This window comes from Mustela nigripes, chromosome 2, assembly GCF_022355385.1.
Source record: "Mustela nigripes isolate SB6536 chromosome 2, MUSNIG.SB6536, whole genome shotgun sequence".
Taxonomy (NCBI): domain Eukaryota; kingdom Metazoa; phylum Chordata; class Mammalia; order Carnivora; family Mustelidae; genus Mustela; species Mustela nigripes.
Genome location: NC_081558.1, coordinates 61,663,156 through 61,793,146, shown reverse-complemented (window position 1 = coordinate 61,793,146; position 129,991 = coordinate 61,663,156). Strand labels below are relative to the sequence as shown.

The window sequence follows — 129,991 nt, the reverse complement described above, 5'->3', positions numbered from 1 at the left end:
AGCAGAATCTCTTCCAGTCCCATCCATGTTGCTACAAAAGTTGGGTATTCATCCTTTCTGATGGAGGCATAATACTCCATAGTGTATATGGACCATATCTTCCTTATCCATTCATCTGTTGAAGGGCATCTTGGTTCTTTCCACAGTTTGGCGACCGTGGCCATTACTGCTATAAACATTGGGGTACAGATGACCCTTCTTTTCACTAAATATGTATCTTTGGGGTAAATACCCTTTGAATGGAGCATTTAGTCCATTTCCATTCAGAGTAATTATTGAAAGATATGAACTTAGTGCCACTGTATTACTGTCAAGTCACTGTTTCTGCACATCCTCTCTGTTCCTTTCTGATCTTTGTTATTTTTGGGCTCCCTCTCTGTTTAAAACATCCCCTTTAATATCTCTTTCAGGATTTGTTCACAAATTCCTTTAGTTTCTTTTGTCCTGGAAACTCTTTATCTCTTCTTCTATCCTGAATTACAGCCTAGCTGGATAAAGTATTCTTGGCTGAATATTTTTCCCATTTAGCATACTGAACATATCACGCCAGTCTTTTCTGGCCTGTCAGGTCTTTGTGGATAGGTCTGCTCCCAAACTTATGTTTCTACCCTTGTAGGTTAAGGACTTCTTGTCCTGAGCTGCTTTTGGTATTTTCTCTTTATCTCTGAAATTGCAAGCTTCACTATTACATGTTGAGGTTTTGACCTATTTTTATTGATTTTGAGGGGGTTTTCTGTGTCACCTGGACTGAATGCCCGTTTTCTCCACCAGATTAGGGAAGTTCTTGTCTATAATTTGTTCAAATAAACCTTATGGTTCCCCCCTCTTCATCTCCTGGGACCTCTATTAGCCAGATACTATTTTGCTTTATGGAGTCACTAATTTCTTAAAGTCTCCCTTAGTGATCCAGTAGTTGTTTTCTTCCACTGCTCATTATGTCCAAAAAAGAACAAAGAGAGAGAGAGAAAAAAAAAAAAAACCACCAATGCAACAACAGGGAAAAAACAAACAAACTAGAAGAAAAGAAAAACAAAACAAAATAAGAAAAAAATCAAACCAGAAACAAAACAGAACAAAACAAAATACTAGATCTTGGGTGTATTTTGGTATGCTTGTTAAAAGAAATGATCCCAAAATAAGAATGAAAGAAACATACACACACACACACACAGATACACACACACACACACAAAAGTAAAAAAAAAAAAAATACAATGAACAGAAACCAAAAAGAAAAAAATATAATGTATATATAAAAATAGTAGGTATTATAGAGGGCACGGATTGCATGGAGCACTGGGTGTGGTGAAAAATAATGATACTGTTATGCTGAAAATAAATAAACGAAAAAAATTAAAAAAGAATTGAAAAAATAAGAAAATAAGTTGAAATAAGCCTGAAAGGCCAATGAATAACTTAAAAACCTGCAAATGTTATATACTGTTTTCCCTAAGAGCTGAGGTTTCACAGTTCTCTATGTTTGGTAAACTTGGTGCTAGCAGGTTGTTCCTGCTGGTTTGTTGGGGGAGGGGCCTGTTGCACTGATTGTCAATTGGTAGAGTTGGGCCTCCTTTGCCAAGAGACCAGGCTCCAGAGGCTCCAGATTGCACTATGTGGCACTGTTTGCTCCCTGAAGACTTTGGACACTGATATGGGGGATGAGGAGTCAATCACTTTTGACCAGTTTCCCAACAGACTGGGTGTTCACCCAGCCCATGATAGAACATTTTTATCTCAGGCACGTGACTGAATTTCACATTGCTAAACTTACAGACTCCTATAGCTCAGACCCACAGTGTTCCTCTCAGAGGAGGGAATGATGTCTCCCTGTGCTTCTTCCTTTTTCTGGACTCCTGATGGGAGAGTGGTCACAGCTTATGGAAACACCAAGCAGAAAGCCGATGCCTAGACTTGCTATTTTCAGCTAGCTTCCCCACTTTGATGCTTGGGAGCTCTATCTCACTCAGGCACCCCTTTTCTACTTGTGACTTCAGGGACCCTGAGACTGCTCTGTGCCACATGGGATTCCACCCTGCTTTACCACCTGAGTACCATTAAGCCAGGAATGTCCCCCACTGTAGCACACTTCTAAAAGTTCCAATTTTGTGATCTGTTGATTCTAATATTTTGCGGTAGCCTTCTTAAGCTGTATCTCTCCCTGCTGCCATATCCTCCAGTTTATCACCCCGATTCAAGTCTCCGCACCTCCTACCTTCCAAAAAGTGGTTTATTTTCTATTTGTAGAATTGCAGCATTTCTTTTCACAGATCTTTGATTGATTTTGCAGGTGTTCAGAATGATTTAATAATGATCTAGCTGAATTTCATGGATTGGAGGAACTTAGGGTCCTCTAATCCTTTGCCATCTTAACTTCTCCCCTCCTGGATGTTTTGAAAGTAAAGTTGGCATGATTTGCTCATCTATTATTCAAATAGTCTTCAATTGAAGCTGGATGCAATAATTGGACAAAATTTTGGACTGCCTTTCTTTGGGAAGAGGGGGAGTGTATTTGTATGTAGGATAGTTACATTATGTTAGGAAGGTGTTTCGATATTACATGTCTGGAAAAAAGTGATATTGGGTGACTCATGTGTGGACAGAGTGGATGGTTTTTGTTTTAGCCTGTTCATCATCCTTTCTCTCTTCTTATGACCACAGAACTTTTCTATTTGGAAACCGATCCCAGCTCAGCTTGTGGCTTTCAGGGTGAACATATGATCTAGGAATAGTCAATGAGTTGCCTGTCTGGATATGGCATTTGCTTAAGGAAAGGGGTATGATAAGATCTGGGCCAGGGACATGCTTCCCTGGGAATTTTGCTAGAATTATTGGGAAAGAGTAATTTCCCCTCTTAGATCACAGATGTAATCTGTGACTTGCAGAATAATCTTTTGCCACTACATGGAGAGAGCCTGCTTGAGAATGGAGCTAATATAGAAGAAAGCAGAACCCGGAAGGAGAGACATAATATCCTGATGCATCATTTGAGCTCCTAGATCCAGGTAGGCCTGGATCCAACTGTATCTCTTGCCTTCCTGTTAAATGGATGAAGATATTCTTTTTCTTTTCCCCATAAACTAATTTGGGTTGGATTTCTATCACTTGCAACCAGGGCTAATAATATTCCATCAGTATGCACAGGTAAAACAAAGTACTTCTGTACTGTCTGGTGAATAGCTGATGCCTTGGGTGCTCCCTACCTTTTCCCCAGCTTTCCTGGCCTTCTTTTGGGACCTCCCTCTAAACTTCTTCTAGATGCAACAACTGAAGGGTTAGTACCTGGCACAATAGCGGGGAGAGGGAGGGCCGAGTTGCTGCCAGAAGCCTGCTTTAGCAATATGGTCAGTCCTGATTGGTGCCCTATGCCAGGCAGGTTGTTAAGTATTTTAATATCACCCATGATACTGTAAAAAGAATTTATAGAGGTACAAAATTTTGTTCTCATTATGATCATATCACTCCTCCCTTTCCTGCTGTGATTGGTTCACAATAGTTCAGTTACATTTGCTCAAACTCTTCATCCACTCACACATTTCCTTCATCTTTTGCGTTTGGTATTCCTTTTCTCTAAAATTTCCTTTTTTATTACTCATTATAGGCAGTCCTCAAAGACATTGCATGTTTGGTTCCAGACCATCACAATGAAGTGAATATAGTAATAAAGTGAGTAAAATTAATTTTTTGGTTTCCCAATGCATATAAACCTTATGTTTACACTATATTATAGTCTAGTAAGTGTGCAATGGGATTATGTCTAAAAAAGTACATATTTGGGCACCTGGGTGGCTCAGTGGGTTAAAGCCTCTGCCTTCGACTCAGGTCATGATCTCGGGGTCCTGGGATGGAGTCCCGCATCGGGCTCTCTGCTCAGCAGGGAGCCTTCTTCCTCCTCTCTCTCTCTGCCTGCCTCTCTGCCTACTTGTGATCTGTGTGTCAAATAAATAAATAAATAAATATTTTTAAAAGTACATATTTTAATTAAAAATACTTTACTGCTAAAAAATGCTAACCGTCATTCCAGCTTCCAGTGAGGCATCTTTTTGTTGATGGAGGGCCTTGCCTCAATGTTGATGGCCACTGACTGATCAGGGTAGTGGTTACCAAAGGCTGTGGTGACTGTGATAATTTCTTAAAATAAAACAACAATGAAGTTTGCTGCATTGATTGACTTCCTTTCATGAATGGTTTCTCTGTAGTATGAAATACTGTTTGATAGCATATTATCCACAGTGGAACTTCTTTCAAAATGGGATCAGTGTTTTCAAACTTTGCTGCTGCTTTATCAACTAAATAAATATAATATTCGATATCCTTTGTTGTCATTTCATAAATCTTCACAGCATCTTCACCAGAAGTATATTCCATCTTTATTTTAAAATATTTATTTATTTATTTTAAAGAGAGAGAGAGAGTGCAAATGGGAGAGTGGGGAACCTTGACTCCCCAGTGAGTGTAGGGCCTGATGCTGGGCTTGATCACACAACCCATGAGATCATGACCTAAGCCAAAATCACAAGTCAGATGCTTAACTGACTGAGACACCCAGGTGCCCCATTTTTTTTTTTTTAAGATTCATTTACTTATTTGAGAGAGAGAGAGTGAGAGAGAGAAAGAGAGACAGAGTTGTAGGAGTATATTTCATCTTAGGAAACCACTTTCTTTGCTCATCCATAAGAAACATCTCTTCATCCATTCCAGTTTTACCATGAGATTGCAGCAATTCAATTTCACCTTCAGGCTCCACTTCTAATTCCAGTTCTCTTGTTATTTTGACCACATCTGCAAGTACAACCTCCACTGAAGCCTTGAGCCCCTCAGTCATCCATAAGGAATCAGCTTCTTAAATTCCTGTTAATATTGGTGTTTTGATCTCCTCTTGTGAATCACAAATACTCTTTTTTTTTAAAAAAGATTTTATTTATTTATTTGACAGAGAGAAATCACAAGTAGATGGAGAGGCAGGCAGAGAGAGAGAGAGAGAGAGAGAGGGAATCAGGCTCCCTACTGAGCAGAGAGCCCGATGCGGGACTCGATCCCAGGACCCTGAGATTATGACCTGAGCGGAAGGCAGCGGCTTAACCCTCTGAGCTACCCAGGCACCCTGAATCACAAATACTCTTAATGGCATCTAAAATAGGTGAATCCTTTCCAGAGGGTTTTCAATTTACTTTGCCCACATCCACCATGGGAATCACTATCTATGGCAGCTATAATCTTATGAAATGTATTTCTTAAATAATAAGATTTGAAAGTCAAAATTACTCCTTGATCCATGAGCTGCAGAATGGATGTCGTATTAGACATGAAGACAACATTAATCTCATTGTCCATCTCCACCAGAGCTTTTGGGTAACCAAGTGTATTGTCAGTGAGCAGTAATATTTTAAAAAGACAGTTTTAAGTAGGTCTCAGCAGTAGCTCTCAATACTGGACTTAAGATATTCAGTAAACTGTGTTGTAAAAACATGTGCTCTCACTCAAGCTTGTTGTTCCATTTATAGCACATAGGCAGAGTAGATTGAGCTTTATTCTTAAGGGCCCTGGCATTTTTGGATTGGTATATGAGTATTGGCTTCAACTTAAAATCACTGGCTGCATCAGCTCTAAAGAGAGTCACCCTGTCCTTTGAAGTCAGGCACTGACTTCTCTCTCACCTTGGAAGTCCCAGTGGCATCTTCTTCCTTAGAAGGCTGTTTCCTCTACATAGAAAATCTGTCGTTTAGTGTAGCCACCTTCATTAATGATCTTAACCAGATCCTTAGGAGAACTTGCTTTATCTTCTACACCAGCAGAAGCTGCTTCACCTTGCACTTTGATGTTATGCAGATGGCTTCTTTCCTTAAATCTCACAAATCAACCTTTGCTAGCTTCAACTGCTCTTTTGCGGTTTCCTTACCCCCTCAGACTTCACAGTGGGTATTATAGAGGGCACAGATTGCATGGAGCACTGGGTGTGGTGAAAAAATAATGAGTACTGTTTTTCTGAAAATAAATAAATTAATTTATTTAAAAAAAAAATAAAGAGAGTTAGGGCCTTGCTCTGGATGAGGCTTTGGCTTGATAGAATGTTGTGGCTGGTTTGATCTTCTGTCCAGACTCCTAAAACTTTCTCCATATCAGCAATAAGGATATTTTGCTCTCTTATCATTCCTGTGTTTACTGACATAGCACTTTTAATACCCTTCAAGAACTTTTCCTTTGCTGTCACACTTGGCTGAAAGATCGGTGCAAGAGGCCTAGCCCATCTTGGTTTTCAACATGCCTTCCTCACTAAGCTTAATAATCTTTAGCTTTTGACTCAAAGTGAGAGATGTGTGACTCTCTGTCCTTTTCATTTGAACATTCAGAGGCCACTAAGCATTATTAATTGGCTTAATTTCAATATTGTTGTTTCAGGGAATAAGGAGGCCTGAGGAGTGGGAGAGAGGTGCGGGAAATGGCCAGTTGGTGGAGCAGGCAGAACACACACAACATTAATTAGTTAAGTTTGTCATCTTATATGGGCACAGTTTGTGGCACCTTGAAACAATTACAATAGTAGCATTGATGATCCTTGATGACAGACCATTATAACAAATATAATAACAATGAGAAAGTTTAAAATGTGAGAATTACCACAATGTGACCCTGAGACATGAAGTGAGCAAATGCTATTGGGGAAATGGCGCCAATAGACTTGCTGGATATAGGGTTGTCAAAGAATTTCAACTTGTTAAAAAACGGTATTTGTGAAGTGCAATAAAGTGACACACAACAAACATGGCATGCCTCTATTGAACTCCTACTCCTCCTTTTATAATTCAGCTCAGATAATCCAAGTCCAAGATAGAAACACCATAATTCAGAGTAGCAGATAGTAACTACTTCTGTGAGAGGGAGGGGAATCTAAGCTAAATCATTACTTTTTAAATTGCAATATATACACACAGAAAAGTACATTAGACATGTATGTTTATCTTCACATTTAGTTATAAATGCAACACTCATTAAGAGAACCACCTGTGTGGTGAATTAGAATGTTGCCAAAAACCCAGTCACAAATGCCTCTTTCCCCCTGGTGGGAATCTCTACCCTAATTTTTATGTGGTAATCTGTTTTTTATGTCATTCCTAAACAATATATTTCTTTTGCCTGTTTTTGAATCTCTTTTAATCACATAATATATGTAGTTTTACACCTGGCTTCTTTCACTCAATATTGTGCTTCTAAGATTCATCTGTAGCTATCTCTTAACCATTTTCATTACTGCATAAAATTACATTTGTGAAAACATACAACATATTGACTTATTCTATTGCTGGTGAACATGAGGTTCTGTCTAATTTGTGTCCATTATGAACAATGTTGATAAGAGGTTTTCTTGTACATGTCTCCTAGAGTGTGTGTGCATAGATTTCTCTAGGTTTCCACTTAGAGTGGAAAACCTGAGTCATAGGTATAATGTATCTTTAAGTCTTCTAGTAAAGTGTTTCTCAGGATAATTGTGACAATTTAATTACTTTCCAGTGGTGTAGTTCTTGTTGCTCAACATCTTTGTCAACAGTTGTTATTTGTTAGACTCCAAAAGCTTTGCAGATCTGATAGATGTGTAGTGGTATTTCACTATGGTATTCATTTGAATTTCTCTGATTACTAATTAAGTTGTGTACCTTCACATTTCTTGGTTATTCAGGTTTCTTTTTTTGTGAAGAAACCATTTTGCCATTTTTTTTTTGCCATTTTTCTACTGTGTTGTGTATTGATTCATAGAAATCCTTTGAATATTACACTTTGACTGGGTCTAAATATTTTAAATATTTTTTTCCACTGTAAAGTTTACTTTTTCACCTTTTAACAATCTATTTTAATAAACTTTTTAATGATCTATTTTAATGAACCGATGTTCTAAATTTTAATGTGTTTAAATTTATCAGTCTTTTCCTTATTCTATGTCATGTAGATTTTTCCTGTATTGTCTTTTAAAAGCTTTATAGATTTGCCTTTCACATTTACGTACACTTGAATTTGATTTTTCAAGTACAGTTTTTAGTAGGGATCCAATTTTGTTTTATTTTTTGTGAAAACACTATTGTCCTATTACCATTTGTAGGAAGGTCATCTTTTCCTCGCTGCTATGTTATGCCATCTTTGTCATATACTAAGTGTCCATATATGTTTGGTCTGTTTCCTTTTGTTATTGATTCTCAGCTAAATCAGATTATGGTCAGAAAACACACCATATCATTTTAATTTCCTGAAAACTTTAAAAATCTTATTCTATGTCTAGTTATAATGACTATATTTTAAAATTATCCCTAAGAACTTGAAAAAAACCCATGTATTTTGCAGCTACATGTTTAATATTTACATGGTATATCTTTTCCCCTTTTTTTACCTTTTTGATAATCTTAGGTTGTAGTGGTGTCTTTCTATAAACATTATTTATTAGAATTTAAAAATTCTGTCTTACAATCATTGCTGATTTTTTGAAGCACATAGTCCATTTATATTTAATACAATTCTTTATATATTTGTGTTCAAATATATTACATTTCTTTGTCTTTTGAACTCATTCCTCTTGCTCTTTATTTCTCTTTTATCTTCTTTATTATCTTACTTTTTTTTTTAAAGGTTTTTTAAATTTATTTGACAGAGAGAGAGATCACAAGTAGGCAGAGAGTCAAGCAGAGCTAGAAGGGGAAGCAGGCTCCCTGCTGAGTAGAAAGCCCAATGTGGGGCTCGATCCCAGGACACTGAGATCATGACCTGAGCCGAAGGCAGCGGCTTAATCCACTGAGCCACCCAGGCGCCCCATTATCTTACTTTTTTGATTGTCTAATTATTTATTCATATATTTCCCCCATCCTATTTTGGAATATACTCTGTTTCTGTTCTGCTTGTGGCAATCCTAGTAATTAATTCATGAATTCTTAACTTATCAAAGTCTAATAATAATGCAAACTTTTATTTTCCTTTTGAATAAAAGTAAGGCTTTAGAGCCCTTACTCAATTCACATCTTCCCAACTTACATATTATTTTAGTCTAGTATTTATCTATCATTTTCATTGTTTTCAATTGGAGGGGTGTTTCAAAAAACTTAGCTTGTAACTGCTGGAAATCTTGGGATTAAAAAAAATTTTTTAAAATTAATCTCAGCCTATGTTCAGCTCCAGGCTGAGGATGTGTCTTACTAATTTTTGCATCCCCAGTGCTTAAGGAAGTGGCCTCTTTTAAGGCAAATGCTCTAGCAGAGTGATTTCTGCCAACATCTTCCCATATGTGTTGGCTGAATGTTCCTGAATGCTCTTGGCCATCTATATCTGCGTGTTACACAGTTTAGTGGATTAAAAAGTCAGGGTAGAAATGTCTGTTCATGTCCTCTGCCCATTTCTTGATTGGATTATTTGTTCTTTGGGTGTTGAGTTTGCTAAGTTCTTTATAGATTCTGGACACTAGTCCTTTATCTGATATGTCGTTTGCAAATATCTTCTCCCATTCTGTCAGTTGTCTTTTGATTTTGTTAACTGTTTCCTTTGCTGTGCAAAAGCTTTTGATCTTGATGAAATCCCAATAGTTCATTTTTTCCTTTGCTTCCCTTGCCTTTGGCGTTGTTCCTAGGAAGATGTTGCTGCAACTGAGGTCGAAGAGGTTGCTGCCTGTGTTCTCCTCAAGGATTTTGATGGATTCCTTTCTCACATTGAGGTCCTTCATCCATTTTGAGTCTATTTTTGTGTGTGGTGTAAGGAAATGGTCCAATATGGCCAACAGACACATGAAAAAGTGCTCCATATCACTCGGCATCAGGGAAATACAAATCAAAACCACAATGAGATATCACCTCACACCAGTCAGAATGGCTAAAATCAACAAGTCAGGAAATGACAGATGCTGGCGAGGATGCGGAGAAAGGGGAACCCTCCTACACTGTTGGTGGGAATGCAAGCTGGTGCAGCCATTCTGGAAAACAGCATGGAGGTTCCTCAAAATGTTGAAAATAGAACTGCCTTATGACCCAGCAATTGCACTATTGGGTATTTACCCTAAAGATACAAATGTAGTGATCCAAAGGGGCACGTGCACCCGAATGTTTATAGCAGCAGTGTCCACAATAGCCAAACTATGGAAAGAACCTAGATGTCCATCAACAGATGAACAGATCAAGAAGATGTGGAATACTATGCAGCCAATGGAATACTATGCAGCCATCAAAAGAAATGAAATCTTGCCATTTGCGACAACATGGATGGAACTAGAGTGTATCATGCTTAGCGAAATAAGTCAAGCAGAGAAAGACAACTATCATATGATGTCCCTGATATGAGGAAGTGGTGTTGCAACATGGGGGCTTAAGTGGGTAGGAGAAGAATAAATGAAACAAGATGGGATTGGGAGGGAGACAAACCATAAGTGACTCTTAATCTCACAAAACAAACTGAGGGTTGCTGGGGGGAGGGGGTTTGGGAGAAGGGGATGGGATTATGGACATTGTGGGGGGTATGTGCTTTGGTGAGTGCTGTGAAGTGTGTAAACCTGGTGATTCACAGACCTGTACCCCTGGGGATAAAAATATATGTTTATAAAAAATAAAAAATTAAAAAAAAAAGTCAGGGTAGAGGTGTCTGGGTGGCTCAGTCAGTTAAGTGTCTGCCTTCTGCTCAGGTCATGATCTCAAGGTCCTGGGATTGAGCACTGAGGGAGCCTGTTCCTCCCTCTGCCTGCCACTCTCCCTGCTTATGTTCTCTCTTTTGCTTTCTGTCAAATAAATAAATAAAATCTTTTTTTCTTTTTTTTTTTTTAAGTCAAGGTAGTGTTTATGGTGGAGACATTTTAAGGATCCTGCAGGTTCCGGATATTTATACAGTCAACACCACTGTTCTGTCTCTTGTTTCCTTTCAGCACTTAGGTACACTCACATAATCTGGATCAGAGAGATTCCAGTGCCATCTCCTATGGGTGATGCTGAGGAGCTAGCTCTGACTCTCCATCTGCCCTGGATCTCTGAGATTTGCTCCTATCTTGTAATTGGACCACCAGGTGAACTTTGAAACTAGATCTCATGAAATTTTCGAAGGCTAAGCCTGAATTTGCACCGAATAAATTTCTGAAAACTGTGCAATGCACTCTGTATATATTGTATCACTTTTCCAGTAGTTCCCATCATAATTTGGAATATGTGTCTGAATGGCATTAAATGTGGGGTGTGTTCGTTTGCTAGGGCTCCTGTAAAAAAGTACTACAAAGTAGGTAGCTTTATATAACTGGAGTGTGTTCTATCTCAGTTCTGGAGGCCAGAGTCTGAAATCAAGATATTGATAGGGCTGTGCTGTCTCTGAAGGTTCCTGAGAAGAATCCTTCCTTGCCCTTTTCTAGTTTTGGTACGTGCCAGCAATACTTTGCATTCCTTGGCTTGCAACCACATCACTCCAATTTCTGCCTCTGTCTTCACAAAGTTGCCTTCTCACTCTGTGTGTGTGTTTTCACATGGCATTCTTCTCCATGTGTGTTTATGTCCAAGTTTCCCTCCTGTTTTAAAGACATTCATCATTGGATTAGGGCCCACTTAAATCCAGTATGACTGTGTTATAATTTGATTCATCTGCACTCTATTTCCAAATAAGACCACACTTGCAGGTACCATGAGTTAGAACGTCAACATATCTTTTCTTTGGCAGAAGGAGTGTGTGTGCACAGTTCAACTTACAGCCTGGGGCAAAAAATGTATCAAGAATATCTTCAAGAATAATATAATCTACTTAATAGAACTAGTCTGATGATTTGGTACATTTAATTCTTCCACATTACATAAAAATAAGCCAGTCTCCAAGCTCTCTGTCTATCCAGCTGTCTTAGATGGCATTTTCATTTACTGCATGGGATTTAGATGTTGAAGAAATGGCACAGTCAATATCTGTTCTCCCTTGTTCGGTGGAACCAGTGAGGAAGAGCCATTTTGTTGAACTCATCCTTAAGATACAAACCGTACATCTGGAGAACATCTGATTTGTACAAAGACAACCCAGCCCTCAGATATTCCATCATAGCCTTACTAACGTACATCTGTGGGTACTGACCAACCCCACAAACATCTTGACAGCCTCCTCAGCCTCTGAGGGGCTAACAGTGACAGAGAAAGGAAATCAAGATTTCAGAAAATCTGTACCAATAAGGCATGTATGGTGGACTAGTATCTAGGCTTTGTAATTATATAAATGGGAGCTTTTATGAAGTGACCAAATGTCAGTCAAATTGACCTGATCCTTGTCATTGTGGCAGGAAATGTCCCAAAGGCTAATGCAAGATCATGGCTGTCATTATGATCCTTTATATCCTATGTTGTCACAAAACTCCTTGCTCTCCTTCATCTTAAGACCCACCACATTCTTTGGCCTGAATATTATTTCCTGACAACAAATTCTCCACCTGCTGCATAAATCCAAGTAATCATATGGGGGCTTAGTTTCCATTATCTCTTGTGCTTAGAGCATGCTTGTCATATAATAGGTACTTAATAACATTTGTAGGATATATTTAAGAAAATAGTGACCATACTTTTTGTCTTTCAGACCATCTTTTTCAAAATGTCCCTTTTCTTTTGATTATACTAATTATGGAATCGTGGCCAAAGGGGAATGTGAAAACCTTCCTTATTAAGGTCTGACTATGAGGTGTGAAACAGGTTCTGGAATGTATCCAAAGCTACCACTTTAGCTACACAAAAGAAAAGTCTGGCCATTATAACTTCAGGAGAGAGTGGTTTCCTTATTTAAATTGGTGCAAAGCACCACTGAGTTTTACAAAAAGAAATGCAAGGGCCATAGAGAATGTCCACTTTGTCTCCCACCTCCCACCACTTTTACAAGTGTGGAAACAGGTTCAGAGGGGAAAGAATGTGGTGCAGGTAGCATGCTGTTGGTGGAATACTTAGGATTAGAACAAACTTTCAGGACAGTGCTCCCTCCTGCTCCACCCAGATTCAAGCTCAAACTGCAAAAGAATAATAGGAACACTGAAAATGAAGAAGTGATTTATGACACATGTCAGTATTACATTAGATTTAAAAATGGTGCTTTAAGATGTAACATTGGTCTTGATATACTTTTAAAAATATTAATTTTAATGGATATCTCAAAGGCCTTTCATGACATAGACCACAGGTATTTCCTTGGGCAGGAGCAATTGTCTGGCAGCTGTCAACATGCAGTCATGCAAAATTCTAAATAACATTGTCATTCTCAGTGTGGTGTTTCACAGAGGAATAAACTGGACCTTCAGTAACATCCTTGCCATATATCTTTGGTAGTTCTGGTCCTGAGAAGTTTATCACATTAAATGTAAGCTCTGGGCACAATTAAAGTAAAAGGACCAGGGACATTTTCTGGAAAGTAAGAGAATGCATCATCTGATATTGAAATTCAAAAGGATTGTCACAGTGGAGATGTTCTTGGCTTCTGACCCTGTTGGTTTTGAGGGCTTCTTCAAAGGTGGGCACCAAATGCATTCTCTGCCCAGTTCTGACACTGTGACTGGTGGCATGCATTGGTGAGGTGGTAACTGAGTGCCACCTTTAGTGGGAAAGAGTTATCACAGAGCAGAAGGTCACACCAGAACTGGTTAAGTCCATGCCATAGTGTCCTCACTAGGGCCCAGGGGCAGTTACTTTTTTACTGGTAGCTTCCTCTTCATTCTGCATTGAGCTAGATGTGCTCATGTTGACTCGATCACTAAGGCCTCTAGTGACACTATCATAGGATGGTGGGAAAGATGTGGTAGATGCAGTTTCAGATTTGTCTGGGAGTGTGCAATTTTCATTTGCCATGAATGCAACAAAGGCTTCATCTGGGGGAGACATAGCCTCTTCCTCAGCCCTTGGCACATCTCGGGGGTTGGAGATTGTCATGGAGCGGTGTAACACATAGCTCCGATAGGCCTTTTGAATGACAGTAGCTGAAATGTCTTCCTGCTTCCATCGGAGGGTAGTTGCTATTGGTTCATAGGATGTTTTTGAAACATTAGTTGCCATAAACTTCTCTTCAATATTTGCCTTCAGAGAATCCAACTCCCCAGATTCTCCCAGAACATTCTTAGTGAAAGCAAAAAGAATGTCCAAACAGTGAATCTTATCTCCAGGGACCAAGGGTAGGTCCATCTGGATTAATATATTCTGATTGGGTTTTGGAATTCGCAGGGGGCCTGAAAGGGTGTCTGCAAAGTCTGAGAGGGCAGAAAAGGTAATAAATTGAGTGGCCTCTGGGTCGAACTTCTCCCAGGTCTCATAGAACATGTCAAAGTCATCCTCACTCAAAGGTTCACTGCTTTCCTGCGTGGCCACATTGAAGTTCTCCAGAATCACTGCAATGTACATGTTGACCACAATGAGGAAGGAAACGATGATGTATGTGGTAAAGAAGAGGATGCCCACGGCGGGGTTCCCACAGTTGCCCCGGGAACCATTGCTGTTGGGCAGATTGGGGTCACAGTAAGGGGGTCCTGTGTTGAGGATAGGACTGAGGAGGCCATCCCAGCCAGCTGATGTTGTGATTTGGAAGAGGCACAGCATGCTGTTGGCGAAGGTCTGGAAGTTGAACATGTCATCGATGCCAGCCTCCCAACTTACATGGGGGAAGCTGGCCATGCCAAAAATGGAGTAGATGAACATGACGAGGAAGAGCAGCAGCCCTATGTTAAAGAGGGCAGGCAGGGACATCATAAGGGCAAAGAGCAGTGTGCGGATTCCCTTAGCTGCTCGTATCAGCCTGAGGATGCGACCAATTCGGGCCAAGCGGATGACTCGGAAGAGTGTTGGGGAGAAGTAATTTTCAAGTGACGTAAGAATTGCAGAAAATACCAGGCCTTTAGAAGAGAGGGAAATGATCTAATTAGTACTTGCAAGCTTGAGCCCTGACAAAGCTGGCTGCAATCATACTCTCCAATCTCTGCTCTGTATGGATCCCCATGTGAGCATCTGTATTCAAGGACTCTGGGCCTTCTGAGTCTTGCATGGTGGCTGGCATAAAGTGGGGGCTCCGTATATGCTCATTGCATAAGTTTTTTCTCTCTCAAATAGGTCTCGTGCTTCCCACCATGTTCTTATGTTTCTTTCCCTCCACCCAGAATGTTTTCTTCTCAGTCTATGGTCAAAGCCCTGCCTTCTGCAGCCTAGTTTAATTGGAAGTGACTACACCATATTTTGCATGTACACAGCCCTTGTCTGCTTCTGTCTATGACACAGGCTCTACTCTTGCCTGAGAATTCAGCCTTGAGACATGACTTTTCCTCCACCTTTTCCTGGTCCTGTGCTCTGCAAAGGCCAGGATCCCCTGTGATTCATCTCCTCATCTCCTACTGTGAAGATTGACTCAGTTCCTGGCACATGGTCCTGGGAATAATTGTACAGAGCTTGGTGTTAATTATAAGGGGGTCTGAAGAGTCGGGCAACTTGCTGACAGCGAAAGTAGACTGGCTTTGAATGGCCAGCTGTCTGCATAATGGCTTTTATTTGTTTCTTTCATCTCCAGCTGTGTTTGAACTCTATGTTAGGGCCTGGAGATGGGCTTGTTTAGGGTCAGTTATGGTCCTCCCAATCCCCAACTATGAACAAAGTTGGAAAGATGAAGAATGTATATGTCTCTCTATATGATATTAACTTGAAGATTTGTTAAGCTTGATCTTGGGGCTGTGGATCCCTATAAGGACCATGAAAGATTAGGTGAAGTTAGGTCAAACAGGATTCAAAACCTCTCAAGACAAATGGTGAGGAGCGTGGTGGCAAACTCTCTCTCCTTGCCAGAGTTCCCTTGACCCTCTTCCCCTACTTGCCTTTCATCATATGAATATGGATGGTCATAGTATTGTGTTGGAAAGAGGAAGGAAATGGGAAGAGATTTCGGGAGTAATTATAATATTGTATTATTAAAAACTTTATGAAAGCCCCTCTCTTAAAGCAAATTTAATTAGGATGTATATGTCTATATAATCTACTAAGATTCTGCCAGCCAATAAGTCTACATAATACCTCAAGGGAGTATGAGTCTTTATACTTGTAATAAATTGTTACTCAGTACATGTCTTGCTAGTGGGAAGGGAGAAAGGGAGAGAGGGAGGGCAGAAGGATTAAGAGGTGGGTTCTTTCGCTTGTTTTCCAGCAGTCTCTATGACTGATTTCTAACCAGTGGATTGTGTTGCTGTGTAGGTCATTGGAACTGGTAGTTACAGTGTCGCCATCATAGAATGGAGTACTCTGAGTGTTGATATGGCAGTCACATAAGCAGGCTCTTTTCTCTATTATAAAGTCAAAATGATCTTTAGAGTTTCTCAGTTTGGAAAGCAAACACACAAAACAAACCTCCCACAAAAAACAGCAGCAACAGGAAAACAAAACAAAACAGAAAACAAAAATAAACATAAACTTCCCAAACGAACAGTCCAAGGCTGTATTTCAGCAGCGGGGTGGAGAGATTAAGTTCTGCCAAGTTGTATTTAGATGCTATTAGCTCTTGATGGTAAATCAATGGAAAATTAAATCTACAGCAATGTTTTGACATGAAAATTAAGCAGGTCATGATATAATAGGTCAGGATATATTTATAATGCCAAGTAAATCCGGTGCACTGGGATTTGGCCTTTGTAGGGCCAGACTGTGCCTAAACTACAAGAGGGCTAAGGACATTCTTTTGGTTGTTGGTAGAAGGCAGCTAACTCATTAGAAGAACATTAGCTAGGTCTAAATTCAGCTCTATCCTTTACAAACTATATGACCTTACCCAATTTTATTAATCTGTAAGGCTCAATTTTAAAATGTATAAAATGAGGATAATGACATTCCTTCAGAGAGCTGTTGTGAAGATCCAAGGAACCCGGTCTAGACCTCAGAAGTCAGCAAACTCTCAGTTGTGGTGGCTCCTTTCCCTGCTTTAACATCTGACTTTATGAGTTTTCTCTGAACACCCATTGGCCCCCACAATACCGGGTCTATTCAACACCCAGACTAGGCTCTAAGAGCACTGATCTCTTGGCATTGATTCTTTGACTTGTCAAAGATTCTTTGACTCACATTCCCTAAGTAGATAGTTATATAAAGATTTAATTGCAGATTCTTGACTTAAGAATCTCCTTTGAATAGTTTTGGTTGAATACTCTTTGAATACTCTTAGTTTTTACTCACTCTTCTGGCAACCACCTTCTTTTCCAGAAAGCATTTAATGACTCACCTCAAATCATACCACCCATTCTCCTCTTTGAAGACCATCAAGATAAGGCCCACTGGAAATTCCATCATATATCATCTGGAGGAGTGATTGTCCCTATCAGCCCCAAAGTTCAGGCAATGGGGTATGCACACAGTGGGTGTCTAAAAACACTTTGTGATAGCATGGAGAAGGCCAATGGAAACTCTCCCTTTCACAGAGAGGATAGGGACATTTTAAATCTGCTGCTCTTGGAAAGCAGCAAATACTGGGCTCCTCTAACATATAATGTATATTGAAAAAGTTTGTTGGTTATCCTCTTGGTTTTGAAAAAAACAAAAAACAAAAAAAAAACCAAAACAGCCCAAACAACTCAAGCAGAGTTTGGGTTTCCCCACCACCTGTAAGCCCACTTACTTCCAATGGAGAGGACCACGACAATGAAGTCAAACACATTCCAGCCATTGGTGAAGTAGTAATGCCGCAAGGCAAACATCTTCATGACACATTCGCCCGTGAAGACAGCCACAAAGAACTGATTGATTTTGTTAAGGATTTTTGTCTTTTCTTCACTCTGCTCATCAGTCTCCACCATCATGGTGATCATGTTGAGGCAGATGAGGACCATGATGACAATGTCGAAAGCTTGTCTGGTCACAATGTCAAAGACAAAGCCCTGGTACTTGTTCTGGGAAAACAAGAGATGGTCCATCAGTGCCTTTCTGGCCAATATACAAGGGGCATCTGGAGAGGCTGCATTCTCCATAGAAGGCTTTCTGAAACCTGTCTCTTACCTTCTTCACACCACATCCAAACAGAAGCCAAGTCCTGTCCTTACACCTTCCAAAATCTTATTCTTAGTTGATTCTACTTCAACTCTTCAAGTCAAGTCCTCATTGCCTTTCCCATCCCCTTGAAGTCACCAGGCAATTTTCCTCATTGGTGGACCATTTGCAAGCTCTTCCCATTCCATCACTTGGCTATCTAAATTCCAATAGTCTTGAGTATCTATTTTTCTTAAGCCCCACTCCTTCCAGGGAGATCTCCCTAATTTCCTAATCACATCGCACTACATTGCCCATTTCCTCTCTCCCACAGCCTTTGGTCAGACTTGAGTTCTAGCATTTCGTGTGTGTTTCTTTTCTTCTCTACTAGAGAGTGGGCTCTTTGAAGATGGGACCATGTATTATTTAACATTCAGTTCCCATAGTTTCTACATAGCACAAGTTCAAGAACTGCAAACCCAGTGGCTGCTCATTCTCCCCTACCCTACGTATTCTAGGGCAGGAGGGTAGGCCTGGAGTCCTTCTTGTTTCCCACTATAACTTTCAGACCTTTGCTCCTCCTGCATCTTGCAAAACCCTTCCTCCTTTGAAGCTTGTGTCATCTAGGTAGTTTACCTTCACCTCTTCTTCATTGCTGCCACTTACCAACCTCCTGATCCTCTGGCTTCATTACTAAGGAATGAGGCTTTTAGCCAGACTTGCCCACTATTGGTTACTTACTCTTGGTTCCTTAGGTAAATCTCTAATGACCTAGCTCTTCCTAGTTTAAAGAAAAAAACTTCCTGAACCTTACATCTCCCTCCAGCTACCACCCTACTTCTCCCCCCCACTTTCACAGCTGAATTCTTGAAGGCATTTTCTGTAATCACTGTTCCCACTCATTTCTCAATTCACTCCCCACATGGCTTTTGTCCACATTCTGTTACTGAGATGGTTCTCATTAAGATCACCAATGACCTCCAGAATTTAAGTACAAGGACACCTGTTTGGCATTGCTTGCCACACCTGCCACCCTGAAACTCTCCTTTCTTAGTCTTCAACATGCCTTACTTCCTTGGTTCTTTTCTTGTCTTTCTTTTTCTTTTTTTAATTAATTTATTTTCAGAAAAATAGTATTCATTATTTTTTCACCACACCCAGTGCTCCATGCAATCCGTGCCCTCTATAATATCCACCACCTGGTACCCTAGCCTTCCCCCCCCCGCCACTTCAAACCCCCCAGATTGTTTTTCAGAGTCCATAGTCTCTCATGATTCACCTCCCCTTCCAATTTACCCCGACTCCCTTCTCCTCTCTAACACCCCTTGTCCTCCATGATATTTGTTATGCTCCACAAATAAGTGAAACCATATGATAATTGACTCTCTCTGCTTGGCTTATTTCACTCAGCAGAATCTCTTCCAGTCCTGTCCATGTTGCTACAAAAGTTGGGTATTCATCCTTTCTGATGGAGGCATAATACTCCATAGTGTATATGGACCACATCTTCCTTATCCATTCGTCTGTCGAAGGGCATCTTGGTTCTTTCCACAGTTTGGTGACCGTGGCCATTGCTGCTATAAACATTGGGGTACAGATGGCCCTTCTTTTCACTAGATATGTATCTTTGGGGTAAATACCTAGGAGTGCAATTGCAGGGTCATAGGGAAGTTCTATTTTTAATTTCTTGAGGAATCTCCACACTGTTCTCCAAAGTGGCTGCACCAACTTGCATTCCCACCAATAGTGTAAGAGGGTTCCCCTTTCTCCACATCCTCTCCAACACATGTTGTTTCCTGTTTTGTTAATTTTGGCCATTCTAACTGGTGTAAGGTGATATCTCAATGTGGTTTTAATTTGAATCTCCCTGAGGGCTAGTGATGAACATTTTTTCATGTGTCTACTAGCCATTTGTATGTCTTGATTGGAGAAGTGTCTGTTCTTGTCTTTCTATCTATTCTTTTTTGAGTCTTCTTCATGCAACCCTTAGATGTTGGAGCACCTCAAGGCTCAGTCCTAGGCACCCTTTGCTCTTCACTCCATTCTTTCTCTCTTAGGAATCTCTCCAACCTGTGAATTGGTATCTGTGTGATTTTTGCTAATTTTATTTCTATGTCACAGGACTATAGTCTCTGAGGGAAGGAATTTTTTATGTGTTACTCACTGCTCTTTCCTCAGTGTCTGCAGAGTACCTGGCATGCAATGGATGTTCAATAAATAGATGAATGAATGGATGACAGAATGGATAGCTCTGAATTACCCACACCTCATATAAAATTAGAAGATCACTCTATTGTATACAACAGGCACTTACTGAATGTATACTATGTGCTGGCCTCTGTATGAGTGGAGGCAGAGAGGACCCTGTTATGTGTCTCATCAGAGAGCTCATAGGAGCTGCAAAGCAGACATGGGAAGAAGGGCTGAGACAGAGAATGGGTCTCACTTTATTTTTCCTGGTGAGGAGAGGTTGTTACACTGTGGAGTTAGAGCAAAGAATCAGACACAGGTAGGCCTGGATCTGGGGATAGCTGATGTCCCATGTATTTTCCAGAGTAGGAAGGGGATTGAAGAGCTCCTAATAACTTCAATTTCATCACTGAAAATGGTGAAAAAATAAAGCCCTTTCATGACCACACAACATCTAATTAAACAGAACAGGTGACAACATTACTAAGTTGTGGGCATCCTGAGTATTTGGATGCTGGGGAATGGAGCAGCTTGCTGGCTGCTCTTGGCTTAACCTGTGAGCAGGGTTCACTCCTTTGCAACTCTCAGTGCTCTCAGAGATGTTGAAGTGGGTGACTGATGATGTGAGCCTATTATTTTCCTATATAGTGAAGTACGTGAAACCTGCTTTTAGTAATTTCTATAGCAAGGAATGTTATAGAATAAAACTTCCCAGTTTTGTGGAAGCTGTAGCCTTTGCTATGGATGAAGCATACAATTTAGAACTTGAGCTTTGCCAGTGGTGAGGTGGAGTGAGTATGTGTATGTGTATCCCAAGTTGGCCCTGCTATGAAATGGCACCTATGCTCCTGTGGGGCAGAACTCTTGTGTCAGTGCTCTGTTTATCTGACCAGCTCAACCTATTGGGGCCGCTAAGGGAAGAAGGTGAGTATTCCAGTGCCAATAATCTAGTGAAAAGAGAGCTGGATCTGGGAGGGTGAACCTTAGATAGGAGTGGGAATTTCTCTTTTTGCTGGTGTTTCTTTCTTGGCTCTGGACTTTGAGGAAGGCAGATGATCAGGCTTATCTGACAGGGTGGTGGGTGACAAGATGTGGCCTGCCATATGGCTGCTCTCCAGGAGCAAGGATGGGACGAGACTTGTGGACCCTGGAGAGCAGCCATATGCAGTTGCTGCTTGGGCCCCTGATCTGCTAGTTTTTTCTTTGGGACCCATAAGACTTTAAAGCCTTGTTTAAATGTTCCAGCCTTGTCTTGGCTATGATAGGGGAACAAAGGGAAAAAAGTGTTGGCTATGCTTGGAACAGAGTGTTAAGGAGAGAGCCACGTTCTTCCACTAAAGCTAGGGCAGTACTGATAGTTAATTAATAATATACCCCCTTCCCATCCAAAGGGATGATGACTCTCAGAAACACAGTTAGGTTGTGAGGTCTCACTTCCCTTATCCGTGTGGTGGGCCTGTCTCACTGTCAACCTTGGAGGGTCTTGGTAATGGTTTGATTAGGAGAAATGGTGACTGTCATGATTTTGCCAAGGGATGTCCATAGCACAGACTCCTTAGTGTCTGGTTCAAGTGTAGATTCAGCATTAGTCCAGCCACCAGTGAAGGCCAGCAGGGACTCATCTGCTTGTTTCTCTGTAAGTCGCAGGATTTTTCTTTCCTGAATTGATGCTGATTGGCTGGGCTCAGCCACTTACCTACATCTTTTCATTCTGAGCCTGTTCCTGCTCATTGGACTGGATGACTGAGGGGTACTTCCTGAGACTTAAGGCTCACTGAACCTCAGTTATCTTGATTTGATAGGGATTTGGAAGGAAACCTCTGCCCCTACAGAGGTCTGAACATCCTATCACCCTTCATTATAACACTTCTTATCGGAACCGAGCATACCAATACATTTATGACCACTGTTTCCAAGTAAAGTATATCCAAAGGTCATAGAATTTTTCCCCCCCTGCGAATGTTTTCAAGACTATGTGCTCATGAAGTTTTTAGCAATTTATATAAATCCCATACCTTGACTTAGAAATCTTAAAGCCTTGGCCAACAGAATATGTCTCCTTAATTCTAGAAAAAGGTCCTCTCCTTTGTTGTAGGTCTTTAGGCTTTGCCCTGGTAGTGGTGGTTGGAGGGGGTGCCAATGGCATAGTGTCCTAGACACAGCTGTAGTTCTCTTCACAGATACTGCATCTTATCCACAGAAAGGTTATGTAAGTGAACAAGATGTCAATTCCATTCTGATGGCTCAGAAACTCTTGGAAGAGGTTACTGTACATTTCCTACATAATAATACTCCCACTGACAAACCTGTTCATCCACTCTCAGCAGAGGCTAACTAGAGGTTTGACATTTTCCATCTTCTAGTGGAGGACTGAGAGGAACTTAAGTGATAATATGTATGGTTTGGGTGTTGTGTTTCATGGGGTAATGGAGGGCATGTCTCTTAAGGTTTTTGTGAATAAAGAAATCAAAGTGGAGTATAGCTCTAAGTTTTGGTCAATCTTTAAACACAAGGATGGGATAATTTTTGACTCCTATTGACCATGACCATGACCATGACTGGGGCAAGGATTCTACGGGCTTGGGTTTTGGCCATTTCCTATCTATGTACTGTAGGCATGGGGTGGGATGTAGGATGAGGCTGGAGATTCATTGCCACCTAGATCCTGAAGCATAACCACAAAACCGCTTCATCTCAGGACTCTTACCATCTTTAGTATCATTTAGCCTAACCTGCTCCCAATCTTGTGAGTGAACCCTAAACTGGTTGGGGAACTCAGTACTTCCTTAAATAGATATATTTGGAGTACCTATGGAGATATACTCTCTCCAGAAGACCAGAGTTTTTTCTTTAATGCTTCTAATTCCTTGGGCCAGGGAACTCTCATTACATCATCCCCAAATTCAACCCAGTTTTCCCCGTTCACAGAGAGCACTGGCCAACCCCTACCCACCCACCATAGGCATAAGCTATTGGTTGGACTTCCAGACACATTCTGCTCCGGGGCTCACCAGGGGCCGTGGGATGGGCTTCTGGGGCTTCTTGGAGCCTAGCTTCTTCATGGCATTGTAGTACTTCTTTTGTTCCTCTGTCATGAAGATGTCCTGGCCCCCTAAGTACAGGAGAGGATAACAAACACCACTGTTATTAAAGTTACAGGAACTCCCAGGGCTACCAAAATCAGAGTATGCTGGAAAAGAACAACATCTCCACATTCTTCCTTCTCTGCAGAAAGACAATGTCAAGGCCCGAATCAAGCAGTGACCTGCCTAGGTGCCACAATCGGTGACAGAGTGGGTGGGACAGAGCCCCAGCTCTGTCTCCCTGCCTGAGTCTCTGGAACAAAACCTGTTTGTTTCTCTTCCATAAGAACCCAGAGGGGATGCTTGAAAAGAGGGTGGGAAGAATCTGGAGGCAGAACCTAAGGAGAAAGTAAATATTGTTTAAATCTGAGCCTTGCATCCAGCCTGACCATTTTAGTCAAATCCACTGGGCTTCTGGAATCTTAGTTCCTGCCTAGGACAGGATATTCTCTCAGGGCCTTCTGCAGCAAAGACCTTGAGATCCGGCCCCTTAACCCCTTCCTGGAGAGGAGGAGCTAAGGACAGTTACTGCCTTATCCAAGGGTCCTTGGAGAACTCTTTATTGGTTCTCTTGAGTCCCACCATTTGCATTGACTTCTGCTTTACAGTGTCAAAATTTTCACCATCAAAAATGCCTTCCTCCCTTAGTTTTGGGTTTTCTTTGAGGACCCTCTAGAACCCCTTCATTCAATACCTCAAATTCCTGGCCTAATTTGAATTCTTCCCATTTCCATACCATGTTTATGTAAAGTAGTTAACTGCAAATGCTTGGGAAATGGTTTGAGATCTCTGGGATTTGAGAGGAGATTTTAGAAAATCTATGGATACAGAGAGCCTTCAGGGAGAGACCTCTCAGTGGGGCAGGGGCAGAGGATTGGGAACACTGGGTGGAGCACTGAAAATTCTGGGCAAGGAGTCAGCATATATAGCCCCAACCCCCAAATTCATCACTGGTTTATCTCATTCTGTTACCTAACATGACCCTGTCAAGGTCTCACTTAGTTTCCTCACCTATAAAATGGAGAATGGGTTGTTTGAGTGGTCTCAAAGCCCTCAAGGGTGTGGATGACATTGATCAGCACTTCATAGCTGTCTTGCTGAGCCCCTCTGGGGTGGAGAAGGGCTGCCCACTTCTTATGCCCAGAACTCTGGCAAGGACTTCCTATAGGTGGGAAGCCTATGCCATTAGTCTTTTATTCTAAAATATAATATAGTACAGTAGCTCCGTCCTAAACTAGGTACTTTTTTTTTTTTTTTTGAGATTTGATTTATTTATCTGAGAGAGAGAGAGAGAAAACAAGCGAGCAAGAAAGGATGGGGGGGGAGGGGCAGAGGGAGAAGGAGAAGACTCTCCACTGAGTGGGGAGCCCAAAACAGTGGCCTGATCCCAGGACCTTAGGATCATGACCTGAGAAGAAAAGCAGACACTTAACCTACCTTCTTGTACAGGCTTTTACTTTAACCTCACCAGAATCTTATGAGCAGGTATTATTAACTCCACTGAATAGACAAGAAAGCTGAGGCTCAGAGAGTTTTCAGTAATTGCTAGGATCAGCCATCTAGCGAGTGGTTGAACTGGGAATGCAAGCCCAGGTTTGTATGATGCCAAAACTAATCCTGGGCTCTTGGTGCTATACTATGTGACTTATCCATAGGACCCTGTTTTTTCCTCTTGATCTCAGCTTACTTTAGTCTAAAGTGGTGCTTTATTTACCTCAAGGGAATGGAAGGTGTTAAATGAAAGGGTAAATAGAGGGTAACAAGAAAGCATCTTACACTTTTAATGCCCTAACATTTTAATGTAAGTATGAGCGGTTATTTGAGATTCAGTTCCTATTCATCAGAGTCAGCATCCATGGAGGCAAGGGTCTTCCTCCCCATCCCAGGGAGGATTGGGATTCTGCCAACACTGGATCTCTGGCCCTTGTGGAGGCCTCCTGACTTAGTGCTTCTGGGGGTCAGAGCTCCAGACAGAGGCAACAAGTTTTGGAGCCCTTTCTTTTACCCTTTGATGTTTCCCAAGGGTTACCTGGGGCACACTCAGCATACCTGGTTCCAACTGGGAAGAGCCGGGCACTCTGGGAAAGAGGAAGGGGACCCAGACAGAAGTGGGGATGTTGTTGACACAGAGAAATGCAGCTCTTCCAGCAGCAACCCCAGGACACCAGGCAGGGGTGAGTGCTACAATCAGGGTGCAAAGGTGGATGTTGGTATAAAAGGCCCAAACTGGGCTTCTGGTCAGACATGAAGGCTAGGGAGTGTTGGCTTTAGTCATGAAGTCAGGTGACAGGGAGGGAAGGATTCATGGAAACACCCGAGCCCCACTTATCTTTTTTTTCTGTTGATTGAAGTTGTCAATTATGACCCCAACAAACAGATTGAGTGTGAAGAAGCCACCAAAAATGATGAAGATGACGAAGTACAAGTACATGTACACATTGTCCTCCCACTTAGGCTGCAAGTTCACCTGTGAATAGACAAGGGGAGGCATGGGGAGCAGGTGGGTATGTTTGTGTTCATCCCTGAGACAAGGACCTGGGTATAGGTGGGTGGTTTATTTGAGAGTCAGGAAGCAGGACTGAGGGATGGGGAGGGTAAATAGGAGATAAACCAAATGAAGTGTTGTTAAGCAGGCCATCACAGGGGGGCAACTGGTACTCTATCCTGTTGGGGTTCTCCAGTGAACTGCACAGAATGAACCTCAGAATTGTACCTCTAAGGGTCTGGGAAGCTGGAGCATTTATCTGCAGATTCCCCAAACTTATCTGTGAAGGTTGCCCCTGTGGACATTCAATCCTTTACCCTTGGGGGAGGGACTCTGAGGCATTGAAGAAAGTCAAGTCTTCGAGAATCAGAATCAGGGCATCAGCTCTGCCCCAGCAGCAAAGTGTCTTTCCTCAGCAGCACCCATCTCCTCCCCCTGATGCCATGACAATATCCTTGTTGTGGCCAGCACCCCACTCCTGCCTCTGCCCAGGGAGTGCTCTCACACACAGGCCTGGAGAGGTTATCTGATATTTTCCTCAGTGGTAAGCAGGAGAACTTGAAAAGCCTAGGGTAAGGGAACAGGTGAGGTTGGCTTAAACATTCAAGAGAGGGCCAGCTGGACACTGCTCCAGGGAAGGATAAGGCCAGGCTATTGGGGGACTGCCGTTTTTGGTACCAAAGCCACCTTCATTCCATTTCAAACAGACTGATGTGAGTAGGATGGACCAAAGGGAAGGCAGTAGGCATGGCAGGCTGAGACTCACATCTCGGGCATCAACAGCTGCATACATGATGTCCATCCAGCCTTTAAAGGTTGCCTGGAAACAAGGAGCAGAGGCCACTCAGTGTCTGACCATAGTCTATGCTGAACTTTGTTTTGATTCACTTATTTGTCTGTTTTTCTCATAGAGCACGGGCCCCCTGGAGGCAATTCTCTATATCTGCTGGGGCTAAGCACAGCACCTGGCCCACCACAGCCATTCAGGGATTATTTGTTGAACCAATGCATGAACAAACAATGGGATGTAGGAAGGCGTGGGTAACTGCATGACAAGTGTATAAGCAATTGCATCAAAAACTGATGGATGAAGGCAAGGTATGAATGAATGAATGGCAGTGTGGATGTTTTTGCCTGTCATCGCCACCAACACTTTCTATCACTATAACAGACCTGGAATACAATTTATTACTGTCTAGGAGAGGATCTTCAGTAGAAGACTGAACAGGTGGCTATATCATGTCTATTTTGTACAAAGAGTAAATTCTCAGTTATCACCTGATACAGATGCATTGCAGGCTCATCCCTTTATTCTAGGCTGCCAGCCCACACTTGTCTAATTGCACCACTGTGACATCACTTTCATGGGTAAGGCCCTGCAGCCTCATGCTCGTCTGTAGGAATGGGTAGTGACTTCAGCTCACACTGATTTCTACCTCTTGCAAAGTCTCTACATGGCAACTTCTGGAAGACCCCAGACCCTCCACATTATAAAATAGTCAAAGGAAGAGACATGGTTGATCTCAGAACTTACCACCTGCAGAAGTGCTAGGTAACCCATCGCAACATTATCAAAGTTGACTTTCACATTGACCCAGAAGAAGCTGCCAGTGTGGTTCTGATCTTTGCAGTCAGATATGTTATTCACAATAGACAAAGGCACAAGAGAAAGGTGTTCATTGGTTTTGTTGATGCACCGCCCAAACTTCCCCGCAAAGAAGTTCACACCCATGATGCTGAAGATGAGCCAGAAGATGAGGCAGACGAGGAGAACATTCATGATGGATGGGATGGCACCCACCAGGGCATCTACCACCACCTGGGGGGAAACGCAAAAGGATTTGGAACCCTTCTTGCTGAATCCTACTTCTGTCTACACTCACTCTGCTTCATGAACCAGTGGTCTTTGCAAGCAGTACGGGAAGTGGGTTAATTAGAGCCATAATTCAGACTCAGAAGACTGAGAGGTACTGGGTAGCTGAAGATGGGTTTAGATCTTCTCCCTAAATGTTCTGGGCAGGTTTTAGGTCTTTCCCCAGGATTGAGGAGATGGATGAACTTACATGCTCTTTTAGGGGTGTGAGTGGGTGTATTGTGCTTGTACATACAGACCAAGGTGTGCCTTGGCCAAGAATCAGTGAAAATCAAAATCCATATTCACAAACATGCTTATTTGTAAAGCAGCAACCTAGAAATAAAATAAAACAAATTTCAAACTATTTCAATCATAAGTTTCTAGTGTTTGTGAAGGTACAAGTGAATTTTTATAGTCCACTTTTGTTTTTGAAGATACGATGTCTTCTTTGAGTCAATGGGGGAAGAAAACAAAACCTTACTTTCAGTACCTGGAGCCTTTTATAATTAGGAGGAAGGGGAGGGGGACAAAATAGCAATCCCTTGTCCCCCCAGTAATTCAAAGGCCTGGCTTGTGAGCATTCCATTGTGAGGAAGACAGTGAGGACACAGTGGGGGTGACAGTGATGGGCAAGGAAAAGTTTGGATGAAAGGGAAGAATCCATAGGAACCCATGACTACATTGTGTTGGGGAGGATGCATTCCAGTGGATGACAGCCATGGTGCTGAGCTGATGGTGCCACCACATTCAAATGGAGTGTCAGAGGAAAGATTCATTTGTCTTGGAAAAATGAATCATTTGGGGTGTTCTGGAGATCTTGGCAAAAAGGACATTAGGCAGGTTAGGGAGATCGAGGTAAGAGATGTTAAAGCACACTTCACTATAAGCAGGAAAGTGTGAGTCTGAGTGCTGATAGACATGATCTTTGAGTTGAGACGGGGGGAGTGTTCACAAAGAGACACGAAGGAAAACCAGAGTGTTAGGGTATGGCAGTGCTACCAAAATCCCAGTGGGAAACGAGTACCAAGAGCCCACCTGTTGGGGTAGGCCTAGAGCTCAGGTTCAGGGGCATGTGGGGCATGGGAAGCAGGGAAGGGGTACCAAATGCTGCGGACCAGAGCAGTCTGGAGATAGGTCTTACCCGCATGCCTTCGAATCGAGACAAAGCCCGCAGGGGCCTCAGGGCACGGAGGGTCCGAAGGGCTTTGATGGATGCCACGTCAGAATACTGCAGGATTTTTGCTATAAGGCTTGTCAGGGAGATCTGAAGGCAGGCAGAGAGCAAAAGCATTACTCTAGGTTCCAGAGGTCCTGGTAGAAGGAGACAGGAAATCCCTCCCAAACCACACTCTATCCAAGCCATCATCCTGGCTCCCATCTTATTTTGAACTCCAGTGGAAGTTCTAGGGACAGTTCCATTTCTTTCCCTTATTAAAGATTTCATTCATTACTTCTTGAACCTCTGGGAAAGAAAACCTCGGTCCTCCACAGCACCACGCTGTGTTGTGTGGGTGGTCAAGCTCCCAGTGTATTATATCAACCTTCTTTTTCCCCTCCAGAGGCACCAGCCAGACTTCAAAAGCATTGAAACTCTGACTTTCAGAGACTTGGAGAGATGATTTCCTTTGTGGAGGTGGTGCTGAAAGTCTATTTTGAAGAATGCAAAGTGAGTCTCAACTGTATTTGCCAAGAAAAGTAGATGGCAAAGAGTCCTGGTCTCTTTCCCTTCTCAACCCCTGATTTTATTTATTTATTTATTTATTTATTTATTTATTTATTTGGCTTTGGGTCAGTGCTTTGCTAGTCCAGGTCACATTTTCGCCCTGTATAAAATGAAGGAGTCAAAGTTAGAGTGAGTGGCATGGATCTATGAAATCCAGCTTTGACAGGTGGCTGAGATACAAAGACTAGGTTGTATGATTCCCTGTTGGGGTTTTTGTTTTGTTTTTTTAAGTGTTGGACCGAGGGACATAAATCAACATGGACAAATGACCACACCTTCCAGGAGCTTTGAAGGTCCCAGCGTGGTACCATATGCATAGGCTTCAGCTTGCTGGATACTGTAACCCAATTCTGGAAGACCCCAACTGCACCATGACTGGTGGGCTAAATTCAGGCTTAGCTTCTCCTGGCAGCTAGGTCGGGAGATACAACAGACCTTCAGGAAGGAAGGGGTCTCCATTTGGTTGCTAGAGCCTCAAACAATGCCTATTCTCTAAATGCTTATTCCATTGGGACAAAGACAGGGAATGGAAAAAATACCTTTTCTTCATCCATGCAGGGCTCCAGACACCAGCATGTGGCACCCAGCTGTCTGGCTGACAGAGGGAGGGGAGGTTTGAAGCCAGTTTTATGCTGGACCCTATTCAGTCTTTTGCTCAGCCTCCTGGGAAGGCTGCCTCATGTGTAAAATCTATAGCTGGAGGAATCAGGGTCTGGGGTCAAAGCCCTCCACCAAGCCCAGCTCCACTCCCACTGCTCAGGCTGTTAGCCCCCCAACTGGTCTCTAGTATTGCATCCATTCTCCACTGCAAATTTGATTACAATCATGTGTGTCTCTACTCCCAGAATTCATTGGTGTTTTATCATCCTCAGGTTAAGTCCTAGATTTTTTAGCCTGTATTATTTAGCTGCATACTACTTTTTCAGTCGTATTTCACTCATATATTCTACCTAAGTAAAATTGTTCCCTAAATTTATCTGTGTTTGTACTTTTGCTCAGGGTCAACTTCTAAATAAAATTGCCCCCCCATCCCGCAGTCCTCTTTGCATTTCAATGCTCCTGCTCATTTTAAACCCCACATTTAATGTCAGTTCCTATACGAAGCCTTCCCAACTACCCCACCCCCACAGGCTCTTGTCTCTGTGTCCCTAAGACAATAATTATTTCCAGCAGTGCTCACCACATACCACCCTTATAATAGGTTTATTTTTCTCTGTGTGTCTTATCTGCTGAAAGATTACCGCACAAACTCTTAGAGATAGGGGGTTTTTACTTCTTGGTTTCTGCTCATCCCACAGCACTGCATAAGACAATCCTATGTTCAGTAGTCAAAAATAAACATTTGATAAATTGAAGAAAGTATAGAGGCATGTTGGAATGGATGAAAAGAAGAAGAGAAAGAAGGAAGATGGATGGAAGAGTGTTTGGATAGAATAATGGATAGGACAGGCAGTTGAGAGGAAGGATGAAAGAAAGAAGGACAAAATATGGAAGTATAGCACACTGGATGGATGGAATGGATGAAAGGGAGTAGAACGGATGGCTGAGCGAAATGCCTGATGGATGAATGGAAAGAGATTTAGATAGAATAAATGAATAGGAGAGATTAGAGAATGGATGGAAGGTTGATTGGTTGAGAAGTGAAAGGAAAATGGATGAATGGGTAAATGGGTGGAAAGAAGGAAGGATGGGGGCATCTGGGTGGCTCAGTCAGTTACGGGTCTGCTTTTAGTACAGGTTATCCTGGGGTCCTAGGCTTGAGCCCCACATTGGGCTCCATGCTCAGCAGGGAGTCTGCTCCTCCCTCTCCCTCTGTCCTTCCCCCTTTTGTGCATGGGCTCTCTCTTATAAATAAATAAATAAATAAATAAATAAAATCTTTTTAAAAAATTTTTTTATTTTTTATAAACATTATTTTTATCCCCAGGGGTACAGGTCTGTGAATCACCAGGTTTACACACTTCACAGCACTCACCAAAGCACATACCCTCCCCAATGTCCATAATCCCACCCCCTTCTCCCCATAAATAAAATCTTTTTAAAAAGAAGGAAGGATAAGTAGATGGTTAAAGGAAACATGGGAAGATGGAAGAATGAATGGCTAGGATGATGCTTGTATTAAAGATGCATGAATGAATGAGTAAAAGGTTAGATGATCAAATAGTCAGAGAGATGAACCAAAAGATAGAAAGACAGAAGGATTAATAACCAGTTGATAGATAGATGAAAGGAAGGTTAGGATGAATGGATAAGTGGAAGAGAAGAGAGAAAGAAGAATGAGAATGGATGGAAGGAAGGAGAGGACTGACAGGATAAATGGAAGAAGTAATGATGAATGGATGTTTAGAAGAGAAAAAGGAAGGGTGAACGGCTGGGTAGATGGAAGGAGGGATATGTGGACGGAAGGATGGATGATCAGAAGGAAGAATTAGGAGGAGGATGGATGGAATGAGAGGGTGAGCATTGAAGGTGATCAGGACTTAAATGAGTGAGACGTATGTAGGTAAGAGTGACTATGCCCCTAACAGAGGTGTGAAGCCAGAAGAAAACACTCCTTCATTTGTGCATAATTATTTTATATGCACAAAGTTATCACCTGTGACTCAGATTTCAGGCCTCCCAGCTAATCCCTGCGGTACAGTGTCCTGATGCTGCCAGCGTCTTGGTATCAGGCAAGAAGAGAACTGAGTACACAGACCTGCTGTGGGGGACCTGCCAGCATAGGAGGCTGGACAGAATGTTCTGTACTGGACCCCATCCAGCTTCAGGAGGCGAGCACTGAATACAGACACATTTCCTGACACCTCTGATGTGCAGCCCTTGGTCCTGGTGGCTGCTGGAGTGTGGGAGGCAGAGACAAACACAGCATGAGCCTCCCCCTGTCTGTGGGGACCCTCAGCTGCACCACAGTGAGCAAATAACTCAGGCAGCCATCCTGCAAAGCCTAGAGGGCAAAGACCTGGACAGAGATAGAGGATCTTTGTGGGTAGGATGAGAGAGAGCGACCACTCCTGGCTTTTGGGGGCAAGGAAGGCTCTTAGGAGATTTCACTGAGAAAGGTCTCCTCACAGAAGTGAGGAATCCCAGGTCTAGCATGTGGGAGGCACTTGGTCAATCCCCTTGTGCAGTTGTAAGTGGCCCCAGGTTAATGTGAATTTGAACACATGTGCTTCAACTCAGCATCTCTCCAAAGGACCCTCTGTCCCTTTTAGTGCCACTGGGGAGAAGCTGGTGGGGCAAGCTCGGTGATTCTCCATCTGGCTGCACACATATTGGACGATGCCTAGGAGCTCCTATAAGATGTTGATGCCTGAGCTTCACCTAGGACTGAAGAGATCTGAATCTCTGGGAGTAGCAGTACTGGTTTACTGTACTTTTAAGAGTTCCCAGATGATTCCAAAGTATAGCCAGGGCTGAGGACCACTTAAGCAGAAGATGGGAAGAATCTCTGGGTGATGCAGTCATTGGCTCCCATTTGCCCAGAAGCCCTGTCAAGGGATGCAAGGTCCTAAGACCCTTGAATTCCTCCAGTGTCATCTTGCTTTGGATGACAAATACGAAGGGCAGTCAGTGGTCTTGTGGGTGGAGGCCTAGGAACTGAGGACTTGACTGAGCATCACCACCGTGCCAGAGTTGTGCACTGTCTGATCTTACCATTCCCCAGTGTGCAAGCTATTCTCAGAGGCCTTGCTAAGAGCTCAAGACTATGGAGTGGCCCATGAGGTGAGGCCATCACTTTCTTGGTGCTAGCAACAGCTATCCCTCAGAGGTGAGGATCCCAAGCTCCATGTGTGCCCATGAGCCACTCACATTCACGATGAGAAAGTCCAGCCAGCACCAGGCATTGGTGAAGTAATTTTTGAAGCCATAGGCCACCCACTTGAGCAGCATCTCGAATACAAAGATAAATGTAAACACCCTGTCAGTATATTCCAGCAAGACCTTCACGGTGGGCTTCTGGTCAAGGTGATAGTCTTCAAAGGCCTGGAGGGAAGAAAGGGAGCAGAATGGTAGGCTGCCTGGACCCACAGCACTAGCGTCCAGTGATAAGGAAGGACCCCACCAACCCTGTCCTCAGCCCCTGGGAGGCTGAACCAGTTTGCCTGTATCATTTTGTTTTTCTGCTTAGGGTACATGTGTGTGGGGTAGGGTTCCGAGGGCCAGTGGAAGAGGCACTGTGTGATACAAACCAGGACCCCCTGGAGCCAATGAGGACTGCAGCCTGGCTTACTCTTTGCAGGGGAGCTGAAAGCAAAGGAGAAAAGAAACCTTCTCAAATTGGGGCTTGGAAGTGAACCAAAGGGATCCTAACAGCAACTTGGTTTAAAAATAAAAGCATCAAAGGATGTTCACAGGCAGCTCACAAAAATGAAAGTAAGAATTGTCCATGAACCTCTGAAAAAGAATGTTCTAGCTCACTGGTAATTAAGGAAATTCAAATGGAAAGAAGATGTCATTTTTCTCTTAAGAGATTGGTGGAGAGAGAAAAGAATGAGGGTAAGGCCAGGGTTGCTATGGCCCTGGGGACGTCCCTCCTCTCCTGCCTAACTGGGAGCTGCAAACCAGCTCAGTCTTCTGGGAGACCAATCTGGCATGAGGGCTCAAAGGTTTCGGGAGCCCAGCAATTCTGCCTTCATGGATTTAGCCTAAGGACACTCGATGTTCTTGGTGCCCCACCCAGACGCCCGTGGAGGGTCCAGGGCAGTCGTCCCCCAGCAGTTGTGAGGTTGGCTGCTAACGGCTGGTGGATGCCCCCTTTTCCTAAGGACCTCCCTGGGCTGAGGCAAACTGCTTCCTCCTGCAGAAATGCCTGGGAGGCCAAATGCCTGGTCTGGGGGCAGCCACAGCCAGTGACTACCCCCTTTGCTTCAAGGTGGCACAGCTCTGTGACAACTTTTTTGCTTCATAGCTCCCGTGGGATCAAGCTGAGGTGGACTGTGTGGGAGCCCTGTCTTCTACCTCCTCCCTTGGTCCTGCCTCCCTCACAGGCTTCCCCTCAGAACACACCCTCCCTAACCTGCTTGCCCAGAAATCCTTGCTGCAGATTCTGCTTCTAACTGGACCCAAGACCGGAAAGAAGCCAATGTCCTCAAAGGAGTCGACATAGGCTATTCGGTGCTTTTTAGAAGTAAACAGCGGGATTATTTACATAAATGGTGGTGCATTCCTGTAATGGAAAGCAGTGCAGCCACTAAGTCAGATAGTAGGAGTATATTTACTGTGAGAATTTACTGAGAAATTACAGATTGCATAAATGTGGTTTCAGCTTTGTAATATTTATGTATTATATGCATGAGAGAGATGGGAAGGAAGTATACCAAAATGTTTTCAAAGTGAGATTCTCTTTGAGTGATAGGAAAATGGGTGATATTTTTTCTTTGCATCTTCCCATGATTTCCAAGGTTTTTTTTTTTTTTTTTTTTTTGCACTTTACTTTGTCAGATGAAAACTCCCGTTATTTATATATTTATTTATTTATTTAAGTACTCAAAGTAAAAGCATAAGGAAGACTAAATTTGGTGCCAGCCTGTTCAGTCCCTTGGGGAAGGAGATGGGGAGGTGAGGGCCCAGCAGCTGGTGCAGGATCTGTACTCCCTGCTGGGAGGGAAGGGAGCAGCTGGGGTGAGTGGAGTAGGGGAACAGAAAGAAAGGAAGGAGCAGGGGAGCATGGAGAAGAGAAATGAGGAGAGGAGGCCCATGGGGAAAGACAGGAGTGGAGGAGGTAATGAGGAAAGCACCTTGTCAACAGCAAATGTGACTATTGTCCTCGTCAAGGAGGACAGGAAAGAGGGGAGGGTGGGGAGAAATCACCCAGCCCCCTCTTGCCCAGCTATGTGGCCGGTGTACCAGAGCTGTACAGAGCCAGCTGGGGCCATGGACAGTCACCACCCTGTGCCCAGCAGTGGACCCTTTCAGATGTTGCCACACCCTCCCCTTCTCCCATGCCAGAGCAGCCTTTGTTCCAGAGACTCTCTTCGCCCTTCAGTCCCTTGGGGAATGGTGTAGTGCCATTGCCGACCTGCCCACCCCCTACCCCAGATCGTGTCTTCTCACCTGCCTTTGCTCCTCCCCGAGGCTGAACCAGTACACAGAGTGGCTTTGGCACCCTTCCTGGGATATCTGGTGTTTAAGTAGGTGCCCAGATATCCAATAGATTGTTTTTAGGGAGTAAATGACACAGGAAGAACAAACCAAGTGAAGACACTTGGAGCCATGAGTCAGGAGAGCGGGCTTCTCGTCCTCCTTTAACTAATTAGCTGGGACCCCAGGCAGGCCCCTTCATGTCTTTGGGCTGTGCCTTCCTCAACCGTAAGAGGCAGACACCTGAGGATGGCGAGTTCCCTCCTGCGTCTACAGCTATTTTGGTCCACTGGGAAGATGAGTTGAGACTGTGCAGGGAACAATCAGAGCCTCCTTCCTTGTCCTCCTTGGCCATTCAGCAAGGGGCTAAGGAAGTGGCTCCTGAGTCAGTATCTCTATGCCTGTAAGGCATAGAGTTATTTAAAGTGTGTTATTTAAAGTGTGGTCTTTGGCCCACGGCCTCAGCATCCCCTGGAGCTTGTTGGAAATGCCAATTCTCAGGCCCCACCCAGCTCTGATTCAGAATCTGCCTTTTAGCAAGCTCCCCCAGGTAATTACATTATGAGAAGTGTGGATATAATGATGTACTGTGAGCCTAGAATAAATAATAGTATTTGCAAGTGGCTTGATAAGACAGGAGGATGGCAATCTTTGCACTGGGCCTTTGGAGAAGGCCGGTGTTTGGTAGGCCAAGGGGGTGGAAAGCCAGGGCTTTGGGATCAGATGGGGGTAGAGGTAGGTTTTGCTACTGACAAGCTGGGTAAACATGAACAAATGCCTCAGGCCCTTTGAGTTTCCATTTCCTCATCTATAAAGTGGATGCATGCCCTCACTGCTTGAAATACTTGCAGCCAGGCTTCGCAGGCCAGGACACATGGACCACAAGCATCTACCCTCCCCTGCGCCTAAAGGGAGCCCGTGTGCTGGGCTGCAGCTTCTTCTGCCATTGATTGGGGACTTTCAGGCTAGGAATCAGGGGGAGCTGCCTGCTTCAGCTCCAGGCACTTGGGATTGTGGGAGACCTGATCTGGAGAGCTTTGGGGCAGGGACCCCGCCTCCCCTTACCAGAGACCCACTGCTGAGCAGGATCATGAAGATGATGAAGCTCTCAAACCAGCTGTGCTCCACGATGCGGTAGCAGGCCTTGCGCACCTGCCAGCCCATGGCCCACGGAAACTTGCTTGTGTCCACTTTACAGCAGGGACAGTGGCGAAGGCAGCCTGTGGGGAGAGGTAACTGATGGAGAGGGATTTCCCCTGGGGAGAAAGGAACATTTTTGGTCTGGCCATGCTAGGAAAGCACTCTGCTGGGAAACCCACTTGCCACCCTGTAGGAAAGGAATTCTCCGGAATATGAGAGAAGCTGTACCCCTCTCAGGTAGCCTCTCAATCCTGCCCTTTGGGTGTTCCTCCCTACCACTGGTGTCACCCACACTCAAGTCCTCCCCAATTATCAACCTTCTTGGAGAAGATATGTGTGACCCCTGTCCTATGCCCACCCATTTCTGGAAGCCTGACAAGTCATGGGGCCTGGGTCTGGTACTGTCTGAGGGGCTATGCCCTGAGCCCTTGCTCACCTGAGAGGCCACCACATGGTCAATATGGGGCCTGGGTCCAGCCCAGCGCAGGGCTGTGTGGAACTGGAAACTCAAGGAAGTGTTGTTGCTTTTTAGTTTACAGATTTTTTTGTATTATTGAAGCCACAATGACTTTCATAGTGTGAACTATATGTCTACCCCCTTATTGCCAGCATATCTAGTGAGAAAACAATGTGCTTCTCTATTCTAGACATGGAGGGAAACAAAGAGTAAGATGTGTTTTATACCTTTAGGACAAGATGTGGTGCGTTCAGAGTGCTATGGTCGTGGACATTTGTTCTGCCTTTCAGAGCTACACCGAAGACTGAGGGACATATACATGGCCTGACCCTCCTCTGGTCCTTTATATCCCCAAACAAGAGTATTTACCCTTTTCCTGTTCAACCTCAAGAGGCCTGGTTTATTACTCTGAGGTGTTTTTGAGGGTGAGGAGGAAGGCCTGTGCTGAGGTGGCTGGGTCTGACGTGGGCCCACTAGGCTGCTGTGACCGTGGTGCTTGTGTCAGATGCCGGCCCCCGACCCTGACTGGGGGAGGAGGCAGCAAGCAGTCCTGTGTGTCTGTCTTCCATGGACCCCAGGCCATGGCCCCGGACACACAGGTACCCAGATGAGAGCTTGTTGAATGTGATTCTGGCCCAAATGAATGTCAGCACAGGAGTCCTGTGGCCAACGCTTTACCTTCTGTGAAGCAGTCATCTGGCTCCTCAAGGTCGTCTGCCAGCTCAGGGATCTTCCTCAGGATCTCTTCAGGATCCAGGCAGTCCACCGTGCTGCCTTCTGAGGAGCTTGTGTCGTCCTCTCCCTGCAGGGCAGAAGCCCAGGGCAGCAAACTCAGCTCTCTGAGGGCCCCAGTGAGTCTACACATGGTTACTGCAGGTCTGCCCAGCCAAGGGCTCCGAGAGGCAGGGAGAGCCCCTTGGGGCTGGACCCACAGCAACCATCTTTGTGTGTTTGGGGCCTCGCCAGCTGAGGCCCAGAACAGTGATGCTCTCTACGGAGCCCCAGAGGTTTAGCTGTGCGAGGCTTTAAACCTCCAGGCCCCTGATGGAGTGCTGGCGAGAGCCCGAGACACCGTAATTACACCCATAAAGACTCGTGGCATTCACTGGGCTTGAATATTTAATCAGGGAGCAATGCTGTAGGGGCCCTGCTGCCCTCCTGGCAGCTCCAGCCCTATAATGTCTCCAGATGAATTCAATTAGGAGTTGAAGCTGCTCTCATATTAGTAAACCTGATAGCTTGGCTAATGGACCCAAATGGTGGGGTGGGTCCCCATCTGTCACTGTCAGGCCCTTCTCTGCCTGGCCGGGGTCATGGACAGAAAAAACCAAACCAAACCAAACCAAACCAAACCAAACCAAACCAAACCAAAACCGATACCCAGCAGCCGTGTGCTGAAAACACTGAGTAGAGATGACTAGCCAGGGAAATCCTGAGAATGTTCTGAAGGAAACAATGATGTCCACATGTAGAAGGTGGCAACCTCACCCGGCAGGAACCAAGTGGCTTCTGTTCCGCCCTGGTCCCCCAGCCCCAGCTCAACCCACCTTCTCCTCTCACCCTGCTGTGGTCATCCCTGCCCAGGGGCACACAGCCAGTGGCTGACATTCCTCAGACTGAAGGGCACGATAACTTTGGGCACAAATGATGTCTTCCTTATCTTTGCCCAGCCCGGTGCCTGTCACGGCGTCAGCTCTCAGAGGCTAGGTGTCAAGTTAAATTCCTGAATTTAATGCCGCGGTACGAACGACACTAAACCTTTCTAGATGCCTCTTCCCTGTAGCTTATTTTCATCAAAGATTTGTAATGAAACCACCAAGTTTCCTTTTACCTCTTATATGACATTCCCAAACCCCAATTTTGCTTCCTGCTCAGGCTGCGTAAGGCTGTCAGTACACTACTCACTACGGACAGCCTCTGCAGAGCACCAGAATGTTTTTGGCTGGAAAAAATGATGTGGACAAAAGAGATTGGGGGTGGGGGGAGTCACAGGGAAGACTTCCTCACCCACAAGTGACTCTGACTTTCATCTGCTGTCTCAGAAAGACACTTTCTCTGTGCATTGTCTTTTGTTCCCTTTTCTCTTGGCTGTCATTTTCTGGGCACTTATTCCATCTCAGGCAGGAACTAAACACTTGACAAGCAGCATCTCATTTAAGCTTCAAAAGAATCCTCTCAGGTAGGCATTACCATTCCGTTTCAGAGAGGAAGACAAGAAGACTCAGAGAGGTTGAAGATCTCATCCTCATCACTGCCTACCTCCTAACTGTGGAATCCCCCTTCCTTCCACTGAAATCATGACGACCAGCCTGGAGGTGAGGACAGACCTTAATAATTCTCACGCTGAGACGTGAGGCTATGTGCTGACTGTAGTCTGAAACACCACTTCCCCAGCAGCCCCATCCTCTGGCCCCTACCATCCCACCGGTCAGTATCTGGTGGGCTGTTCAACCTCCCAGAAGTTCACATACCTACCTCTGCAGGGACCTGGGCAGCAGCCTCATCTTTCCACTTCTCACCCGCGTGGGAAGCCAGGTCCTCAGAGGACATTCCAGAGCCTGGGCTCCTGGGTGCCATGTGACCCTCGCATCTCCCGACTTGCTGCAACTGCTCCTGCTAGTGAGAGAGGGTCCCATGTGGGCACCTGTGCCCACCCTCAGCTGATTGCTTCTCAGTTTGAAGAGATCTCTCCCTCATAGTCTGCCAGAGATAAGAACCTAATCTCTGCAGCAAAAATACTGGCATTCATACACACGCTTGTGTGAAGTCAGCCTGGAGTCTCTATAACTCTATAACAAGAGTCTTTTTAACTCTTGGCTCCATTACTTCCAAGCCATGTATCAACCTGATCTCCATTTCTCCCACCTGCAAAATTGAGAAGGCAAGATCTACTTTATTCAGTGATTTTGCTGACTAAATCCGTGAATGCTTGGAAAACACTTGGCATGAAGCGTTTGGCTCAATAGATGTTAACCACGACCATTACTACTTGTCCAGAAGTCAGAGAGATAGAGACCTTGGCCATCTGAAGTCCCCCACAGACCCTAAAGTATCTGAAAATGCCTTTGAGTGGAGACAGTCATCATGAAGTTCATGTCGTTTATTCCGGGGATGGTGATGCCCTGCCCTCGGCTGTCACCCACACAAAGGCATGTAAAATATGGCAGCTGATAATAGCAGCTGCTGGAACACAAGAGAAGTGACAGCTGCAGGGGAGGAAGGCTGTGGTAGAGCTACAGACTCAAAGCACAGCTGTCTGAGGCCACTTAGTGGCCTGGACAGCCGCCCTGCCTGCCTCTAGACCCCACAGGACCCCTGCCTTCCATACCGTGCCAAAGTCACTGAGAAGAGGTCAGTGAGAGTTGATACAGCAGCTTAAGGTAGTAGGGAACTGTGCAAAGTATTTAAAATTATATATATTGCCAAAAGGCTTAAATGTGCTTTGAATTCTTTGGGGCCCTAAAGAACAAGTGTCATTTCCCTGTGACATCCTTTGTCTGGAAAATCTGGATAAATGAGTCCCATGATGATCAGGACTCCCTATCTGATGAAGATCAGATGAATCTCAGTCTTGGATAACATTTGTTCTTTGGGGAGTCTTGTTAGTTCTTAGAGGAGTCTCATTAGCATCTTAGGCACAGAGCCTGAGTTGGGCAAAGTAAGAGGGACAGTTGCGCAAAAGACAATCCCAAGAACCTCAAAGTGGTCTGAGACTAAGGTCCTGCCCCTGTTTTCACTTGCCTGGGGGATTCTGACCCTTTTTTCCAGGCTCTGCTCAAAGGCCACCTCCTTCAGAAACTTGGCATGGTATTTGCTTCCTGACATTGGGTGCCCATAGACTTGATTTGCCTGGGGCTCATCAAGTCTGTACCAGTCTGGATGTTGGGCAACCTCCTTATTCAAATTTTCCTTCTGCCCCTGTCACTCCGGCCTTCAGGCTGTCCCGTGGGAGGACTCTCACCTGCCCTTGAGGGATCACTTCCTGCTGGGAGCTCCGAGCATCCTCCTCACCATCCTCCTCCAGGTCATCAAGGTCAGATTCTCCTTCGGCAATGGGCACAGAGACCCATATGTTAGGGTTGGTGATGAAGTCGTTGTAGTCGTCTTTGGGGCCTCTGGACACTGGAAGCCCTCTGGGGCTCCCCACAGCTGCATCAGCAGCAATGTGGTTCTCAGCTTTGGAGCTGGAGAGTGGGAGTTTCACCACCAGCTGGGGCTCTGTCTTGGGCCAGGGCAGCAGGCAGGGCCTGGTGCAGAAGCTGCAGATGGCCTTCTTGGTACGATGGCCAAATGCCTGGATCCGTGCCAGGGCAACCTGTAGGTTGTTCACCTCCCCATCTTCATCTGGAGCTGCAAGGTTGTCAGCACTGAAGGAGTTCAGCAGCAGGGCGATGAACAGGTTGAGTACCTGGAGAGTAGGAGTGCAAGCAATGATGGCTTGACAAACAAGCTGAGTTCCTCCATAGTCTGCCAGGTTGGCAACCAGCCAGAGGGCAAGACAGCCACACCTGGGCCTCTCTCTGCCTACCCAACGTGCTTTCCTTCTGGGGGGGATGGACAGTTTGAGAGCCACTGAAGGGAGTCCTGGGGATGTCCCAAGCAAACTGCCTCATGTGGACAAGGCTTGGAAACACATTGTCTGCCATAGAGAAGGATCAGCCCTGCTGACCCAAGGGACATTCAGGCATAGCAGAAAGGAACACGTACAGGTCTACCCTGGGACTGCTGTCATCTGCCAAAGCCCTGGGTTCTTTTCTTTGCCTTGGGGTCCTGGGTAATCTCCTTGCTGTTTCTAACTTCATGTTCTTCTCCAATGAGCAGAGAGTGGGGACTCCCATCCTACTGGAATGGTCGTGAAGAGGAAACTACTTGAGAGCTCTAAGAGTGCTCAGAAAGAGAAAATTCCTGCCTGAGGGTTAGGGGCCCCTGTAGCTCTGCAGGCATGCTGAGCTCAGCCTGGAAGAAAGGATCTTCAGCCAACCCCCTAACTTGGGAATTGTGGGGGAAGGCATCTTTGGCTCCAGGCCCCAGGTGGGAAAGACTGAAAAGTTTGGGTTTGTTGTTTCATCTCTTCTGGTTTAGCTTTCTTGTGTCTGTAAGACTCTCATAGAAAAGAATCCAAATTGGTTGACTTTCAGGGCAGTAAGAAAGCGGCTTCTGAGGGTCCACATGTCCCCCTACAACAGCCAGCACTGGTACAGCAAGGGTGCCCAGAACCGCAGTGGGTGGAGATAAGCTGAGGTCATGGAGCCAACTAGGATAAAGAAGGGGGGGGGTAATGCGGGCAATTGGCAGAAAGGTCTTCAGTGAGGTGCTCTCAAATGTGGGAGTGGATTTTGTTATTGACATTATGGCATTGCTTGTTGTCCATGACCCAGCTTCTCCCTTTCACCTTGTCTCATCGTGCCCGCCCTCCTGCTCATAGCTAGGATCAGTGTAGCTCAGAGAAATCAGTCAGCTCTCATGGCCCTAAAGAAAAATATCTCCTGAGATCCACTAGAGTGGGGAAGGAAATTTTTCTTCAACAAACAGCTAACAATTACTGAGTTCTTGTTGTGGCCTAGACAGTGCATTAGGCAATTTGCATATGTCATCTCCTGTAATTTAATTCCCTGGGTAAGCCTATGAATAAGCACTATCTTCTTGATTTGAAGAAGATTAAAGCTTGAGGAGATTGTCTCTTGTGCTGGGTCATCCGGCTTTACTAGTCATAGAGCTGGGATTCTAAACAGGTCTTTCCATCCTTCTCCGATGTGCTCATGCCAGTAAGTCAGGTTACCTTCCTATGGACAGTTCTTAGAACATGCCCCACATGACTTTGCAAAGTTTGAAGACTTACAGTCAGGGAGGTATGATGGGGGCATAAAAATGTGCAACTTCAAAGCTTTTTAGGACAACCCAGAAGTCTTCTCCATTGTCCCCAAGACAGTGCCCCCAGGGAGGCTCAGCACTTACCACCAGGTTCCCCAGCACCATCACTGTCAAGAAAAGGATGAGGCATATGGATTTCTGGCCAACTTCCATGCAGGCCCACATGTTCTCGATCCACTCTCCACACAGGATCCGGAAGACGATGAGGAAGGAGTGGAAGAAGTCATACATGTGCCAGCGTGGCCATTCTTCATTGGGCGCGGAGATATTATGCCGATTGTCACGGTAATTATCCCCGAGTAGCTGCTTGCCAACCAAAGCGAAGACAAAGACAATGATGGCCAGGATGATGGTGAGATTCCCCAGTGCCCCCACCGAGTTCCCGATGATCTTGATGAGCGTATTTAAGGTTGGCCAGGACTTGGCCAGCTTGAAGACCCGTAGCTGCAGGGAAACAGAGACTGTCAGGTCCTGGCTACTGTTCTCATCCCTTTTACTCAAGCTTTGACCTGAAACCAAAGGTCAGGAAAAAGTACAAGGCAGCTCATTTTATTAAGATGGGGATGCTCCCAGGAAGCTGCTTTTAGAGACCTTTCTTTCTGTCATCAGTTACTTAAAAATATGACCAGCCTTCCATGGGTCCTTATGTATCAACATGCTTCAGCAACTGTGGAAGTTAGGAGTTTTATACTGAGGCGATGGTCTTACCATAGATATTCTATTCTGTAGCCACAGGCTTCCTGAATGTTGACCTATTCTATGTGGCATGATGGAGCTCACAAATAAGTGAGAATGACCCACTTTCAACCTGATGTAAGCTTAGCCTTTTGCAGGGAGGTCAGGACCCACTGTATTTAAGAAGTACTGGTGAATCATATCTTAGGGCAGTTCTCATCTTGGGGCCATGGACAGCATCTGCTACCACCACCAGCTCTGAAATGGCAAGTATATGATTTCATGGACCCAGCATTTGCATGTTTGTTTGTTTCACGTTGTTGAATGCTAGCCATGCAGGTGCATGGTGCTGTGTGAACTTGTGGGGTATACAGAGAGAGGTATATGGGCTCTTGCCCTCATGGAACTAGTGGTTTAGTTATGAAAAATAGGCAAAGACCCAAAAAGATTTCATTGTAAACCTGAACATGCTAAGTCCCACAAGGGAGCATAAACACTATGCATATAGATGTGTAGACTTTTAAAAAAATTTGTGTGTTTCTTTAATTTGTTAGAAAGAAATATCTGGGTTCTACTGTCATGGGTATTTATGGAGCACCTAGTAAAAATCGGACTCTGGCGTAGGGGTTAAGATGCAATGCCAATCAGAACAGTGCAACAATAACTTCAGCAGCCACACAACAGTAAGGCCCAAGGGAAGTTTAATCCTCTTATGCAGGAAGTTCCATTCCTATGGGGGAGGGGCGTGCAATGGCCTATGTTCACTTTAGACCCAACCTGAAAGTTATGCTCCTTGTACTGGAAGCAGAGCCTAAAACAACAGTTTTGTAGACTAAACACAGAGGCAGCATATAAGCTCAAACAAACACTGAGCACTGGAAACTAGATGGAGCTGTTTTGTGGAGGGTATTGGGAGAATGCCAAGTTTCCTTAGCAACATCATTGCCGCAGATTTCTACTCTCACAGTAAACTCTGGACAAGTGCAAAGGCAGAGACTGGAGTAGGGCCCTTGCGGGGCACGACTGGAGACAGTGAGGGACACACGGGCATGCTCACTGGCCATAAGCTAAGGACCAGACATGACTCTTGCCTTAATCTAATCCAAGTTTCCACTGGTTCCTTAGTTAGTTGGGGTGGGGGTAGGGAGTTTAGAAATTAATATTAGAATCCTGTTAGGTAGGAATTTGTAGTCCATAATTAACCTTTTGTTAAACTGCAAGCAAATCATGTGTAATTGTCATTAGGGGGCATGAATCGAGTGGTCCTCTATGAGTTCTTTTATTGTCTTTATGGAAGGCAAGAGAACAAGAGCCCTTTACTTGCTGTTCTAGAGATATCTGAGCTTGGGGGCCCTAGTGTTAGCTATCAGTCAACACACATTTACAGAGTGCCTGCTGTAGAGCCCCTGAATGAGCTGGCTGGCTCTTGCTGGTGTCTAGAGTGAGGGGTCCAGGAAAGCAGCCCCACATGTGTCCACGATTCCAGAGAATCTCACCTCTACCTCCATGCAAATGCTTTCTCTGCACTTTGCCCAGCTTAGCGATACATCAAAAATAATTTTTTTTTTTTTTAAAGACTTTCTTTATTTGGGAGAGAAGAAGAAGCAGACTCCCTGCTGAGCAGGAACCCTGAGGCAGAGCTCCATCCCAGGACCCTGGGATCATGGCCTGAGTTGAAGCCAGACAATTAACTGAGCCACTCACGTGTCCCTCAAAAAGAATTTCTTTATAATATCACATAAGATTTATAAATTGTTGCTTTTAAATGCTGCTGAATATTGCTTTACATTTAATTAACCATTTCTCTAGTTAATCTCATAATATAAAAACATCTATTTAGAGGGGAAAAGACTAGAAGGAAATATACCAAGTTGATAACATAGGCATATTTGTATGGAAATATATCCAAATATCTTGGATGTTAGAGTTAAATTTTTCTCTATATTTTCAATTTACTTTATTTAGGATGCTTTACTTTTAGAATAGAGTGAAAAATAAGTCTAAAGGTAAGTCTGTCCTCTACCGGGGAGGTCACCACTTGATGATGAAGTGGACCTTATGACAAATATCAATAGACAAGGTAATATGGTAGACTACACTGGATTTCCCTTGGGTTTTCCTTTCCATCAAAAAGTTCTTTCGTATGCTGGATAGGGATGCCTGGGTGGCTCAGTCAATTGTTAAGTGTCTACTTTTGGTTTGGGTGATGATTCCAAGGTCCTGGGATGGAGTCCTGCATCAGGCTTCCTGCTCAGCAGGGAGTCTGCTTCTCTCTTTCTTTTTGCCCCTCCCCCTCTGTTCCTGCTCTATCTCTGGTTCTCTCTCTCAAATAAATAAATAAAATCTTTAAAAATGCTGGATAATAAAATCTAAAGTGTGTTGATGGTCTATCAGTAATGTAAGTAAATTCTTTAGCCAAAAATTAAATAAATATGGGAATTCAGATGTAGAAACAGATTGTTGAAGTTAGCTTTTTCTCTAAAGACATTTGCAAAACCGAGTGAATCTAGCATAGGTTTTAATGGTCTAATGAAGCATGGGGAGCAGGAAACTTATCTCTGTCTACCATAGAAGGTCTAACAGGAATTTCTTCCCCCTTTTAAGACTAGATCCCAAAGAGCTCTAACTTCCATGTAAAGACAAACCAGAAATAAACCCAGGGGAATGCCAGTAAAATTAAATGTCTAGTCCAGGTAGAAAGTGGGAAACTGACACTGAGAATTTAGATCCCCAATGTGGTGCTCACACAGGATTTTGGCTAAAATTCACACTACTAAGTTGTTTCAACCTGAGAATTTAATTTAGAGAAAAACTACAAAGTGCCTTGCAGAAGTGAATGCAAATACTTTCTGAAGAAACCAGTCTGCATCCCAGGTCTCAAAGCACCTCCATCCAAAAGTGTCAAAGAGTTGCAGTAAAACAAACAAATACATAATAATGAGGCATCATGAGGGAGAGAGATCCAGGATGTGTATGTGGAAACTGCCACTCAATTTCCTTAAGTAATAGAATTATTAGCCAGAGACAACAGTATAAGAAGATATAATATGTTTAAAGAAATAAACCACAAACTGGAAGATATGGTAATAGAACAAAACATTATAAATAATAAGTCTTGAAAAATAACCACATGGAACTTCCAGAAATGAAAAATATAACACAACATTTAAAAACTCTAGGAGGATGGGCACCTGGTGGTTCAGTGGGATAAGTGTCTGCCTTCAGCTCAGGTCATGATCCCAGGGTCCTGGGCTCGAGTCCCACTTTGGGCTCTCTGCTCAGCGGAGAGCCTGCTTCTCACTGTCTCTCTCTCTGTCTGCCTCTCTGCCTACTTGTGATCTCTCTCTGTCAAATAAATAAAAATCTTAAAAAAATCTATGGAGGAGTTTCACATAAGATAGATACAGTTTAGAAAAGAATTAATGAATTGCAGATATACAGAAGAAATTATCTAGAAGGTAGCCAGAAAGACATAGATGGAAAATTTCAAAAAGCCATAAAAACACAGGGAATAGAGTGGGAGAGTTTAATACATCTAATAAAAGTCCAAGAGAAGAAAAAGAGTGGTGTGGAGGCTAGATTTGCCCACATATTGTCTTGGAACTTTCTGGAACTGAAGAAAAGCACAAACCTGTAGATTCAAGAAATCAAAGAATCTTAAGCATTATAAATGAAAAAATAAATAAATGCATAGCTAAACACATACTAATGACATTACAGAGCAGCAAAGACAAAGTGAAGTATCCAGAGAGAAAGGAACAACAGTTAAAATCCAAAGCTTACTACTCATCACTGAGGAACTACTCACACTATGGAATAAATAAATCTTCGATGAACTGAAAAAAAGTAACTATTAATTATCAACTTTCTTTACATTCATTAAAAATTGTGCTTAAAGACACAGGTAAACTGAAGGGCCATCTGTATCCCAATGTTTATAGCAGCAATGGCCATGGTCTCCAAACTATGGAAAGAACCAAGATGCCCTTCAACGGACGAATGGATAAGGAAGATGTGGTCCATATACACTATGGAGTATTATGCCTCCATCAGAAAGGATGAATACCCAACTTTTGTAGCAACATGGACGGGACTGGAAAAGATTCTGCTGAGTGAAATAAGTCAAGCAGAGAGAGTCAATTATCATATGGTTTCACTTATTTGTGGAGCATAACAAATAGCATGGAGGACATGGGGAGTTAGAGAGGAGAAGGGAGTTGGGGTAAATTGGAAGGGGAGGTGAATCATGAGAGACTATGGACTCTGAAAAACAATCTGAAGGGTTTGAAGTGGCGGGGGTGTGGGAAGTTGGGGTACCAGGTGGTGGGTATTATAGAGGGCACGGATTGCATGGAGCACTGGGTGTGGTGAAAAAATAATCAATACTGTTTTCTGAAAATAAATAAATTGAAAAAATTTAAAAAAATGAGTAAGTTGGGAATTATTTATGATTGATTGAATCATATAGCTTGTTAAAAACAAGATAAAATTAAAATGCTTAGCACAGTAGTAAGTCGGGAAGGGGTATATGGAGTGAAAGTGGTCTTGGAAAATAGAGGTTTTAGCTAACTTTTGACTTTAATTAAATAATTCCTAAGGTAACCCCTCAAGAAATACATACAGAGAGGTTCGCAAACTAATAAAGGAGGAAAATGGAACAGGAAAAATTAAACAGTCCAAAATAAATCAAAAATTGAGGAAGAGAGGGGGTACCTGGGTGACTCAGTGGGTTAAATGTCTGCCTTTGGTTCATTTCATGATTCTGTGCTCCTGGGACCAAGCCCAGCAGGGAGCCTGCTTCTCCCCATCTTTCTGTTCCCCCTCCCCCACGGCTCATGTGCTCTCTCTCAAATAAATAAATAAAATCTTAAAGAAAGAATTGAGGAAGACAGGGAACAAAAATACTAGGACAGATGAAGCAAACAGAAAACCCAAAATATGATAAGCACAAATCCAAACATATCAGTATGCATGATAAAGTAAGTGAGCTAAATGTTTTGGTTAAAAGACAAAGATTGGATTGTCAGAGGTAAATAAGAATCCAAAATCTGACTGTATTCTATTTATGAGACTCATATTAAAACCCTAAAGGTATACAAAAGTCATAGAAAAAAGGATGGGTAAAGATACATCATGCAAATTCTATATCAAAGGAAAACAGAGTCTTTTAATTTTAATATGAGGCAGATGAGGTTTTTTTTTTTTTTTTAGGCAAAAAACATTTTTTAGGAAGAAAGAAGGTTAATTCTTACTGATAAAAGTTTCACTTTACAGGGAAGATATAACAACTTAAAATATGTATGCATTTAATAACCCAGCTTCAAGATAGAACCATAAGGAGAAACAGACCATGCCATAATCATAGTGGGAGATATTTTTATACACTACCATCTCAGTAATTGCTAGAACAGGCAGACAAAAATAAGCAAGGATGTAGAATATTTGGACTGCACAATGAACTTTCTCTACCTGATGGATATATGCAGAGTATTGTACCCTACAACCGCAGAAGACACCTTTTCAAGTGAATAAGGAACATTTTCAACATGCTGGGCCAAAAGAAAATTACAATAAATTTCAAAGCATTGAGCAAGCTGTGTATGTTCTCTTAAGTGTAATACAATTGAGCTAAAATTTGATGGCATGAAGATAACTAGAAATTAAGAACTATGCTTCTTATTAACCTTTGAGTCAAAGAAGAAATCAAATTTGAAATTAGAAAATATTTAAAACCAAATAATAAGGAAAATTCTACATATTAAAGCAGTTCTTGAAGGAAATGAAGTCTTCATTGAATATATTGGAAAGGAAAATAGGTTGAAAATTCCATCTTAAGAAGTTAGAAAAGTGTAAAACATGTAGGACGGAGGATGTAATTAAGATAAGATGCAGGATTACTTGAAATAGAAAACATCAATGAAGGAGAAGAGACCAATGAGCTAAAAGTTGGTTCTTTGAAAAGACTAATTAAATTGAGGACCTTTGGCAAGGCTAATATAGTAACAGATGAGAGAAAGCACAAATCACCACTTTTAAGGAAAGAAAAAGGTAACATAAGTGCAGGTGATATAGACCCTTAAAATATAATGGCATAGCACACACGACTTTATGCCAAAAAATTTGAAAATTTAGATAAGGGAAATTTTTAGAAAACTATAACTTACCAAAACCAATTTGAGAAACAGAAAACCTGAGTAGTCGCACAGCCAGTAAAAAAATTAAGTCAGTCATGAAAAATTTTGACCTCAAATGGCCTCATTGGTAAATTCTACCAACCCTATCAGGAGTAAGTAACTTCAATCTTATCCAAAGACTGGGTATAGAGGAAGAGGACTTTTTCTCACCTCTTTTTATGGAAATTAGTGCAACCTTGATAGCTAGTTGCTAACACCTGGCAAGTGCAATGTAGGAAGGAAAATTATAGACCAAATATTACTCATCAATAAGGATGCAAAAATTTTAAGCAAATTATAAGAAAACTGAAACTTCCATTGTATAGAAAAATGTATCATAATCAAGTTACGTTCATCCAAGGAAAACAATGTTAATTTTACAGCAGAAAATCAATTAATATAATGCACCACTTCAATGCATTAAAGGACAAAAATCATTTGATTATCTTAATACATGGAGGACAGTTGTCTGATAAAATTAAATATCCATTCCTGATAAATATACTTAAAAGAGAACTTCCTAAACCCATAAAAGTTTTGTTCTTTATCTTTAAAAAAAAATAAACATTATACTTGGTGAAATATTGAAAGCAATCTCTTTGAGATCAGGAAAACAGCAAGGATGTCTGCTATTAACACTTTCTTTCAACAGTATACGGGTCATCTTAATCATCACAATAGTGTAGTTAAAAGAACCAAATGGAGAGGATGTGGAGAAAGGGAACCCTCTTACATTGTTGGTGGGAATGCAAGTTGGTGCAGCCACTTTGGAGAACAGTGTGGAGATTCCTCAAGAAATTAAAAATAGAGCTTCCCTATGACCCTGCAATTGCACTACTGGGTATTTACCCCAAAGATACAGATGTAGTGAAAAGAAGGGCCATCTGTACCCAATGTTTATAGCAGCAATGGCCACGGTCGCCAAACTGTGGAAAGAACCAAGATGCCCTTCGACAGACGAATGGATAAGGAAGATGTGGTCCATATACACTATGGAGTATTATGCCTCCATCAGAAAGGATGAATACCCAACTTTTGTAGCAACATGGACAGGACTGGAAGAGATTCTGCTGAGTGAAATAAGTCAAGCAGAGAGAGTCAATTATCATATGGTTTCACTTATTTGTGGAGCATAACAAATAGCATGGAGGACAAGGGGAGATGGAGAGGAGAAGGGAGTTGAGGGAAATTGGAAGGGGAGGAGAACCATGAGAGACTATGGACTCTGAAAAACAATCTGAGAGTTTTGAAGGGGCGGGGAGTGGGAGGTTGGGGGAACCAGGTGGCGGGTATTAGGGAGGGCACAAATTGCATGGAACACTGGGTGTGGTGCAAAAACAATGAATACTGTTATGCTGAAAAGAAATAAAAAATTAAAAGAAAAAAAAGAAAAAAAAAAGAACCAAATGGTATAAGCACTAGAAAAAAAGAAACAAAACTCATTATTTGCATATGATATGATTGTGTTAAAAAATTTGAAAGACTGTATAGATAAATCGGAATTAATGAGAAATTTCTGGATACAAAAGTACTATGTAGCAAAATGTTAATAAAAAACACTCAGAAAAAGACATTTAAAAAGAGATTTCATTTATAATAGCATAATGAACTAGAGAATATCTAGGAATAAATCTAACAAAAGATGGAGAAAATTCCTAATGGAAAAAAATTATAAAACTCTAGGGAGAGATTATACAACTATTGAAAGGTTGAAAAAAATGGAAAGTGTGCTGTTTTCATAGGTCTGAAGACTACATAATGTAAAGGTTGCATTTCTTCCTAAATTGATGTATAAATTATTACAGTCCCAATAGAAAGGAACAACAGTTTTGTGTGTATGTGGGGATGTAATTTGGCAAGTTGATTCTAAAATGAATACAGAGGTGCAGGGGCTAAGATATTCTTGAAGAAATAAGACGGGGTGGGTGACTTGCCTTATAGACACAGACATGCTCAAGGCAACTGCAGGACTTAAGACATGTGGTATTGCTAAAAGGATAGACCAGTGGATGCATGGAGCCAGGATATCAGTGATGGGAAGGGAGGCAATGCTACTTTGAAGGGAGCAAAAAGCAAAAAGGAAGACACAGCATTTTCATTTCTTCCTTCTGTCCTTATTTTCCTCCTTTCTTTCAATCAACAAGTGTTTACTGAGTTCCTACTATGTGATGGACATTGTGATAGAATAGTAGACAAGGAAACCCTGGTTTTTGTCTCACAGATGATTGCAAACTGTGTAAAACAGATTAATTTGCTGGGAGAATCCAACCTAAAATAATGTGGTCAGGAAGAACCTCTCTGAGGATGTGATGTGTGGGTTGAGCCAGGAGAAATGAGAATGAATGATCTAAGTAAAGACAGGGGAAATCATCCTGGGCTGAGGGAGTGAATGTGCAAAGGACCGGAGGCAGGAATAGTTCTGTTAAGTGTGAGGAGAGGGAGAGGAAGTCTCTTTGGCTGGAGTGAAGTGGGCAAAAGGAGATTGTTTGCAGAGGTAAGCAAGTCTTGATTTTGCCAACCTTGGAGACCATCAAAAGGACTCTGGATTTTGTCCTCAGAGCAATGGGAGACCACTGAAGACTTACTTGTAAGCAACAAAAGATGATAATACTAGGATAAACTGTGTGTCTGTGGTTGGCCAAGGGAGGTATATGGGAACTCTGTGTGCTGTCTGTTCAATTTTTATGAACAATCTGAAACTGTTCTAAGAAATAAAGTCTATTAATAAAAATGATGAAACTGATGATATGGGTTGTGTGAATTTTCTATGGTAATGTCCACAGCTCAGGGTTAGGCGCAACAGAGGGAATATTGGGTTTCAGCTTCAATATTTGATAGGGTTTTGCCAAATACAAAAATGTGAAGGGCTAGAGCCAAAAGGTGGTTGAGTTTCTTTAAAGTGTATCATAATATTGATAGACCATGTTATCAATCACTTAATGAGGAATGGGAAGGTGGTGGAGGAGGAGGACTAATGGCTCCCAGAAAAGCATGGGGGTGGTAGCCGTGGTTAGGGAATGGTGAGATGAGCAGCGTGTCAGGATCAGGAAGGTGGGACCAGAGAGGCAAGTCCCTGGAGAATTCTGTAGGCCAAGGCTATGGAATAAACCTGCCTATTTGTAGTTGTTTGAGAATATAGGCTTCATGGAGTCAGCAAAATAAGCACGTAGATTTGAAAACACCAAGCTTGTATTTCCCCAAGTGTGCCAAAAGTGTTCATATTGTAGTAGAAAACTAACTTCAGGCCCTCCAAGGGCATAGGGAGTATGGACTCTTGCTCCCTCAATGTTTGTGCATGGGGGATCTGACATGGACCATTAATGGGTACCTGCCTCTTGACATCATTTTCTAGGTACTTAGAGAAATCTGTCTTCTAAAAATCCATTTTTCTAAAAAATCTGTCCTTCTAAATCACTAAAAAAATTGTTTTAATTCCTAACTTCTCAAGTTTCCACATTATGAGTACAGGGCTCTGTAGGCCCACTATGCCCTTCTTTCCATAGGACAATGAAAGACGTCATTTCAGACAGATGTCACCAACTGGTGGTATATGACACAAATGTGTCCCAGGATATGCTTCATTTGACTTTTAGAGTGCCTTTTAAAAAACTGGATTAGTAGCCCACATTAAAGTATCGATTTCTTGTTTCTTATGAAAAGCTGTAGACTAGGACAATAATGGATAGGGACACTTCCTTGGCATAAATCTCCGTGACTCCTATGTAAATGCCCCTCCCTGGAGTCAAGCATTGTGTTGGGTCTGCCTACCTGTGTATGTGGGACAACTATTCAGTGCCAAGATCTCTTGCTTGGCCATCTTTATATCATCATCTGCTTGATTCCTGCAGGCCTTTGAGTTTGCCATCCCAGTGCAGATAAACCAAGCCGGGGAGCTCAGTGCTGCTTTGGTGGCTGGCCCCAAGCAGACCTTCTGGCCTAGAAGTGGATGTTGTGAGATTGCTGGACATTCTCTCTTTCACTCTGTCCTCTCTCTCTCCAAAGATGGACACTGGACCTGGTTGGCTCTAAGAGAATACTGAGGATGTAATTAGCCCATCCTAACATGCCATGGTATGTCAAGGGGTTAGCTCTGTGCCTGACACATTATCAGTGCTCAAGAAACAGTAGCTGCTATGATTATCACTGTTATTGTTATTTGATAAGAGAGCAAGAGGGTACAGTTGAGGGGGACCAGGCCCAGAGTTGAGAAGTCATACCCCACTTTTGAGTAAATAAAAAGGACCGAGTCTTCAGCTTCCTGGAACCATGCCCTGCCTCCTCCACACAGGGACAGGAGAGAAAGAGATTGCTGGCTGCTGAGGTCCCCGAATGACAGCATCTGTTCCCAGAGGTGTGGCTCCATGAATGTGGAGGGAGTCTCCCCAAGTCGCCAAGAGAGAACATTACCAAGCGGAAGGTCCGCAGCACTGACAGGCTCCCCTTCTTGGCCGCACCCAACTCTATCAGGCTCACAGTGACAATGATGCAGTCAAAGATGTTCCACCTCTTCTGGAAGTAGTAGTAGGGGTCAAAGGCAATGATTTTGAAGACCATTTCAGCAGTAAAAAACACAGTAAAGACCTGTGGTTGGAAAGAAGAATCCATCTCAGTAGAGTCTGTGGAGTTAGGGGACAATCACAAGTAGGGCAACAGGGAAATGTCTAGTTTAAAATAAAATAACAAATTACTTGACTTTGTTTTCACTTAGGTTCCTAATACTCTGTGGGCTCTTGAATGACTGCGGATGGAAACACTCAATGTGACAGCACAGAGAGACTCTGGACCAGTGTTCAGGAGCTATGCATTAGAACCCAGGCTTTAGTGTTTTCATGTGAATGGTGGTAGAGGAGGAAGATCGTTAGGATAATAATTATTACATAATTATCTAAATGAGAAGTCAATCTGGTTCAGTTAGTTAAAATCTGGGATTGTGGGGCAACACAGACCCAGAGAAAAATCCAACTTAGCCATGTCCCAGCTTGTGAAAGCAGACAGAGTCAATTTCCTCATCTGTATAGTGGGCATAAAATGAGAAAATGCATACACAATTCTCAGCAAAGGTCCTGGCCAATATTACCTCATTAATAAATAATAGCCGTTAAACTAGAGCAATAATAATAAGTTCTAAAAGTCTTTCAGCTCCGGGTATCTTTAGTTGTAAAAAGGGCAGGGTTCTGACACTGAGAAAGGTCAAGCCCAGGCTCAGGTCGTGGGAAAAGCAGTAGGAAAGGGAGATAAGTAGGGAAGAAGGATCGGGTGCTATTCTCTCATTTGCTCTTAGCAATGTCTATCACTGGCCTGGGAAAGAGGTGGTTGCATTGCCTTTACACAGAAGGAAAGGCTGGGAGTTTAAGTGATCCGCCTGATACCACGGACTGCAACTCTCTAATTCAAAGCGCATGAACTGAGTGCATTTTGCAGACAAGTGAGGCGTGGTGGGGTGGGCTGAGGTCCTGTGTCCTACTGGGACTGGGTCAATGGGCTCCATCCTCATGGGCTGTGCCATCTTGGGCAAGATACTCAATCTCTCTTAGTCTCAGTACCTTCTTTGGGGCTGTGAGGGTGGTGATAGCCTCACAGCATTGTTGTGTTGTAGAGATAACACTGACAAAGCACCAAACTCTGCCTGCCTTTCTTGCTTTCTTTTTAAAACATGTCACAATGCTCTGTCCCAATGGTGAAGACCTTTTTCATTTCTTGTTACAGTTCTCCAGCTGCAAAATGAGAGTGTGGGCTCTGAGGTCTCTTCTGAAAGACCTTCTGTGGTTTGTGCTGACTTCTCGGAAATAGGATTTTCCTTCTCTTTCCACTTCCCCTCTTCATATCAACTTTAAAGTAGAATGTGGCCTCTCAACCCAGGTGCTGCCAAAATATAATGGCTAGCTATGATGGTTCTATAGCATCCCAGAACCTGCTGGAATCCTTTTCACATCACTGGATTCTGGGAGAAGGAGAGCTTTCTAAGGAAGAGTAGTCACATTTTCCAGAGACTTCCTTTCTACTTAAGTCTGCAGCCCACGAGGAGTTGGAGGAGCGGGATGATCCTGGCAGACCAAATAGGCTACCTCTAGTGGGGTAGACATTGCAGTAAACATGGAGGCAGGATCCTGAGCTTGTTACCTTCTGCTTACTGTGTAGTGAAGTCCAGTATGGATTTTATCTTGTTAAAAGCAAATAATACTAAAAAGAAATAATGAAGGACAACTCAAAGTAACATCCTGTCCAAACCAGATACAAAAGGAAAGTTCTGACTCCCTAGTGCTTTGGTTACAACAGCAACCACATTTCTATGTTCCCTCCCTCCCATTGCCTTCCTCGCTCCTCCCCCACTCTGTCTGCCCTTAAATGATGCCACTGAAAAATCCACCACCATTGTGTTTTGCAGTCATAAAAGCAATAGAACTAGGAGGAAACTTTGCAAGTCCATAGGCTGTCTTTAGATGTGAAAGTGACATTTATCCTAACTCCAATGGAGATGCAGCTGTGATCCAGAGAATTCAAGCGCCTGACCTAAGTTCTATAAACAGGGAGCTAGCTGCCTTTTGGTCAGGACTTTCCAGGTCCGTTTCCCTGTGCTGGTTCATCTGAAAGAAATTTGCACCAGCTCAGCCTGGCTCTCCAGGCTTGACTTCCTCTCTCAGTGCCACCACATCTCCAACACCTCCCATCTCTCCATCAACATCCATTGAATGAAGACATGCTGCCACCCCATCCAAAGCCCCCCACCACGACAGCTGGGCAAAGGCTGGCAGCACACTCACAATGTTGCCTATCTGGAGCATGGCTTCGAAGGCGGCACTCATTCCGTGGTGCTCCATGGCCATGAAGACTGTGTTCACCACAATGCACAAGGTGATGGTGAGCTCTGCAAAAGGGTCTGTCACAATCCCAAAGAGAAGTGTCTTGAGCTTCACCCACATGGGGCAGCACTCCCAGATCAAATACTTCTGAGCCAAAGTGGTCAAGCAGGGTGGGCACCTCCGTTCGGATTCCTCCAATTCTGTATCACAGGTGTGGTCAATGACAGCTGTCAGGCATGTATCCTCTTATGCTGGGAGCCCCTGGTCATCCCCTAAACCTTGTCAATACTAATACCACTGGCAGTTTCTGCCCCAAAACCCTGCTCATGACCTTTGCCTATTTTCTGAACTCCTTCATTCCAGGAAGTGCAGTCCAATCTCTGTCCCCATTCAGTCCCCCAAAGCATGGACCCTACACTTTTTAATTGCCCAACCCCCAAGTCATGTTCTTAGTTCTCCATTTACCTGGCTTAGATTTCATGTCCAGCCATCTATAAACCCCCTTGCAGACACCCTTAGTTCTCTTGCCCTTCTCCACTCCTCTCTTTCCCTGAACATGCAGATTCTTCTGCATCTATACCAACCAGGTAAACCTGGTTAGAAAAACTATACAACCATGCTGACTGGTCCCACTAGCAAGTTATGAGTCCCAGTTTGTCACAGTCCAGAAATCCTGCCATGTTTCTCCATTTCAGTCTACTCCCTCAGTCTTCCAGGCTAACATTTCTCACTTCCCCACTATCCTCCAACCTTCCCCTATCTACTTTCTCGTTGTTGACCAGCATCTTTTGATTTCCCTCAGAATATAAAATCACTCACAAAAGAACTTCCCCTTCTTCTTTTCACTGAGTTTCCAAGGAATCTACAAGTTTATCACCATGTTCTGTACCTTATTCAGCACACGAGCTCACTCTACTCCTATTTGTGTACCTGCTCAAGGCCTGTGTCATCCCCTTTCTCTGCCCTCCAGACTATTCTTATCAGCACGTGAACATGCTTTAAGTGTATCTCCACTTTTCAAAAGATAACCCTGGGACCTTTGTAATTCTTCATCTACTGTCCCCTTAGCAACAAAATTCCTTGTAAGAGTTTTCTACATTTAACTTTCTCTAATATCTCACTTCTGTTTCCTCCCTGACCCCTGGAATCAGGCTTTTTACCTCTTCCACATTCAAATAATCAATTTCTAGTTATCCCCTTACTCTGCTCTCACAGCATTTGACAGAATTTGTAATGTTCTCCTCGAAATCCCTTCCAGGACATCATAACCTCTTGGTTTTTCTCCCTTGTCAGTGACTTCTTCTCAACTTCAGTTCCTGTCTCTCCCTTTCCTGCCTCTGAATGTTGGAGATCTCAAGCATTCTCTCCTTGATATTTCTTTTTTCCCCTCTCTAGGTAATCTCCCTGAGCCCCATGGTCTTAAAAAAACCATCGCTATGTTATCTGCCACCAGATTATATGTTGAGTTTCTGATCTTTTCCTTAAGCAACAGGCTCATCTCTAGCTGCTTCCATTAAAGCTCCATGTGGATGTGCAACTGGGCCACTTCAACAGAGGGCAACTATAGAGTTCTATCTATAAATGCTCCTGTAAGATACACACTCTGCAGATATGCCAGCCCACGTGGCAAGGAAAGATTCTGTCCATTGATTATATTACTACTACTATTACTACTAGAAACAACTGATAAAATCCATTTTGAAAAACAGTGAGTTTGATTTACCTACAGAAATGTTAAAAAAAAAAAACACAACTTCATATATATGTGACCTGTGTGAGTGTGTGTGTGTGTGTGTGTGTGTGAATGCATGGAATGTAGCAAGAAGGATACATGAGAAACTGAGAGTGCACTGGGACACTGGGGAGCATCAAGTCTCTTTAGTATGAGACAGACATAGTTTTCTTTGTATATGCATCTGTAGTATTTGAATTTTTTTGCTATATATATTTTTCAAAAGAAAGGAACTTATAGAAGTAATATATGCTCCCAAATTTTGCTAAGTTTCATTTTCCTATACATAAATAAAAAATTATGTGTAGTCAAATTTATCCGTGTTGTTCTTTATGTTAACTTGTTTTCATGCCTTGCATTATAAGCCATTCTCATCATAAGATTTAAAAAACACCTATTCACATTTTCTCCTAGTTCTCTTGTAGCTTTACCTTTCCCTTAAAATTTTAGTGCATTTGGGGTTTATTTTCAGTAAGGATTAAGATATTAATCCAGTTTATTTTTTCCAACCTCTGGTTATTTATAAAAATGCTGTTTATTATATAATATCTAATTTTCCAAAGGATTTGAAATTTCATTTTTGTCATAAATTATTTCCATCTATGCCCATATACTTTCATATGCAAGTGTCCATTTCTGTTCCATAGATCAAACTATTTTCACTACCACATTGTTGTAATGATTTATAATCTTTGTAAGCCTTTAAAATCTTCCAAACATTCTGTCAAATAAAGTAAAAAAAAAAAACTGAGAAAAAGTAAAGTAAAAAGTAAAGTAAAAAAAAACTGCGTCATATCATAGACAAAATGCTCATTTCATTAACATGTACGAACTTTTAAAAATCAATGAGAAAAAGACCAAACCAATAGAAAAATGATTAGTTTCTAAAAGGAAAATTCAAATGGTTTATAAATATTTGAAAAGATGTCCAATAATACTCAAAATGAAAGAAATGCAAAATAAAGCTATACTAAAATATTATTTCACGGATCAGATTTGCTAAGATAAGACAGTTTGATAATTATGTTTTGGAGGATGTGGGTTGAAAGACAGTATCATCCATTGCTCGGGTGGGTGCCAGTTGATATAGTTATACAGAGCATCCCTTGTTCAAAACTAAAAATGCTTACCCCCATGACAGAGCAATTTCACTTTGAAGCATTGAACCTATAGTGCATGTAGAAGGTGTTGTAGTGACCATAGAATTTACTTCCCATCAAGAAGGGAATGGCTAATTAAATTATGGCACTTCTATATAACGTAATACTAACAGTTATTGGAAAATGTAAGAGTACTTACCTGGAATGATTTTCAGGATATATTCATTAAAAAAATTATGACACAGAATAGCATATGTGATATGCTACCATTTTCAAGGGAGAAGAAAGACTATATATTTTTAATTGAGCATAACAAAATATTTTTGGGAGGAAACACAAGACAACAGGTTTGGACATTTTTTCTGGAAAGGAGAGGTAGGTAGACAGAAATAATTCTCTTTTTTAAAATATGCCCTTTAGTGTGTTTTAAATCTTGTATAACATATTGCCCATTCAAACAAAAAATGTTCTAAATAAAAATTTGATAAACAGATTTTATTTAAATAATGGAGCAAAGAAAGTGTTACTCTTTCCACTTCCAGGAATCAATGAAAGCATCCAGGAGACTGAGAAATAGAAATGCAAATTCTTGGCAATGATTTTGTGGATTTGATACCAAAAGCAAAGTCCACTAAAGCAAAAGTAAAGACACAAGATGACATCAACTAAAAAGCTTCTGCGAAGGAAACCATCAACAAAAGGAAAAGGCAACTTATGGAATGAGAGAAAATTGCAAGCCATTCATCTGATAAGGAGTTAATATTCAAAATATATAAATAGCTCCTACATATCAGTAACAAAAAATCCCCCAAATAATTTGATTTTAAGTGGGCAGAGGAACTAAGTAGACATTTTCTTTTCCAAAGAAGATGTACAAATGGCCAACAGATACATGAAAAGATGCTTATATCAGAAATCAGCAGGGAAATGCAATTAAAAAAGCAATGAGATACCACCTCACACCTGATGAGGGAGCAGGAGGCTGGCTGAGGACAAAGCAAGAGCTGGCGCCTTGCACCCCCCCCCTTCCATCCGCTCCCCTCCATATGTGTAGCATTCCTCAGGCACCCCTGACTGCCATAAAAGGATAAATAGTTAACTTGCTGAGATCACAATCCTGCAAGACAGGAGTCTCCCTTGGTTTGCAAATGTCCTTGAGATTACAACAAAGAAGTTACCTTATCAATAGCCCAATTTCCAAAGACACAGATCTCAGTTCCTCAAGCCCTAATGTCACCCTCCCCTCCATAAAAAACTGAAGGAGGCGGAGGTAGAAGGAAAAGTAAATAAAGTTAAATTTCTTCTAAACCTAAATCTCATGAACAAGGATGCTTGATAGCAGGAATGTGACATTCCACCAGGAGACTCTCAATTGTCTTTACTTGATAGTAACCAAGCCTTCAATATCCTGATAGTATTCTTTGCCCCAATAGCCCTTCTGGACACCCCTTTGTCCTCACCTACCCAACTCCTGTGTATATAACCAACCACTCCTCACAACCCGGGGCAGCAGCTCTTCCTGCCCACGGGTCCTGTCCCCGTGCTTTAATAAACCACCATTTTGCACCAAAGATGTCTTAAGAATTCTTTCTTTAGTCGTCAGCTCCGAACCTCACCCCACCAAACCTGACTTAGGTTCTGGGACTTCATCACACCTGATAAAATGGCTATCATCAAGAAGATTAAGAGACAATAAGCATTGGCAAGGATGTGGAGAAAAGGGAACCCTGGTGTACTGCTGGTGGGGATGTAAATTAGTGCAGCCACTGTGGAAAACAGTATGGAGATTCCTCAAAACATTAAAAATAGAACTTCTATGTTAGTTCCAAAGGAAATGAAATCAGTATCTCAAAGAGACATCTGTTCTCCCCATGTTTATTGATGCACTATTCACAATAGCCAAGATATGGAACAATCTAAGTGTCCATCAATAGATGGATGGATATAGAAGATGTGAGACACACCCACCCGCCCATACACCCTCCTCACAACACGGGAATATTATTCAGCCACAAGAAAAGAAGGAAATATTGGTGTTTACCCTTAAACTTGAGGACATTATGCCAAGTGAAGTCAGTCAGACAGAACAAGGTAAATACTGATGTTACACAGTATCACTTCTACGTGGAATATTAAAAAAAAGAGATGAACGTGTGAGGTGTGAGGGATGTATTCATAACCTAGATAGGGAAAGTCTTTCACAATGTATACATGTATCAAATCATCACAATGTACACTTTCAATATTTTACAGTTCTGTCAATTATACCTCAAAAACTGAAAAAAATCTTCCAAAATAATGATAACATAAAAAAAGGATGTGCTGCCCCTCTACTTCCAGAAACCACTAAAGGCATCAAACCTGAGAGACAGAAATGCAAACTCTAATGAAACTAGAAAACATTTGTAAAAATCAAATCATAAGTTATGTGCAAAGGCTAGCAAATACAGGACAGGTCAATCAGAGTACAGGAGAATGCTCCGAAAGGACACTTGGAATGACAGCAATATAAACTGGCAAAGTAGGTTTTCTAAAGCAGTTCGCACACCCTGGAGACAAAATCAACGATCTCTAGCTGAAACAAAAGCAAGCACTTCCCTGGACCTATTCTGGCACTAAAAAGCACAGGAAGCCGTGTTGCATTAAAAATCTTGCAGATGGGCCATTGTGTCAGGATGCGCATGTCTGTGAGGCAAGACAGGAAATAACTCTGCCTTGTAAACAGCCTTAACTGTTGCTGATCTTGAATGTCTGGGGAGACCCAGAGTCTAAGCGAATCATACACTTGCTAGCTTGGAACATGATCACAGCTCTTTCCCTGAAAGACTCCTACAGAAATTTAAGCCAGAAAGAACATCCTTCCCTTCCTTTGGCTACAATTAAAGATGCCATTTCTCCTATTAACATTCTTCACTTGGGCATCCTTTCCTGTCGCTTCAGGAATCTATTGAATATTCTCTCTTTCCTTTATCTTCAGTCTTTCCCATTGTCACAGATCCTCTCCATTAGCATGTAAATATACTTTTTAAATACTCCATACAAGAAAATAAATAAACAATGCTACTTACACCCTGGTGATGTTTTACTATCTCCTCCCTTTGGCAGGCAAACTTTTGAAAACGTTGTCTATAAACAGTATATCCTTCTCCTCCCACCACATCTCCCTTCTTCAACCTCCTCCCATACCCTGCAAATCCTCACTTCTTAGATCACCGAAGACATCCCTATAACCAAAGCCCCTGGACTCTTTTCAGACTTAATCTTATTTGATTTTTCTACAGCATCTTTTGCTGCTTTTGACTTGTCTATTCTTCCTGAAGGAATTCAGACCCCAGGTCTGTGTTGTATTCTTCTGGGTCTTCTCCTATTTCTGGACATTCCTTCTCAGCTTCATCTGCTGAATTTGTCTCTTCTGCTCAATCACTAAACATTATAGTTTTCTTAGAAATCTGTCCCAGGTCTTCTCTTCTTACTCAATTCTTGTGTCATCTTATCCACTTGCACCTTTGCAAAATTGTCTACATTCAAACAGCTTTTAAATATGTATTTCTAGGTCATCTTCATCTTCTAAGTTCTAGACCCATTTATTGCAAATCTGACTTCCTCCTGGAAATTCTTACCTGAATGCCCCAAGGGCACCTGAAACCTGCTATATCCCAGACTCAACTCATGATCTTCCCTCTCATCTTTCCCCAGTGAATCTGAAGGAGCAGGAGGCTGGCTGAGGACAAAGCAAAAGCTGGCGCCTTGCACCCCCCCCCTTCCATCCGCTCCCCTCCATATGTGTAGCATTCCTCAGGCACCCCTGACTGCCATAAAACGATAAATAGTTAACTTGCAGAGATCACAGTCCTGCAAGGTAGGAGTCTCCCCTGGTTTGCAAATATCCTTGAGATTTACAACAAAGAAGTTACCTTATCAATAGCCCTAATGTCACCCTCCCCTCCATGAGAAACGGAAGGAGGCGGAGGTAGAAGGAAAAGTAAATAAAGTTAAATTTCTTTTAAACCTAAATCTCATTAACAGGGATGCTTGATAGCAGGAATGTAACATTCCACCAGGAGACTCCCAATTGTGTTCAAACTATCAATCAATAAGCTCAGCCCCACCCGAAACTTGTTTGTATCTGTCTATAAAAATCCTGCACCGACCCAGCTCTGGACCTCTCGGTGTTATCGGCAACGAGCGCTGCAGAGGTCCAGGTTCAAACCTGCAATAAACGACCCTTGCTGATTGGCTTTGACTCATGTCTCTGGTGGTCTTTTAAGGTGGGGGTAATATTCAATTGGCACTTCAAATCCCACTAAAGTATTCCTTTTACAAGCTGTTGCACCAGTATCCCTTCAGTTGCTTATGCCAGAAACATGAGACCCACCAAGTCCTGAATCTTAGGTCCCTGGGATAGCTCTTAATCCTCCCAATTCCTACCACTCTTACTGTTACCACCACAGAGTCCAGGCACTGCCATCTCTCAGCTGGTTTCCTCCCAACTGGTTTCCTTGCCAACACTCTTCCCCTTTTAATTCCATTCCCTACACGAATTCAGAGTAACCTTTACAAAATGCAAATGTAGCTCCCTTGCCTCCAATCATTTAATGGCACCTTACTGCTCTTAGGATGAAGCCCCAAATCCTTAATTTGGTATAGGAAATTCTGTGGGTTTGGCCCCAGTCCATCTCTCCAGCCTTATTTTGAGCCCCTTTCCTCCTTGCTCTCTGTGCTTCCACCAACCACATCAGGCTTTTTCATTTCTTTAAATACTAAGCTCTCTTCTGCTTCAGAGATTTTGCTGTCCTTTCTGCTTGGAATACTTCCCTAACTCCAGGCTAAACTTACCATATTTCCTTTAGCATCCTGTACTTCTCCTTCGAGACACTCAGCACACTGGTAATAACTTATTCCAAGTCCCTGTCTCCTACTCAGCATGAGGGTAGAGACTGGGCTGTGTTGACTGCTATGCCCCTGCTTCTGGTCTAGTCTGGACAACTGTCCAATCTTAGCTTGTGTGCAAACATTGATGGTTCATGTGCCCTGAGCTCAGTGAATTGCCAAATTCTTATTGGGTTGGGCCAAACTTTCTCAGGCACAATCACTCCCAAAGAGGTGGCCTCTGTAAATTCCAACACAACTTGGACAATGCCAAGTACCCTTCATATATTGTGAGTGTTGTGGGTATAATGTCCGACCAGAGAAGATCAGAAGTCATCTGCACTATGCTCAAGCAACTTTGACCTCTTTGCCCTAATCTGAAGTTGTCTTTACCCAGATTGTCTTAAAAATATCAGTGAGTCTCCTGCTTTTCCTAGTCTATTCTTCCTTGAGAGGAAGTCTGTCCTACCTCAGGACATCTGACCATTCCTTATTCTCTTCCTATCTATCAGTTCAGGTCATTATAATAAGCATCACCCCCAAATGTCACCTTTGTGTGTCACTCTCATTAACCATTCATTCAACAACTGTTTGTTGAATGTCTACTGTATGCCAAGCACTGCTCTTTCAGGTTCTGGAATCTAACCATGAATGGAACAGGTACATCTCTGCCCTCATTTACTACTGAGTAAATAAGAATAGCCAACATCTGCTGAACATTTACTAAGTGCCAGTTGTGGATCTAGACCCTTTACTTATGCTAACTCACTTAATCCTCAAAAAACATTACAAGATAAGTACATTTTCACTATTTTACAGGTGAGGCAATTGAAGCATAGAACAGTTAATGGAGATCCAAAGTTGCACAGCCTACCCTGCATGGCAGAGCCAGGAAACAAACCCAGGCAGTCTAGCTCCAAGGTCTATGTTCTGAACTATCATGCTCTGTTGCTTCTCATCAATTCTGAGACCTCTTTTGTTCTAACCTGGGTTGGGATGTGTTTGGAACACTCTTTTAGTTAATTCTTGTCTCTTTCCTGCAAAATACATTGCATGTGACATTCATCTGTCTGGAACTCTCTCCCCTACTCTCTCTTAAGTCTGAATCCCTTACTTCATTCAGATTTCTGGTCTCCTTAGGGAGAATGGCTTTTTGCATCCACCTTATCTGAAATAGCCCCTCTGTAGTCCTATCATTCCTATCTCCTTCCCTACTTTATTTTTTCCCCTACTTCTTATCATTACCTGAAAATCTATTTTTTTTAAATTTTCTGTATGCTCTGGCTCCCAGAATGTAAATTCCATGTGTACTGGCTTCTATCTTGTTCACCACTGAATTCCCAGCACCAGAATAATGCCAGACATAAAGCAGGTGCTGAATAAATGGTTGTTGAAGAGTAAATAAATGAAAAAAAAAAAAAGAGGAAGAGGAAGCTTGAAAGTTTTGGGAAATAAATGAAGAAGCAAGCTGTTTGTATTTAACATTAACTGTTTGATGGCTAATAGCAAAAAGAAAAAAGAATCCAAGCAACTCACCAGGCCAGCAAAAAATTACAGGCATAGCAGCATGTTAACATCCTATGCAGCCATCAAAAATGCTAGGCATATTCAAATTAAAACCACATTGAGATATCACCTTACACCAGTTAGAATGGTCAAAATTAGCAAGACAGGAAACAACATGTGTTGGAGAGGATGTGGAGAAAGGGGAACCCTCTTACACTATTGGTGGGAATGCAAGTTGGTGCAGCCACTTTGGAGAACAGTGTGGAGATTCCTCAAGAAATTAAAAATAGAACTTCCCTATGACCGTGCAATTGCACTACTGGGTATTGACCCCAAAGATACAGATGTCGTGAAAAGAAGGGCCATCTGTACCCCAATGTTCATAGCAGCAATGGCCACGGTCGCCAAACTGTGGAAAGAACCAAGATGCCCTTCAATGGACGAATGGATAAGAAAGATGTGGTCCATATACACTATGGAGTATTATGCCTCCATCAGAAAGGATGAATACCCAACTTTTGTAGCAACATGGATGGGACTGGAAGAGATTCTGCTGAGTGAAATAAGTCAAGCAGAGAGAGTCAATTATCATATGGTTTCACTTATTTGTGGAGCATAAAATATAGCATGGAGGACAAGGGGAAATGGAGAGGAGAAGGGAGTTGAGGGAAATTGGAAGGGGAGGAGAACCATGAGAGACTATGGTCTCTGAAAAACAATCTGAGGGGTTTGAAGTGGCGGGGGGGGGGGGAGGTTGGGATACCAGGTGGTGGGTATTATAGAGGGCATGGATTGCATGGAGCACTGGGTGTGGTGCAAAAATAATGAATACTGTTATGCTGAAAATAAATAAAAAATAAATTTAAAAAAATGAATAATATACTACATATTCTGCACTTTTTCCACTTTATGTTTCTGAGAATTGCTTATACTGATACATGTTTATTTTGTTTTTCATTTTCACTGCTATAGTGTAAGATTCCATTGTATGAATAAAGTGTTTTTGTTTTTTTTCATTTCTCTGGAAACAAAAACTGGAAAAAATACTATGATATTTTATTTCAGAATAAATTATTCTTAACAGAAAAAAAAATGCTAGGCATACAGACTCTATTACAATGAAAGTGATTTTGGAGGGGCAGGGGATGGGAGGTTGGGTGAGCCTGGTAGTAGGTATTAAGGAGGGCACATATTGCATGGAACACTGGGTGTGGTGCATAAACAATGAATTCTGGAACACTGAAAACAAATTTTAAAAATAAATAAAAATTAAAGAAAAGTGATTTTAAAATAATGATCAATGAGGGAAAATAATGAGAAAGAATATGTACAATATGTACACATGGTTTTTACTGAAATGTGTACACATTTCCCAAAACACAAACTCATGTATGCAAGAAATGTAACTTAAAGGTTCCCCCTCCATAATTGAGTTCAATATATACTGCAAGTCCCCAACCTGGGAATCTTGTTTTAGTTAATTCAATATCTGCTACTACTTCGCTATCTGAAGTTGTGTCTGAGTTCTGGAGGGCCCAGGGTTCACCAACAGTGGACTGCTGAGCTGGTCCTTGATCATTGTCAGGTGTATTTTACAAGTCATTGTAGTTCCCATGTGGTCTCTGATGGGAGAGTCACCAAGATGGCCGTTCCTTCTTTGCCTCTCGCTCACTTCCTTCTCCAGCCCTCCAGCTACTCTCCTGCCATGCAGGCCACAGGGCACTCTCTGGGGCTGCCTCAGGCCCTCTCTACACAAGTGGGTTATCTGCCTGTTCTACTGTACAGTTTCTATGCCATATTGGGTATGTGGGTCTTTTCCCAAGACTTGCCACCCCTGGCTTCACCTAGAAAGTAAGGTATAGATTGGTTCTGTTTTCAAATCCCTCAAACTTTTGTTTTTTCTTATTTTGTTTCATCATGCCCTTCCTCACAGTTAGGATTCAGTCCAGGACTGGAAGGAGAGCACACAGAGAGCCCTTTCTCAGAAACACACCAGCATCCAAGCTTCCTCTCCCTCCCTCAGCCCAGTACATGTTAAATTTGTCTAGGGGAGGCAAGTAACTGGACAGGATGAAGGCCATATTTTCCATACCCCGAGGCAAAATAAAGGGTGGATAAGAAGACAGGCCTTATACTCAGGGTCAGGAGGATGCAGTCATGCTTTTTGGGAACTTGAGTGTCAGGTGGTCGTGAACAAGTGCCACTTTTCCTCCAGCTTCTGTTTTGGTGTAAGCAATCGGAATACAACCCTTAGGAGGCTAAGTGGATTCCCATCTGATTGATGGAGCCCTGAATTAACAAGAATTTAGTTAAATTGACTGATTAATTTACTTAAGTCATCTTCCAATGCTTAGCATAATGGGGGTTTGAGATAAAAATTAAATTATAATCATAAAATTACAACCATGAAAAATGACAGGATAATTTTGCTGTATTTAAAAATCAAGGACTGTAAGTTTTCTTGCATACCTGAGGTAGCTTGAAATTCTCTGGTGCCTGCCAGATCACTTTCTCAAATTTAGTTTTGTGAATGCATATGAAGCAGATGTAAATTTGAACAAGAGATGAAACGAGGGCATTAAAAACTCATTGGATCCTATTGTTTTTGAAAAAGTTGTCCATATTCTTAAAAAAACACACATTGATAAAGGACGATGGGATAAAGGGCATAAAAAGGATACTAAAAGTATTTAGGATCCCAGGACACAGATGGGTGACATCTTTGACACAGGTTTGGAACATCTCCTCTGCTGCTCAAATGCAGACTCACTGTAGCACCATGGATGGATGTTCAAATGAGTGATACTTACCCTCAAGGACAGAGGTCATGATGCTGACAACACTCATTGCCCTTTTGGCTCTGAAAGGTTCATCCAAATATTCTGCTGATAAAAAAGTCTTCTTCTGTCCTGCATCAAATGCCTGCTGGGACACAAACAATCAGGATACTCCCCCAACCTGAAGTCATCAGTGGAAAAGACAGGTCACTCAGCCTCTTACTGGCCAGTCTTTTGTGGTCACAAGTTGCCTGGTGAAGCTATGATCCTCTACAGTTATGCTTTGGGAAATGGGACTGCTTCTCAAACTTGGGATAAGAGCGTAGGCATGAAGATCAGAGTCTATGCTTGTAGCTAACACTATAATCTGGGCTCACCTGAAGCTAGGTGCAAGCAGAGTCTAGGTTTTTAACTAACACTATAACATGGGCTCACCTGAGGCTCTGCAAACTCCTGCCTGAGGACAGGCCCTTGGGCTCCAGAGTGAGAGCTGCAAGAGTGGAGGACCGGGCAGTCATTCCAAGACTTTGTCTCTGCTGTGCATATGGGGTTCACAAAGAATTCCTCTCCAGGACAGGCTTTCTTGACCTCCTTTCTAATAGGCTCATTACTCTCCCAGCATACAACCCAGTTCCAAACTCCACACAGTCCTTTTCTTTCTAAGGAAACATTTGTGTGTCTTGATTCTCCAGTGTTCGTTGTCTGACACAATCCTTTGAGCCTTTCCTCTTCGGGTCTTCACTGGAAGTTACATCTGGGTTCCGTGCCCCTAAGTTTAGTCACACACTACTCTGGATATAGGGAATCCTGCACCCACAGCAGCTGATTCAGCGCTGCACACCCATTCCGAATCCAAATCTGACAAGCATTTATTGAGCACCTCCCATAGATGAAGCTCATAGGTTTACAGTAGAAAGTGCCTTAATACATATAAAGAACATTCAGAAAGTTTTGGATGATGAGAGCTCAACAAGAGATGCTAAAGCTATTGTTATTTGTCAGTTACCTGTGTACCAATGCAGGCACTTTATGATTCTATTTAATCCTTCAGGTACTTAGAAACTTTTTAAATGGGAGACATGGGGGATTGAAGAATTTAAGGGACTTGTTACAGGTGTCTCAGCTGGTAAGTGACACACCTGTCATTGAAACCCACTTCCATGTGACACAGAACAGCCTAAAGAGTTAATCTTGCACTAGCCAAGTAATTTAATTAAAATGAATCAAAAGTCAGAATATCTCAGAGAGTTAGTAATCTAGGGAGAAATTCTTAAATGAGGTGCTTTCTGTACAAGCAGCATCACCCTGGCCCTCCCGTTCTGGTTAGGTTTGTCCAATGCGAGGCACACACAGAAGATCAGAGTCTGGAAGGAGAGAGGAGTAGGCTGTCACCTGGCTTCTTCCTTGCTGAGCTGTGGCTGGGTAGTGGCTGTGATCTTCCACCTGGTTCACAAGTTCTGCTGGGCCACCCAGCTCTTGCTGGTCCTTCCTCTCACCTCTTCAGCCTGAGCATGTAACAGCTCTCCCTTATTGCTCATCTCTAGGTGTTTCCCTGTCCCTCCTTATTCTGAGCCCAGCACACACCTCTGTAAATGCTTCAATAAACTCTCCCCACTTGCCCATTGGAATGGTTCATCTGTGTCTAGCTGGGATCACATGGCATCCAGTCAGAGATGGAGCTAAGGTAACCTGGTAGGACTTATCCAAGTCGCAGAGCCATACATGGTCAGTTTACAAGTCTGTTTGCAACTTCTCTGTGTCCCTGGCTAGACAGAGAGGGCAAATGAAAAACACTAGAAGCATCATTACTGAAACTAAAGGGAGAGTTCAAATTAAATCACAGCTCTCAATTTAATAAGGAGTCCCTGGTTTGCTATTGTACTCTGCCATTATTCTACTAAGAGTGCTTGCCAGTTAGTCGCTGTTGCCTAATTTGTACATTTTGGCAAGTTATTGCTTCTCTGAGTAAAGCAAGGAATACTTTGCCTTTATTAATATCTGTGCAGGGCCCCTACCAGAATTTCACTGGATCCCATGTGCTAAGCCCAGCATAATTTGCACAGAGCTACAGGCAGAAAAAGAACTTTCCATTTTTCTCATATTCATGTCTCTAAAGCAGTGATAGTGAGTGGGGGCAGAGGAATACTGAAAAAAAAAGGGGGGGGATCAATTGGGAAGTAATTTGTATTTATGTACAGCAGAGTAAACCAGAGAACCTGTTTGACCTCAGGTAAACCCAACCCCTCTCTCTGGCTCTCACCTTCCCTGCCTGTAAAATGAGGGTAGCTGGGAAATGTTGGACAGAGTGTTGCCTAAAGGACCCTTCCATGGGTGACACTCAGGGTTTCTTGGCCTCTACGTGGAGGGAAGCCCAAGAGTCTGGAACATTGACAAACTTACCGAGACTTCGATGCCCCCTGGGGCAAGCTCACCAGTGGACATTGTGGAGTGTCGGTCTTCTCCATGTCCTGGCCCAGGGTTAGAGGATTGAGGCAGTGGACTCCTAAGGAGGGGGCCTTGCTGGCCAACACCCCCACCCAGCAGCAGGGAGCCCCGATGACTCTCACGGTCTCCAGGAAAAACTCCATCTTCTGTGACTCCATCAGGGAATGAGGTATCCAGGCAAGGGGCACGGAAATGGAACACACTCCCATGGCTAGCCCGGCGTCTCCCAGAGGTGAGGCCTAGGAAAGACTGGGTATTGCCCCAGAGGAGCAAGAAATAAAGGCAGGCTGGAAGCTCAGCTTGCTGGCAAATCTGGAACCCAATACTTCCTCCACCCACTCCCTTTCCCCTGCCCTTATTCTCATGAACTTTCAGAAGAAACCTAAAGACACAGATCTAAGCATAGTCAAGGTAAACATGGGAAGAGAATGAGGGAGAAGAATATTTTTGACATAGCCTGGGAAAAGGCCAGGAGAGGTGAGAGATTATAGGGTGCTTAAGACCAGCAAAGAGGTCATGACAGCCAAGAATGTCAGAAGACAACCTTGTCACCCAAAGGGATTAGTCTTCACCAGCATGTGCCATGCGGCTGGACAAAGCTGTCTTAAATTCCTTGTTCCACATGTAAAGCTGAAACCTGAGGAGATTATTATGCAAGCCTGGTAAATGGTTGTTGAATGAACAAGTGTATTTTATTGTCTGAAAATTAGGTTCTGCAATTCATTAGATCCAGCATATATAAACCTGAGAGTTTGTGTTGCAAAGGAGACAAGAGCTTTGTAATGTAATGAGTTTCAAGGATCCCTTGAGGCAAACTTTGAAATGGGGAGATTGAAGGGAGAGTTACAGCCTAATTTCCTGGAAGAATAATGCCATTCCTCCAAATCAATAAACATTTTCCATCAAAATCTACCACTGAGGGAACGATGAGGCTTCGAGTTTCCAGAGGAAAGGAGCTAATTCACAGGCCCAGAGCCCCTGGAGATTGGGTTGGGTAGTACCCATAACCACCGTGGGAACTTGGCCATAACAAGTTATCAGTTCTGTCCTGAACCACCTGAAGTATTTCTGAAGATCTACACACTGACTTCCCAGTAAACTCTGATCACACTGCTGAATGTTTCCCCTACCCTTAATTCCTTCTGGTAACAAAACACTGAAGTTGGGACATCTTGTCCACTGGAGTCCTCCTTACTTATTCCCCTATACCACAGAACTGAAGTTTCCTTTCTGGATTATTTGGAGCCCAGTTCTGTTCAGCAACTATCACTATAATCTCAGTATTTTCAACAGGGCACTCTTTTCCTAGAATATATGTCCAAGGATTATGGCACTCATAAAAAAGAAATCCACAAATACTTCCCACTTTTGAAGTAAAGGAGCAGATCAGACAAATCTTTATTAAAAATGGGATGACTGAGTTACTTGCAGTTGGGCACTAAGCAAGCCAATGAAGAAACTAAGAAGATGATTTTGGTCCCATATTGGATATGTAGTGCTTCCCTGGCCACCAGTTAATATTTCAGAATTGACCTATTTGACAAATGGTAGGCAATGACCTCTGAATCTAAAAGCTAGAGTTGCCTTAAAATGCATCACCCAAGCAGACCAGCTGGAGTCCTGTGGTTTCCCTGAAACCCTTGCTGTGTCTCTCCTCATTGCTACCCTTGACCTCTCACTCACAGCTGCTAGTTAGAAAATGGCTTTATGTAAAAACTGCTTATAGTCGCTTTATTACAAGAGCACACCTGGGAAAAGAGGAAGGGGAAGCCCTCTTGAGCAAATTCCAATCCATTAGTGAACAGTAAAGAAGTATCCAAATAGCGCTTCCCTGCCTTTGCACATACATGTTCTCTTTTAGGCCTGGAAAAGACTCATCTTCCCCTCCTCTGCAGTCTTCAATTACTGGAGGAATCCGTACTTACTATTTGATATTCATTTCAAATATCTCCTCCTCCATGAAGCCTTTCCTGATACACCTCCACCCCCATAAGAGAGGGTGCCTCTCCTATCCCCAAAACACCATGTGTGTTTCCCTAATATAGTATGTAGCACATAAGCTGTTTTTCTATTTGTCTCCTCCACCAAGTAGATGTCCTTGGGAAATGGACCACGTTTTAGTCATCTCTTTACACCACTGCACTTAGTATTATTGCATTACCAAGACGAGCTCCTCTTTTGTCCATCTGAAGGTAAATTTATTTGGAGAGATGAGCACATACACACCAATTACTGGACATCCAGGTGCTAATCTATGTGGGGCTGACTGAACGAGGGGAATTAAAGCCCCATGCATAGTATCACTGACATTTCCATGGAAGCTGTGATTCATCCTGGTCAAATCCCCTTTCAAACATCTGATCTGTACTTTGTGCATACCAGGTGCTGCTCAAAAGAGGCAGAGCAAGGAAGGGAAGGGCCCAGAATCTGGTCAATGCTGAGGTGTGTATATCCCTGAGACCAGTGTGCACATGAGCAGGTCTATGTACATATAGGCACACCATAAGTCTGGGGATTGTAGAGACTGTGTTATAAGAAGTAGAACATCCTTCAGATGAGCACAGGAAGAGAGACTGAGAGGGAAGTGAAGGTCAAGAGGAAGTGAAGGTCAAGAGCCATGTTTATCCCCTTTCTCATACTGTTAATGTGGGAGCTGCTCTTCCACAAAGGGGTTATCATCTCTTAGGTCCCTGGAAAGAGCATATTTGGGGTACACAGGACTTTCAAGGGAGAGTGAGGTGGGGGGAGGAAACTTGGTGAGTATAGGGAATCTTGGAGTGGGATGTAGAAGGTTTGGGTGGTGAACGGAATTGTTACAGGGTCTGAAGGGAGGTACTGAAGTTACTCTTAGGCTGGACTGCATCACAGAGATGGGTCTGGAATCCTTCTTTCCAAGGTCAGAAAGAAGCTTATAAATGAGTTCAGCACCTCGGACAGAATTACAGATCAGAAAGTTTTATAAGGAAGCTAACCTTCGATGTCCACAGGTCCTTGGACAACTCAAGGTCAGCATGTCCAATATGGGCTCACCACTTTCCCCTACGAACTTAGGTTCTTCCTCCAGTGTTCCTGCCTTAGAATCACCACCCATCTAACTACACAATTCTGGAAACTGGGAGTCATTTTGAACTCCTATATCCTTTTTCCACATTCTGAAGTTCCAGTCTTATTGTCCCCTACCCCCAATAAAAGTCACAATCTGCTCCCTTTTCACATCCACAATGCCCCTGTCCTAGTTTAGGCCACCATTTGGTGGTGGAGGTGGTTGGTATGTTGTCTGGATTACTATAACATCCGCCTAATCTTTGTGTCTCTAGCTGTCTCCCTGCTACAAATGTCTTCCTACTCCAATCATTGTCCATGGCAGCTTCAAAGGTGGGTAATCCTTATAGAACTTGAGCACTTTACCATTCTGCGTTGGTTGTAAGGATCAGATTGGGGTGATTTGTTGTCATCTGTAGAGCCCTCTGACACCTTTGGTTTCATTCTGTGCTTTCTCTCACTGGCAGTTTTGGAAGCTAAAGGTGATCCATTGTGGGACTGGAGAGAGGCTGTGTCAATCCCCAGTGCTGCCAGCACCTGAAGAGAGAGAACAGCAGCTGCAGCCAACAACACGTGATTGAGCTTAGCATGAATGTGTCCCTTACCCATGCAGTGTCACAGAGGTGATGGTATCTAAAACAAAGGAGATCAGGATTAGAACCTGGGTGGTAGTGGGATTGAGGCATGGCAGGAAGAGCCACCTCTGGGTCATCCCTTTTATTCACACCCCTTAGTATGCCCTGCTGATGCCCTGCCCAAATCCATTTTCCAGGTCAGTATACTCATCTTCAGCTGCTTGAGTGTTAGCTTCTAATGGATCACAGCTACACTATTCTGTAGAGTATTTCCTTTGACTGTACATTTGGCTGGGGTAGGTATGGGGGTGTAAAAGGCCAGCCCTCTTGCCTCGAGGCACAGTTAACTTTGTGATACAAGCATACCACAGAGCTCCCCATGGGATCAGGGTGAAGGTCATCTCTAGCTGAGACCATCTTCTTGTTTAATTCTTCTCCTCCCATCCTACTTCCTTCTCTTTCATTTTCCTGAGAGCATCCCTCAATAAATCACTGGCACAGGATCTTCATTAGGTTCTTTTTTAAGAACACCTGACCTAAAATGGCCCTTCAGGTACAGTGAATCTTCTTACAGTTCCCTGGAATGACAGACTTAATTTAAGTGGCTCATCCAGAACTCTGCCCAAGAATGTGCAGCTTGTAATGGATTTCACAAAGCATCCACCCCTCACAGACCTCCTGCTCCTTCCGGACCATCTCAAGGGCCTCTTGGAACTTCTTCTCCTTGGCTTCAATTTCATCAATGGTTGCCTGGTTCTGCTCCTCATATGCCATGGTGACCACAGCCAAGATCAAGTTGACCAGGTAGAAAGACCCCAAGAAGATGACAAGCACGAAAAAGACCATATACATTTTCCCAGAAGCCCTCAGGGTCTGCAGATTCAAGAGAAAGGACATCTGTATCCAGAGTTTGAGGGCCCCTGATATTGCCCGTTTCCTCTAGGGAAAAAGTAGGCATGCATCTGACTCCCTAGCTTCCAAAACCAGTCTGTAGGGGGACATGTAGATCAATACCTGCTGGTAGAGGCGTTCCCAGGAATCCTGTGTCATCAGGCGGAACAGTGACAGGAAAGCCCAAGCAAAGGAATCAAAGCTGGTGTAGTTAAAATCTGGGTTGTCAGATGTCTTAAGACAGAGATAACCTTGAGGGCAGTGGCTGCAGCAAGAATAGAGAAGGTCATCAATTGCATAGTCTCTCTGCTCCTTTGGGTCAAGGCAGCCCAGGACTATAGGAAGACCATAGGGTTTGAAGTCAAAGATTAGAGTTTAAGACCTGGCCTCCCTCTTGTTAGCTGGATGACCTTCATTCCTTTAAGGTTCAGTTCTTCTTGCCCATTTATTTTTTATTTTATTTTTCTAAATATTTAATTTATTTATTTGAGAGAGAAAGAGAGAGAGCATGAGAGGGAGGAGGGTTAGAGGGAGAAACAGACTCCCCATTGAGTGGTGAGCCTTACAAGGGGCTCAATACAGGGCTCTGGGATTATGACTCAAGCAGAAGGCAGACATTTAACCGACTGAGCCACCCAGGTGCCCCTTTCTTGCCCATTTAAATGGGGATGATAATACTTTCACTTCAGAGTTTCATGCAGAGGGGATGGCCTGCCAGCTGACTGCCCACACACGATTCCGTAAGGTGGCAAACTCTTTGCAGGTTCACACCAGGGGAAGGAGAGTCAGTATCAATAATGCAGACTGAAAACCCGAGGCTTTTGGCGACATCTGCCAACCTGTCCATCAAAGGAGGACTCACATTAGTCAATTTTACTCACCAATTATATATAACAATAAAAACAACACTTTCCACTTACTGGGCACTTATGTGTACCACTCTCTTCCTAAGTGCTTTACAAATGCTATAAATTAATCATTTGACCCATCCTTTCTTACATATGTGGAAACTGAGGTTCAGAGAAAAGAAGTCAGTTGCTAAAACCATACAGATGTCAATGTATTTATTCAAAAGGAGAAATATAAATGTCAAATAGCCTGTGAAGACTGAGTTATGATGGAAGGCCAAATTGAAGATGACCACATGGTGAGCATTGGGGTGGGCAAGGCAGGACTGACTCTTCACTCTCTCATGATAAGGGAATAAGTTGATGTCAAGAAGTATCTCTAAGCTAAAAGCATGTGAGGTGTTCACTTACCTCAGTGGGATGGCTTTGCTGAGAAAACAGCAATATTTTATTTGTAGTCTGGAATTCTACTACTCCAGCACACCTCCACTAACACCAGTCTCTGGGGCTGTGCTTATTCCAAACATCCATGGAAACACACAATTCTGGGACCCATACAATTGATTAGGGTGCCAGCAACTTGACTAAAATTAATCCTAATTCTATCTTCAATCTTGATTGGAGATTTGTGAGTTCCTAGACTCTCTAGACCCACATTTAAAGACAGACAATCTTTTGATTTGCTTGCCAAAGGAGCTAGTTAACCCATTACCTATAGGTTTTCTAGTTAACTACAAAGGTAGCCTAATTTCCATGTCTTCCATTAAATCCTACTACAGTTGCTACACATCAATAATGAATTGCTCCAAGAATTAAATGAGATCACACTACAACACTTTTTGCATGGTGCCTTCAGCATGGTAAATATTATATGTAAATTGTAAATTAAAATTTCTGCTGTTTTTAACCTGAAGTGACCAAAAGAATGGACTGGAAGAGTACATGTGAAAGAATGCTGAAAATCATTACGTGTTTCGTAGTACTTGTTTTCTACCTTGAGACCCTGGACTTTCCTACTATAGTGCCACTGGTCAGTGAGGGTCTCAGGTCTCTGGATTCTCTGTGGTCCAGCACAGGACCCAGTTTTCATCTTCACAGTATGCCCTTCAGGACTTATTCTGCCCATCATCCTGAGTTGGCCTCCTTTGCCATCCCAGCCCTACCCACTTCTTTATTTCTTGGCCAAGACCTGCTCAGCAGGATGCCTGACCTCTTTTACAGCTGGGCTGTGGGTTGTGGGGCCATGCGTGGACACCATAACTCTACCACAGATAGTACTTAAGCTACTCTGGAACCATTGCCATGAGAAATGCCATTATCCAGATAGGAAAAAAGACATTGAGGAGGCCTTTGGTTTAGATTTAAGTCAAAGACAAACTGACATCAGAACAATCTGATCTCTGAACCAAAGAACCAAATGCCAAGTGCATTTGTGAAGAAAGGAAAAGGAGCCCATGTTGATCAAATTCTCAGCTCTATCTGAGATTGTTTGGCTAATGGGCTGATTAAGGCAAAGCTCCATACAGGTCCCACCCACCTCCATTTGGATAATCTAGGGTTGTTAGCCATTCAGGTAATGAGGTCATATGGGCTTGGGGTTCCAGATGCTCAAACATGGAGACTGGAAAGATTAGCCTTGCTGATCTGTTGCCTAAACTTTCTGTTCATGCCTGCTCCAGTGGTCAAAGCAGCAGGCAAGCTTGAGGGGACAGCCCTTTGCTTTGTCTCACATTCTGTTCTGCCCCCTGGGATGGCCCCCGTCCAAACCATCTCTTATTCAACAAAACTGGCGACATCCTGCCTGTCCTTCAATGTTCACCTCAACCACAACCTCCAGGAAACCTTCCCTGACCTCCTGCCCTGTCTCCCACCATCACCTCACTGTGTCTTCTCAGCCCATGGAGCCTCTAGCAGAGCACTGCTTCTTCACAGGGAAGCATCCTTAAGTATATGCATCCGAGCTCACAAACTGGCAGCTTGCAGGCTGAACTTGGCTTGCAGAAATATTTTGTTTGGCCCACAATATGTAGACATTTTTTAGAATTGGTAGCCAATGTTTGTAGTTGGGAGATTTCACATAAAAATATGAATTCTTATCTTTCTTTTTTAAAAGTTAGAAGAGCTGGAAGCAGTGAACTCACATTTCCATGTGGCAGCTGGGCTAAGCAGTGGACTAGTCCTTTTAAATGGGGGTACAAACTGATATCACCTGGTTGCCCCCCAGCCTAATCCTCTCATTTGTTATGCCTCAAGCCACTGTAAGAATTTGAAATGGCAAAGATGGATGCACGTGTTTCTTCCTGTGTCATGTGTGGATAACAAAACCCATGTGATGGAGTTGTGATGATTAAATGTAGAACATTTGACATGGAATATATTTAATATATATTAGTTCCTTCCTGGGGTAGAATGCCAAAATGGCCACAACTGTTCTACCTGTATCCATAATACCCATTTGCCATAAAATTGCCATAGCTCCTCCAGTTAAGAGGTAGAGTTTATCTCCAAGTTCCTTAGATTTGTACTGGTCTGTGACTTGGCTTTTGTCAATAGAATGCAGCAGAAGTGACATTGTGCCAGTTCTGAACCTAGGTCTCAAAAGATCTTACACACTTTCACTCTTTCTCTTGGAACCCTCTCTCTGTCCTTGAGAACAAGACCAGGCTAGCCTGCTGGGAGATGATACCACATGGAACAGAAAAGCTGCCCCAGCTGAGACTGTCCTAGATCAGTTGGCCCCTTGCTAATCGGTTCATTGCTTGCAGATGTATGAATAAGCTCAGGCAATACCAGAACACCAGGCTGATCTCAGTTCAATATGCTAATGTGCAGAATCCTGAGCTAAATAAACGGCTAGTGTTTTAAGCCACAAAATCCTGGGGCTGTTGGTTACATAACAAAAACTAACTCCTACACTCCTTCCCCATGAGCCTGGGGATGGCTAAAGCTATGACTAATTCATTTCTACATCATCCTTGGGGTCTGAAAACCAGTCACTACCCAGAAAATGATAATGACAAAGAGAAAGGATGGCTGGGCATTGGTGCATCATCATGGGTTGGGCACTCACCCTGCATCAGATCCATTGCCACACAGTAAGGGATCTGTAGTGCCTGGCTTATAATAGTAGAAATCTGCAGGAGAAAGAAAAAAATGAAAACCATGAACATAGTTCTGAACCCTCTAGCTCAAGCTTTATGCAGTGGAGGCATCACCTCCTCAGTCTTCTGCCTGAGCAAGGCATGTTCTCTTGGCTATGTGCTCTCAGTAGGCATGCTGGGACTTTTGGAAAGGTGAAGTCCCATCTGGGAAGAGAAAAGCCAAGCAGTGACTTTAACTCTGAGCCTCCCCCAGCAGGAGGACGTGCCCCTAGATTTATAGCTGATTTCCTTGTAAAAGGGACATTGGACAACAGAAAATGGGGAACCAAAATAAAACATAGCCCAGGAGAAGCATTTTCACAGGAAAGAGGAATGAAAATATATTTCCATATAGGTATGTGGGGGCTTTACATCCCTGGCCAACCAGACCTGTGTCACTGTGGCAGTAATTCCACTCTTGCTTTCTGTAAGAGGAATAGTTGCCCGTTTCATTGAGAGCTGCACAATTCTTGACACATTTGTTCTTGAGGTTGCCCTTGAAGAGCTGTAGACCCACCAAGGCAAAGACACTCAAGCAGAAGACAGTGAGGATGGTCACATCTGCCAGTTTCCTCACTGAGTGGATCAGAGCTCCCACAATGACCTTCAGTCCTGTGGGAAGATGACAGCAACACTCCCATGAAGTACCAGCCACAGAGCACACATATATGCCTCACGTCCTGCATCTTAACTGTCCTATCCTTTCACTACATATAGGTGTGAGGTACTTTACAAACTTTAGGGCAGTTCCAAGTGCAGTTCCCCATTTGAACCTTGTAAAAACCCTGAGATGGAGGCAGAGATTATCGCTCCATTGTAAGGATAAGACACCTGAGACACAGGTGATGTATTTTTTATCATTGTAAAGCTAATAAACTTCTGATAGTAGTAATTCAATTTAAAATATAATTTTTATTATATATTGCTTATGTTTCAGGCACTTTGCTAGATATAGACTACTAACTTGATTCTAGTAATTTGACATCTTTTTTTCTATACTCACTTCAGTCCTGGGAGGCAGCCTGAGGATGGAAACACATGGCCCTCAGTGTGTGTGTTGAAAGACAGAAAGAGAGAGAGAGAGAGAGAGAGAGAGAAAGAGAGAGATGCCGAGGAGATAGAATGAGACAGAGAAAGAAAGACAGAAACACAAAGACACGGAGAGACAAACACAGCAATAGAATGAGACCATGAGAGACACTGGGACTAGCACAGCTGGCAGTCTCTGCTTGTTTAAGGAGAGAGGATTTGTGTCTGTGGAGAATGATATTAGCTTCTTTCAGAGAGCAGATTCACAGATAAGCAGAAAGAGCTCCAAACAGGGAAGCAGTGTGGAACCCATCCTTGTCTTGTTATTTTAGTTAACAAATAACCTATTGAGCACTAGCTGTGTTGGTCCCTGGACTGGGAACTGAGCAGGGGGCTAAGGCAAGGGCATGTGATGGGGTTGTTTAACAACTGAGAGGAAATGCTATTGCATTATAGAGCAGGTAGGTGTATATAGAAGCAACTCCTAAATGAAGCCTAGGGTTGGGATGGGGTGGAGTGTGGGGAAGTTGGGAGAGAGCAAGGAGTCTCCTTGAGAAGGTCAAACCTTAGCAGAACCCTGAAGAATAAGTATGAGTTGAATGAAGACAGGAAGGACTCTCTTGATAGAGAAGCTGCCTGGCCAAATGCTGGGAGATGAGAAAAGGCAGGAATTATTTGTAGAATCACAGGTAGATTCTAGAACATGATGCAAAACAGGTAGAGGAGAGAGAAGAGATTGGAGAGGGAGTCTAGACAGGACAGGTCTTATAAACAAGACTCAGGGTCTTCCTGGCTAAGACTAGGTAAGAGATATCAAATGGCAGCATTGACTACCTTCTTGCTATGGCTCTCTTCATGAGGAAGCTTATACAGTGGAAGTTGGCAAAGACTATCTAACATTTCCTGCAGAGCCAGACATAGAATGGTTGAAAGGACTTCCTCCATGGCTTGAGTGTTTCTGTTTTCCAGATGAGAGAATGGATTCTCAGGGGTGAGGGAAGGGAGATAATCCACCAGGTCACAAGGTGGAAGTCACAACGGTTTGCCTGGTCTCTGGCCTCACCATTCTTTCCACCATCCCATTGTGGGGTAAGGTGTATCCCTGAGATACTGGTGACAACAGAAGTCTCAAGGGCCCAATAAGATAAGCTCTGGTGAAACACTTTTGTTTCTGAATTCTCTGTAATCAAGAATGCCCAAATCTTTTATCCTCTGTGGGTCCAAAGACAGGACTGAGGCTCAAGCTTTCAGATACATGGAAATGGCAAAGACACTCACTAGAGCCTAGGACTGCCTACTCCCTTCCTCCCTATTTCCAAGTTTATACATTTAGCTTAGTGTATAAAGGAGAAGCTCCAATTGGAAGCTTGCCTGAACCCCACAACAAGAACATAAAATGAGGATATGACCTTTTTGTCATTTATTGATGGCGATGTTATGAGGTATTATGCACAGAGCATTAGCCTAGAAATTGGGATCCTAGGTCTCCAGGTCACACTTCACCTCATTAGTGGTGGGGACTTGGTATTGTGTTTTCTACTCTCTGGTCCTCAGTTTCTTGGTCTTTTAAATGGGGACAACAGTCCATGCCCTGGAGCTTTATAGGACTCTTGCAAAAATCAAAGTAGGACATTAGACTGTGTAAACCAGCATATGCTCTATGAATACAGGTAGTGATTAAAGCAACTTACCTGGGATCACAGAAACTGTCTTTAAAGCTCTAAGAACTCTGAATGTCCGCAGGCCTGAGATTCCTCGGAGATCTGTTGCTTCACCAATGTATCTGTAGGACCAGAAGTTGGTCAGTATCTCTGCAAAGAGAGGGTCCTGGGAATGTATGTAGCAAAAATAAGGACAATCTTGGGTAACAAGAGCCTAAGAAAGACCCAGAGTGGGCACAAAATCTAACGGCATTTCCACCTATAGACTGACACACTAAATTAACTGTTGCAATAGCCTTTAAAATGGCTCCCTTGAGAAGGTGTATTATGATCCTGAGGGCTCTGTGTGGATGGGTATTCAAGCATGTGGGCTTGGGTAACCTCATATACTGGTTCCTCAGGCAAAGTCCTTCAAGTCAGATAAGTACAAGGCTGAGCCTTCTCTGCTCACTTTGACAGGCCTGTTATTAACTCATAGTTGAGGTCTCTGACTTCTACCTGAAGGTATGGGACTAATCCTAAAGTAACTGTCTGCATAACACTTAGAAGCAGGGAAACCCCAGGCCATGCAGTTTCATATGAGGAAGCTGGATAGAGATAGGAAACATCCCCAGAGTGTGAGCTACCCAGAAGCCCATGCAGACAAACACATCAGCACAGAGAAATACTTACGCCAGGGTAATGACGCTAAAATCCAGCCAGTTCCAAGGATCTCGCAGGTAAGCAAACTCATTTAGAAAAAATCCTCTTGCCAGTATCTTTATCAAGGCTTCAAAGGTGTAAATTACAGTGAAGACATATCTGGGAGAGAAGGTGGAAAGGAGTGCCGTAGAGAGAGCTCAGAGGGGAGCTACTAGGATGGCTCCATAGGAAAATGTGCAAAAATCATCAGCAAGGTGGGAAAAAGGAAGAAGTAAGGTAAGGAGGCAAGACTGGGGAACTCAGAGAAGTCATACAAATGGGGGCTGATGTGTGCAGCTGAGAAGGGTGGCAGCATCTTGGTTTGAAAGGTGAGCAGAGGGCAATGGGAGGTGCAGAGCCACCAGAAGGTTCAGAACAAGGATGCTCCTCTTTGTTGAGGTGTCCAGAGGGAAGCTCAAGACTCCTCTCCCAACCTGTTGTCATCTGACATGTAGAAGAGGTGGAGGCCCTTCTATGTCCCTCCTCTTCAAATTTCCTCTACTTCCAGCTGTCTTTTCTTCTCCCACAATCTTTGGTCCGCAAGTGTTTTGGGGCCCAGGAATCCCAGTCAAAGAGCCATTTAAGGCAGGAAACAGCTAGGTGTCATGGAAGAAAAGCACCTAACATAAACATTTTCTCTGGAGGTTGGATCTTGCCAGGGGAGGTCATCTCAAATAGTCCTTTGAGTTTGCTGGGCACTTTGTGGGTTTGTAGGTGAAGAGATGGATTTAGAGCTGAGGTTGAGAGTAAGGTAGTGTTTCTCAAATGTTCAGAATCACTCAATCACTGAAGGCAGACGTTTTCAAACAATAGCAAGCATCTGAACACCTGGAGGACTTGTTCAAACATAGATTTCTGGGTTCTACTTCCAGGGTCTCTTATTTAGTAAATCAAGCATAAGGCCTAAGAATGCATTTTTCTAACACATTCCCAGCAGATGCTAATGCTACTAGCCAGAGAGAATTACCCTTCCAGAACCAAAGAGATTCAGATGCACACAAAATTTTGGGTACCGTCAATTTTTTAAATTGTAAAATCATAAACATAAACACTGCTATTAAAAATGGAAAGACATGATTACATATGACAGATTGAACATATGTATTTACCTCTATCCTTCCTGAAATTCTTCTTAAATGTTAGTAGAAGGATTTTTCTTTTTTCTTTCCTTTTTTTTTTTTTTTTTTTTTTTAGAAGCATAAACCCAGTAGGAGGAAGATAATGGAGAACACAACAACAACATTTTGGAAACTAGGGAGCAGATGGATGGGTAGTATCTGACAGAGCAGACTCAAGAAAGCTAAAACCTGAGCTGGGAAGTGGGGAGTTCCTAGAAGTGAGACAACCCACACTGCAGGACTGCTTAGGGCTTAGAGACACTAAATACCTCTGAAAGTGGGGTTTGGGGAGAGGTGGTCAGATGGAGCTGGATACAGCTTGAAAGTCTTTATAAAACAGCTATTCAGTGAGAACCCCCTTCAGTGAAGAATTGCTTCCTCTGTTCCAGAAAGAGATTGGATGTTCATTCTTTCAAGAGTTGAACAAGAGGGAGAGACAGTTGCATGTGAAACAGGTTAAAGGACACTTCATACACTGAAAATCAGGCAACCCTCCCACCCACCTACTCTCTTCTGCCTTTCAGTTAGTTTCTAGAAGCCTGGCAGTCAGGTTAATAGCCCAAGAAGATGATATTTTTAATGTGAACCACTAGGGAACAAGCATCAGGAATTTGAAGGATGCTTCTAACACCAAAGACTAAAAAGACCAAAGAGGAAAGAAAGAAAAGCAAGAGGAGGAGGAGCAAGATGGCAGAGAAGTAGGAGATTGAAATATCATCAGATCCCAGGAGTTCAACTGGATAGTTATTAAACCATTCTGAATACCTACAAAATCAACAGGAGATAGAAAAGAAGAAGAGCAGCAATTCTAGGAAGAGAAAATCAACCACCTTCCAGAAGGTAGGATGTGTGGAGAAGTGAATCCAAAGTGTCAGAGAGATAAACCACCAGGTGCGGGGCCTGCTCCCAGCAAGTGAGAAAGCAGCAGAGCACAAAATCAGAACTTTTAGAAGTCTGTTCCACTGAGGGATGTCATTCCAGAAGCTAATTTGGCAGGGGGTTGGGGGGGATAGAGCCCTTGAAGGAACAGTGTGGTCTCAGGACCCGTGGGGACACAAAAACACCAGGGGTGTCTGAGGGTGACAGAGCTCCCAGGTATCAGAGTGGGAAAGCTGACTACAGAGACGGAGCCAAGCAATGGGCTCTCAGCTCAAGGTTACCTTAAACCATGATCCAAGGCACACTCAGACCACTGTTCTTTGAGCAAGGACCCCACAAGTGGCAGATCTGGAGAGACCCCCCCCCCTTCCTTCCTCCTCTGGGAGGAGCAGCGCAAAAGTGCACTGCAGAAATCAGCTGGGTTTGGAGACTCTAAACGGGGCTGTGCACCAGAGATAGAAATGCTCAGTCACAGGCTGGGTGAGCTCAGAGTGCGGCTGGAGACCAGAGAGATGGGAGTGACTGACTGCTTCTCTTTGAGGGCACACTGAGGAGTGGGGCCCAAGCTCTCCACTCCTACAGGGCTGGAGATTGGGAGGCCACCATCTTCATTCCCATCCTTCGAAGAGGTGTGGAAAGCATTCAGGGAACAAAAACTCCAGAGAGTGAACCCGAACGGATTACTTAGCTGGGCCCCTGGCAAGGGCAGTGCAATTCTGCCTCAGGCAAAGACATTTGAGAATCACTGCAACAGGCCCCTCGCCAAGAAGAGAGGCTTTGTTCTAGTCTCCAGCCTGAGTACATTCTTTACAGTTGTATTCCATCCCTTCATCGTGTTTACCCTTATTTTTGTATATATATATGTATTTCTTTCTTTAAAATTTTGGGAGGTAGTTTCTTCTAACAGTATAAAATACACTAAAAATCAAGTGTGTGTCTCTGTTCTATTCACCAGTCATGTGTGTGTATACATATACACATACATATACATATACACATACACACACACACACACACACACACACACACACATATATATATGCTTTTTTTTTCCTCCTTTCTTCTCCCTCCAGTTTTGGGTCTCTTCTGATTTGGTTAGTGTATATTTTTCTGGGGTCATTGCTACCCTTTTAGTATTTTGTTCTTGCATTCATCTATTCATATTTAGATAAAATGACAAGGCGGAAAAACTCACCACAAAAAAAAGAAAAAGAGGCAACATCGACAACTAGGTAGCTAATCAATACCGACATTAGTAATATGTCAAAAGTAGAGTTCAGAATGATGATTATCAAGGTGCTGGCTGGGCTCAAAAAAAACATGGAAGATATTAGAGAATCTCTTTCTGGAGAAATAAAAGAACTAAAATCTAGTCCAGTTGAAATTTTAAAAAGCTATTAATGAGGTGAAATAAAAAATGGAGACTCTTGTTGCTAGGATAAATGAGGTAGAAGAGAGAATTGGTGATACAGAAGACTAAATGATGGAGAATAAAGAGTCTGAGCAAAAGAGAGACAAACAACTACTAGGCCATGAGGGGAGAATTTGAGAGATAAGTGATACCATAAGATGAAACAATATTAGAATAATTGGGACCCCAGAAGAAGAGAGAGAGGGGCAGAAGGTATATTTGAGCAAATTATAGTAGAGAATTTCCCTAATTTGGTGAAGGGAACAAGCATCAAAATCCAGGAGGCAGAGAACCACCTTTAAAATCAACAAATATAGGTCAGCCCATCATCTAATAGTAAAACTTACAAGTCTTAGTGACAAAGAGAAAATCATGAAAGCAGCTCTGGACAAGAGACCTTAACATACAATGGTAGGAATATTAGATTGGCAGCAGACTTATCCACAGAGACCTGGCAGGCCAGAAAGGATGGGCATGATATATTAGAGCACTAAATGAGAATAATATGCAGCCAAGAATATTATATCCAGCTAGGTTGTCATTGAAAATAGGAGAGATAAAAAGTTTCCAGGACAAACAAAAGCTAAAAGAATTTGCAAACACCAAACCAGCCCTACAGGAAATATTGAAAGGGGTCCTGTAAGCAAAGACAGAGCTTCAAAGTAACCTAGACCAGGAAGGAATAGAGACAATATACAGTAGCAGTCACCTTACAGGCAATACAATGGCACTAAATTCTTATCTTTCCTTAGATACCCTGAATGCAAATGGGCTAAATGCCCCAATCAAAAGACACAGGATATCAGAATGGATTAAAAAAAAAAACAAGACCCATCCGTATGCTGTCTATAAGAAACGCATTTTAGACCCAAAGACACCACCAGATTTAAAGTGAGGGGGCAGAAAACAATTTATCATGCTAATGGACATCAAAAGAAAACTGGGGTGGCAATCCTTATATCAGATCAATTAGATTTTAAGCCAAAGACTGTAATAAGAGATGAGGAAGGACACTATACCATACTTAAAGGGTCTGTCCCACAAGATCTAACAATTTTAAATATCTATGCTCCTAACATGGGAGCAGCCAATTATATAAAACAATTAATAACAAAATCAAAGAAACATATAAAAATAATACAATAGTAGGGGACTTTAACAACCCCCTTACTGAAATGGCAAGATCATCCAAGCAAAAGATCAACAAGGAAATAAAGGCTTTAAATAACACACTGGACCAGATGGACATCACAGATATATTTAGAACATTCCATCCCAAAGCAACAAAATACACATTCTTCTCTAGTGCACATGGAACATTCTCCAGAATAGATCACATCCTGGGTCAGAAAAAAAGATTGGGATCATTCCCTGAATATTTTCAGACTGCAATGCTCTGAATCTAGAACTCAATCACAAGAGGAAAATTGGGAACTCAAGTTCATGGAGGTTAAAGAGCATCCTACTAAAGAATAAATGGATCAACCAGGAAATTAAGGAAGAATTGAAAAAAATCATGGAAACAAATGAAAATGAAAACAACCATTCAAAATCTTTGGGACACACCAAAGGCAGTCCTGAGGAAAAAGTACAGCAATACAAGACTTTCTCAAGAAACAAGAAAGGTCTCATGTATACAACCTAACCCTATACCTAAAGGAACTGGAGAAAGAACAGCAAAGAAAGCCTAAACCCAGCAGGAGAAGAGCGATCATAAAGATCAGAGCAGAAATCAATGAAATAGAAACCAAAGGAACAGTAGAATAGATCAACAAAACTAGGAGGTGGTTCTTTGAAAGAATTAATAAGATTGATAAAACCCTCGCCAGACTTCTCAAAAAGAAAAGAGAAAGGCCTCAAATTAATAAAATCATGAATGAAAGAGGAGAGATAACAACCAACACCAAAGAAATACAAACAGTTATAAGAACATATTATGAGCAGCTATATACCAGCAAATTTGACAATCTGGAAGAAATGCATGCATTCCTACCCACATATAACCTACCAAAACTGAACCAGGAAGAAATAGAAAACCTGAACTGACTCATAACCCGTAAGGAGATTGAAGAGATCATAAAAAATCTCCCAAGAGCCCAGAGCCAGAGAGCTTCCCAGGAGAATTCTACCAAATATTTAAAGAAGAATTAATACCTATTCTCCTAAAATTGTTCCAAAAATATAGAAATGGAAGGAAAACATCCAAACTCATTCTATGAGGCCAGCACTACCTTGATCTTAAAACCGACAAAGACCCCATCAAAATGGAGAATTACAGACCAATATCCTTGATGTATACAGATGCAAAAATTCTCACCAAAATACTATCCAATAAGATCCAACAGTACATTAAAAAGTTTATTCACCACGAACAAGTGGGATTTACTCCTGGGCTGCAAGGTAGGTCCAACAACGGCAAATCAATCAATGTGATACAATACATTAATGAAAGAAAGAACAAGAACCATATGATACTCTCAATAGATGCTGAAAAAGCATTTGACAAAATATAGCATTCTTTCTTGATCAAAACTCTCCACAGTATAGGCATAGAGGGTATAAGCCTCAATATCATCAAAGCCATCTAGAAAAACACAGGGCAATTATCATTCTGATTGAGGAAAAACTGAGAACTTTTCCCCTAAGATCAGGAACACAGCAGGGAGGTCCACTATTTCCACTGCTATTCAACATAGCACTAGAAGTCCTAGCCTAAACAATCAGACAACAAAAAGAAATACAGGGCATCTGCGTCAGCAAAGAAGCAAAACTTTCACTCTTTGCAGATGATATGATACTTTATGTGGAAAACCCAAAAGACTCCACTCCAAAACTGATAGAACTCATACAGAAATTCAATGAAGTGTCAGAATATAAAAATCATTCCACAGAAATCAGTTGCATTTCTATACACCAACAGCAAGACAGAAGAAAGAGAAATTAAGGAGTCGATCCGATTTACAATTGCACCCCAAACCATAAGATACCTATGAATAAACCAAAGAGTCAAAGAATCTGTACTCAGAAAACTATAAAGTACTTATGAAAGAAATTGAGGAAGACACAAAGAAATGGAAAAACGTTCCATGCTTGTGGATTGGAAGAAAAAATAGTGTGAAAACGTCTATGCTATCTAAAGCAATCTGCACATTTAATGCAATCCCTATCAAAATACCATCATTTTTTTCAAAGAAATGGAACAAATAATCCTAAAATTTATATGGAACCAGAAAAGACCCTGAATAGCCAGAGAAATGTTGAAAAGGAAATCCAAAGTTGGTGGCATCACAATTCCAGACTTCAAGCTCTATTATAAAGCTGTAATCATCAAGATGGTATGGTACTAGTACAAAAACAGACACATAGATCAATGGAACAGAATAGAGAGCCCAGAAATGGACTCTCAACTCTATGGCCAACTAATCTGTGACAAAACAGGAAAGAATATCCAATGGAAAAAAGACTCTCTCTTCAACAAATGGTGTTGGGAGAATTGGACAGCCACATGCAGAAGAATGAAACTGGACCATTTCCTTACACCACACATAAAAATAGACTCAAAATGGATGAAAGACCTCAATATGAGAAAGGAATCCATCAAAATCCTTGAGGAGAACACAGGCAGCAGCCTCTTCTACCTCAGCTGCAGCACCTTCCTAGAAACATCACCAAAGGCAAGGAAAGCAAGGACAAAAATGAACTATTGGGACTTCAAAATCAAAAGCCTTTGCACAGCAAAGGAAACAGTCAACAAAACCAAAAGACAACTAACAGTCAGAATGGGAGAAGATTGTTTGCAAATGACATATCAGATAAAGGGTTAGTGTCCAAAATCTATAAAGAACTTAGGAAACTCAACACCCAAAGAACAAATAATCCAATCAAGAAATGGGCAGAGGACATGAAGAAACATTTCTGCAAAGAGGACATCCAGATGGCCAACAGACACATGAAAAATTGCTCCATATCACTCGGCATCAGGGAAATACAAATCAAAACCACAATGAGATATCACCTCACACCAGTCAGAATGGCTAAAATTAACAAGTCAGGAAATGACAGATGCTGGTGAGGATGCGAAGAAAGGGGAACCCTCCTACACTGTTGGTGGGAATGCAAGCTGGTACAACCACTCTGGAAAACAGTGTGGAGGTTCCTCAAAATGTTGAAAATAGAACTGCCCTATGACCCAGCAATTGCACTACTGGGTATTTATCATAAAGATACAAACGTAGTGATCCGAAGGGGCACGTGCACCCGAATGTTTATAGCAGCAATGTCCACAATAGCCAAACTATGGAAAGAACCTAGATGTCCATCAACAGATGAATGGACAAAGATGTGGTATATATACTCAATTGAATACTATGCAGCCATCAAAAGAAATGAAATCTTGCCATTTGAGACAACATGGATGGAACTAGAGCGTATCATGCTTAGCAAAATAAGTCAAGCAGAGAAAGACAACTTTCATATGATCTTTCTGATATGAGGAAGTGGTGATGCAACATGGGGGCTTAAGGGTGTAGGAGAAGAATAAATGAAACAAGATGGAATTGGGAGGGAGACAAATCATAAGTGACTCTTAATCTCACAAAACAAACTGAGGGTTGCTGGGGGGAGGGGGGTTGGGAGAAGGGGGGTGGGGTTATGGACATTGGGGAGGGTATGTGCTTTGGTGAGTGCTGTGAAGTGTGTAAACCTGGCGATTCACAGACCTGTACCCTTGGGGATAAAAATATATATTTATTAAAAATTAAAAATTAAAAAAAAAAGAAATGGACAGAAGTCATGAACAGACATTTCTGCAAAGAAGACATCCAAATGGCCGAGAGACACATGAAAAAGTGTTCAACGGCACTCACCACCAGAGAAATACAAGTCAAAACCACAATGAGATACCACCTCACACCAGTCAGAATGGCTAAATTTAACAAGTCAGGAAATGACAGATGTTGGCAAGGACGTGGAGAAAGGGGAACCCTCCTACACTGTTGGTGGGAATGCAAGCTGGTGCAGCAACTCTGGAAAACGGTATTGAGGTTCCTCAAAAAGTTGAAAATAGAGCTACCCTATGACCCAGCAATTGCACTACTGGGTATTTACCCCAAAGATACAAATGTAGTGATCAGAAGGGGCATGTGCACCCAAATGTTTATAGCAGCAATGTCCACAATAGGCAAACTACGGATAGAATCTAGATGTCGATCAACAGATGAATGGATAAAGAAGATGTGGTATATATATATACAATGAAATACTATGTAACCATCAAGAGATATAAAATCTTGCCAATTGCACCAACATGGATGCAACTAGAGGGTATTATGCTGAGCGAAATAAGTCAATCAGAGAAAGACAGTTATCATATGAGCTCTCTGATATGAGGAAAATGAGAGGTAGGACAGGGGGTTATGGCGGGTAGGGAGGGAAAAAATGAAACAAGATGGGATCAGGAGGGAGGCAAACCATAAGAGACTCTGAATCTCATGGAACAAACAGGGTTGCTGGGAGGTAGGGGGTTAGGGAGAGGGTGACTGGGTTATAGACATTGGGGAGGGTATGTACTCTGGTGAGTGCTGTGAAGGGTGTAAGCCTGATGATTCACAGACCTGTACTCCTGGGGGAAATAATACATTGTACGTTATAAATAAATAAGTAAGTAAATAAATAAATAAATGAAAAGAGGCAATACAGGAGCAGAAGAAAAGTTAGGAAAAAGTTATCATGGTCTTCAAACTTTTTGTGTCTTCTTCAATTTCTTGAAGAAGACACGAAAAGATGGAAGACCATTCCATGCTCTTGGATTGGAAGAATAAACATTGTTAAAATGTCTATACTGCCTAAAGCAATCTATACTTTTAATGCCATTCCAATCAAAATTCCACTGGTATTCTTCAAAGAGCTGGAGCAAATAATCCAAAAATTTATATGGAATCAGAAGAGACCCCAAATCGCTAAGGAAATGTTGAAAAACAAAAATAAAACTGGGGGCGTCACATTACCTGATTTCAAGCTTTACTACAAAGCTGTGATCACCAAGACAGCATGGTACTGGCATAAAAACAGACACATAAACCAGTGGAACAGAGTAGAGAGCCCAGATATGGACCCTCATCTCTATGGTCAAATAATCTTCGACAAAACAGCAAAAAATATACAGTGGAAAAAAGGCAGTCTCTTCAATAAATGGTGCTGAGAAAAATGGGCAGCTTTATGTAGAAGAATGAAACTCGACCTTTCTCTTACACCATACACAAAAATAAACTCAAAATGGATAAAAGACCTCACCGTGAGACAGGAATCCATCAGAATCCTAGAGGAGAACATAGGCAGTAATCTCTTCAATATCAGCCACATAAACTTCTTTCAAGATATGTCTCCAAAGGCAAAGGAAACAAAAGCAAAAATAAACTTTTGGGACTTCATCAAAATCAAAAGCTTCTGCACCGCAAAGGAAACAGTCAACAAAACAAAGAGGCAACCCATGGAATGGGAGAAGATATTTGCAAATGACAGTACAGACAAAAGGTTGATATCCAGGATCTATAAAGAACTCCTTAAACTCAACACACACAAAACAGATAATCATATCAAAAATTGGGCAGAAGATATGAACAGACACTTCTCCAATGAAGACATACAAATGGCTATCAGATGCATGAAAAAATGCTCATCATCACTAGCCATCAGGGAGATTCAAATTAAAACCACATTGAGATATCACCTTACACCAGTTAGAATGACCCAAATTACCAAGACAGGAAACAACATGTGTTGGAGGGGATGTGGAGAAAGGGGAACCCTCTTCCACTGTTGGTGGGAATGCAAGTTGGTGCAGTCTCTTTGGAGAACAGTGTGGAGATTCCTCAAGAAATTAAAAATAGAACTTCCCTATGACCCTGCAATTGCACTACTGGGAATTTACCCCAAAGATACAGATAGTGAAAAGAAGGGCCATCTGTACCCCAATGTTTTTAGCAGCAATGGCCACAGTTGCCAAACTGTGGAAAGAACCAAGATTCCCTTCAATGGACGAATGGATAAGGAAGATGTGATCCATATACACTATGGAGTATTATGCCTCCATCAGAAAGGATGAATACCCAACTTTTGTAGCAACATGGATGGGACTGGAGGAGATTATGCTGAGTGAAATAAGCCAAGCAGAGAGAGTCAATTATCATATAGTTTCACTTATTTGTGGAGCATAACAAATAGCATGGTGGACATTGGGGGGTTAGGAGAAGGGAGTTGGGGGATATTGGAAGGGGAGGTGAACCGCGAGAGACTATGGACTCTGAAAAACAATCTGAGGGGTTTTAAGTGTGGGGGGGGAGGTTGGGGGAACCAGGTGGTGGGTATTAGAGAGGGCACGAATTGCATGGAGCACTGGGTGTGGTACAAAAACAATGAATACTGTTATGCTGAAAATAAAAAATAAATTTTAAAAAGTCATAAATATTTTTAGAGAGTTAAGCAATGAAATGATATGGGATACTTAGAACAAGAACAGAAGGCTGTAAAAATGATTCAAAGAACAGAACAGAACTTGAAAATAAAAACATGATAGCAAAAGTAAGACATTAATAGAAGAGGTGGAAATAAAATTAAAGAGATCTCCCTGGAAGTAGGACCAAAAGAAATGGTGGTTTATAAGCATGAAAATTAGAGTCAGACCAGTAGGTACAATGTTGACCAATAGGAGGTCTAGAAATAGACAACAAAACTAGAGAAAGTTATCAAAGAAATAATTCAAGAAAATTTCTGAAAATTGAAGGATCTAAGTATTCAGTTGGAAACACCTAGAAGTGTTCAGGAAAATGAATGAATTTCAAGGCATAACGTCACCAAATTTCAGAACATTGTACACAGACAGAAGACCATAACTTTTTTTGAGGGAGTGAAAATCATAGGTTACATCCAGAAAATTAAGAATCAAAGTATCATCAGATTTATTAATGGCAACCTTGGAGGGTATCAGACAATGAAACAAATACCTTCAAAATTTTTAGGAAAATAATTTCTAATATAGAATTTCTTCTTCAGCTGAACTGTTATTATGAGGGCAAAATAAAGATATTTACAGATATACCATGTCTCAGAAAATGTACTTTCATCTACCCTTCTAAGAAAGTTACCATAAGATGCTCCACCCAAATAAGAAAGTGACCAACAAAGAGGAAGATCTGGGGATGCAGGGGAGAGAAATATGGATTCTAAAAGAAAATGGAGAAGGGGAAATCTCCAGCAAAGGTCTGTGCATCATGCCTTGAGAACACCTAGGCCACACTGAGTCAGGAGATGGAGGACTCCAGGAAACTGATGGATAGCCTGATACGTTTGACTAAATTGAAGCAATGAATAAACCTCTGGAGAAGAGTTTGGGAGAAAATTAGGGTAAAGACATAGAAATCAGAGCAAATAAAGTAATGAAATCTGTATTAACTCTAGAGAAAGCGAAAGGAGCATGTAATCAAAGGACACTGCATGACACAGCTGTCATGCCATTTGCTTGGCAATACTATTACATAATCGCATCTGTAGTCAGGGGACGTATGCATCGTCTGATTACCTAACCCCAGATGATAATATAACTACAATATGAAAATAAGTGCGAGAGGAATTACGTGTGGGTACGTACACCTAATTCTTTTTTTTCCACAACAGAAAGCCCATAGATAACATCTAAAGTGGGAAAATAAAAAATACAGTATGAGTATCTTATCGGAGAGAGGGAAGTATCAGGATAAAAAGGTAAAAAAGCTGACAGCGCTCGCCTCTGGAAATACAGGATTAGCGACAAGGAGATGAGAAGCATGAAGCTGTTGTTTTGTTAGAATTTTTGTAGAACTCTGTGACCTTTTAAACTGTAAATCTCTGTACCTTATGTAAAAGTAAAAATCACATGAAAAGAGAATAGCGGTAATGTCTTTTCATATCTGTGAGAGGGAAATAGTGTTTGAAATTATTCACGAAGAAATCTATATCTGGCTGGATGGCTGCTTGAGCTGTCAGCTTTCATATCTTGTTGGTCCCCCGCCCCAACTCTTTATGTTTTCTAAATTAGAAAACCTTAACTCAGAATTATAGGTTGTTGGGAAGCTTTGACGGATATTTCTGGCTTTTCAGATCAAATGCAGATCCAGAAATTATGGACAGAGTTCTGAAGACTAATTTCAGTGTTTCACCAGAGGACGCAAGCCGAGGCATTAACACCACCAGAAGCTGGAGGGTTAACGGTCTCAACTCGGGGGACAGTAGCTGACAGAGTTGTACCCTCTTTCTGGTGGCATTTGGCTCACAAGGTATTTTTTTATGTTCTGTTGCCATGTTTGGATGTGATTTTTAATATGCAAAGACACTCCTAATGGAGGAAGAAAATCACTGGGTATTGAGAAAGTCAAACTCTCAGCCATCAAACCATTTGCCCCACTGTTCAGTCTTAAGAAATCCTGGTGTCTGATCATCAAAAAATCCTGGTGTTTAGACCCTGAAGTCAAAGATCATACTGTTCAAAATCCTAAATGTATCGCTGAGACAGACCATGTGTATTAGTAGAAATGGCCATTTTAAAAGATTCTATTCCTTATTTTAAAACACTCTAAGTCTTTTCTGTTTGCCCGTCACGGCAATCCAGTGTGGGAAAGCAGCATCTTATACTCACTTTCATCCCAGCCCTGTCAGCTGTGGAGATTTAGGCTAAGTGACCACAGTCAGTTTGTACTCACAATTTCCGCTGTGCCCCTCAAAGGCAACTCAGGGTCTGAAGGCATGCTATGGACCCCCACTTTTTTCCACGAATGAGGGATGTAGTGCATTTGGAAGCAGTGTCTTTTCGTTTGTAGAGTGATGCCTTTCCTTGTTAACCATGTGACTGGAGTTTCTTCAGTACAAGTTCTGTGGGTCTTTCCCCCAACCCCCCAAGCAACTGTGGTGAAACATACATAACATAAAATTTACTGCCATCACCATTTTAAGTACGCAATTCAGTGGCATTAAGTGTCTTCACAACATTGAGCAACCATGGCCACTATCCGTCTCCAAAACTTTTTTAGTATCCCAAAAAGAAACTCAGTACTCATCAAACAACTCCTTAGTCCTCCCTGGGTTAGTCCCTGGCAACTTCGATTCTACTTTCTGTCTCCATAAATTCCTATTCTAGGTAACTCATATAAGTGGAATCAGACAAGTCATACAATTTGTCCTTTAGTATCTGGCTAATTTTACTCAGCATAATGTTTTTTAAGGTCCATCCGTGTTGAAGCATGTGTCAGAATCTCATTCTTTTTTTAAAAATTAACATACAATGTATTGTTTGTTTCAGGGGTACAGACCTGTACCCCTGAAACAACCATTTTTCATGCTGAATAATATTTTTCATGCTGAATAATATTCTATTGTCCATCAATAAATCTATCACATTTTGTTATCTTTTCAGCCGTTGACAGACATTCGGACTGTTTCCACCTTTTGGTTCTTGTGAATAGTGCTTGTGAATAGCTAAGAACTTTGGTGCACACCCTAACATGCGTTTTTAAGTTTACAAGCTAATCTTTAATGAATTAAACCAGAAATCTCTTCTTTTAAAATTAGCTACATGATAAATAAGACCAAGGTCATTGATCACTTCTTTCTCACATATATGGTGAATGTATACTGAAAACTGGTATATCCATAGTTTCATTGAACTACAAAGTGGAATGTCTTCTTGTTTATATATGTAACAGTCATTGATTTTAAATGCCAGTCGCATTATAAGAAATGCAGTAGTTCTTATAAGAACTCCTATTGCACCAATTGCTTGTTGCTTTCTTTCCAACTACAATATTTGTCATTGATTTGGAAGCTGGTTTCATGTCTTACCAGCAAGGTTATAGTTGTATTTGTTTTTGCTGCAAGGAGGAATGAGGACACTACAGTTTTCATGTCTTTTCAACCTTTAACATCAAGTGTTGATCACTTTTAGTGGAAAGCCTAATTTTGTTTCTTGTTTTTTTTTTCTTCTTGGTGATTATTTTATTTATTAATTTTATTAACATATAATGTATTATTTGTTCCAGAGGTACAGGTCTGTGACTCATCAGTCTTATACAATTCACAGTGGTTATCACAGCACATCTAATTTTGTTTTTGTACTAGGAATAGTCAACTGGTTTAAAAGTGAGGTTGATAAGATTTGTTGGAAAATAATATGGAACTTTCAGTATTTTGGAAAATAATATGGAACTTTCAGTAGTATATTATTATTTGATGAAAATGTTATTAGCAGATAATAAAATAAAACTGTCCACTTGTCTCATGACTTGCCTCAGATTCCAGCTTTGTATTTATGACAGAGTCCATTCATTATTTATATCCGTGAACTTACTTCATATTGTGAGGTGTACTTTTTTATTTTCATCACCATTGTTGTATTTCTGCAAACCACTTTTGAAATGATTCATTTTTTTTGAACTGTGATATTATGCAATGCAAGGGTAACAGTGACAAATGCAAGTTTAAAAAATGTAAACAGGAACTGTTGGGTGACGATAAAGTACATTAGTTGGGATAAACTACACATGATTAACTTCATGTTAATCAGCATGAACTGTCAGTCTATGAAACATATACACTGCTTTTAAGAACATAAAAAGGTCAGAAATTCTATGAAAATTATGATCTAACATACATTTTAGATATTTAAATTATGCATGAAAGAACTGCATTGCTTTTCCTTCTTATCTGTGAAATTATTTAGAGGCTACTGAGAAACTAGTGACCAACAGAGATCCTTGGGTAACTTGCTAAGGAACATTGTAGGGGAAGAAGATACCTGAATTACTATGCAAAACAGTGAGAAGACTTTGGAGTTCCCAGGGACAATACAGAAGGAAGATAGTGAGGCAGAGACGTGAAAAGCAGCCCAAAGGGACAACTTACGAGAGAAGATTATAAATCAGCCTCATTTACCAAGACAGAGCAAATGAAATACTGGCAAGTTGAATCCAGCAATGATCAACCTGGAACTATTAAAATTATATTGGAAAATTTATTAATGTAACCTACTTTATTAACAGATGAAAGATAATGAAATAGAAATATTGATAGAAACCATTCATAATGAAACTTTTAACAAGCCAAGAGTGGAAAGAAATTCCCCCAACTTGATAAAGGCTAATTATGAGAATCCTATAGTCACCCTGATAATAGTGAAAATTAGAAGCATACTCTTTAAAATCAATGGCAAAAGAAATATGCTTACTATTGTAGCTTCAGTTCAGCAATGTGCTGAATGTCCAGCCAGTTTGAAAAGATAGGAAAAACAAACAAGTCATATAAGACTCATAAAGAAAAAATTTCATCATTATTTGCAGATAATATAATTGCTTAAATAGAAAACTCAAGCTAATCTATAGAAAAATGTTGAGCTTGTTCAGTTCAGCGAGGTTGCTGGATGCAAAACCAGTATGTAGACATTATTTTATTGGTAAAGTAAAAATATATATTCAAAAGGATGACCAAAGTGATAATAATATACCTAAGGATAAGAAACGTAAGAATCTTACATAGAACAATGTTACAGAAGAATATAAAATAAGGCCTGTGTAAATTGGGAGCTACCCCACGCTGATATGAGGGAAGTCTTGATATTACAAATGTGGCAGTTCTCCCAGTGGTAATCAATAAATTCAGTGGATTTACAATCAAAGTTATAAGAGACTTGTAAGGAAAAAGCTTGAAAATATGACCCTTAAATTATAGAAAAGTAAAGAGAAGGACTAATGATTTTCAAGAAGGTAAATAAGGAGGGCAGTTCTTATCAACAGGTCAAATTTTATCATCAAACATTTAGACCTGTGTGGTCTCCTGATGGAGTAAGAAATCAATCAGGTTACTCCTGATGGAGTAACAAATCAATGCCCAGGAGAAACAGACCTGAGTATGCACAAGAATCTGGTGCATGACAGAGGGAGTAAGAGGAATCACTCAGGGAATGATGATCCATTAAAAATGGCGTTGGGATAATCCATACAGAAAAATATCAGAAGCCTATCTCAAGCCATGTGCATACATGTTAAAGTCTAGCAGGGGATGAAATATCTAAAGGTAAAAAGAAATACTAGGACTTTTAGAAGAAAATACAGAAAACCTTTATGGAATATTATATAGCAGTAACAAATGAATGAACTAGGTCTACATGTATCCACTTAAACCCATCTCAAAAACACAAGGTTGATTTAAAAAGTTTCAGCTAGAGCGTGCATACAATGTGATGCAATGTGATGCATTCGTGTACACCTGAAAATCACAAAACTGTACTTCATGCAGGTAACACAGGTGCCCCTCCCCTGTTCACCACAGGTTCCGTTTTATTTCATGTGTTTTTTCCGGGTGAGAAAACATTTATCTTTCCACTGTGCTTTTCCCTGCGACCAAATTGCTGTATTTTGTCAACTGCTTCTCCAGATTCTCAGTATGGTTAGTGATGGGTGTCCCAGGGCTGTTGAAGGACCCCTTTAGTGATTCTACGTGAGCTCAGAGGGTGAGGATGGTGGGACATCCTTCTGCATTTTTTATCTCCAGCAATCTGGGGCCCAATCTGATATATCCTCCCCCTCTTTAGCTTCAGTGAATCTCTAGTTTCTTTCAGAGCCCAAGAAGGGATTTAAAAATGAAATATGTATATGAAATCTTCTCACAGGCAGACAGATAGGCAGGCAGGCAGGCAGAGAGGTGGGGGCCTAACTTTGCCAGCAGGTAGCAGTGCAAAGCTAATGTTTCAGGGAGCTATCATGGCTGGGAGGGGAGATAAGGGATGGGAACTGCTTGTGTCCAAAACACTGTATCAAGAACATGGTGATAGGACTGGCTTCTGATTCCTCACTGGCTATGATCTCATTTCTACTCAAGAATACACAGCACTATCTTTGTAGTCCCAGGCTATGCCAGGGACATTTACCCTTTTCCTTTGGGCTCTCAGCAACATAGTAAACAACCAGTGACTGTTATCAGTTTGCCTCTCAAAAATAAAATCTGGAATCTGATCATCTTAATAGGGCCAAAGATACTGAACATCATCCCCTCCCTGCTCATTTCTAGAAATGAGAATTTTTTTTCGAAGTGTGTTTATAAAGGAAGTTTTGTCAACAATGCAGTTCATACGAAATATGATAAAGAGTGAATTTAGTAATAGTGGGGATGGAAATTAGCACAGCTTTGAAAAACAACTTGGTAATATTTCAAAAATTAACCCAGCAACTCCACTTCTGAGAATTCATCTCTCACAGGTACCAGTGTTATGTGTTCAAAGATGTGTGTGTAAGGAAGGATACTCACTGAAGAATCAAGATTGCAGAATATGGAGATTATGTTGATTAGGGTCAACATAGTGCCTATCAATAGGATAATAGTTAAGTAAATTTTGCTTCATCCATGTAAGCAAAATCTATTCAGTTCCTACAGAACTGCTAGGATTTTCATTGGGACTTTATCAAATCTATAGATTATGGATCATAGATCTATAGGTTAATTTGGACAACACTGGCATTTTAACAGCTGGTGAGTTTGTCTAATCCCTGAACATAAGATATTGCTAAATTTATTTGATACTTTAAAATTTCTCTCAGTTGTGTTTTGTTATCCTTCAGTATAAAGATCTCACACACATATTTTTTAACAGCTTTTGGATTCATTATTTCTACTGTTTTTCTATTTCTTTTTTTTCCCCAAAGATTTTATTTATTTATTTATTTTAGAGAGAAATAGTGAGAGAGCATGAGCCAGGGGAGGGGTAGAGGTAGAGGCTGAGAGAGAATCCCAAGCAGACTCCACAATGAGCATGGAGGCCAAGGTGGGGTTTGATCCCAGGATCCTGATATCATGACCTGAGCTGAAATAAAAAAAACAGATGCTTAACTGACAGAGCCACCCAGGTACCCCTGTTTTACTATTTCTTAACTCGTTAAGTTTTTCTTTGAAGTTATTAAATTTTTTTCCAATTTTCCTTTCATATATTGTTCTTTTTCTGGTTTTATATTAGGTGCTTAAATAATTCTTTTCATTTTGTACTGAAATAAATATTCTCTGCTTTAATTCTATGGATTATCCCCTTAATATCTTTAACTATACTCTATAGGTTCTAAATAAAGTGCTTTTAAAATTTTTTCTTCCCTAGAAATTCTATAACTTTAGTTTGTACTATTTTTTTAAATATAAGAGTTGAAAGGTTTTTAACATTTCTAAATGGAAATGTCTTTTTTTCCCCCTAATTTTGTTTTTACTTTATTACTGTGTGATCAGAGGATGTTTCTCATCTTTTTACTTTTTGGAGCTATTTGAGGTTTTGTTGTGATTTAATATTTGGCCAATTTGTATGGAGGTATATTCTCTATTTTTTAGGGAATACAGTTTGATATATATGAATCAGATGTGTCTTATTAATTATTCAGGTCATCTATATATCTTTACATACTTTTTTATACACTTGATCTGTTATGGGCTGAAAGAATTAATTACACTTTCTAATCCTTATAACGTTTTTATTTACCTTATAGTGTCATAATTTTCAATTTATGAACATTGTTGCCATATTACTTATTGCAAAGATATAGGTTACTGTTTTGGATTATTTAGCATTACAAAGTGTCATTTTTATCCTGTTTGATGACTTTGGGCCTAGATACCACCTTCTTTGATATTCACATCTGACTTCCTGCTCTTTTTGTGTGCCTTGGCTTATATCTTTGTCCATTCATTAATTTTGACCTTTCTGAAACACCTGGAGCAGTATATTTTATTCAACATAAACTTGGCTATTGCTTTGTTATATATGAATATGTGTGAAGACAACAGATAAATCCAATCCATTTATATTTATTAACATAACAGAGTTGTTTGATCTTTGTTTGTGTAACTTTAAGTTATGTATTTAATAGTTTTAAAAATATTTCATTGTCTGGTATGTTTTATTTGCTTTTTGTGTGTGTGATTTGAAACTTAGAACAGTTTTTATTTTAAATCTAGCAGTTGCCTTTGTAAATTCATAATTATAACTGCAATGTTGTAATGTATCACCCTTAGTATGCTATCTCTTTACATTCCATTTGGCAATTTTCTTTTCCCCTCTGTTTTATGCATCATCTGATTGTACTTAGTTGTGTTTTTTTAGTGCTAACCTTTGTACTGTCAAATATAATTATTTTTCATTCCTTGATTTATCTACTTTAAAGAATACTCTTTAATTCCTTGCTATTACAGAAGCAGCAGTAAGTGAACATACTCTGCTCCCACGTTCTTTCTTTCCTCTTATTGCTATTTGTATCATGTTCACATTTTCAGGGCCTCTGAGGTTTTAGGGGTAAATGCCTTGATTGTCATTTTTATCCCTCTTTACAGTCACCTCGGTTAACAAACCCCGATGTGCTGAGTCATTTATCAGGCCTCCACCCACTTTTGGCCCTCTGAGATTGTTATGACATCTTTGTCCTCTGCGCTTTTCTTTCTCCTTCTCTTTGTTCTTGTATATTTATACCGTTCTTTTCCCATGCTGTCATTTTATTGGCGTTCTGAGAGGGTTGGGGTAAAACATATGCATGCTATCTTCCATATTTAACCAGGATCCCCAAATAACTCTTACTTTTGAGAGAAAATGCTTTGCATTAAAAGTTCAAAATAAGGATAGAGATTTTACATGCTATACAATCTCAGCCTATATATAGTTAAGAAAACTGCAGACCCGAAAGGGTGCCACTTAGACTGAGTTCCCAAATGGGGGCTTAAAATCCAATCTATTGGAAGTTTCAGCCTCCCCTGGAAATAGGGCCTTGACTGGTCAATCAGGAAATTGTTCTTTCCATTGGCATCTAAGAGTCTGCCACTTAGGTCCTCTTCATCCCCCAAAGAAAGATGAGGTATTCTGCATGAGAAGACACCTTGTTTTTTCCCCTAGCAAACTGCCCCCTCTGGAAGAATCTTTTGCCTTTGCTAATAACTTTCTTGCCCCCACCCTCCTATCTATGAAGACTTCCATTTTGTACAACTCCTCTCAGTGCCTCTCTGCTTGCTAGATGGGCTGCTGCCTGGTGCATGAATCATTTGATAAAGCCAATTAGATCTTCAAATAGATGTATATATATATACATGTATACATATATATACACACACACACAATAGAAAGAGAGAGAGAAAGACTAAGAGAGGGAGAGAAGATAATAACCTGAAATACCGACAGTGATTTCTCTACCTCCTCTCTTCTGATTTATATTTTTCAGTTGTCTGCATTATATGCAATGGCCATTTAAAAAAAATCATTTTGTTTTTAAGTTATTTATTGTGATATGTAATGTGCATAATACAAATGCACATGAATTATAAATTCATTATAAAATGAACACTTATGTATTAGCTCGGTCTACCATAACAATGTACCATAGACAGAGTGGTTAAAGTACAGAAATTGACTTCTCATGGTTCTAGAGGCTGGAAATTGGAGTTGAAGGTGCCTCTTGGAGAGGCTCTGGTGAGAACCCTCTTCTTGGCTTGCTAAGGATTGATTTCTTACTGTGTCCTCACTTGGCAGAGAGAGTTCTGGGCTCCATTCCCCTTTGTACAAGGACACCAGTTCTACTGGGTCATGGCTCTGCCCTCCTGACCTCTTTGAACCATAGCACTGTCCTTAAAGGCCCTTTCTCCAGTATATCACGTGGGTTAGGCCTTCCATGTGTGAATTTGGGGAGACATAATCCAGTCCATAGTGGCCGTGAGATAACTACTCATGTCGCTAAATGGAACATTGTAAACACCCCACAAGCCTCTTCCCAATTATGTCCTCCTTTCTCTGTCTTAAAGGTTTCATTTGTATTTTTGAGCTCCTAAGTAAGCATGTCTAAACAGAATAGTTAATTTCTGCTTGTTTATGAATTTTGTATAAATGGAGTCATACTTATGCACTCTTTTGTGTCTGGCCTTTTTCATCTTTGTTTTGTGGACTATAGTTTATTCATTTTCATTGCTGTACATTATTCCATTTTAAGAATGTAAGAGAGATATTTAACATATTCCAAAATTTTTGGACATTTAGGTTGTTTCCAATTGGGGCTTTCTATGGGCAGTGTTCATAAACTTTCTCATAGCTCTATCTTGGAGCCCACACATATTTCTGTTGAGCGTTTTATGTATCTAAGAGTTTAATTAATAATCACAGTCTATGTGTATCTGCACCTGTATTTGATGATATCCATTGATCTCCAAAGAAGTTGGACAAATTTACATTCCCAGCATTATATGAGTTTCTGTTATTTTATATCTTTTTTAATACTTGGTATTGTCAAAATTTTAAATTTCCCTCATCTGATGCATTTATAATAATCTCTCTGTGTAATTTTAAATCACATTTCCTTGATTAAGAAAAAGATTAAGAAAATTTTTATGTTAATTGGCCATTTGGGTTTCTGCTTTTGTGAAATATCTATACAAATTTTTTGCTCATTTCAAAGTTGGTTGCTCTGATGTGTTTCTACTTGATTTGTAGGGGATCATCTTCTGGATATAAACACTTTTTAGGTACACGTGTTGCAAATATCTCTTCCTCAGTAGGCTTGCTTTCACGCTCTTACAAAATTGTCTTCTGATGAACATACGTACTTAATTTTAGTGTGCGAAAATGTATCAGTTTTTTCCTCTATGGTTACTGCTTCTTTTGTCACATGTAATAAATCTCTCTCTAAACTGAGTTCATCAGAAATTCTCATTTTTCCCCTAAAATCTTTATGTTTCGTCTTTCACAAAGAAATTTAGATTTTAATCTACCTAGAATTGATTCTTGTATGTGGCATAAAGTTGGATGTTCAAAGTAATTTTTCTTTTTTAAAAAATTTAAATTCAATTTAATTAACATATAGTATATTGTTAGTTTTGGGGATAGAATTTAGTGATTCATCAGATGTTTCTCCAAAGAAGACATAAAAATGATTAACACACACACACAAAAATGTTCAACATCACTTGCATCAGGGAAATACAAATCAAAATCACAAGAAGATACTGCCTCACGCTGGTCAGAAGGGCTAAAATGAACAACTTAGGAAACAACAGATGTTGGTGAGGATGCAGAGAAAGGACAAACCTTCTTACACTGTTTGTGGGAACACAAACTGGTGTAGCCACTGTGGAAAACAGCATAGAGTTTCCTCAAAAAAGTTGTAAATAAAGCTACCTTATGACCCAACAATTGCATTACTAGGTATTTATCCAAAAGATACAAAAATAGTGATACAAACAGGCACAGGCACAGGCACCCTAATGTTTATAACAGCAATATCCACAATAGCCAAAATATGAAAAGAGCCCAGATGTCCAGTGACAGATGAATGGATAAAGAAGATGATATATATGTATATGTGTGTGTATACACACACCACACACACCACACACACACACACACACACACTGGAATATTACTCAGCCATCAAAAAGAAAGAAATCTTGCCATTTGAAACGATGTGGCTGGAACTAGAGGGTATTATGCTAAGCAATAAGTCAGTCACAGGAAGACAAATACTATATGGTTTCATTCATATGTGGAATTTAAGAAACAAAACAGATGAACAAGGGGGAAGAGAAGGAAAAATAAAATAAGATAAAAAATGAGAGGGAGGCAAACCATAAGAGATACTGAACTCTAGGAAACAAACTGAGGGTTGCTGGAGGGAAGGTGCATGGGGAGAAGGGCTTAATGGGTTATGGACATTAAGGAGGACACTTGCTGTGATGAGCAAAGTAATTTTTCTGTTAAGATTCCCAATTCTTCAGCATCATTTATTGAGAACTGCCTTTTCCCCACTGTTCCACTGTGCCACCATCAGCACAAATTCAATGTCTGTATGTGCACTGGCCTGTTGATGAGCCAACAATTCTGTCCCACTAGTCTGACTAATCCAACCCTAGTCACACACATTTTCAATGATTAGAGCTTTACAATACATTCTAACATCCTGAGGGCCAGTTCTCTTTTTCCACCTTGTATTTCTTCCTCAGAAGTATCCTGGTTATAATTTGCTCTTTGCAATTTTATATAAATCTTTGAGCCAGGTTGTTGAGTAATATAAAAAAAGAAAAGCCTATTGGGATTTTGACTGGGCTCATATTAAATTTATTAGCTATTTTGGGAAGTCTTAAAATATTGTGACTTTAAATCCAGGAATGTAATACATCTCTCCATTTATTGGGTTTTCTGTAATATTACTCAATATTTTTCATAATTTTCTTTGTAGAGATCTTATTCATACTTTGATAATCCTCTTTCTAGATACTTGATATTTTAAAACAGCAGTGTAACTGATATTTTTAAAAACCTGGCTATTTTCTGTTTGTTGCTAGTATATAAATATGTAACTAATTTATGTATATTAACTTACCCAGCTACCTTTCTATACTGTCTTGTTAACTTTAATAGTTTATCTCTAGATTATATTGGCTGTTGTATCATGCAGTTGTATTATCTGTAGATCATGGCATCTTTGCTACTTTTCTTATTCTTATATATATTTTTTTCTTTTCCTTCCCTTACTATGCTGGCTGGGCTCTCATTTATGAAGTTAAATAGGACTGATGAAACTGACATCTTCCCTTTCTTTCTTTTTGTTTCTTACTTCAAAGGGAAAGCTAGCCATGTTTCACAATTAAGCATGCTGTTTGTTACTTCCTTCAAAGTAATTACCCTTTATCAGAGTGCAGCAATTCCCTTCTATTCCTTCTTTCCTTGGTATTTCTAATTATAAGCAGATATTAAACTTTATCAAATGATTTGTTAGCATCAGTTAAGGTGACACCTGATTAGCCTTCTTTAATCTATTAATAGAAATACAACATATGGTGGACCCTTGGAAAACTTAGAGGTTAAAGGTACTGACACCTCTCATACAGTAAAAACCCACATATAAGTTTTGCCTCCCCCAAAACTTAACTATTAACAGCATACTGTTGACAGGAAGCCATTCAATAACATCAACAGTCAATTAGCACATATTTTGTAGGTTATATGTCTTATATACTGTCTTTTTACAGTAAAATAAGCTAGAAAAAGAAAATGTTACTAAGAAAATCCTAAGGAAGAGAAAATACATTGATAGTACTGTAGTATACTTATTTTTATAAAATTCATGTAAAAGTGGATCCACACAGTTTAAACCTATGTTGCTCAAGGGTCAAGTGTATTTTCTATTGTGGCATGTATTAATGTTATGACCAGCAAAAATTTTTTTTAAAAATTTAGAAGTTCAAAAAAGAAATTTCTACAGAGTTCCTATTATTGAGGCAAATGTATGTCAGTCTTACGCTGAGCTGGGGGCACCCCTCCTGGACGTGTTGGTGCAGGAGTTTATGGAAAGTTCCTATGCTCCCAAACTGCAGGGGTTCCATCTGCTAACCCAGGGAAAGAGAATACTCTCAGGAATATTAAGGTCACTTTGAAGTATATGAGCCATGATAACATAAACAGCTTTATTCATGGGTAGTTTTCTGAATATGTTCCAGAACCATTTGTTCTTCTTTCTGTCTCAGTTTTGCACCTGCCTCTCAGAGTAGGCCATCCTTAAACTTGGTTCATGTGTGCACCTAGCAGGGGAATGCAGCAGGTAACTGGGGAAGCTCATTTGCCCAGACCACCCCAGACCCATGAAATCAGACTCTCTGAGATGGAGACCCAGGCATTAATGTTTTTAAAATCTCCCCAGGGGATTCCGAGGTTGAGAACCAACAACTGATAGTTCTCCACAGTTGAAAACCACATGTGTCTTTATGCACCAAAGTCCACAGAAAAGGAAATATCTAACCACCCCAAAGCATGCAATACTCAAATGAGACCGGCAGGAAAAATAAAAGAAAAAAGCTGCCAAGGGAAGGAAGAGAAGGACAGAAAGAGGAGGCCCAGGTATGACAGTGACAGCAAATCTACTTACTCAATTCTTTCTGGAAGCTCAGTTTGGGTCATGCCCACACAATTGACCAAAATAGTGACGGTAATAAATAGACTGAACCACCTGAGCAGACTGTGTTAAGGAAAAGCTGAGAGTTGCCATGCTTCTCTGATGTCACCTATAATCACCTTGATGCTGAATTATTAAATTCATAGCTTTTAGCTAGGATCAGCTTTTTGAACTTGTCACATAACAGCTGCTAACATTTACTGAGTGCCTATGCCGGGCTGGTTACTTCATTCACATTATTTCTAATACAACCGAACTTGTATGTAAATATCATATCTATACTTTGTAAAACAGGCTGGAAAACTTAAATAATCTTTCCAAGGCTGTACAAGTTAGTTAGCTATATGGTGCTGAGATGTGACCTCAGATTAATAACAGAACCCTCAGCAAGATGGAAGAAAACAAGAATCCTTTCTCTAAAATGCCTTTCTTCCCTGACACCTTCACTTTATGATTCAATGTAGCCTGAAATTTTGTCCAGGAAGTGTCTCTTTTTTCCTAAAAGACAGACTACTTCTAGGAAGTTAGAGCTAAAGGGAGGGTTACCAGCTGTCATGGGAATTAGTTGAGTTGGATGGTTTTCCCCACTTAGCTGAGATCAGTCGCACTGAGGAAATGGGCCCCTGGCTAGAAATGGTGGAGGCAGGCACAGGGATGTAAAATGCTGCTGCAAGGAGAAAATTCCAGATAGAATTAGGCTGGGATGGAGAACTCTTTCTAACCAGAGATGATAATATTCAAGGTTGAACCACAGGATTATCACAAGGGGAAGGTGACACTGAAGAAGGTGAGTAGAAAGGGGTAACCTGATGGGAAGAAATGTTGGTGGAGAAAACCCAAAGAAAAATTTCCCCCACAGGACATTTTTCTCAGGACCAGCTTGGGTTCCTAACCATTATGTCCTAAAGAAAAACAAAGTCTGAAGATAAGCTTGATCTACAGAGAGAGTGAACCACTCATCTTTCATAATTTCAGTTTGAGCAGAAGTATTTAAATCTATTTTAGTTTTCTGTAAATGTCTTTAATGTGCCCTGTTTTACAGTTACTTAGGAACACATCTATTTTGAAAAGGGAAATTCTGCTAATTAAACTGCATTTTCCTGTTGACTTGCAATTAAATTAAGAAATGTGTTCACATGGGAGGAAAATGTTAACCCAAGGATTAAATTAAAATCATATCTCCAACTTCACAAACCTTTAAAGGTAATATATTACCTACACTATTACTTGTGGAAACATTCATAGCAAATTTGATTAGAATTATAATTTTGGTGAAATATTAGTAATAGGACACTGGGAATTCCAATACCTTGAAGAATATCTTTTGGAGTGGAGCTACCAAGTTCATAAGATTTAAATATATAATATATAAATATATAAATACAGGCTTTGTGAGAAGGAGACACCTAAGAGCTTTTCTGTCCAGCTATGACTCCATCCAGCAATTATGATTCGTCAAATTTCAAGATGAAAAGAATATTCACTGGTCACTTGATTCTTTAAAGGGATTTCATTTCTAATTAGCTGTTCCTTACAGATAATTAAGATGTAACTGAACCAGGATGTGTGGAGAGGAGTTTGTATATTTGCTGTTTTTCTTTATTGGTGATTTTTATGTAATTGGATATATTTTTTAAAAAAAAACCCAAGTAGAGATGACATACTGAGAGAATAAATTACCTCAGTTCATTTCCCTTAACGGCCTACTTCCTTATTGCTGATACTGTTCTAAGCAGGGTACAGGCTGGGCCTCTTAACTGACTCTGTGACCTTGGACAATTTATTTAATTCCTTTGAGTAACAATTTCATCATCTGTAAGATGGGGATGCAAATCTCTTCTTCAAAGGTTTCTGTACCTATGACAGTGATGACACTTAGGAGGTAGTTAGCAAATGGTAGCCTACTATTACCACTAAATATCCTTCTATAGGATCAGAAAATTCAAGATTGAATTAAGAAAATATAACTCCCACTGCTTGGTCATAAAGATAAAACACGTAAAAGGAAAATGTAGTGCAACTACATGGAGCAGTGCAGTTTAATTTTTGAAATGACTCTTTGCCAGAGCTATCAGCTCACTGAATGCTGTCCAGCAATCCAGCAAGCTGCCCCAGAGTGGGGGGAGAGAGCTCCTTTTACTGGAGCCTCCCCAGAAGAGGCTGGCTACCATCTGTCAGGCAGCTGAGGCAAGGCTGTTCTTGCAAATCAACCTCCTGGAAGCCAGGGCTGAATTTGTCATTAGGAACTTCCAATTTGGACAGTCACCAGGGAAGATCCTTGGAAACGAAGCCAAAGTCTCTTTTTTGTCCTAGTTTGGCTTGCCTTGAAAAACAAAACAAAACAAAACAAAAACTGGAGTCAGATTCTGAAGGTACCTAAAACTGTTATTATAATACAGACATTTGACCGATTTTTCTCTAATCATTACTATATTCCCCAATGGCATGAACCTTGAACTATTAACATTTTTTTGGACTACTGAACTTAGTAGCCTGCTAGTAGTTTGGGGGTAACTTGGGATATTGGCAGTGTCTGTGACCAGTGTGGTTCCACTGAGACAATCTAAGCTCTGCCCATTGTTGTCTGTCCTCTTTGTCCTCTGGCAGGTGCTGCTCTTTTGCCCAATGAACAGCCGGTCCTCATCATGGCTAGGGCACAGGGTAAGAACCCATGCCTATTTCAAAAGCCAAAGAAGCTTCGGTGACCTCTTATTGGTTATTATATTGTGAGATGAGCCCGTCTCACATGGTAAGAATGTGCCCTGTATATCAGCAAAGCTCATTCATAAGTAGGGCATTTTTTTAGGTGGTACATGCCCAGACTAGTCTAAACCCACCTGTGGCTTGCACGAGCACCTCCTCTTTCTTGGGACAGCTTTCAGATGTTGAACATATTAAAGCCACAGACATTTTTCTCTCAATGCAATGTTTTCGTTGTTTCAGGATTCAATTAGAGGACACCCATATTGCTAACCTCTAAAGAAGGTGCTGAACACAGTGGCAAAGCCTGATTTTAAAGGAATCATGTGGAAGAAGCAACAGTGCAAAGGATATGAGTGGACAGACACTTTGATGGCTGTTCTTCTGATCAGGTTGAAAGGACTGAATAACCACAGGGCCCGAGTGGCACTAAACCGTGAGATGGTCCTCCCTTTGTTGAGCACCATAAACGTCTACAACAAAACAAAGCAGAAGGTGGACCTGAAGTGAGAAGTATGCATCCTCACACAATCATGGTTTGGAGTACAAATGGTATCATTTCAGGCTTATGAGCAAGACGAGGTCTGGGAACCATGCATCCATTAGTGGAGAGCCAAGTGGAGGGGCAGAGGTAGTGGGGATCAAGGACTGAGGGCCACATTCTCACCCTCCTCGCAAGACCTCAGGCCCTGTCAGTGACTGACTGTGCATCAAGATGAGCCCACTGAGAGTGCCCAGTGGGCAGGAGTCTGATCTGGGGCTGGTGGGATGCTTCAGCCCCAGGGCCAGGATTCTGGCAATTGGAGGATATGGTTCTGGCTGCATTAAATTCCTCTTCTGATTAGCAGATCAACCCTGGTGTGGGGATGCTCCCTCTGCTCTCTGCCTCCTAGGTCTCCCCTCGCTACTCCTTTAGCCCTCGCTACTCCTTGCCTCTGAGCATCTAGGAAGGTGAGGGTTCTTGGCCTGTGAGAGGAGGGAGAAAGACATTTTAGTGTCTTTTTATTTTCTCTATAAACCATATTTGAGATGGCTGATTCCTGTCCTTCCCAACTCCCAAACATGCACACATCATTTTGGGGGCGGGAGGTTGCTGTGTGGAACATCTAAGACACAATACAAATAGGGAAATTGTCATGAAGCAGCTCTCATTTAAACTAGTGGTTCTCAAATGTTATGACTTCAGGAGACTTTTATACTCTATGGAATATTATGCCTCTGTCAGAAAGGATGAATATGCAACTTTTGTATCAACGTGGACTGGGACTGGAGGAGATTATGCGGAGTGATATAAGTCCAGCAGAGAGGGTCAATTATCAGATGGTTTCACTTACTTGTGGAGTATAAGGAATAACACGGAGGACATTGGATGAAGGAGAGGAGAAAGAAGGCTGTTGGGGGAAATTGGAGGGGGAGACAAACCATGAGAGACCATGGACTCTGAGAAAACTCTGAGGGTTTTAGAGGGGTAGGGATGAGAGGATGGGTGAGCCTGGTGGTGGGTATTAAGGAGGGCACATATTGCATGGAGCACTGGGTGTGGTGCATAAACAATGAATCTTGGAACACTGAAAAAATAAAGTTAAAAGAAATTATTGAGGACCCCAAAGAGTTTTTGTTACTATTTATGCCCTTTTGCTTATACTGTGTGTGTGAGACAGAGATAGTATAGAAGACCTCCTTCACCCACTAAAAGAGTTTAAGGAACGCCAGGGATTCTGAGATCAAACTTTGAGGACCACTCATTAAATCATCCTGATTTCTGATCCCCTTGTCTACTCTACCCCCACCCCAAGACTCAGGATCCCTGCCCCCTTTTGCAAAGACAGCCAACATCATGGGAGATCCTAGGACAGTGGTCATCCAAGAGAACAGCCAACTTCCTCTTAAAATTTCATAGCAGCTGTTGTTGCTTTTGAGGATTTGAGTTTAATTGGTCTCCACCATAAATATAAAAATATGAAGACAGTACCAAAGAGGGAGTTGGATACATTTGTCATTAACTGAGTCTAGCTCACAGCCACATCACCCAGGTCAGGAGAACGCCCTAGGCTGAGTGGAGCAGAGGCTTCCTCTGCCAGAGCTCAGAACAGCCTTCCCAGCCAATCACCCTTACCCGGTGTGTGCTGTAGAAAGGGTCCAGATCCTCCAGGGGCTCCCCAATCAGCTCTGCTGGGAGCTCACCATAGAACTTGGGCAGCTGGTTGCAAGCTTTCAAGTCTAGCTGGGGCCGAGGCTTCTCTTCTTGGTCCTTCTCCCTGTGCTTATCTTTGGCTTTCTTTGCTGCCTGCGTGGCAGCAATTCGCTTTTCAATCTCCACCAGTGACTCCGGAGTGAATCGACGGAAATTGGTAGTTTCCAGGGACCCAAAGGGGAATGCCATCTTCTCATTCTTCTTCAGGAAGAATTATACTCTTATGAGAGTGGACATCACAACAGAGAGGTAACAGCTTGCCCATTGGCCCTCTCCCTCCATTTCTTTCCTTAACTCACACTTCCTTGCTGGAACAGCAACCCCCTGCCCCAACTCAGTTCCTTCCTTAACTCACACTGAGCTCTCCCCAGAGCTTTCCCCAGAGTTTCACTGTCCCTGTGGCATTCTCTGGAAAGGGTGTTTATTCAATCCTCCTCCAGGCCCCTCAGGGTTGAGCTATGTTCTCCATGAGCTTCTAAGACAAGGCTCCTTCATCCATTGCTCCTTCACCACCACCACCACCACCACCACCAGATTTAGCCACTCTGCCCTCTCTTCTCAATTCTATGACCACTGAGCAACAGGTTCTCACTTGCATTCATCAAATACTGGTTCATGTGGTCTGTGGCAAAAACAATGCTAGTAAAATTTTCCCCATTGAAAAGCATTTGTTAAAAAGCATGGAAGGCATTAACATTTTTTGTTGTTCTTTTATTATGCAATGATATGCTTTTAAGAAGTGACAGCCATTCCTGGACATGACAAGAGAGAGGAGGCCCACTACCTTGAGCACATGGCTGCACCTGCCAGCCAAGAGTGTGCTGTGTGCCTAATGCTCTAAGCTTGGCAGCATATTTGTATTTTTTGTTCTTAATAAAGTACATTATTTAATTTTCCTATTTAGTTGTTTTTTTCTTCTAATGTAAAGTTTTTCTTTAAAAAACTCATATGAGTAAGATTTTGATTCTTTCTTCAAATGATTGATTCATGAGCCCATTCTTGCTGTTTATTTTAATCTAAGTGCACCCACATTTCCCGACAGTGTATTGATGACTTAAATACACCACAATGATTTAAAAATTGTTCATAAGTTTATAAAATCCTGATCTAATTCATGGTCTCTAATACTGCCAGACTCGGTCTTTGGGACTCTGGGTTCACCATGGTCCATAAAAAGCCTGGAAGGTACTCCAATGACTAGATTTCCCTTCTTTTTTTTTTTTTAAATTAACATATAATGTATTATTAGCCCCGGAGGTACAGGTCTGTGAATCCTCAGTCTTACACAATCCATAGCACTCATCATAGCACATACCCTCCCCAACGGCCATCACCCAGTCCCCCTATCCCTACCCCCCACCCCCCAGCAACCTTCAGTATGTTTCGTTTCCTGAGATTAAGAGTCTCTTATGGTTTATGACTAGGTTTTCTTTTTTCTTTTTTTTTTTTTTTAAAGATTTTATTTATTTATTTGTCAGAGAGAGAGTGAGTGAGAGCGAGCACAGGTAGACAGAGTGGAAGGAAGAGTCAGAGGGAGAAGCAGGCTCCCTGTGGAGCAAGGAGCCCGATGTGGGACTCGATCCCAGGACGCTGGGATCATGACCTGAGCCGAAGGCAGCTGCTTAACCAACTGAGCCACCCAGGCGTCCCATGACTAGGTTTTCTATGAGCTACAATATTCTCAGGAAATTTATCACCCCTAGCACTAGCCTAGAAGCAAATAGGATGGCTTGCTATCACAGAAAGATAGAGCATTATCTATGTGGCATTCTCCTGACTTACTCTAGGAAAGCTACATCTGAAGCCCTGCAACAGGCATCCATCCTCTTAGTTCTCTGCAGTCAACACTGGATCTGTGGATAATGTAGTTTTCCCACCTACTCTAGTGCAGAGATCTTCAAATGCCAGTGTACAATGTGGTGCTACACCAACTGCGTCATTTTCACTGGGGGTGTGAGTTAAGATGCAGATAGCTGGACCTCTACCTACAAAGATCCTCAATCAATAGGTCTAAGGTGAGATCTAGAAAGCTGCATTTTACAGGCTCATAGCTGAACTGTTGAAGTGTTCTATCTTTGAGAGGCAGCGGAAGTTACTGCAACTGTGAATGTGAGATGGAATGAAGATTAGGGTCATAAAATCAAAGTAGGATCTGGCGGCCTGCTCCCACAGCTCTAGAATCTGGAGGAAAGTCTTCCTGGATTCTAAAGGGAAGTCAGAAGCCAGTGTTGGTTGGATTAGAGACGAGACCTGGCATCAAGTGGTCACTCTTGTTGAGTGACCATCCTAAGAAACCTACTCCTCAGAGGTTTTGGTGGGGCAGACTTTGGGACCTCCTCCCTTCTGCAATCAGAATGAGGGCAATCTGGCCAGAAACCTCAGGGAGCTTAAACTCAGGGAATTGGAACAAAGAGTGAAATTTGGAAAAATTAAAAAAATAAATAAGATCTTTAAAAATAAAAAAAAAAAAAGAGTGAAATTTGGTTGTTTCTGAGGATTAAGTTTCTGTAGGTATTTGCTCTGTATCTGGGATTTCTGGGCTACAAAAGGACCTACTGGATCTCCTCTGGATGGACCATAAAGGCAGGCGTCTTAACTTAGATTTCTGAGCTCTGGTAGTAGGCGGTTTCTAAGAAGGACCGAAGGTGATTGAATAGATAACAGGAGTTTCACATTTGTCATTTCACTTGTGATGGAAATAACTTGTTGGCCTTATTTATTTATTTATTTGACAGAGAAAGATCACAAGTAGACAGAGAGAGGCAGGCAGAGAGAGAGATAGAGGGAAGCAGGCTCCCCGCTGAGCAGAAAGCCTGATGCGGGACTCGATCCCAGGACCCTGAGATCATGACCTGAGCCGAAGGCAGTGGCTTCACCCACTGAGCCACCCAGGCGCCCCATAACTGGTTTTTCTTTAATCATGATTTGTAATATAGGAAGGCCAGCTGACTGAGGATTGCTAAATGGAGGTGGATGTAAATAAGGGTACAAAAGAAGGTTTCCTTGAAATGACAGTGGACAGGGCAGGTGTGATATTGTGATTTATAATAAGAAATGTATGTTTAGCCTTTGTCCCCATTTCTGGCACAGAGCTCTTAAAACCCTTGGAATTTCCTAAGTGATGTGTTTTGTATGATATTGAGGTACATTTTGAAAGTCACCTAAGGATGGGGACTGATTGTCAGCAGAACCAACTATTAGAAGATTGAAAGTTTAGGTTCCCCATCTCACCTCTGACCTCCAGGGAGAGGAAAGAGGCCTGGAAGTTGAATTCAATAACCAACAGTCAATGGTTTAATCAATCATGCCTATGTCATAAAGCCTTCATAAGAATAAAAAAGGACAGAATTTGGAGAGCTTCTGGGTTGTTGAATACATAGAGATTGGGGAGAGAGATCACCTCAGAGAGGATATGAAAATTCTGCACTCCTTTCCCCATATTCTGCCCTATGCGTCTCTTCCATCTCGCTGTCCCCGAGTTATATCTTTTTATAAAAGACCTGTAATCTAGTAAGTAAAATGTTTCTCTAAGTTCTGTGAGCCATCCTAGCAAATTAATCAAACCCAAGGAGGAGGTCACGGAAACCTCTAGTTTAGAGATTTCTAAATTGTTCAGAAGCACAGGGAAAAATTTGGCTTGCAATTGGCATCTGAAGTTTTGTATATGTGGGCAAGGGTCAGTCTTGTAAAACTGAGCCCTTATCCTGTGGGAGCTGATGCTAATTGAACTATTGAACACCCAACTTGTGTCTGGAAAATTGCACCTTGGTGGAGTAGGAACCCCCCCACACACACCTATTAGAATTGATAATTAGAACATCTTAGCAGGACAAAGGGTTTTTTCTTCCAGCCTCTGTTGTTATTCGTGGAACAAATGTTTCTGTGGTCTTGCAGCAAGTCTGAGGAGCTCACAAAGATGGCTGAGCATCATGAGAAGACTTACTTAAATTATCAATCCACAGTGACAACAAGAGTGGGCACAATTATCTCTCTCCCTTTTTAGGGAGAGAAAGAGAGTGTGAGCAAATGCATGCTGGGGGGAGAGGCAAAAGGAGGGGGGAGAGAGAATCTTCAGCAAAATGGGGCTGCAACTCATGACCCCAAGATCTTGACCTGAGCTAAAATCGAGTCGGATGCTTAACTGAATGAGCCACCCAGTCACACTCACAATGATCTCTTTTAATCCCCACAGAAATCCTATAGAGTAGGTAGAAGGCATTTTCTTACATATAAGAGAATTAATAATCAGTGATTACTATAGGTTATAAAGAGATTATTGAACTAAACAAGATCATCTCTGAGTTTTTTGACTCCATACCCAGTGCTCTCATTTCTGGGATGGGTCCCACTTGCTGAAGCAGTTCTGGAATCCTACTGACTGCGGTATCATCGAAGGGCTCTGGGACTTGAAAGGTATGGATTGATCTGAATGCATTCAGATTTGACGAAGTTTCAAGGGGTCTCAGAACAGCCTCTTTGTGTTATATTGTTCATTGATGCTGTTAAGAAATTGATGGGGGATTTTCCCCACTAATGTAGCTTTTTGCCTCTGTAAGGCAGTTATGATGTAAGCAAACAGATAATTATAATTTTTCCAGGACCTGATTAGTAGGTGAATATATCAGCCCCCATCCCACGTAGGATTGCATATTCTCATGCATCTTATGGTTGTTCTCATCCATTTACACACAACAAAAATGATCATTTTCTTGCATGTGAGTCCTAAATCTGGAACCTTTCTTCTGAGCTCTGGACCCACTAATCCAATGTCTTTGACATATAGTTCTTTGGATACTCCACAGACACCTCAAAGTCATTGTCCTCCATGATCTCTCTATCCTCTCTCCACCCCAACTTTTCTGCCTCCTTGTTCCCTATATCAGTAAATTACATAACCATTTTTTAAAATGGAGGCTTAGGGGGTCCTCTTTGTGTCTCTTTCTCCCACAAGTCTTCCTCCCTTATGTTTTAAACTCCTCGGATACAGCAATGAAAAAAACTATAGACTTTTGGGAGCTTAAATGTATCTCTGGGTCTCAGCCAACTTAGGCCAGCTTCCTAGAGAGAGACTTTCCAGAAAATATTGAAATTATGATGACATCATTGGAAGTCTGGAGTCACATTTGAAACATAAATCTAAATTTATATCTCTAGCCAAGACCTTTCACTTACATTCTAAATTGTTATATTTAGCTAACCATCGATTATCCTTCACAAAGATGCCTGATAGATGTATAAAGCCTAACTACTGACATCCTTACCCTAAATAAATATGTTTTTCCCTTTGTCATGATGATTTCAATAAATTGAGACTTCATTCTTCCAAGACTCAAACCCTGAGTCTTGAAACTTTAGAATTATCCATTACTTCATTTTCTCTCTACCTAATCTCACATTTAGATGACCAGAAAACTTGAATCAACTTGCATTGGAAGTTCAGCTGTCTACTTCTTATCACAGCTACTGCTACCTGCATAGCTCAAACCACTATCATCTGCCACCACCTCCATAGTTCAAACCACTACCACCTACCTCCACTGCTACTCCCCTGGTCCAACCACTGGCACCCTTATCCACTGCTACGCCTATGACCCAAATCACTACCATCTCCTCTACTGCTCCTGTTATGGTCTAAACTACTGTCACTGAACTGCTGCTACCTCCATGGACCAAACCATTGTCACGTCCTGCTTGTGTCACTAATCCGTCTTTTCAAAATGTCTCACTGCTAGGATTGTTTCAAGTCTTTGCAGCATACACTTCTAGAAGCAACAGGAATGATCCTTTGAAGTGTATTGCTGTAAACTTCACCTCTGAGCTCAACACATATCATTCTCTTCCTTACTCACTGAAACCCAGGCCCATAGACCACCTAGATGTTTATTGGACACAACAAGTACACTCTTGCCTCAAGGTGTTTGAATTTGTTATTTTTTCTGCATACTATTCTCTTCCCATTTATAACCACAGGGCTCATTTGAATATCACCTGTTAGGAAAGCCTCGCCTGACCATTCAAAATGAAGGCCTTTGGCCAATCTCTACCCTTTGACCTCTCTTCACTTTTCCTCCATGGACCAAACCAAAGCACTTTTAACTAATTAACCTTTATTTATTTACTATCTTCCTAAACTAGTACTTTTGCTTTCATGAAAGTTTGGATTTCTCCGTTTGTTTAACTGTTGAATCCTTAACAGTCAGAGCAATGCTCAGCACATACTATATGATAACAAACATTTGTGGATTACAGAGTGAATAAACTCAAGGTATCCGGAATGGGTATCAGATACTTACAGAATATTGCTAAATTTTTATCTGCAAGCAGAATTGGGTTTGGGGAAAACAAACACAAGTACTTAAACTGTGAGACCAGAGTGGGTAGAAACTAACCATTTCCCATGTTGCAGGGAAAAAAGATAAAAGGTTGTCTGTTCAATAACAACTTAAGGTTTAAGATTTTAGGAAAGGTTTTAGGAAACCCACCCTGATTTGAATAAAGTTTGATCTCTAAGGTGAAAGGAGAAAAATTAAGACGGGAACCTGGAGGGCTGTGGGGGCAGAGAAGCACTGAACATTATAGAGATACTATACCCAAAAAGGAAGAAAAACAGGGAAATCTTGGTGTCATAGAAATAGTAGGAAGGCAAGTTTTAAAAACTGTTGAGCTTTGTTCTAATAGTGTGAATGGTTTTTAGTCAGGGAGAGTGTGAATAAGTACCATGGAGTGGAGAGGATGTGACTAGATCGTTTGAGTTGTTGAAAGAGACAGATTGGAGTATGGGAATAACTGCAAAGTTGAATAAACTAATTACATTACCCAAAGAACAGTAATAGGAAAATGAACTGCTCCATGTTCTGTTGCCATGACTTGGCTGCCTGATGGAACATCAAGCATTTTGTCAGGATGTCACTAAGACTGAGAATATAGTGGGACCTTTCATACCACTAGATTGAGAGAAAGATGAATTGGTGGTGAGAAATAGTAACCACTCTACTGACACATTTGAGTGAAACTGTATTGCATGTGTTGTCACACATGGTGCTCAGAGTGTAGTTAGGCTCTCTAGCTCATGGAATGAGCAAACAACTTAGCTTTGACATTGGTGCTATCGCTGGACTCTCTAAGCTAATGGGAGCATGGAATTAAATGTCCTGTTTTTGGGAAGATGTGGCCAGAGTAGTCAAGACTTAGAAATTTCCCTGAGATGTCAGAATTTTAGATCATCAGTGATGCTGACATTTGCCTATCTAAGCTACCCATTTCCCTGAAAATTTTAATCATTAGGCACCTAATTGGAGCAACAGGGCACTGGACAGGGGAGCAAGTTGGCCAGGGAAGAGATAGAATTTGAAGTAACTATGCCACTGGGAAAGTGTAATAAGCTTTTTTCAGTGAAGAAAGTGAGACCACATTATCTGTGATCCTGTCCAGTAGTCAAAAATTGAGCCTCAGCTATCTGTGGCCCAGGAAAATATCACTAAGTTGTCTTTAAAGTTGAATAGTCCTGAGTTGCCCCTGGTGCTAAAAGAATGGAGTTATGGAAATCCTTGCTGAATGTAATTTACCTCCAAATAATTCAGAGATAATAGCTAGCTAATCTGTTGTCCAGGGATGGAGTATTTTGGGCGGGGGTGGTGGCGTTGTGGGGGGTGGGTGGGGAGGGAGGACATGTACTATCCATGGTTCTGAAAGAGCAAGCCTATCTACTGTGGTCTTGAGCTGTCCATGGTTCTGAAGAAGAACTCTGGGGATGGGTAAGAGCTTAGTGGGAATGGTTTTCTGTGAGGTGTGGTGAATAACTGATATGTTTATAATGCTGAATCAGTGTGCCAGGCTGAAATGCTGAGAATAAGTGAGTTTTTGTGGGGGCTAAAATAGAAGAACGGAATAATTAAAGGAAGAAAGAAAGCTGGGAGTTTCAGGAAGAAAGTGCCCAAAAGGCATTTAAGTAATAACATCTCTACTTAACAAAATTGATATCCAAATGAAGTTTGAGAGGAGGAAAATATTATTTCGTGAATGGTCTTTACCTCCCTACCATTTCCCCCATGCCACTGAAAATGAGATTGGAAGGAGGAAAAATACTTTCATCACTAAGGAAGAAAATAAGTGTCTTATCACATCATAAGTTCCTGGCAGTGTTGCGGACTTAGAAACTCAGGATGGTGGGTTGAGTCAGCTTTAGATACTTCAAGCTATAATTATTCAAGAAACCCAGAGAGGTGGTGTGGTTTTGTCACAACAACACTTGACTTGGAAACAGAAAACTTTAGTTCTAATACTGAGTAGATCTTCTGAATTATCTCTCTCATTTCTATGATTTGTAAACTGGTGATGATAACATCTGCTCTGCTAATTTGACACTGTTGTTGGGAGAATCAAATAATGTATGTGAAAGCATTTTGTAAGCTAAGTGCTGTACAAATGCACAATATAGACTTTAATATTTCCCATTACACATGCCATTTAATGGCCAATAGCCACTTAGCCTCTTTCAATTCGACACCACTAGCTCTCAGCATATAAATGAAATAAACATGTTGGATCATTTACAATTAAGCGGTGTAAAGAACTCATAATGTTGCCACTTTATTTCTCTATCTCCCAACTTTAATGTGTGAATATTTTGAATATGGTTCTGCTACCCTAAATAAAAATATTTATTTAATGGGGTAATACAAATTACAATAGACTCAAGAATTTGAAGGGGATTTATGATGTGGATATAATTTTTGATGTAAAACATATAAAATCTATTTCTTTCCACCATTCTTAATTCTCTTCTCTAACAGAATTCCTGTTCTATTCAAAAGGACCCTATCAGAATATATCACTAACAAACCTTCAGAATTCTTACAGAAGGGTGTCTGGTAGGGCACCTGGGTGGCTCAGTGGGTTAGAGCCTCTGCCTTCAGCTCAGGCCATGATCTCAGGGTCCTGGGATCGAGTCCCATGTCAGGCTCTCTGCTCAGCAGGAAGCCTTATTCCCCTTCTCTCTCTGCCTGCCTCTCTGCCTACTTGTGATCTCTCTCTGTCAAATAAATAAATAAAATCTTTTTTTTTTTTTTAAAGAAGGGTGTCTGGCAAGTGAGTTTCTTTTAATTTTTAAAACTGTGCCTTAACTGTGCCCAAGCATATTTAAATAATCCAATGATATTGTAAGGATAAAGTGCAAGCTTGATTTAACAAGAATATGGAAATTACCACATAGACAATTTTTTGCCATTGCAAAATCCTGGTGGACAGTAGAATTTGGACAGTGAATTTTATAATTGCTTAATATTTTTAGGGATCCTGGAAATTCATAGCATTAGAATTAGCTAGATGACATAAGATCACAAAGGACATTCATGACAGATGCATTCTTTACTACATGTCATTACACCTCAACACACTCTAGTATGTCTCTTCCAGTCCCTTTCATAAAAGTTTTTACTAAGTTGTAAATGACCTCTGGGGTGCCAAATCCATACAAACTTTTAGATTTCTACTTACTTGACTTCTTAGCAGGATTTGACACAGTTGACCCTTCCATTTTTCTTGAAATCCTCTCTCTTTGTCACATCTGAGACATTATCAAAGTCTTCTTTTCTATATGCATGCTAAATACTGAGCTTCTTTGGGTTCTGTCCTAACTCTCTTCTACATCCCCTCTCATAGAAATCTAATCCTTTCCCATGGGTTTAACTTCCACTCAAACCTCTCTTCTGTGCCAGACCTGACTACTTGCCTGTTGTTGTTGTTTTTTTTTTATTTCCTTCATCTAAACTAGCTTCTTTCCAGTTCCGTCTTTTGTTAAATGGCACCATCAAGCACCTTTATGGCTACTGCCATCATAAACCCATAGACTCTTCCTCTCCCTCACTGTTCACATATGCCTCAAACACCAAGCCTCAGCCATCTCTTATCTGGCTTCTGTGCTTGTTCATTAACAAGTCTCTCTGTACATTCTGTTTTCTCTATACACATACCAACCAACACAATCTTTTAAAAATGTAAATCTCATATCATTCCTCTGATTATACTTTTCAATGGCTTCCAAAGCCCTTCAGACAATGTCTAAATTCATTCCTGTGGCACATAAGTCTTGGATCTGGTCCATGCCCATCTCCTCCATCTATATCTCCCTTTCCCTGGCTTTTTCCCCAGTAGTTACCCTGGTTCTCTTTCAGTTTCTCAAATTTACCATATTCCTTTCTGCTTTGGTAGCTTCACACATGCATCTTTTCCTCTCATTAATGCCTTTTCTATACTTTCCCCCTGATTGTCTTCTATTTTTCCTTCAGTTTATTTTAAATATCACTTTCTCAGAGCAGTCTTTCCTGACCCTCTGGCCTAGACTAGTTTGCTTCTTATTCATTTGCACAGAAGCCTTTACTTTCCTTGATGACACATGTAAGTGTTTGATAAATATTTGTTGAGTAAAAGAATAGGTGAATGAATGGCAGTGGCTCTCAGAGACAAACTATGTTAGAGGAGCATCATGAATATGATCTATGATTGTTCAGTCTAATGTTTCTGTTGTTCATGTACCTGATATGACCTTAGAGGAAAGAGATTTTTCTCATTGTCCTCTAGTGACTCAGCTTCTCTGGTGTAGGAAAAAAAATCCTGGAGCTGTCCATGGATGCAAGAAAACTGAAATGGGGGAGAAGATGACTGAAGGAGAATTCAGTGAATGTACTGAGAGGGAGTCCTTGTGATGCAATGGAAGGAACTATGACTAGAGAGTGAGGAGACCTGGGTTCACTTTTGGTCCTTCTATTGATTTGCTTTCTCATGTTGAATATGTTTTGTTTGTTTTTATTTGAGAAGCAGTTACATACAGGAAGACGAGGAAGTGCTCAGACGCTTCCTTTGTGAGATCTGGTACCTTATGAACATGGAAGTAATGCTATGGCTTTGATTTGTTCTGATTCTGATCTTGTGAGGAAACTAAGATTTTGTTTGATGAAGGACTAGGTAGTTTTCAAGAAGACAGATTAACTTCCTAGCAGCAGGACTGGGTTTGATCATGACCTGGCACAAGTATTTCTCCCTCACAGGATTGGTCCCTTCAGTTACCTTCTCGTTGCAACTCCTAGAGGGATAAGAGAATTGTCCTTCATCTTTATTTTTATTCTTGGCTTCCTAGGGAAGGAGAAGCAACAGAACTGTGTTCTCTTAGCTACATTCAAATATATGCCTATAAGTTTCAGAGGCTTCTCTTTTCAAACTGCCACAGCCTGGAAGTGTCCAGTTGAGCTGCCAGAGGTTGCGGGGTGAGTCAGGAACACTTAGCTCTCCCTCATTTTGTCAAATAGTCAGAAATTCTTTCATTCTCAGTAATTGTTGAGGGATTACTGTGAATTTAGCACTACTAGATGTTGTGGAAGATGGTGTGGTGTAGAAAGAAGAGCATTGGGCAGAAGTCACAAGACTGGAGTCATAGCCATCAGCCTGTAATAAACCATATTTAGTCTTTGGGTATTTTCCATCTCTGGACTTCAGTTTGTTCATCTGTACAAAGAGGGGATTTGTCTAGCAATATATTGAGATCCTTTCATTTTGACAAGAAACCAAATTTCTTATTTTGGAGGCCTTTGAGTCTTCTCAGGGAGAAAAGAAACCTTGAGAGAGGTGCCTTTATGAGAGAGGCAGTCGTTTAAATGTCCAACTCTTGATTTCAGCTCAGATCATCATCTCAGGGTCATGAGATGAGATGAGATTGAGCCCCGTGTTGGGCTCTGTGCTGGGCATGAAGCCTGCTTGAGATTCTCTCTCCAGCTCTCATTGCCCCTCCACCATGCCCATGCATGCCTGTGCATGCTCTCTCTTTCTCCAAAAAGAAGAAAAGGAAATAATTAGAAAAATAAATAAGGGCTCCAATGGGTGGTTCTGGCCATGGGGTTTTAAAAAGATAGACAAATGCCTCAAAGTTTTAAAGAAGGGAGGGACCAAAATAGGCAAGAGAAGCTCAGTGAAGGCTTCCTGGAGGAAGTTATTTGTAGAGCATCTTTATGTTTATGATATATCTTTATCTTCATCTTTATGACCTCATATGTTTCACAATATGAATCTCTATGTTCTAGCTTGAGAGGCCTTAAGTATACTCTGGGTCTGGAATCCTGAAGAATATGCAAATGCATACTCAATGGGTATGCTTAATGCTCCCTCTGGGGCACTTTCTGGCCTTGGCTAAACACCTTTTAAAAGCAGAAGCACCTATATGAGACTTCTTTTCATGAGGAAATTCTATGGCTGTTAATCTTCTTAAACATTAATTATTTTAGAGCCAAATATGTTTCTCATGAACAATAATCCTCCTTTTTCTTTGCTAAGTTTCTAAAGAAAAAATTTGCAAATTCTGACAGGTAGAAATGGGTTTTGGACAAGGTTCTAAGGCAAGAGCCCTGTGAATATTATGTAAATGCCAACCAATATAATGCAGCCCATCAGTTTATTCCAGGGAAGCAAAGGGTACTCAGAAAATCCGTTGCTTCTGCCCAGCTCCTGACATTGAAGGAATTCGTCTTTTGTCCACACATCACATTGTGATTTGGTCCTCAATTGCTACTTCCAAATAGCAAATTCTGACAAAAATAGTGTAGCTCGTTTTAGACCACCACGTAAATGTCACTTCCTCAGAGAGGCCTTCCTTGATCTTGCCTTTCTAAATTAGGAGCCTTTAAGATGATCTCCCAAAGAATCCTGGTCTTTCCTGACCCTTGTCACAGTTTATAATTATATTTATTTGTGTGTTTATTTAATATGTGTGTGCACCACTAGACTGTCAGTTCTGTGAGGGCAGAAACAACTTTCTTCTGCCCATAAATCTGTGTCCCCAGTGTTTGGCACCATGTACAGCATGAAATGTTGTCTTTAGGTAAAAGTGGGGTCTCAGTGAAATGTTTCATGATCATGTAGCCTATGCTCGTGTTTCAGACCTTTCAAAATGCGTTGTGTGATTGCATCTAATATTTGCGTCCTCTACATTTTTTTTACACATTTTTACACTTATCATATCTCTAACCCAATATAACAAGCTACTTTCCACTGGCTAAGAAATCAAAATGTATAGTGGCAAGAGAGTGTAATGGTTAAGTTCTTGGATTCTGGATCTGGGCTTAAATCACCACTGTGCACATTACTATTTGTGGGACATTGGGAAGTTTATATAACTTCTCTGTTCTCAATCTTCTCATCCATAAAATGGGCATAATAATAGTACTATAAGGTGGTCATCAGAAAGAAATGAGTGCTTTGAACAATGCGTACAACTTTAGAAACGTTATATTAATTTTGCTGCTAATGTTATTTTCCCCCAAGGGAATGTGATAATTTTAAGAAGCTGACACAGAGGTGTCACACAATCAGGCTTATTTCACAACATATAGTCTTCCTAGACTACAACTATCTCCACCAATAAAGAATCTATGACCCAGGTGGATAATGGATCTTATTCAAGGACTTCAGCTAGAAAAAGGCGGAGTTGGGACAACAACCCAGATTTCCTAGTGCTTTCCGTATTCCGGTATCAATGCTATCAGTTGCCTCAGGATTCCCTTTTTCCTTCCCTCATCCTGATTTCCCACAAAGCTGGGATCAGAATCCACTGGAGCAGGAAAGACAGTGTGGTGTCTGGATGAGCACTGAGCCAGTGGGCCAAGCAGGACATGGTGAGTCCCTCCTCTCCCCTCACTCGGTTACAGCTGGGCACTGAGCCAAGAATAAGCTAACATTTTCTGAGCGCCCTGATCTGTGCATGCCTGCCCGCCAACAAGCTCTGAGGCACTCTGAATGCAGCCTCTGAATGACGCTGCCCCACACTTGACCTGTGATCACCCACTGAGCCAGCCAGTCTTTAAAAAAATTTTTAATCACAACTTCATTTGTTCAAAAATTGAACAAAAAAACTGATGGTCTTATTAATAAACATGTTTTCTTGTTTACTTTGTATATGTGGGGCTCAGTGCTGAGTATTTCACATACATCGTGTCATTTAATCCTCACAGGATCATAGGTGGTCTACCCTGTTATTAACCCATTTCCACAGACTAAGCACTAAAGCCTTGAGGCTGGCTTAGCCAAGGTCATAGCCTAAGTCATTATTCTTACCTCTTCTGTCCAGAAGGTAAGGAATAAAAATATGAACACAGATTACTCTTGGGGAGTAGAATTATTGCTGATTTTTTTTAAATAAAGGGAGAATATATGTCTAAAAAATAAATGAGGTGCACTAATCTTAAATTTAGAGTTTGATGCCTTTCCAGTGGCTGCTCTGGCCCTGCCTGAGATGATTACTATCGTGACTGCTGCCGTCAGAGTCAGCACTTTTTAGGTGTCTCTGAGCCCATGTCACCACACCCAGGGCACAGCAACCTCCCCTATCTTCTCCATCTCTCTAAAGCCCATGCTCAAGTCTTCCATGAAGGATTCTCTGATTTGTCCTATTGGTCATCTCTGAAATGACCTCAAAGTAATTATAATAATTAATAATAATCCTAATATCACAATTCACTCCACCTTCCCTACAGAATGTGAACAAGGCATCTCCAACAGCTAGGAGCAAGGTAAAAAGAGTGACCATGGGCTCTAATGAGCAAGATGGACCAGAGTGACATCTTGACTCAGGACAGAGTTCTGAGTCTCCCAGAACTGTTGCCAGTGAGGAAGAGAGAGACCACATTTTCTGGAAAGGGGAGGTGAAAGAAGGTTTTGTCTGTCATATCTGAAACTCCTTCCCATATGATCCAGGGCAAAAAACCATGATTTTTACTTAGGAAGCACTCAGTGAACTGCTAATATGTACAAAGTTTTGATGGAGGTATAAAAATCAAGGAGGCCGAGACGCTGTCACTCATAAATTCAGTTTGGTGGGAGCAGACACCAACAAAAGTGCCACTGTAATTGGAGACATGCTCATACACACAAACATAGATGAAAAGGTGATGGCAGGGCAAAGAAGGGAGATGGGGCATGAGGTCTTATGGAAGAATGAGGTCTCTCCAGGACTTTGAAGGAGAGGTAAGGTCTGCGCAGGAAATGACTATGCAGAAAAGTTGAGCCCAGTGGATGAAGGATTATGAAAAAGGATACAGCAGCCCCAGAGGGTGACGGGAAAGTGTGTCTTTCATGGGTTCAAGAGGCATGGACTCTAAGCTCATGTATTTGTTTGTATATGGGTCCCTGGGCTCAGGGACTCTGGGAGGGAAGGAGAGAGAATGGGAAGCATGGGGCTGCTGCTCTTGAAGGAGCTGTGGTCCCAGGAATCTTTTGGACCTGATAGGCTTCTGATATAAGGGAATGCATGGCCGGACACCTGCCTAGAGTCAGTGGTCACTGGTTTTCCTCCTCCTAGAACAGCATTACCTTAGCAATATTTAATTATGAAAGACTCTTTCTCCACCATTTATGATTACAGAATATCCTCAGGGTCTTTTTCCATTTCCTTCTGATGAAGATTTTCTCAAAACCATTTTTTTGCATATATGTTCTTTCATGTGACGATGCTTACTTTCAGTGCCCATTCATTATTTTTATTATTATTATTATCAACATTAGCTGACTGCTAAGTGAGTGAACAGGAAACTAGGAAATTGCTTTTTAAGACCACTCTAAAATCTTCCTAACATTTCAAACCAAGTTTATGCCATTTCAAAACAAATTTTTCCATCAGACTAAAAGCAATTAATTTCTCTGCGTCATTTCCACCTTCTTTCCACACCATGTGGCTAGAAAGCCCAACTTTTGGCATCTACTGCACAAAAATACATAAGTGCAGTTGACTCTTCCTGCTTCATTTTGCAAGTCCAGGGAAGGTGACTAAATCTACATTTTAAAAAAATCATAGCAGACTTTTCTTTTTCTGGCACTGATCCAGTCAGGTAATCTCAAAAAGCAAAATCATGATCAGGAATCAATTTCTACCAAGTGCACTTGAGCTATGGGGGAAAAGCCAGAACCACAGAAATCTCATCTCTCAACCAATCATTCTTTTGGATTTCAGAGTTAGGCTAAAAACAAAGGATAGATGACTTTGGCCCTACCTGTTGTCACCTTTCTGGACATGTATAAATGCTCCCTGCAGGACGAAAATAGCCTTGGTCACCTGGATTTCTCTTGTTTCATCACAATATCTTTAAACAGGTGTCCCTCAAGCTTGTTGTGCATTGGAGTTTTGAGGAAACCATTGAAAAAACATAAGTGCTTGGCTGTCAGCTCTGGACATTTAGATTTAGGTCGAGACCTAGAGTAGGGTCCAAGAGTCTGTGTCTCTAAAAGCTTCTCCAATATATTCTAATGTGCAATCCAGAGTGGGAACCACTGTGCTCAATCTTATCCACACTTTTCTAACAAGAGTACTTTTGCCTTGAGTTTGAAGCAAAACTTATCTGTGAAGGAGTGTATCACCTCCTACCTGCAGACTATGCAGACTACCACAGACTATACCTGTGCGTTCTATGTCCATTTTTACTTAGATGTAACATTTTAGTCAATACTTTTAGGATATTTGGCCTCTGTTACCACAGCTTTGGTAAACTATCTGAAATAGCATCTGCTAATAAAACATTTCTTTGTATCAATATGACTCTTTGAAGAACATAAACCTGACATTGATTTGGCATGTAGAGATTGCTAGTTTGGGGATTTGACTATAATTTTCCCCCTTATCTTTCAGAGGATGGGAAATAATGGGAGTGTTCTATAAAAATAGATTAACCATACTAGTTTTCTAAGAACTGTGGGTGTTTGGGGAAGGTCATATATTCAAAACAGTCCACAACCGTGCTTTGTTTTGGCTCACAGGTAAAACCTCCAATCCTTCCCATATAACCCCAAGCATATATCTTTACACCATTAGCCATAGATTGGCCCCCAAGTCCCGCAGCCAAACCTTTGCTGGCTCAGTCTCGCTTGTCTTCTAGGTAAGGGATCCTCTCTTCTATCCCAGCTCTCCTCCACTGGAATCCATGAGCTCCTGGA

At 41.6% G+C, this 129,991-nt stretch overlaps 1 protein-coding gene across 3 annotated transcripts; it reads right to left on the bottom strand.

Moving 5' to 3' along the window:
* Positions 1-13,616: 13,616 nt before the first annotated feature.
* SCN10A (sodium voltage-gated channel alpha subunit 10) lies at positions 13,617-113,215 on the bottom strand. 3 transcript variants are annotated; one of them, XM_059387943.1, is made up of 27 exons: positions 112,949-113,215; positions 111,178-111,305; positions 108,106-108,186; positions 82,748-82,876; positions 82,106-82,197; positions 79,806-79,997; positions 79,316-79,382; positions 75,521-75,662; positions 75,182-75,379; positions 74,298-74,468; positions 70,845-71,138; positions 68,478-68,589; positions 56,422-56,660; positions 54,068-54,241; positions 42,897-43,256; positions 40,903-41,349; positions 39,417-39,557; positions 37,620-37,743; positions 36,410-36,564; positions 33,074-33,247; positions 28,682-28,804; positions 27,220-27,504; positions 26,452-26,505; positions 25,530-25,667; positions 23,129-23,233; positions 17,581-17,851; positions 13,617-14,830 (listed from the first exon to the last, which is right to left on the bottom strand). In XM_059387943.1, exons 1-27 carry the CDS (start codon positions 113,213-113,215, stop codon positions 13,617-13,619), a joined length of 5,877 nt encoding a protein of 1,958 aa, XP_059243926.1. The 3 variants fall into 3 exon arrangements, with proteins under 3 accessions (XP_059243926.1, XP_059243925.1, XP_059243927.1); XM_059387942.1 differs by having other exon boundaries at positions 39,417-39,554; XM_059387944.1 differs by lacking the exon at positions 70,845-71,138.
* Positions 113,216-129,991: the final 16,776 nt, after the last annotated feature.

What these genes read in the sequence shown, in the direction of transcription:
- SCN10A (XM_059387943.1), bottom strand. Translation starts at nt 113,215, where the DNA reads ATGGCATTCCCCTTTGGGTCCCTGGAAACTACCAATTTCCGTCGATTC. An exon ending in AAGTGATCCCTCAAGGGCAG is followed by an intron (nt 39,558 to 40,902) that starts GTGAGAGTCCTC and finishes CTCTCTCACTAG; the next exon opens with CAGGAGCAGTTGCAGCAAGT. An exon ending in TGGACTTTCTCATCGTGAAT is followed by an intron (nt 28,805 to 33,073) that starts GTGAGTGGCTCA and finishes GCCTGCCTTCAG; the next exon opens with ATCTCCCTGACAAGCCTTAT.